This window comes from Falco punctatus (assembly GCF_963210335.1).
Source record: "Falco punctatus genome assembly, chromosome: 5".
Classification (NCBI taxonomy): domain Eukaryota; kingdom Metazoa; phylum Chordata; class Aves; order Falconiformes; family Falconidae; genus Falco; species Falco punctatus.
The window spans coordinates 52012898-52125644 of record NC_137584.1 but is presented as its reverse complement, the minus strand read 5'-3'; the positions used below and the strand labels follow the sequence as shown (position 1 = coordinate 52125644).

The 112747-nt window shown below is 39.2% G+C and overlaps 2 protein-coding genes across 17 annotated transcripts; one reads left to right on the top strand and one right to left on the bottom strand.

Moving 5' to 3' along the window:
- Nucleotides 1-680: 680 nt before the first annotated feature.
- Nucleotides 681-83429, bottom strand: REPS1 (RALBP1 associated Eps domain containing 1). 15 transcript variants are annotated; one of them, XM_080390134.1, is made up of 20 exons: nucleotides 70108-71517; nucleotides 53844-53967; nucleotides 49386-49582; nucleotides 39456-39609; nucleotides 32886-33013; nucleotides 32261-32423; nucleotides 31894-31957; nucleotides 30885-31039; nucleotides 25563-25702; nucleotides 20945-21025; nucleotides 17880-17967; nucleotides 16931-17032; nucleotides 13113-13185; nucleotides 10737-10855; nucleotides 9940-10004; nucleotides 8111-8296; nucleotides 6646-6741; nucleotides 5964-6069; nucleotides 5182-5287; nucleotides 681-4123 (listed from the first exon to the last, which is right to left on the bottom strand). In XM_080390134.1, the coding sequence occupies exons 1-19, from the start codon at nucleotides 70258-70260 to the stop codon at nucleotides 5208-5210; spliced, it is 2274 nt and encodes a 757-aa protein (XP_080246260.1). In that variant the 5' UTR covers nucleotides 70261-71517; the 3' UTR covers nucleotides 681-4123; nucleotides 5182-5207. The 15 variants fall into 15 exon arrangements, with proteins under 15 accessions (XP_080246260.1, XP_080246264.1, XP_080246265.1 ...); XM_080390138.1 differs by having other exon boundaries at nucleotides 5921-6069; nucleotides 13113-13182; nucleotides 70108-71503; XM_080390139.1 differs by having other exon boundaries at nucleotides 5921-6069; nucleotides 20945-21022; nucleotides 70108-71503.
- Nucleotides 83430-87163: 3734 nt separating this feature from the next.
- On the top strand, nucleotides 87164-91392 carry ABRACL (ABRA C-terminal like). Of its 2 annotated transcripts, none has more exons than XM_080390091.1 (3): nucleotides 87164-87312; nucleotides 89663-89729; nucleotides 90823-91392. In XM_080390091.1, the coding sequence occupies exons 2-3, from the start codon at nucleotides 89669-89671 to the stop codon at nucleotides 91005-91007; spliced, it is 246 nt and encodes an 81-aa protein (XP_080246217.1). In that variant the 5' UTR covers nucleotides 87164-87312; nucleotides 89663-89668; the 3' UTR covers nucleotides 91008-91392. The 2 variants fall into 2 exon arrangements, with proteins under 2 accessions (XP_080246217.1, XP_080246218.1); XM_080390092.1 differs by lacking the exon at nucleotides 87164-87312 and adding an exon at nucleotides 87394-87583.
- The last annotated feature ends 21355 nt before the right edge of the window (nucleotides 91393-112747 follow it).

The window sequence follows — 112747 nt, the reverse complement described above, 5'->3', positions numbered from 1 at the left end:
ATCTTAAAACTTCGGGTGTAAGTTGCGAGATCACATGGAATTTCACAGTTACAATTCTGAATTTTTGAGTATTACAGTGAAACAAAGGCTGTACATCACATGCAATTTTTTTTGGTTGTTTTTAGAGAATAAAATCCTTTGTTTTCATGTGTTTTCTTCTAAAGTGCTGTACCCCAGATGGTTAGTAGATCAATATGCATGGCCAAATAAGCTGGAATTCTGCCTATGAAATTAAGTTGTATGTCTGAAATGCATGGAACTTTGTGGCAGGGAGTATAAATGCTCAACAGCACATGCACTGCTTTGTAAAGTATTTAAGCAGCTTAAGCACGCAACTATGTTTAAAATGCCCAAGTTATTCTTTAATCTTCCTGAGTAAGAACTGCATTATTACTCACTTGGGAGTACCATGTTTTTATAATATATTACCATTTCATGAAACTACATTCTACTAGAAACCCAGACCAGAATGAGTCAGGAGACAGTGATTTCCACCCCCCATTCCCTCCACCCCCATTTTTTTTCCTTCTAGGAAAAAGTGATTCAGACTAGGTCATCCGTAAAGCTGCACTTAGAGACAAACTGTGTGCATAGCCAAACCCAGGAAAGTAACTCAACTTTGTCCTGAATGTAGAATGGAAACAAAGCGCACCCCATCCATAAGGGACAGAGACATCTCACACAAGAAACAATGCTGCAAATTTATTTTCTTTTTATAACCTCAACTTTGTGTATCCCACATAAGACATTTTCAGTAATAAGAGATCCTCTAGTTCATGTACTATACAATTGCAAGTAAAATGAGGGGCATGTGAAGTACAAAAAAATTGAAAATACTAGCTTACATTGGGTAGACTTCAAATACTGCTCAAAAGAAGTGGCTTTTGCGCTTTGGAAATCTTCTCTGCAGTCAAAGACAGGCAATGAACGGAGAAAAAAGTAACTCCAAAGCAGGTGGAATGAAGAAAGAGGCACATTAGTAGGAGAAGGAAAGGAAACACAAATCAAATTAGGAAAGAGACACTCCTCCAGTCACAAAGTCCAAAGAAAAACATTTTGCAGCTGTTTCAGAAATTCATGCTGCTGTCCATCCATCCTAGCTGGGTACATGAATCACACTCCATACTATTTAGTAGTCTACATTTATACTTGCAATATAGAGAGCACATCTCTCGTATGGTACATAATTCCTTGCCCCAAAGAGCTTACAATCTAAGTTCATTAAAAAAAATAATGCATCAAGTAGCTGGATCAAGATCAAACAAATGGAGAAGACAGCGAAATAATTTTATAAGGGATTAAAGTTGGGTTACATTACTGAGGTACTTGCTGAACATCATTGGCAGTGATGTTCTTAAGACATAAGTATTTTTTCAGTTAGAAGCTCTTCTGATCATGAAAACTGCCTTAAAATGTACTGAATGATGCATTTAAAGTAATCCGCAAAAATTCTTAAAAACAGACTTGTTGGTAAGACACAAAGATGTTCAGGCTGCCTAAGTTCTTCACTTGAGACACTAACTTGTCTTTCTACTAGAAAGATACGGATGTTACAGAAATTCGTATGTACACGTCACATTTGAATGTAAAAGGCTCTTTACATTTAAGCGTAAAATGTTAAATTCCGATTTACGCTTTCTGCTGCTATAAACATAGGCTTAATACTTAAATATTAATATGAAAATAGTACTATTTAAAACTGTATTTTTGATTTTAAAATAAACTATGGACAAGACAGTTGGTTTGAAACCAACAGTTTTTAACTACAGTAAGTGACCCACTTTTCCCACTGTTTTTAAACACTAGTCTTGCTACTTGGCAATTATAATGGAAGTGATCAGTCCATCAACTGTGAAGCTTTCTAGTTTTCTTTTGGACTGGGTTGTTTTTGTGGTTTTTCTTTTGGTTTGGGGTTTTTTTGCACTTCACTAGACATCTTATTTTCTGAAGGTCCTGCACTTTATCTAATAATTGCGCTTTATCTACTAATTGGCAAGACACAGTTGAAATGTAATTTATAGGTAACCTTTGTGCCCATTTAGTTATCATTTCTTAATCCCTTTACATGCAAATATAAAGTAACATCTTTCATGCAACTATGGCATTTGTGTCTTTCATACCAGGGAATCCTGCTTTGAATTATATACATACGCCATGTGCAACATTTCTATGACATTTGAAAAAATGTTGGAATAGTTATAGTAATAAAAATTAACCATAATTATCCAGTGTGCATATGATAAACAAAAAGAGAAATACCTCTTTTTCCCTGTAACAAACAGCATATCCAGCGGGAAAAAAATTCTGACTTCAGCTGTCCTCTTGGAGGGGAGTCAGATGTTAAGAAAATTTCATTCAAGCGCAGAAGTGAGAAAATGAGGATAAGGACTGCTAACGGGCAATCATTTAGTTTTAGTTTTTAAAGGTACTTTCAAGAAAATCAAACCAGGAATAAATACTAAAGAACTATACGTTTCTTTGACCCAACTCACTGCTAGCATTTACTTTTTAGAGATTACAACTGTATTTTAAATTTGCTTGTAGGAGGATATGAAAGGAATATAGCCACAGATTACCAAGAGAATTTGATCACTTCTAACCAACAGCTAAAAAAAGGGAAGAAAATGGTCACGGGATTATGAGCAACTGTTTCTCATACATGCCACAGAATTACAAAAAAATTCCCTGCAGACCTGTAACAAAACCCTCCCCCCTATTTGAATGAGTTTCAATTCCCAGGTAAAGATGAATCAACGAAATTAAAATATTGTGCTGTTTTATTGGTGTAAAAATCACACAATTGCTAGTTCTGATTCTGCAGAGATACATCCATGCAGTTAAACATCTATGACCCCACAGCCAGAAGAAGCCATTAAATAGAATATCTGCTGTTAGTCAGCAATTAATGCAAATTTACATATGAGATCAAAATGTGTGTATCGTACAATATACAACAAATCCTAATACAGTACATCAACCTGAATAGCAGGATACACTCAAGGAACTCTGTTAATAGTGAAGCCTGTCTATATGCCAGAGAAATAAGGCCTGGAAACAAGATGACAGAAGGTACCCCGGAATTCCTAAGAAGCAAACTGTTCATTTTCTGTTGTTTTCTTTTATTGTTTTTGTTGGGGATTTTTTTGCTGGGAATTAGAAGTTCATAGAGGTATTGACATATTACTTGACGATATGATTTGTTATAGTGAAAACTGGTGGATGTGATCCATTATTAAAAGGTAATGTGTGAAACATGCAATTACAGGTGGTGCTTAGGTAACGTGTGAATAGTATGCTGGGGATTTACACCCAACTTTTTCACAAAAGGGAGGACTGAAAAAGGTCTGGTTGATAGACTACCAATTGTACCATAAATCTTTATATGCATGCGGCTGAATCAGGATCATGAATGGATAAAATGGGAACAATCTGGCAATCTGTGGTTACGTACTCTATAATGTATGCAACAAAAGCACAAAATCAAATCCAGCTGATATGGCAAACAGCCTGCAAGAACTCTCTCAACCTGAATAAGTTGGTTTATTGCAAAGAGGCAGGCTTTCTAGAATTGCGAACAACTTTCCAATTGTGAAAGGCAGCTTGGGAAGTAACATTGGCTGATGACAGATTACTAGTTTTTCTTTGTTCTGGCACAATAAATGCCATAGAGAGAAAGAAGGGTTTATGTGCTTAAGGTCAACTGATCAGCAGTCCGCTGCTGCAAAGATGTTTCAACAGGAAAAAAGAAACCACTAAAAAATTCCAGTTGGAAATTTTGGCGACAAACTCTGCAAACTCAAGTCCAACAAAGATCACAGATGCCCACAGTAAGTGATGTGAGAGGCAGTGTCACATTCAAGGAAAAAGTTGTTTGTTTTTTTTTCTCTGTACTGAAATTAAAATACTTAAATACAAAAGTGGACAAATGACAAAACAGAACATCAACATTTAATGTAGAATAGAGTGCACTGAGCTATATGCATGGATCTTTAAATAGGCTTTGAAACCAATACCCCTTTCAAAATTAGTAAATTCACAGTTAACGGCAGTAGGCTTAGAGGTGAGAGAAGGGTCGAAGTTGTTCCAGTTGGACTTCCAGGGAGATTCTCTCTTCAAGAACATCCTACAAAAGAAAGATTTTCTACTGACTGTCCACAGAAAATGAATGTTAAAAATTTCTTTACGCCATTACAAGAACTGGTAAATATCAGTTTCAGTTTTGAGAACTAACATCTTTTTCTAGAGTCTAGAGAACTCTTCCCATAATCCGCATAGAAGACTGGCTAGCTAGTAATTACACATATATGAAAATAAATACTTTGCTTAAAGGTGAAGCCATTTAGTATTTTTTCCATCACTTTCAAATTGCTCAAAACCACAGTCATAACCAGCTGCAAATCCAACTATAATATTTTCAAACAAAGTCTAAAATGTTACAGAGGCAAGCTCTCATCTCGATGGATTGGAAACTCCATTTCTGCCCCCCACCGTTTTTCCTCTTACGTGAATTTTTATATACCTTGACTCTCACAAAAAGTGAAAATAAGGCCTGATAAGTTTTTTAAATGGCTTATCTTTCAGTCTAGACAGTTATCACATTAATTTTCCAGTTTGTATTTCTTTTTTATTAACTTGATAATTAAAATTAGATATCTTAAGGTAAGACAGCAAGAGAAAGATGTTAAGATGGTGCCTACAGATAAATCCAAAACCGTAATAGCTGACACAGATAAACAGACTACTATTGTTGTTCTTAAACTGCAAGTTTTGTATCCCAGATTATAGCATTTGTTAAAAATATTTATGATTTTATTAAGCCTTTGAGGTTTGCTTTTTCTTTCAGCATCTAGCCACCTCAGCTGCTCTTCTCAATACTAAGTATCTGATGACCACAACAGCTACTTCTAATTACTAAGTTTAGATTTCTGGGTTATTTTATTTTAGTGTAGCTGAAAACACATCAATACATTGAAAAATGTGGTTTGTAGTAGTAAAGTGTCCTTTGTAATTTCACAAAACTTGTCATAATTAGGTATCTTCTGTGATCTACAAAAACAACTAAGTATTTTGTAACAATATAATCTATGTATATGACTGGCTTGCAGAGATGCCTGTTACTTTGCATCACTAACATCTTGCCCTCTCAGCCTCTTCTTTTAAAGAGAAAGATTATGGAATTACCTTTAGTTGCTGCTGTAATTCACTGTTCAATCTGGCCAAAACAGTGTTGGTTTCCTTGTTACGTCTGATTGATGCCTGAATTGCCTTCTTGTCTTTCCCCACTGATCTGAGAATATATTAAAAGTATTGTAATAAGTAATTTTGTCACTTTACTGAATATCTCATATACAGTCCCTCTTTTCTAAATGAGGGGAATCCTCTATTCGAATTTTTTTAACTTGTTACGCTGTTGATTTTCCCTATTCTGCCTGGTTCAGTTAACCTCATTTGTTTGCATGGAAGCCACACATACTTGGTTAAAACCAAACAGCAAGCAGCATATTTAAAAAACTTGTAATCAACTTTCTGAAGTCCCAACACACCATACCACATTCACTTACCTCAAAGTGACTAAGGTAATAGTCTACTTTCAAGCTAGGAAACAAACGGCACATTTTTGACTGTTTATAGCAACCATTATTTGAAGTTAAATCGCTACATCTTAATACTTCCACCACTTATTTCCAACGTACTTGTAGAAGTTAAAGAGTTCACAGTCCAAAATTCAGGATCTCTAAAAAGTCTCCCAGTAGCAGAGGCTCCAGGATGATCTTGTTTAAAAACCAAAAACTTTTATTCTGTTAAATTAATCTAATTCAAACACACTGAAATTCCTTGCAGTTCCTGGAACAGAAAGTGTGTATGCTGTTTAAATGTAAGCTTTCCAGTAACAGATGTATTTATACACTTCTTGGGTTACCTAGGAATAGATGGCTGTGAAGCAAGAACAGCAGCTATGACACCTGTTTTCTGTGTATGTTCCTCAGCTTCAGGTCTTAGCTCATCTTCTGATTTTAATCTTCTGCGAATAGGCTTTGGTGGCGGAGCAAGTGGGGTAGTGCCTTTACCCTGAAGAGGAAAACACAGCCTGTAATTCTCACAAACTGCATTTTACTTTGATTAAAATGGGGTAACTTGTTTGTGTTATATATTCTTAAAATCAGTTACTGAGCTAACTGAATTTACAACTGCATTTTCACATGGTCCGGGAAAAAAATAATTAAGTACTAAATCTCACCCCTTGGTGAAAGGGCAGTAAGTTGCTACACAGTGACAAAGAACTGTGCGAGCAGAAACACCATGCTACAACTGACAATCGCAAATAAGCATCTCAGAGCATGCTTCCCCCAGTAATTACGTGTCTGTAACGAAAAAATGCTGTTAACCAAGTTCTGCACTAAAAGATTTGCTCCATTACAAAAATTTGAACACTTAAGAGTATCTTAATTTTCTGCTGTCTTGAGAAAAAACCCAATCACAAACATCTTCTGATGCAAAAATTCACCATACACATGCCTATTTCAAGCACATATTTAAGAAAATCGGGTTCAAGTGCAAGCGTATAAAGTTGCTGCTGCATATCAAAACAAATGTATCATTTCATATACATCAACTGTGCTCTCCTTCCAAGTGTACTTTGCATACCGCACTAGTGGGGATGTTAACAGGTGCTTTGTCTTCAACTCTTCCATCTGCTTTGGCAACTCTAAGAGAACTTGCAGAATCAGAGGGCTTTTCAACCTAAAGGGATATGCATTATAATTTAGAAAACTAGTTCTTAAATACTTCATTCAGCAACATTTAGATTAAATACAAGTATGTTGTGTTATAACAAAATAGTTGACACCTAAAATTCCAGTTCAAGTCCTCTTTAGAAACACAAACTGGAATACAACAATACCTGCTTTGGAACAAAGCCATCTAAATCTTGGTCACAAACACTGTTTTGGCCTGGGAACAGCTTAAGAGGCAGCATGTAAGTGCATAATGTACAGAAAGCTGTACTTCCAGAATCAACAGTTAGACCTATCTTTTGATACAGAAATTAAGATTTGATACAGAATCTAAAATCGCTATTAAAAAAGATGAAATAGCTACTTGAAAGTACTCTCAAGCACTGTACTCTGAATAAAGTCAAATCCTCAATGTTATGAGGCAGGGTACAAAAGTCTATGGCCTGATGATAAACTGCTACAGCTGTTTCTTCTATTACATTACCACCATTACCTGTTTGTTACTGCCAAAGGTTAATCCCTCCGATGGAACGCAATGTAACAGCTCCCCATCCACCTCAGTGCAAAATGATAAGCTTAAGAGTTTTCAGTGGCAGCTTAAGCTAATGTAGCTGATTTTGCAATGAGATTCATAGAATGCTCAAATAATTCCACATCATCCACCTTCCTGATTAAGGGAAGCAAGAACACGCTGCTGATACTTGGGAGAACTTTAAAGCACCACAAGTACTTTTGCAACTGAGGATGCAGAAGCGCCCCAGAGAATTTACAATCTGAGGAAAACACGAAGTAATTCATGTAATAGCAGTAAGCTATTAAGACATTAATAGGAATAAACCATGAGGCTCCTTTTAAAGTCCTATGTCTGCAGTAGGAAACAAGGTTTTGTAAACATCTCTAATGATCCATTACAGAAGAATGCCAGAGCTCATTTTAGCTGTTTGTCCAATGGCTTTGAACAAAACCAAACAAAGGATTTTTAGCAGATGTTTACAATACCTGACTGTCATCCCAATTATTAAGATAGACTACTTTAAAACTTGCCAGTAGGTCATTTGGAAGGCTGACAAGAGTGAGAAGAAAAGTTTTGCCTGTGCTAAGTCTTAAATGCAATAATGCAATTATATTTGTGCATATATGCTAATAAGTACAAAATCTTTTGAACTACAATCAAGAACTGAGAAGAATTTCTTCTGCCTAGGTGTTTTTTTGCAATTACTAAATAAGCGTAGCAGTGTGTCATGTAATTGCTTTCTAGCAATGGATTGGGACACCATAAAAACCCCACTAAGTTCTAACAGCAGACGTAGGTATTAATACCACCAACATTATGAGGCTTTGTTTAAGCGACTGACAAGTTCTTCACTTCTGCTCACCTGCAAGACTTCCGAGTGTGTTTCGATTTCATCTTCTTCCTCTTTGTTTACACCTGAAACAGCAAATGCCTCAAACTGGCTGAAGTCAGCAAAATTTGGCTGTTCTGGTATTTGTTGAGGTGAGGTACTGCTATGAGCTATTAGGCCTTCAGCATCTACTGGGCGATGCACATGAGGACCTGCACCCTGCAATAAAATAACAAAAATATTTAGTGATACTGTTCTTAACAGTTATCTGATGTAAAGAATCTCTCCAAACAATAGTTTGTGACAAAACATTTTTTGTGGTTTAACTCCAGCTGGCAGCCAAACACCATGCAACCGCTCACTCACTCCCTCCACAGTGGAATGGGGGAGATAACTGGAAGAGTAAAAGTCAGAAAAGCTCACGGGTTGAGATACAGACAGTTTAACAGCAAAAATCACACACGCAAAGCAAAGCAAGGAATTCATTCACCAGTTCCCATGGGCAGGCAGGTGTTCAGCCATCCCCAGGACAGTAGGGCTCCATCACGTGTAATGATTACTCGTGAAGACAGATGCCGTAATGTCCCCCCTTTCCTTCTTCCCCTGGTTTATACACTCAGCACGATGTCCCATGGTGTGGAATATCCCTTTGGCTAGTTGGGGTCAGCTGTCCTGGCTGTGTCCCCTCCCAGCTTCCCGTGCCCCTCCAGCCCTCTCGCTGGCAGGGCCCAAGGAATGGAAAAGTCCTTGACTTGGTATAAACATCACCCAGTAACACCAAAACCATCAGTGTGCTATCAGCATTGTTCTCACACCAAATCCAAATCACAGCGCTGCACCAGCTAAGGAGAAGGAAATTAACTCTATCCCAGCTGAGACCAGGAAAATGTTAAAGACTATTTGCCTTTTTAGTGAACAAAGATTTATGTCTTGTCAGTAGGACAAAGCGCATGTCATCCAAGACACAAACCGCCAGACCATTCTCTGTTCATAAAAAGAGAGAAATATTTAAGAAAAAAGGAAGTTCAGATGGGCTATTACCCAGAGAATGAGACTAAAGATGGATGCACCACAGGACCAGCTAGACTCGTTGGACAGTAGATGTTTCTGCTATAACACAGTCCAGCTTGGCTCTGTCAGGCTCGATAGAGATTTTTAGTTTAGTTCCACAGGAACACATGCCTATGCGATCACAGTGTATGGAATATGTTTATATTGTACCCTCCTCCCTTGCAGATGGTTTCTGAATCCATTGACTGACTTAAATGGCTGGTAACTCAGATTCTAACAAATAGGTGCTGCTGAAAAACAACGGAAAAGCAATTTTATCTGTCCCATGTCAGATCTCCACAGCAGTTGAAGAATTCAGCTGGCTGAGACAAAGAAAAAACAACTTTTGCAGTATTCTTTATCCACCAAATCAGCTAACCAAACTGACTCAGACCAGGACTGCAAAGATCATGAATTCTATGACAAAGGAAGAAGTGGGATCACTCCTTTTGGGCACAGTCCTTTTGGGACTATGAAAGACTGCTCTCAGTCTGTTATGGCTTATTAGCTATACAGGGACAGGTAAAGAAATGTGGAAGTGTAACTTTCTTTCCTACAACTCAGAGCTCCAGAGCCACTCATTCCTTCCTCCTTGATCTCTACTTTAATCCCTTCCCGTGGTTCCACCAGAAGCAACTCCTTATTCAGGAAAGGCTAACATTTGGCTATAGCCCAAGTTTTGCCATCATTCACATCCTGGCAGTTTCAAAAAACAGTAAGCAATGCTACTCATGTTAGAGATACATTAAAATTCAGAGTTAGATAGAAATGATGCACTGAGTGAGAGCATGATTTTTCAAAAGTGACATCACCTGTGAAGGCTGTGGTCTTGGAGGCACTGCAGGGGGATAGGCAACAACTCCAGCCTGTTGCTGTCCTGTAAAAGAAACATCATGTTTGGCCAAGACTGTTACTCTTCACATTAAAGTGCTATTTAATCTTTTGACTTATCAACATGAAGAAATCCTGCGTTTTGCTTATGTATTAACCTGTCATACTGAGGAACATAATTGTAATATCTTCTTTCAAATTTGTGAACAGACAAAACAAGGAATCAGAACATCGACCTTGTCCTTTTTTTCCAGCTCAAAGAACTCACATGGTCATACTTTTCTGATTTTAGTCCTTTTTTCCCTTTTACTCTCATTATACATTCTTAACATTTTCTCATACTTTGTGATCCTGAAAAGTACCGACAAGTCAGAAGTACAAGAAAAACCCTTAAGCAGAGAATCAGAAGTGACCTTTAATCATTTCCTCTGAAGTGAAATACTTAACACCCATCTCTGATACATGTGATAACAAAAGAACTCTTCTTGAAAATGTAGTGGCAGATGCAATTTGTTGCATGTGGATGCACTACCAAAACATTATCTCCTGACTTTGTTTCCCATGTTCATCCAAAGGACTACAATGTCAGCACTCAGAATTTACTTCTAAGTTATCTGTCTAAGCAAATAAAACCAGAAGAGTGACAACATTTTCAGCTTTTTCATTCAGAAGCAGTTATTTAAAAACACACTAAATCTTTCTTCAGAGGAAAAAGAATCATCTGCTTCAGGAATGTACATGGTGAAAAATAATATATTCTAGAACAGAGTATACCTACCTGGAGTAACTGAGAATGATCTGTTCATATCTAAAGATGACGATCGAGAATGAGAAGGATGAGGCCTTGGAGGGGGTGGTGGTGGCGCAGTGTTATCTGGAGATGTTCCTGACTGTGATCTGCAAAACATACAGGCTTCGGTAGTGATTTTAGGCAGCTACAACAAAACTAAAATTCAGAAGTTCTTCTAAATATGCAATTAAAAAACAAACTTTGACAGATGGAAGAGAGCCTGATTGCCGCCGATTTTGGAGATTGTAAGAATCAGGTTTGAACCTTCACAATTGGTTTTATATTTCTATTTATTTAAATCTCCATTATCCCAATTATTCCTGTGTTACACAAGTAATTTATTTTTGGGAAACCAAGAGCTTGAGAAACTTCCCAAACAATGATAGTTCAGGAACAGAGAATCCTAAATGTGGTAATTCTATCCAGACGATAGTCTCTACAATTTGCAAAATGTTTAAGATTTAGTCAACATCTTGAATAGATTTTAAATGGTTTAAGTTCAATGTCACTGAGGAAACCTAAGTTTCTCTTGGACCTCCTCTCCGTGTACATCAAGCTTAAGGAATATCTCAGTGTATGAGATAGCTATCCAATTCTCTGCCTGAAATTTTCCAAATCTATATACTTGGTAGCAGCTTGAGGAGTTAACTCATTCTTAGGCAGGACCACCATCTAGTGGATACCAACTGTAAGTTCATCGAACACACATGCAGAAAGGATAAAAAAGTATCGCACTGAGCGCCATTTAAATGGGATTTGTTGTATATAAAATTTTTGTACAGCTTCCATTTAAAAACAGTGTGCAGAACCTTCCTAACTAGTCCAATTTGGGCAAGACAGATTTACTGCATCACTGACGTGAATACAGCTACTCTTCTATTCAACTGAAATACATGACAAAATCTTTTCTATGACTGACTTCTGTAACATTCTTCTATAATTACCCTAAGATATAAAACCAAAAGTGGTAAGAGGTACCTAAATTTCACACAAAACCTGAAATTCCTGAATGTATAAGTCCAAACAGAAAGTTATCACAATAGTAAAATCTGCTTTCTTAATATACTCTCCAGGACAATGCTTCTGATGAAATACAAATCCAATTACATTGACTCCTAGGGTCATCCCTCTTGCTAGTCTAGTATAAAAGGCACAAGTAGGATTAAAAAAGGGAGAAAGTGGTTTAAGGACACTCCTTAAATATCATTATCTGACATAGCCTTATCAGTTTTTGCTTTTTGAAAATACAAAAAGTACTCTGGACTAATGGTAGCATTAAGGACAATGTTATCTCTATAAAGTTGCAACTGGTAGAAGAGGTATCAGTGGAAGGAAGTAAAAGAGGAAGTGGAAGAAAAATTTTCTGGGTGGACACTGCCAGACCTGGACAGCTGGACAGAAGCTACCTGTGCCATGAAGTGGCAACTCATCAGAAAGCTTTATTCATCTGCACAAGTTCAGCAAGAGAACCCAACCCAAAATTTAGAGATGAAAAAGAACATTTTGAAAACATCATGTTGGACAGTGCAAAAAAAAAAAAAAAAAAAAAAAAAAAAAAAAGAGACAGACAATCAAATTTGCCACTAAGTAATAATGGAGGAAAGAAGTTTTCAAGCTGCTGTACTGACGGGCAATTACAAATCTTTCTTTGCTACTGAAGTCAGCCTAATTATTGTTTTCTTTTAAAATTACCTCTCAAACTGATAGTAAGATGGTTAATGGCTAGCTGGTTTTTAATCCTATTCAGGTAGATTCAATGGGAACAACTAGCACCAGCTAGTATAGCACATTCTCTTACGTAAAACCACGCAGTTGTTCGTTACGTGCTTGCATAGCTCCCTCCAACCCCTTAATTTGTTGGGCCTATGACTGATTTATGTTTTATAAAATGACCATTGTTAAAACAGATTGAGTTACTGTCATGGTATTTCTAATTTATGTTTTATTCTTCTTTTATATTATGAAGTCACAAGGTTCTTCTCCATTAATGCCTAATGGATATTTTCAAAAACACAAAAAATTGCTTTCAAGTAATATCATGATCGCTTGTGCTTACATTCTCTTGTGTTTAAGGAAAAAGTCTTTATTAGGATTTCTGACAATGTGGAGTTTCATTTCATTGGCCAATCCAAAAAACCCTTTTTAGACTACATAAATTTTTGAATTTTCACTTTATGTGTTAACAGGAATGGCATACACTGTTAATGCATTAGAAAACAGACTGTCTCCAGATTCCCGAGTGTTAAGAGTTCAGAATCTATTTAGCCATCATTTTACAAGCTAGTTGTCAAACAACCAGAAGCTCAGAACAGGCTTCTTTAAACACCTTTCAACACATTTTTTTTCAGTTGCTATTCTACTGACCGTTGCCGTGTTACAGTGCTTCCAATTTGCTCGGGATCTGAAGTATAGGAGTCCGAACTGCTGTAACCATCTGCTGGTAAAAGAAAGTACAAAGTTTCATATTTGTTTTGCACCATTAATATACCCCAACAGATATAGGTAGCACAATTTCAAATATCAAATTTTTATTTTTAAAAAAATAGTTATGTCCTTGTATTGTTTCCCTGTAAGGTATCATCTGGGCAGGATTCAAAGTATCTTAGTTTGAATAACTGAGGGATCCAATAAAATCCAGCTCCCCTCACCCAATACTACGAGTTGTTCGTTTCTACTAGGATGTACCAAAGAATAAACTATGACAATAATGTTGTATTTAAAATACAAAATATAAGTATCATAAGCAGTAATTTTTAAACACTTAACATTCTATCACTTCCACAATCTAGCCAACAAGGGTAAGGGACATCCAAGAAAAAAAGAAAGCAAGGAGTAAGACTGCTTGGTTTTAGAAGTGCTGAAGGATTTTCACCAACCTTAGAGATCAGGAAAAGGAAAAACTATGTACAGTACACAGATGAACTCAGCAGCTTTGCTAATACTGCAACTTCTGTACCTTCGAGGCTGGTAGTCAGCTCTGTTTTAGACTAAATCTTTTTATAAGCTTTCAGCTTTTGGTTAAGGCAATCTATAAAAATGAAAGATGGTATTATGGCATCACATAGACCGTTTCTTTAAGGACACTCTTATCCTTAAAAATGGTGCAGAGCTTGAGGTTTTTCCCCCAGAAATGAGGAGTCTCACTAAAATCACAAGATTTATGTGGAATGAATGTATCTCAGAATAATTTATCACAAAGGATGACTCCAGAGCACCTAGTAAAGCACAATTCAAGGTGGATAATCACTGCAGCAATGAGACTCACCTGATTAGTTATCAGTAAAGAGGAAAATTCTACTCAAGAACATCAAGATTTTTCTGAATTACCCCATCTCAAAGGATTACTTTAACCTCCGAGGACACTAAAGCTTTCGAAAGGGTTAAGACACACCAACCAGGATGCAGAGAGAATCCTGCAGAGATGGCTTTCCTGTTCAGCAAGGTCTGTTCTTAGCCTTTTTTTCCCCCCCTTAAAGCTGCAGGTACATTAATCTAGTGAAATTAGCTTGAGACCTTTATCATCCACAGTCAGCTGAGGAATACCTTATTTCAAGTTCATTTCAGATCAGAAGTTATTTTGCAGGTTTACAGGTATGTCTCTACTCAGTGAGTACTACAGAGAGTTTAAAAAAATAAATATTTCTATACATACATTCTTTCAAAAAAGTCTACCATGAGACGACATTTAAGTTTTCCAGGATCAAGTGAGAAAATTAAGTTTTAAGCAGAAGTGGGTTATGTGGTAAATGAAATTATCTCCCTCCAATCCAAGCACCTCTAGTACTGCGTACATTTCTTAAGCCACTCAACCTAATCAAACAAGATTTGATTTAGAAGCAATCACACTTCTAAGGAGGAAAAAGTAAGCCCTTCTGAACCAAAAAGTTTTACATCATTTCACTACAAAACTAATGGGTTTATACTGATGATAGAAGAAATATTTCTAAACCAATTTCAAAGATATGGACAGTAAACAATTGTAATGGGTATGTAAGGCAAAGGATGGTTACTTAGCAAATGTAATCTTCATGCCTCACCAACATGGGCTAACTCAAATTCATGAGTTTAAATCTAAGAGAATCCTTTCCCAGTATTTCCAGTAAAATAAGTATGATAAGTAAAGTTCCTAACATGAGGGATAGAGACTTTTGCAGTATTATTTTTGTTCTCAAGGGAGGTTTCTACTTTTCAGTCTTAAGTAAGTTATTCTCCAGCTTTGTTTGTATTTCCTTATGAAGGAAAGCAATTGAAATCATTCCTTCCCTTCTGACTGCAGTACTCAATCTTGTTTATATCATTTAGCAGGAGTTTAAAGTAACATATTCACAAAATTGTCCTTAATGACATATTGAAGTTGCATGTTGCTTTGAAGTTAAAACAACCTGGGAAAACAGCAGTTACTTTTGCTGCTTTTATTTTTACTTGCATAATAACAGTTCCAACACTGGGGGTGTCCAACAATCAGAGGAATTACTGACGAACTTCTCCAGTTACCACTTTCTGAGGTTACAGATCCCCTCTCCTTTGTTCCAAATCACACAGCTTGCACAGAAAGACAATTGTGCAATGCGTATGCCTACTCCCTTCCTTCTTATCTCATGCAATGAAAAAGTTTGTCCCTGCTTCCTGGCTTCGGTCTGAGCTGCTATTTACAAATTCATAACTTCCAAGACGAATTACTGTTGATGTAAAGCATGGGAAAAAGAGACAAATGCTTTTTTCTCAACATCAAGGTGATGCTTATCAATCTCCATTGGTTCTCAGTTCGAATACTGTTTTAATACATCTATCCATGAACAGTAGATTATAAGATGTAAAACAATTAACCTGCATCTAAATTTTGATCAATAAAACACCCAATCTGTACTCTTCTGTAGATGAAGCAAAAAAGATGTGAACCTATGAACAAAATATTCTAGAAGTGTTCTTAAGAATACCTATTTATGAAACAAACAACACTTCCAAAACTGCAAGACATAAACCAAAACAAAACCCACTTAGAAAAGGGTTTGCTTGATACACTATTATAACACTAAAGAACATTAAGAAATGTAATCACCAAGACAGCAAGTCTGCACAAAAATAATCCTGTTATATTTACAGTGTTTTTTTAAGCACCAGAAATTATTTTTCTAGAGCTAGCTTGCATTAAATGAGTCCTTCAGGATTCACCTGAAAGGTGTCAACCATTCAAATTACTTACAATATTGACAAGAACCATTTCTTGACAACAAGGATAGGCGTCCCATAACTACAGCTTGAGGTACTACAGGATTGCTTTACGTTACACTGCAATGAGTTTTTTATTATTTCACTATGTTGTTCTTCTGAGGGAGATAAAATATTTGGTATAATCATAGTTAACAGGCCCTTTATCAAAGTTTAAGCTAAACTCAGATAAGGAAAATGGAGTGCAGAAGGGCTCTCAGAACTTAGAACCTGCATATAGTAGTAGCTTCCCTGCTAAAAGACCATGTTTTGCTCATTTTCTCTTTTGCATCAGAACACCAGCTAGTAAAAACAAAACTCTGCTTGAAAAGAAAACAAAAAATCTCAAGAACCCTGGATCCAGAGATTCAGTCAAACCACATTAATATTGAGAGATCCCAGATTATGAGAAGTGGACTAATCAAATCAAAGTAATGCAAAATTTTTTGGACACAGGAGATACTGAAAATCAAAGCTGTTATTAGAAGCAAGAAGCAAACGAACTGTTGAAAAGCTGTACCTAATAAAGAAATCTAGAAGTCTACTGCATCTTCTTAGTAGCTAAACCAGATTAAAATTGCCTGAAAATTGTTAACAGGTTTTCACTCTTCAGAAAACGTTTTACACTATTCTGAGGAAGTCTAATCAAAAGCTACTTAGTCAATTCCACTTTCCATACATTTAAATTCCTCATCCTGAGATTAAAAGAGAAAACAGGAAGATGGAATAGGGCTGGCAAAAATGAACTTTTTTGAACACATATGGCAGGAAAATATCTCCAGTGACTTCAGCAGAACTTCCTTAATTGCTGCTTCTAATATATACTTTGTATCAGAAGCATGCCTATTCTTAGGATAAGTTTATCTCACTTTAGAGCTTCTGCTGTCTAGCAAGTTTTCATTCACTGAAGAATATACCATATCTGCATTCTGTGTAATATAAAAAATGAGATCAGAAAATATTTTGATACTTACTAACTGTATTTCCAGCTGTAAATTTTACAGATGAACTCATTTTGTTTTCTTCTGGGAGATCAGGTGGTTTCACAAGTAGTGGGCTAGTAGGGTTAGCGTGATCTAGACAGAAAAACAAGTCTAAATGAACAAGCGCATTCAAACTAGCCTTCACTTCTGACGCCAAAGGTTTAAATTAGTTTTCTGCCTTTATCTGGAGGGCTGCACTGAAACTAAAATAGCTCTACTTTAACACTTTTGGTGTATGAATTATTTTAAGTTTTACATTATAATAGTGTAATTTCTATTTCTCAGTGTTAAGAGTTGGGAATTTACCTATTTATAAGACTAAGGAAATTTTAAAAGAAATACGTTGTGGATACTTTTTTATTCTCATATGCTGAAGACTTTGAATGAGTTAGGTAACTTTAGGAAATACCAGCATATTGGGACACATCTATAAATTGAGACTCCACTGTTTCTCAAGGAAAATTATCAAACCACCTTGCTTATTACTGACCAGCGTATTACTTACAAAAAAAGAAAGGCCTGCCAATACTCCCAAATGCTGTCAGGTTTCAAAATAATAAACTCAGTATTTCTCACCACAGCAGAACTAGCTTTATCAATGCAGGCTTGTTCTCCATCTTCACAGTCTCCTTCACTATTTATTAAGGAAACCTAGACACTCTCCTGGAGGCCCAAATCAAACCTCTATCATGATGCTCCTGAAACACTCAAAGCAATGATCTCTAATAGATGGTGAAATCCTCACCAGCAAATGGCCAATTCTAACTCTGCACCTATCTGAGCAGTACTCTTAATTCTTGACAGAGAACCTCATTAATTATGCTGGTTACAACTGCAGATAAAATTCATCTACAGAGAAGAAAAAAAGTCAGCATGTTTAAGGAAGCAAAGCCAGCCTCAGTTGTACAAAACTTTCCTCATTAGTAAGAAAATATCCTACCGCTTCCAGTTCTTTTAAGCTCCATTTCCTGCATATGGATTTTGCTTGGAGTCATTCTTATGGGAACTGGGTGCACAATTGCAGTGTCCTGCGGAGATCAGAATTAAGTGATGTTAATCTAGTTTTCAGTTTTTCTAATTCAAGTCTGACATCATGTGAAATGTAACTTGTAAATAAAATTTCATAGATTTAGGTTTTTACACAGTTCCAAGGAATTTCGTATACCCATAAACCAAAACTCTATAAGCTGATGTTTCTCTAACAATATGTAAGGTGTAACCTAGCATACTACTTTAAAAGGACATTAGAAATGTTTCTCTAGATAACTGCGTTGCTAATAGGACCTGAATTTTACCAGCTTTCCGCCATTCTTGGCATACAAGATGTGTAACATCAAGTGCATCTCCAAAAAAACAAACCTCCAAAACCCCTGAAAATCAACAGCAACACCCCCCATTTCCCCCAGTTTCAAACCCCCTCTCTTCAGCTTCACTAACAATTCCCTAAAAAGTTATAGCCTCTTTAAATAGTATGAGTAATTATCTATAAAATAGGTACTTCATAGTAGTTTAAGATAAATAGTTTCAGAGTCTTTAAAAATAGTAAGAACTTCTGAACTTTAGGATAATAAACCCTATAGAATGTACCTCTAGATAGGTGTTGACCTTACACTTAGTGATTTTCTTTGTAGTTCAGACAAGGGACTCCATTTTAATGTACTTTATAGATAGCCCTTTCCATTTGGTTTGGAGACTGAGTGTAGATAACTAAAAAAAAATAAATCTCAAAACTTTACGTTTGTTCACAAGTAACAAAAATATGGACATAGCTGTCTGAGTGTTTGTTATTTTTACTGTCATTTATATTCAGAATATATGAATGGGTGGGACAAGGACAACACAAAAAAACCACCCCAGATTATATTCTGTCCCTAGAAATAACAATAAGTTTCAAAACTACCCTTTTATCAGAGATTTAATCTGTTCTGACTACTCAAGTAGATAAATTTCACCAAGCATAATACACTTACACTAATATTTTCTAAAACTGTTTAAACTGACTTGCACTACTTGCTGAAAATATAAATTTTTAAAACAGCTTTATAGTCACAGCTCAAACACACTTGTTGCACCAGCCTTTTAGACACAGTTACCACTTTTAAATATATTGCTTCCCTGCCTGCCTCATAATGGGATTATCATGCAAAGATCGCTCCCTTGCTGTAGCTACTTCAGTCCTCTGCTGTAATTTAATGTGCAGCTACTACAAGAATGTCTCAAGTAGTTAAATGGATTTTTATATAATGTATTAATTCAGATCATGAATCTGACTTTACAAGCTGCTTTTCCAACAAGAAGAGACCCCCCCCCATCTATGAATTTACTCATTAGTTAGTTATCAACAACTGCTCAGGAAAGCCGATTCATCTAGGAAAGCAGTTGTTCAAGAAATCAGTCCTATGCATCACTGTTGAGACTGCTAAAATAAGAAGTTTGCGCACTGCTACTGAAAATTTGCTGTCATTTGTTCTTATTTGCATATGAAAATGAAGTCTCTGAAGCATCTGTTCCCAAAAACCTGTTCCCTTAGCAAGCATTAACGATGCTTACCATTCTTTAAAATTATTCTTAACTACAAGCATTGTAAGAGAACATCTCAAGAGTGTGATCTTCCAGGATAATTTTTGTGTTTCTATTTAATTTCTGTTTATACACACATGGCTATATGTGAGTTTTCTGTACATTAACCACTGTTCTATACATATACCACTGTTCTACATTTTAGGTTATTAACATATGAGGAAAATTTCAAACTTCAGATTTCTGTCATTTACTAATTATGTATAAAAAAATTACTCTCTTAATGTGGAAACAAGATAGCGATAGCTCTTTACTGTGTGTAATTGCTTGACAGTAAGAAGCATCTATAAACAAATTTCCATCATGTTTACTTCATTAAAACAATACAGTACATTTAACCAAAGAAGGCTCTCAGATGAAAAAGGGCTAGTTTTCACTTTAACTATGAAATTTTAATTTGTTTGGAATGTTTACTAAAGGCAATTGTGAGCACAGGGAACAGTGCAGTTTGAATTCTAGGTTCCAGCATCTACAAATGCTATTTCCATATCAGTGTTAACCCTGAGAGTGGAACACTGATGTATTTGAAGTATTTGTATATTTATGTATTGTATCTTTTCAGAAGTGACCTATTTAATATCAAAAGCGGTTAAATGCATATTATGTACACCTATTATATTTTGTTATATAATCAAATGAACACTAAACACTGTAATTAAATTAAAATGGACTCTTAACAGTGGTAATTAAATCTGTAAGAGAAGCAGGATGAAAGCAGCAGCTAAATACTGAAGTAATTTTAATGCATTTCAGAACTGCTTCAATGTCACATGCTGTGAAAGTTTAAAACCAGCAGAACTTGAAACACTGTAGTGAATTTCTGGCTCCCAAACTTGGCAAGACACTTTAACTACATAATTCTTCAGAGCACTCCTCACCGAGTAACGCATTAGAACAACACTAGTTTAGCTGGAGAAATACTAAAAGCCTATTAATAAAATAACTTGGTGAAAACATTAGGAATATGAAATACCCCACCCGCTGAAGTCCAGTAGTTTTTTTCAGTTAAGTTGGCATTGTCAACTCCTAAAGAGTTTGTGCAAATCAAGCTCTGCAACTCGATAGAAATGAAACACTGAAGACAAAGTCTAGAATGAGACTGGTTTATCACTGGGAGTAGCCCTTGCATTGACTTACAAACATTTTCAAAAAAACATTATGCTTAAATAATTTGTGTAATACAGATTTTGCTAGCCGTGCTGTATTACATCAAAATCAAGGGGGAAAAAGCATTCTTTACACTCAGATATTAAACATGAGCTGACTAGAAAATTTATATACCTAGTATAAGCCAAAAATTGAGAAGCCTGCTACCGTTCCCCAAAAAGCAATCCATGGAATCATGCATAACAGCTAAATACAATGAATGGAAATTCAGTGTTAATAAAATTAATTCCAAACAAGCAAGCTAAGTGATTGACTTACAGGATCAGCTGGTGCAATGTTAGAATCAAATTGGGTCAGAGTTTGTGAGCTTGAAGAGCGTTCGCTAAATGTCTCCCACTGCTGAACAGACAGAGGAGAGAAGTCAGCATGATCAGAAAGATGGGAGTAAAAGATCACTGAGGAGATTTAGCATAGTAGTTTGGAGATTGCACTGGTAAGCACTATACGTGCTCTGGACAGTACTTGACTTGGAATGCACAATAATACACAAAGTATTTCTATTTCAGTCTCAAATTGTTGTGCAACCAAGTTTGTTGTCTGTCAATATTAGTCTTTACATCCACATTTCTCAATGAGGATACAGATGCACAGTCAACATGGAAGTACCTTCAGAGTTCATATTTGGCAATGAAAATCATACAAGTAAAAAAACCCCAGCCATTCAAATACCGTAAAGCTAAAATCAATGACACAACGTGTGTATTTGTAATTATAAAATCCACAGAAAGGTTCCTCAGCTTTGTAGCTGACAACTTTCTAACTTTTGTAAATTCTGATTTCCTTACAAAATCCCAGACAAATGAACACTGATCAGAGTACTCCAATTACACCAGTCCAGCTTGCCAGTGCAACCCCTGAGAAGTGATTCTGTACTGTAAAAGAGCATTTTTACAAATCTAAATCACTGACAAGGCAAAGTAGTAAATTCAAACATACTGTTGATTGCCAAAAGCAAGTAAGTCCGTCTCTGAACAATTTTATAAGATATAAGCATGCTGTATCATGGTTGTCAAGAGTCCCCATGCTTAATAAGTCAAGCTACAGCAACAACTGGATCAACAAAGCACCAGAGTACATAAAATTAGTCTGTGATCCAGAAAACAGATTACAAGTCACAATAGGAATGCTAAACTTGTTATATTTTGGTAAAATAACAAGTAAATGTTAACAAAGTTTCAAACGCTACAACAAAAACTACAAATAAAAAAATGTAGTGATCAAAATTTGACAAAAATGGTGTTAGTATAGCTGTGAAAACAAATCAATATTCTTGTCCTATTTCTATAGGTAAATTAATGTAAATGATTTTAGAAGATACAGGACAAACTATATGGTGTTAGTCAAACTAATCTCACATACTCCTCTACACTGAACTATAATCAGTGTATAGCCTGAACCTATTCTAAAACAGTTACTTCAGAAATAACTACAGAAACTCCTAAGTAACTGTTTTCAATCAACTGAAATTAAATTCAGAAAAAGATTAAATAAAGTGTTCTCCTGCATGGTGCCCCTCCTTCTGAAGACAGAGCCTTATCTCCTCATTTCAAACTTTAAGGCAAAGATTATGGGTTCATATGTGGGAGTTGTTTTGTTGTTTTTTTTTCCTGTGGGTTTTGTGTTGTTTTTGCTTTTTGTTTGTTTTTTAAACACGCAAAACACAACTTCATGGACAGAATCTAACAAAATCCTTTTAATAAGGATGTAAGGTTTCCCTTCCCAACTGCTCTGTCCCACTCCCTGTATTAAACAGTTAATCTCCGTGTCACACTACCCCTTCATGAATGGGTAGCACTGCAAGTAGTTCAGTGAGCCAGCTTTTACCAAATCAGAATCTTAACGGCCAGGTTCCACCAGCCTTTCCCCTGATTTTGCCTCTTGTATTTATACAGCTGCTCATTTTCATGAGAAGTGCATTAATATTTATTTTAGGGCTACCACTACCCTTTTAAACTTGATTTGGCCAGTGGCTTCAAAGTTACTGGCGAGACTGGAAAACAGACCATTCACTTACAGAAAAATTGTTTCTCAGTTTTCCAAAACTTCTGTAAAGGCATTCAGCATCTACATTACAGTTAAGATCAATGCTAAAACATTATTTCTTAGAGATGTATGCTGAATTTATCTCTTATTTTACTCCTCTGAAGCCAAACTGCAAGACATTTATTACTCATCTCCATCTTCCCTAGCTGCACACAGACAAACGAACACCAAAGCCTCCTAACTGTTCTGGGCAATATGCTATTGTGCTCCATCTCGAAATACTACCAGAAACCAGTTACTGCTAATTCCCTGGTTAATAGAAAGCTACATATATCAAGTATCTACTGGACTGCATCTCAAACTCTGTGCAAGGTTTAAAAGCACTGATAATAAAGTTCATTTGCTGGGATAAAGCTCCAAAAAGCTTAAACTAAAATCCTTGTCCTCTAGACTTGCAAAAATGTTTCAAAAAATACTTTCAAAAAGTTAATTATTAGAAACTGAAACTCAAGCAACTTGAACCGTTACTAAAAGAACACCGAGACATTTGAAACAAGGTGTAACAGTTGTAAACTCAAAAGCAGAACTTCCTATCTGTGTCAAAGCTAACATGACCATATGACATTAGACTGTCTTCAGTGAAAATTTAGTAGCCTTTTCAAATTTTTGTTTTAAGCTCTCACAACTAAGTGCTCAGCCTTGAGACTTTATGGAAAAGGTGTCCAAAGTAAGAGAGAAGTGATGAGTGATGAGATGAGAATGTGAAGCATGTATTATCCAGAGTTAGGTAGATTTTCATGGTGCTTTTTATCCTGAAGTTGGAGATTGATGCCTTGGTTCATACTTGCAAGCTTACAGTAACTGAGGCTGGCAACTGGAGTCTAAAAATCAATTATGAGCTAGAAGGAACAGAGTAAGCAACCGTTCTGAAACTAACGGGGATGAAATTGCCTGGAAAGGCAGATAATCCAAAAAAGCCCAGTTTTTTTTGAGTAATCTGTTGGTGACAGTTATAAGAGGTTCAAAGAGGAAACAATTAGACTGGTGCCTGCAGTAATACCAGAAATTTTTTCATAGTATTAAAACCTTGAGGACTTTGACCTGACTCATGCTGAAAAGAAAATGCTGAGGAGCAAGAAGCATGCATGGCGATATAGCTGAAATGTCAGAAATTCCTTTGTGTTAGAACAAAACACTCAACACTTATTAAATGTTCAACTCTAATTTTAGTATAGTTAGTATCTGGTAGTATATTTAGTGTGAGAACTTTTTCAAATCTTTTAAAGTTTTAGTAGATTTTCAGAAAGAAAATACCACGTTATCTATCTGAATGGACAAAGCCAGTTTTGTAGCTCAAAATTTTGGCTGACAATCGCCAATAACTTTGTTCTACTGCTGCAACTATCATACTCAATTGGCTTGAGTTGCATTGGATGCTGAAAGAATGTGTTCCACTACAATGCAGCTTACTGAATGATTAGCTTATTAACTCTTTATTGCAAACATGAGGGAATGTATCAATGCAAATTTAATACAGTTTCAGACATTTACAGCTTTTTAGCAACAACTGAGTATCTGCTCACCTCCCTCCTAAAACATAGCTTCCTACCAGAAGTCTAAGAATCACTGTGTAATTTCCTATGTTTTTTATTTGGTAAGGACATCACTGTGAAGATAACATTCGTCCCTAAAGAGGGACAGCAGGCTTCGTAAAATCCTTTTTCCTGTGAAAGGAAGAAAATTCCCTCTGCTCCTAACTTTAATCCCCAAAACGTGCTTCTTTTCTGTTTCATACTGACTCTCCTTTGGTTTGTCTAAACCTTTTACTACCAGCCCTTCTATCCACTTGAAATCTAATGAAGAAAGAAGAAAGCCACAAAAATCTCTTTCAATAAGAGAAGGTAAGATAATCCCCAGCTACTGACAAAACCATCTTAGGTGTTAACACAAGTTTCAGATTCTTCTTGAAAGTCTCAGACTATTAAAAAAATAATTTAAATACCTTTTCCCCTTTTCCCCCCCTCTTACAATGAAAAATAAGTCTACATCATCTTTGTAGTATAGCTGTAGTCAGGAACTCATTAGAATCTCTGAAGTAGTTCTCAGAATAAAACATTGGTTTATTCTAAGTACAAGGCAAAAATGTTAAAACAGCAACAAGAAAAACTCTAGGAATCAATCCTTTACAGGCTTTTTAAATAACGGATGCTTGTGGAAAAATAAAAATATAAAAAGTCCTGTTCAGTAACTTCAGTTTCAAAGTCTGCCAAAATACAGCTTTACTATATAAGACTGCTTATAGAGTAAATATGTGTAGTAAAGGATGATAAAGCAGCAGTACATAATAGTAAAAGTTCAAAATTTAAAAAAAAATCTAGCCAGCGGTTGGCTTCAGATTAAACTTTGTGTCTTTGCTTATGAAACAAACCCAGAGCTATGAATTCTCTACGTTGCTGGTGAGGTATATTTCAGGGTAACATCACCTCAATTCTCAATGTCTATGTCAGTCAGAAATTTATTTTGAGTTTTGCAAAAGTTTTGGCTATAAAAGCCCTTCAGAGGTAAGAAAAAAAACCCAACCAAAACCTCGCCCTAAACTCAAAAAAAAACCAAGCATGAATTCAACTTTTCCAATAAATGCTGTAATTCTGTGATTAATATAAAGCTTAAATACCATTAACAACAACATTATGTAGTAGCTCATCTCACAATGAGACAAAAATCAGAAGGAATTACCTTTTTTACCATGTAATGTGTAGAACCTTCCTGTGTCTACTGTCCTGCTAACTTTTTCATTATTTGCGATCAACAATCCACTTATGATCAATTATGGATGTGTACACAATTCAGTTATCGAATGGCAATGAAATAACTCTTAAATAAAAGTGCTAACCTCACTGCTCTGATTCAATTCTGGCCAGGTCTGGTTTAGGGATGGCATTGATGGAGACTTGCTTGGAGGTGCTTCTGCTGGAGAGCTGGAGTAACCTACCTCACCAGTCTGTTCCCCAACTTCTGAAATGACAGGAATCACTATAAACCAAAATTGCATTCAGTTTGTTCTAAAAATAGCTGGTCATCTCATGCAAAGCGCGAAGTACCCTTTGGTTTCATCTTACCCAGGTAAATACCTAGCAGCAGACAAAAAGCACTCATTCAAGTCAATCTATTTAATAGGTGCCACTCTTATTTTGAGGATCTTTCTGAAAACTAGACTTTGAAGATTACTCTGTACCATACTCACTCCCTGTACTTTGGCTTTTAAATAACATTTTTAGGTTTTGATTACATGCAGAAATGAGTAATTCTTTCTTAAATTGAGACAGTAACTTCACACTACGTTTATTACATTAAATCCAGCACTGAGGAGTTTCTTACAGAATAAAACACTTTCTTAAATGAAAGGTTAAAGCAAAGCCAGTGTAGCAATGCAAAAATATGAAAACATTGAGAAAACCATTCCCCTTTAGATTATTTCCCAAAGAATATTTTAAGTTTTAAGCCTCCGTACTAACAATGGTGTTTCCATTCACCACGTTTTGCAAACTGAACAAGTCTAGCAGCTGTCACATTGCAACTGTACGTTGTTACTGTTATTTCAGTTTTCTCTGAGCTTTCAGCAAGTACAGTCCCTTGCAGAAACATTCCTTCAGAGTTGCACACATTGTCATGATGCAACATGCATTTTTGTTCTGTTCAAACTGTAAGAGAATTGGGTAAGCTAAACTGAAGAGCAGATTAAGCATTCTGCTTAACACAGTAAAATCCTGCTTAGTGTCTTTATTTTGCTAGATACACAATACAAGCTAAAGCAATGCACTGAAAGCCTCAAAAAACTGAAGCTGAGTTTATAACTGTATAATGTAAGTAACAGAAACAGAAGTGACTTGTAAGTAGCCAGACACAGTAACAAAATGTTTGTAGTCCAAAGAATTAAAACTCAAAACAAAACGCTGCACAAGAGGAAAGATGGCTTAATTGAATTACTATTTAAAATGACTGCTTAATAGATATGTGATTGAAGAGGCCTGCCACAAGCCTGTGTGATACACTGTACCAAAGTGATTAAAATTTAGAAAAAGGACTGGTTCCAGGCTCCTGAAGAGCTGAACTCTGCAGCCTGCTCTCCTGCTACAACTGCTCAATATTCTGCCTGCTGTCCTCCATTCAGAAGAAACCTGTAACAAATCCAGTGTCAAATTGAACTGGAAACACTTGAACAAGCAACAGTGACCAACAGCACCTTTGAAAACCAACAACCCATTATTGTCTCCATAGTGCTGCTGGGGACAGCAAAAGACACAGACTAAGATGAGGAGCCAAAACACTGAAGTCCAGAAAGAAGTTAAGTGTCCCATCTTGGGGTCAAAGGACACTGAGGTGCTACTGACATGAAAAAAGCCACACAGAAACCAGTCACTCATCAAAATTTTCAAAGGTCTTGTCAACTTCCAGTAAATGGCCAGATATCAGGTTGAGACTCAATGGTCCCAAAATTGTGCCCAGCACCTAGCATCTTGTACAACTGTCTTTTAGGAAAAATGGCTTTACAAATTATTCCACACAGAACTGCATCTGATACCTGCCTTCATGCAAAAAAGCACCTGGCAATAAAAAATTGGCTACATCAGGCTGATGTTTACAGATGCAATGACATCACCAAGCAGTCAAGATGATATGCTGTGGTCATTGGACACAAAATATACTAAGTTCTAAATATGTCAGTGGTAATACTTTGGGAATGCATACTGCATATTGCCCTGAAGTGTAATATGAATAAAAGTTTTCTAATGAATTAAAAAAGCACCCAAAATTCTCATTTCAACAGTGGTATACTAGATAAATGAACTAACTACTAGCGTTAAGTGCAAGGTCAAAAGATAAGGCTGACAACTGCTGTGCACAGACTACACAGCTACTTGTAATTCAAGGAACTTTGCAAATATCTACACGAAACATGCATGAGAGACTTAAAGAAAACTTCAGAGGTTAAGCTAACTAAATTGTGTAAGATGCAATGCATGGCAATTTTTTTTTCTTACAAAGAAACAGCATTGTTGCAGCAACCCAGACAAAAAACAAATTCACAGGGAAGCAAAACTTGCTGATTTATTTAAAGGGTTGGAAGCTTATTAACTGAGATAAAATTGAGTTTCAAGGAAAATATTCACATTTTATTACATAACAGGAAGTGAGACTAGTATTCTTGTTAGCTGCAGACATAAATTCTGCCAAGAATGATGCAGATGCTATCAACAGTATTCAATTCATAAAGTAAGTGTATAAGCACTCTGAAAAGTATTTGTACAAAACTGCCTGATTTCATGCTCCCATTTTCATTCACTGCAGTTTTCTTCTCCAGGCTGCTCTTACACAGACAGATCCTGCTTATTCTGAAGTGCTGACATTGTCCATCTACAAATAGCCCAACACAGTATTAACTCCTAAGTGGAGCTGCTACAATCCAATTCAAAATACTAAATGTATTGCAGAATTACCACATTAGCCTAAGAACTTAAACCACCTCACTTCTCTCCAGTCAGCAGAATGATACTAGCACCTAATTTAACATTTTTTTTTTCTATTAAAATTCTGTAGAGGCATAGTGCTATACCAGAAAATTTACCAACTATATAAATGCGCTATTATACAATAGATCTATGCCATGTGAGAGAAATACATATTCCTTGGTCATGAAACCAGTGTGAGGCAAGAACATCCGTTAACAGGTTTGGAACACCTGCAGCTGGTCACATAACAGATTCAGAGGGGCTGGTGACGGAGAGGCTGCCAGCATCTCCCCCTGTCTGAGCAGGCACACAGGTGCAGGGAGCCTCTGCTACTTTCTGCCAGCCACTAGTTCAAAATGAAAAGACACAGCAAGTTTCAAGCACAGAGCAAAAGCATGGAAGATCAAGGGGAAAGTTTCTGACAAAAGGACAGAATTAATAACAGTATTGTTAATGCTTTTGAATAAAGTTTACCATCTTGCAACTGTTTTAAAAGACATTGAAGTCATTCACCTTCTTGAACAATTCGAAAGCATGTTATTTGCACTGAGGGTTCAGACAGCAGCAGATCATTAACATTTCTTTGAGAAAGTTGTATCTTAGGAAAAAAGTGGACTCAAAAAGACACTCTGGTGCCATACTTTACAGTTTCTATTTCTGAGAATGCCATCTGAAGTGACCTTTATTGAAATACAGCTTTTATGGGCACTAAAAAAAAAGTATTACAGAAATTTAAGTGGTTGATCTTTCTAGGCTGATTTACAGTCCTTAAGTTGAACTCATGTAATTTAACATGCATTTTAGTCTGCACACCGACCTATGATTTTTTATTTAGATTAAAACAGTAAATATATACTGCTGATTTCTTCTGTTGTAACTACAGGATAAGCTATAGCCGCATCAATAACTTTTCCTGAAGTTTTTCATTCAACACATAAGTTGTGGTGATAAAACATGTTGGGTGCTAGAAAAGATTAACTATTTGCAATACTGATGCCCCCCCCCCAATAAATTAAAAAACTAGTTAATTGGATAAAATTCAAGAAGTTTGCAAGAACTGTCACTTTTTGTTGTAGCTATAACAGCAACATTAAGTAGCAATCAGAACTTTTTTTTATTAAGCACAACTTACACAGGATGGTAAGCTTTTAACTTTCACTATAACAGGGGTGACTTCCCTATAATAACCCGAGGGAAAAACTTATTTTTTTACTATTAAAAGTAGCTTGTCCTCAAATTTACAGTCCACTTTGTACTTCATGAAAATAAGTCATTTTTATATTAACAAAATTGCCTATAAAATAAGAACATACACATATAAATTTTTGGTTTAATGTCCAATTTAAAAAGTTTCCAGACAACTTCAGTTAAATAATAAAAGCCTTGAAATCTACTACCAATAAAGGCAGTAGTAGATCAAGTACAGATAGAGTTGTTGGGTTTGTTTATTGGTGGTGGTTTTTTTTTTTTTTTTTTAAACAATAATGGTTTATACAAGTGCTACTCCACTTCCTACAAAGATTTTTGCTTGGCACAAAAACGGAACGGGTAGGTTTTAGACACTTGCTAGTTATTCACACAGTTAATTGTAGGTAGTTCTTATGAATATCTTCGCCATAGCAAAATGCTTACACACAGAGAAAACACTGCAGTTGCAGCTGACTGCTGTTGGAAAGGTTCTCTGAGAAGCCAAGCAACTCCCACAAAATATGGTTTAATTATAAAGGAGAGGTAGTAGTAGCCACAGTATCTAGTTTAAGAACTCAATAATTGTCTGATGAAAATCTCTGACATTTACACACACACACAATATTAAAAAACCACCTTTGAAGTATTTAGTAAAAAGAAATAAAATTCTAGGAAATCATACTACCTGAGCACACATAGTGTAACATGATTTTCCAAGCAAAGATTGCTTGTTAAAAAGTAATCTAAAGCAGTTCTAAAATATTCCGTTTCCTCCATCTGTTCTAAAGTAAAGGAAGATGGCTACAAACATCATGGTTTTAAACACCAGTTACATGGAACAATAGTTTGCTTTTCAGTTATGGGACTGAGGTTTTGGCACAAAAAACTAACGACCAGAACTCACACATTCAATGGTTTATCTCGGAGTGTCCAAAGGTAAAGGACTATATATACAAAGACTAGGTGCCAAAGCAATGAGGAACAGATCTTGTCAAGTCAGGCATATAATTAAATTTAAAAAAAAATAAAAAAATCTGTGCTACTGATCCTGTACTTTTAAACTACAATCCTACCTCTAGCACTGAACCCGGGAATATTTTCTAAGTACTTTCAAGACTTAAACTCAGGCCATATTTTCAGAAACGAGGGTGAACAGAAAGCATATTCACTTGAAAGAAAATCTGAAGTATAGCCATATTGGGAATTTGGAATACAGTAGCTGATCATGAATAAAATCCATACTGTGACAGTTTTGTTTGTGTTAACCTTTAAAGGACATGGGTAGTACTTCCAAGTGTAATAGCCAATGTGTACTGTTTCTAAATAACACCTCCCTGTACAGAAATACATACTTGCTCAGATTAGCCCTGACTACTGATTAAGATTTCTAAAAATTGCATGTTACTTTACTCCGTGTTCGCTCACGTTATCTAACGTATGACTAACGTATCTGCCGATACACAGTAACAACTATACCATCATTCGAAAACAGTGACATTTGTGTAAGCATGTCTTACCCGTTGAATCTTCCAAATCAATCAGCTTGGGCATTAAACTTTCAGGTAACTTTTCTGGCAAATCATATCCATTCTTTCTAGCAACTACCAAATGAAATGCAGCACAGAACTCATCCAGTGTCAATGCACCATCTTTATCAAAATCTGACAGTTCCCTAAAAAGGAAAATTTAGTATAAATAAAATTTCTTACAGTTATTTTATTTCCAAAAGACATACTTCTGTAGTACTACTTGGAAGGATCAAAGAATGCAGTTTATAGTTAATTTTACCTTATTAAACACTTCATAGTAGTGCTACATGCTTTAGTCTTCAAATAAGATGAGCCTTAATTGATAACATTTCTTAGTGCTTAAAGATAATTTAAATCCACTTTTACCTCTCCAAGTTTTTAACTCATTTAAGACAGTTCTACATAATATTATTAGCCTCACATTTTTGGCAAAGCATACTAAATAAATGACAGTGCGGAAGCAACGTGATTTATTTTAAATGGGAAAAATACCCAAATTAGAAATCATTACACTGAGAAAAGGATAAAATCTGCTAAGCCAAGTCATTTAATGATAGCAACGATGCAGTACAAATTCCAGAATACAATGAAATACAAGCTTTGCACCTAGTCAAAGCTTGATTTGTCATCAAGCCTCACTAAGTGAATTTAAAAATATTTGCATCTGTACATTTTATTGCAACTTATTTAAATAATTCCTTATCTATATTTATTCAAGTCTAATCGCATCTTTAACAATAAAAACTTCAAATAAATTACTTCTTACTCTGAAATGTTCGACATTTCTTCAAAAGCTCAAAATGCCTTGTAAATAGCGCCAGTCTAAACCCATTAAAGCCTACTAAAGTAATATTGGCATAAATCTGAGTAAGACGGAACATACTAGAATGCTACTGAAATTTCACTTAACACCTTCCAGTAAGTAGATTATTAGATGACTGCCAGATAGCTGTCATCTTTCCAAAAATTATCCCGAGTACAGACACATCACACTTACCAAATATGAGAAAGTTCAAGAATAGGTAGTTTTGACTTAGTGAAAAATTCTTTAGCTGCAGATCCTGAAAAGTTACAATAACCATTTTTAATATTTAAATCAAGTTAAATCATTAGAAGACTTACAGTTATGGCCGAGGAGATGAACTACTTAGCAAAGGTTTTGGGGAAAATGGCACTAATTACTACGGTTAAATGAAGGAAAGGCAAATTAGTTTCAAGTCCTTTCTTGAATTACACTGGAGTTTACCAGATTATCAGTAAAATGCAGAACTTCCTTCAAAATGGTATGCAAACCTAAGTGCACAACAAAGTCTTTGTAACAGAACTGCTGCAATCACAGTTATATTTTTTAAAGAGCAACTTACCTGGTATAAATCCATTTAGATCAGGTTGAATGGTTTTAAACTGATTAACATAATACTGCCTTTGTTCATCAGTTATTTTCCAGGGGTCATCATAACTACTTGATTGCCTACGAATTTCATTTGTTGTTGTAGCTGATGCTACAGTTCGTACTGTTGTCTGGTCCTGAAATGAAATATTTTTCCTCAGTATTATCTACCTAAAATGCTCCTACGACTTCTCAACTTCTTGCCTTCTAAAAATAAAACATAGTTAAATCTCGCAGTTGTTTAAAAACTGCAGAAAATCATCAGATTGTATCTACAGGATAATGACAGGGTATTTTTGCACATTGATACATATGGATAGGAATGACTGCAGGTATGCAAGCAGAAAAAAAGGTATGGCACATATGCAAAAAAGCTAAACAAATGTTTTGAAGACATAATTATTGATATTTTTAAAATTAATAGCTTTCAGTTAATCATTCCAAACAAAGTCAACTCAGTGAAACAAGTATCTCTTGGGTAACTGAACAGACTACAGCACAGATACACAGTAAACATCTGCAATGAAAATTATTTTAAAAAAAAAGGATTGCAACATCAATCTGAATGAAGCAAATCAAATACCAATAAAGTGTCACACCTGGACAGAAGCAGGATGCATGGCTAAAAGAGCACTGGTTGGTGGGGTATCTGCAAAACTGACCCAATTTTCTTGATGGGGTGGTGGTGAATGGCCAGACCACATGGGATCACTAGAAGTAGATGAGCCTGAAAACAGAAGAAACATTTCCTTTTCAAAAGACAACCCTGAAGACTGAGTAAGAACTACGGATACGGAAAGCAGTCAAAAAAAATATAATCCTGAAACACATGCTCCTGTCAGGGAGATATGCACTTGTAGAATGGTGAGGAAAATGAAACTCTAATTGCACCAATATGACAAAGTTCACCTCTTGACAACTCATTCCTGTAGATTTTTACATTTGTCACATTAAATCTGGACTAAAAAGACAGAAGTGAGCAATGAGCTTATTACAACATGTAAAACATAAATTGGCTTTTACCCATTCAATGGGTTTTGAATAAGTGAGTTAATACCCCACATTTTCACTTAACTGAAATGAACAATACTTGTACAGACATACAGCTATTTAAAAGTGGCATACAATACTAGCACTAGCACCACTATGACTAAACTTCTTTATTTTCTAGATTTTAGTTTGCCGTTCAAAGAACAAAACCTTGGAAATTCCTCTTAAGAATCAGGCTTTTTGGCAAAGGTAAGGGTTTTTTTCCTGAATTATTTCTAGACTAACTTCACTCAGTTGCTTAAAAACAGGCCAAGAATAACAAAAAGCATCCACATATAGTGCTGACATCTATGTATTAGCTATCTGGAACACAACTACTGAGAGATTCACCCTAGTGCCTTGTTATAATCTACTTCTGAAGTACTGCTGATGTTCAATGTCTTAATATTAAAACAACAATGAACCAACTGTAGAAAAATGGCCACCCACTGTTTTATGTACAAACCCCTCAAAACTCTCCAGTCACAAATTAAAAATTTATGGAACACCGATCAGAGAGAAGACAAACCATTTAGAACAAGTCTAGAAGAATCTCAGGACTCTTCCTACTCCTTGACTCCTAAAAGAAATGCTGAACTTCTTAAATCTGAACAGCATTTCCGATTTACAGATTTATCAGGTTCACAACAACAACAGTCGTGAAACTGATTAATGTACTCTTGCAACTAAATGCTTTCTCTTGAAATATGTTAATGTCATACTTAGATAGGAATTTCTGCAGCATAACCTAGAAGCATATTTCCTTTTAAAAGGCAGGTCAACGTCCTGTGAGCTTCTGTAAGCCCTCCACACACTCACAAACAAGAAATACGACATTAATGTCATATTTTTAATCCTGCCACTAAGATCTAAATTGAAGCAATAAACCCCAAGAAGTTATTGTCAGGTTGCTGACTAAAAAATATTGCTATGAGAAATCCATTTATATATATATAGGCAATCTATTTATGAAGCTGACATATCAACAATTTCAGGTTCTTGGAGACTGATGACACTACTCGTACACAATCTGCAGTAAACAGAGTGAAGGAAATCTGAGAATCAGCAAGGAAGACCAAGGACTAACATCTGAAGTAGCAGTAACATTATTAAATAGCAATTTTGCATACTAACATGTAATGGTATGCAATTACTCTTTCATTCCATAAATGCCCTTTTTTTCTTAGGAGAAAGTAATGAGTGAAATGCTTAGAATTAGTTTATCCTTGCTCTTCTCCTACATACAATAGCCATAATTGTGCACAATACATTTAACCTTCCATTACGCAGAATAAAAATCAAGATTTCCAGTGGGAGTAAGATTTTTTTGAAGGAGAAGGTAAGTCAAATTTAAAAAATTGAGAGGTTAAATTATTTCTGAATTTCAAAATATGAATCAAGGGGTAGGGTTTGTTTTGTTGGGGGGTTTTTTGTATTATGTGTTGGTTTTGAGTTTGTTTTTTTAAAGTTAGCTTTACTAGGTTGAAAAGCCACGGTGACTACTCCTTTTGTTCCCACATTTGTCATCTACTTCTGGGAAATCCTGTGTGGCCCGCAGCTCCTAGCGAACTTCATCCAGCATTGCTGAGAATAAAGGCAGTGAGTTTGACAATACTTTTAACTTTGGGATTCTTCTTCAGTAGCTGGCCTAACTCTAAAACACTAGAAAGAAACATGCAGAAAAGCCCAGTCTGTCTCCACCTGGTCTCTTAAACACAGGGCTAACAGTTAAGATTCAGACAAGTCCTTCCCATCTCTCCTATGGATATGCCACACGTAAAGTTTACTTTTGATACAATGGCTCTCCCCTTCCCTGCCCCTCAGACACTAACATTACCACCACTTGTACGTTAACTCTGTTTTGACTCCTCCCAACAACTTTTCTTCATACAGTTCAATCTGTACCCCACGTAGCACAGCACCTTTTCCAAAGCTGTACTTTGACAGCAACGAAGATGCCAGTAGCACCAAACTGTCATACCTCCGAGTACTGTACAAGTTATTACAAGAATTGTTTCCTCTCTCACTTGTTCAAATAATCCCAACAAGAATACTCTGGCTTTACTGTTCCTGTTACTCACTCTGCAATGCAACATTTTAGGACACAGGATGGGAATGCTGGAGAAAGATTACAAGTTACTAGTGGATACCTGGATCTACACAAATACTCATGGACTCAATCATGGAAAGTACATCTGTCTGAATTAAAGACTGTCACTCCTCACCTTCTTAAACTACAAAACTAGACAAGGAACACTGAGGTAGAAGGGAAGGTGCAAGAAAACTGGGTCACAGAGAAGACTCTGAACAACCAGTGTGGTTTTGTTTTATTAACTCAATTCTTAACCCAATGAAGAAACAACCACCAATGGTGTCTGTGCATTTTCACCAGTGTTCTCACCATTAACGGCACTTTGAATGGAGAGCAGGCCTAAACCCAGCTGTTAGATTTGAACTAGTGGGTGAAGCCTAATGCACTAGGTTTAGTGTGAAGACCTAACTTGAATTCCTGTCGCTGCTCTGCATCCTTCTCTAGCTTGAATATCTTACCAGCACATTCATAACTTGTGGAAAATGACCTCCATTCCTGGGGGAGAAGAGTTACCCCCTTGCTCTAAGCTACAAATTTAAGTGTAAGAAATGGTTTATCTAGATAACATCCGAGTAGCCTGTAATTTTCAGCCACTATACAAATGTGGGTTTACTCACAGAACTAAAATTTCAACTTCATTAACTAGCAAGACCTCTCCTCACCACCAACTTGTGATGAAACAAAACCAGAAGGTGAGTAAAACTTTGGCAATAAAATGAAATAAGTGGAGCTCTTCCCTCCCTGAATAATCACATACAAGTAAGAATATTCTTCACATTGTAAAAAGGCCAGTTATCATCACTTAGTTAAGCAGTAGCTAGGAAATAAAGGACTATTCAGTCCCCTGCAAGCACAGTAAATATCTTAGGACTCTAAAGATACAAACAAACTGTTAGCCCAGTAGACACGTTCCACTTTTGTCCATGAAGTTTTCTGGTTCTTGATTTCATGAACTGCAGCAATATCTCTCCCAACGAGGAAAAGAAAGAAGTGTGGGTTAGGGCTGCAAGTTCTCATTCATATTCAGACATCAAAACAAAACTTTGATGTAATGCCAAAGAAAGCTAACAGAGGTCCTATGACTGAACAGAAGACCTCAGATTTTTTTTTCACTAGTTTGAAATCATTATTTGGATACTACCAACATAAATGCTCTGCTTTGCCTCCAGCCCAAACAGACTACAAGGTAATAAAAAAATAATTTCTAGCCTCTATCCTGACGTGCCATTCAAATTCATCATTTGAAATGGGGAAGAGGTTCTACCATTAGCACACTTTTAGCAGCTGAAGCTGTAGTGCAAAATGAGCTGAAAACATGAAAGTGTAAGTATTTTTTCCCTTCTCTGGTAACTATAGGAACAGGAGACTCTCATATACAATTCAGTTTCCTACAAGGGGTTCAGTCATCCACTGTATTAATCTATGAAGATTGATCCTGATCAGAGATGCAAGCCAGAACTGGGATGTAACATGATTTTTGAACAGCTTTATCTTAACTGTCAAATCAAAGATACCTGGAAGACTTGAGAGACTCGGGTTTTAACAGAACTGAACCCAACATTTAAGGATGAGACCTGAACCAACTATAAACTTCATTCTACACAGGTGATCAATGTCTGTCACTGCACTTTTAATCCCTGGTATTAAAGTAAAATACATGCACTCTTTGGGGTCTCTTTACGAAAAAAGCTTGACGAAAGAAGGTAACAAACCTTGCCTTCCAACTTCGTGTGTATAAGCACACTGTGCTCGTCATGACAGTACCTCAGAGTCCAGCTACTTATGAAGCATCACTAACACTATCTTAACTGAATTGCTGGACAACACAGTGGCAAAAAAATTGTAAAATCCAAATTAATTTGCTCTGTTGAGATGAGAACAGGTTTTCTCCCTCAAGAAATTGAGAACCGCTGTAAGTCATGCTTAAAACTGATACAAAACAAGGTGTAAGATTTTTAAAAACTTCAATCAAGTCATTATCTAATAATTATTCTACAACCCAATTCAATACAGAAAGCACTACTTAATTTTGTTCATGGTGGCAGTATGATGATGCAATGCAATACCTTTACTATGTCAGAATCTTCCCATTTGAACAAAACAAACCCCAAAAAATTACATTTTGATTTTTGTTCTTCTGGTTTAAGGCAACATGCTATTTATTATTAGACTCATCACTTTCACACTTGACATTCCAGGCTTGCAGTTGAGAACCCCATTACCCTCAAATGATGTTTCACATAATATGAAATACAAGCAAAGAGACCTGGGTTTTATTTTTCTTGGATCACAACTGAAATAGCAGCTCTAACTTAAATCCTACTGAAATTACATCAGGTACTTGCAAATTACCTGATTTCTCAAGAACATCTTGCATTGGAATTAAGATGAGCTTGCAGTGCTGATTTTAAGAAAACTGTCTATCTGGTTCTACCTAAATGTCAGCAGAATATAATTATTCTACAAAATACCATCCTTTAAAAAGTAGGCTCAAAGGGAAAAAGAATGACCAACTGTCTACAACAGCTGAAATTTAAAGGAGTAATTAATCACCTGTAGTGCAAAAAAAATCATCCACAGTGATTCACAATAACAATTTTTCTTAAACCAATATATGAAAATCCACTCTACCCCTTAGCACTGGCAGAACATACAATCTTTCTATAACGGTATCTCCAAATCACTTTAAACACACTATGAATGTGTTTCAGTATGGAGTATAAAACTGGCAAATACTGAGCTACTTCAGAAATATTTCCAGGCTACTACTAAAAAATGTATCCATTAGACATCACAGGGAAAGCACTGCCAAACTGAAATATTAACACTGTATTACAACCTTATTTTTAAGAGGGCAATATTGAATTCTTAACAGTATGAATAGTTTGCATGCTTTCCTAGAGTCCTTCACTTAAATTAGAAAACCTTAACAAGTTAGAAATCAGCTACCAAAATTGTAGTTCAGCTTGTAAGAAAAGCAAATCAACTAAACTGTCCAAGAAGAGAGTCAAGAAATTGACTGTGGGGGGAAATCACAATGCCTGGACTGAACCCTTAGAAGTAATTATGTATATGCAACGAGCAGACTAATATAAAGTTGACCGGCACTTCCTAGCAAACGACATTCAGGACACTGGTATAAACCTCTGCATACAACCCATTTCACTTCTAAAATAAGTTTTGTTTCCTTATCCAAACAATTCTAACAACAGAATCCCTGGTCCTCCACGGATGCTTATAACTAAAGAATGGTGATAAATTGAAAGGTATCAATTTTGGAATATCACAACTTAAATCAACAAACCACAGTTTAACCTGAAACTACAGCCTGCAAAATACAGCATATTATTTAACGTTTCATCAAAACCAGAACCTGAATTAGAATTGCCCCACTGTTCCCAAACATATTAAGTCTATTAAGCATCACAAAAAAAACCAGAAAATTTTGAAATATGTGATATTAAGAGGAAAGCTTTTTAAATCTGAGCACAGTGATACAACAACAGCGAGGGTCCTCATGTTAAAGGAACAACAAAGGATGAAAAGCTTTACTGAAATAAGTGGTTCTACCTTGACAGATTGGAAATACAGTAGCTTCAGTTATATAGACTTTAAAGAAAGAAAAAAATGCTAAGAGAATTAGTTGTTCTAACAATTCACCTAATCTACCAGACACATAAGTCAAACAGTAAGTTATCTTTCCCTTGCTTGCCCTTGAGCTCCTCATGTTGTTGGGTATACTGACAGTTCCTGCACAGTTTCAGAATGATATCAGTTGTGTATGAGAAAACTTTCCCCTGGGAAACTTTCATACTCTCTTTCCCTCCCTCCAAACTCTTAAGCGTTTCCCATATCACATTAAGAAACGGATCTCGCCATATGCAAGACCACAGATTCCACAGTGCTGCCATGAACACGAACATTTGAATCTGCAAGAAAGCTTCCAGGATTGGAGTACATGAAGATAAACTGCCCTAAACTCATTTAATATACTTAAGAACGTCACAACTTTGGGTTACAGCTGAAGCATAACAGAAGACATTTATACCTGGTTGTGCTTCACTAAATGGAGCCCAAAAAGGCCCAGGTCCAGCAAGAGGCCGTTCATTATTCCCTCCGCTGGGATGGCGGTTGTGCTTCCTCCATGTATGTGGAGAGGTTGGTGGGGATTGCTGTGGTGAAACAACTGGAGATGTGGACTCCTAATAAAACAAAGGAACCTTTTAAGTTTTTTACTAAATAACTAATTACACAAAAGCCTGTCTAAAACCATTATTTCAACCATCACTGCAGTTAAAGTCTCATTTCAGAGTGTGAAAATTTTAGTACTTATTAAAATGAGCGAACAGCAGAAGTCACGTACAGTATAACAGGGACTGGATATGTTCACTCCAAACAATGTCATTTAATGTATTTTTAACTTGGAATTCTTAAAGAGAACAGCAATGCCAAGTTAAATGATTTCGCTACAAAGGAAACTAGATTATAAGACTCACTTTCACTTGTGATAAAAGTTACATTTGAAACCAGGTCTCAAAAGAAAACATTACTTACTGTAGAATTTATTATCATACCTAATTTTCATCAAGTGATAAAAACAAACCAGAATTATACATCGGGGGGGAAGGGGGGCAGAAATCACTAGACAGGCCATGTGTTTTTTTAATATGCAAGAACATAGATGTAATTTTTTCAGAGAGTGATGCCATCTAGGATATACTTCTCTGCTGTACAAATTACAAGGTAGTTTTGCCCTGCTGTTAAGCCTCTCTTTAATCCCATATTGTACTATGTTCTCCCTGAACAGGCAGGAAAACAGAGAATCACAGAAGCAATTTCTACCTGAAATCAGTTCTCACGAGACATTTAGATTACCAGATTATTCCATTTCAAATAAAACAAACAAAAAAAAAATTATGTTGTGAAAAGTATTTATATAGTAGAAAGTTATTTCCTCCCTATATCAAGATCTTTTGAAATTACCATTTGCCTGATCTCTCAATGTGAACTAAACCGTTATCAGTGAAAACAGGTACAACAATAAAACAAAACCTGAACTCAGTTTCCTGGAAAATAAAAACAAAGCTAAAAATCTAAAAATCTGTTTCAGCAGTAGAGAAAAAAATAGTTTGGTACTCTGTGTTAACAACTGTTAACATACTATCAAGCACCAACACCCAGGCTGACTGTAGGCTTCCACATGATTCCCAAAACTGAACTGGTTTACCTTGCTGAACATTCAATGGTCATTATGCTTTTAAAATCAATATTACATCTGCAAAAGTCTAAAAGCAGTAAGAAAGTGCCATAAACAAGCTTTTCTCCAAGCAAGGTACACACTAAAACTACATGCATCCTAACAAAAAAGTTTCAGGGCCATGATGACTGGTGACTTTCTAGTGTGCTGATGTAAACTTTTACCCTTTCCCCCGCCTCTGATTTTCATGTTTCCTAGGATATAGGACCAGCCCAATTGATTCTGCAACTGAGGCATTTTCTGAAAGTTCTGACCATTCAGTCAGATTTCCTTAAAATGAGTTCCTAGGCCACAAGATTTTGAACTTACCATTCAAAGCATTTAAATGATGCCCATACGTATTGGCAAAGAGTATTACAAAAGTGGCTGGCAGCAGCACTAACTCACTCCAACTTCTAATTCAGGGACCAAGACTGCACAAAGTCACTGTTTTTCCACAGTACCTCCACCAGGTCATGCCCTTCTGAAATTTGCCTGAAACTGTTAGCACCTTACATTCCTTGTCAAGTATTTTAGGTGACAGCACATTCTTACCCTTACAGGTACGTGGGGGCACGAGAAGGAGTCAGTCTATCCAAAGTGCCACTTGCAGGCTGGAAGCTAGAACTGAGGTTGAATGGTTAGTCTGCTTAGCATAGTGCAACAGGAGCTAGGATAACCATGATGATGCGTCACTGAAATCAATTAAAAGCTTCCTTTTCCCTTGGCTTTTACAGAAGCCATCTTTTATCAGACAGTATTTGAAGGATGTTCGAGTTCTTAAACAAAATGCCATGAGTAAACCTAGGGAAAGCTATGCTTGGTTGCAGACACTATTCATTTACTCCAGTACTCTTACTTAAGTCAGTCAGATGGTCCAGAAAGACAAAGAAAACCTGAGGCAGACAAACATACGACAGTCTAAAGGAAGCCACTCACTACTTCTAGTAACTGCATGTGAACATTAAAACTCCTGACACGGAGGCCTCATAAAGCAGCCTTGCCCTGATGAAGCTGACAACTGACTATTCAGAAGCTTCCATCTAACATTTGGCCTTACGCTCAAGGCACAGGAAGAAACTGCAAATATGATCCTCTTCGATTCTTTTAAATGTTTACCTTACATGTGATTCTGTAAAGCATGTAATAATAGTAATCAGTTCATCTGAAGTACAAGCATAATAAATAATTAACTTTGTTCTCCATGTTTCCCATCAATGGTGTATCAGAATTCTGAACATTTACAGATTTCTCACAATTGATTTGGAGCTTCAGCTTACAGACTCCAAAATTACTGAACATCAAAAGCATGTCACCAAATCTAATGTCAAAAAGCTTCTGGAAGACAGACAAGTCACACATTCCCAAAACAGTTTAAACCAAATTTAGATGGCATTACTGTGGCACCATCCTTCCCTTGTGCAATCCCAATCACTTGCATATACCACTCATGGCATTAATCTAGCTTATTAGAAGCTTAAGAGACCTAAACGCCTTAACTAAAAAAAAAAAGTATTATTTATATATGCACACAAAAACATATGTGTGTGTGTGTATATATAAATAAAAAATGGCTTAGCCAAAATACTGACGGCTTGATGCAAGTGTAAAGAAGGAAAGTGAAATCCAGAAAAGACTGGGGAGGAGGCAGGATTGTAGAAACATTGACTCTCATTCAAAAGCAGTCATGGGAAAACACAATGAGTACAGATTTACTGAAACTGCAGTTTACATATAGGTTCATTCACCCCTTATGTATAGGTTAACATCTGCTATGTATCTGCCTTTGCAGGGAGTAAGAAGTTGTCATTTTCATATACTCATGCCTAGAAAACACGGTTTGTTGTACAAAGTTTCCACTTCAGTTTTGCATTGAGCTTCACACTTTAGGGAACAGAGGCCATAGGTTCGTTAGAACCACCTCTGTTCCTCAGCTGCAACATACACTCTCATAAACTGAGAGTATACATTGCAGCTGAGGAAGTAGGGTTGTCCACTTTGGCCTGTCGAATCTATTAATAAAAGAAACAAATTTTGAACGCCTGAAATACCCAGGGTCAGATTTTTTTAAGAGTATTAGGGTACACAACCTAACCTAACTGCTCTTCAAAATGCTGAAATTCAACTACAACAGGTTGCCTAGTTTGGGTTACTGATAACTGCAATTTTGAATTTCACCAATTTTAACAGAAGTTACCCACCTAATCTCCTTGGGAACTTTGACAATTTTACTCACCATCTGTATACTGTAGTTGACATGTCATTTATTATATCAGCTGCTATTAAAATCTTATTTTGATAAACCATTTTAGCACTTTGAATGCAATTAAACATTTTAAACACCAGCTTTTAATTTTTCTCCAAACAAACCTCAATAAAAAACATAGCAACTACTATGTTCTAGTTTTTACTATCTTAAGACATCTATTTTTCCTCTTCAAATTTCTCCAGAAAACTGATCTGAATAAAAGCATGTTGACATACGTAGTTAATAACTATTTAACATTTTCATGCTAAATCCAACTGCTGGGCACATTCTTCTCAATAGCTAATCAAAAAATAATTTTTGCCTGTTAGCTATAACCTTAAGCAATCCATCTTAATTGTAAAAAACCCCCACATTTTAAGAAGTTCTAAAAAAGCATGATTTTTGTCAAGCTGGAATTACAAAACCAAGACACTGTCAAGGACTCGGAACTTGGACTTTTGTGGAATGACAAGCAGTTACCAAAAATAGCATGATAATTAAAAAAGGTGATATAACATATGGTTCTAAAAGAAGAACCTCAATGAAGGTAAGTCAAACAAACTGGCATAGGGCAACACAATACTGTGCTAAAGCAACTCTGAAGGGATCTCAATCTTAAAAGGGCATTGCAAGCATACACGAGTCAAAGGAGATTATAAACCTTTTCCTGGATCTCACACCTCAGGCCAGAAGAAAGCCTCCTAAGGAGAATTCCAGAGACAATGAAGCCAGACATGGTATCCGAAGGGTAGCTCTAAGGGTGTTGTGATCCAGGTCTTGATACCACACAGCCTGCATAAGAGTCAGGGAACAGATCCATCATGAAGAAATATTATGCTGGAGATGGTAATTGCATTGCAGAACCCATGTTTTTGTAATCAACTAGCATTCATACTGAAGAACAAAATAGTCCAAGGTTCAATGTGAACTTCTCCACATGCAATACTACAAATTTTTAGAGGCGGGGTGTCTGGTTCAGCCAATTACAAACTGGTTAGTCTGACCTCAACAGTTTGAAAGGTTTAGACTAGATTTTGAAGAAAGAATAATTACAAACACAGAGGCAAATGAGAAATGGATCAATCACAGCATGGGAAATTTTACTTAAGTTGGCTGGTATTATTTTTATGATTTGTCTAGGCAAAGGACCCACACCGAACCTCAGCATACTTCAGCGGGGTGGCTAGACAAGGTAATTGCAACAATGTGAAGTTTAATACAAGAATCTAAGCTGCAAAAGAACTGACTACAGAAGGATCAAGGCTCGATTGTATTAGGATAGGAACTATGGGATTGAAGGGAATTTTCTAGTAAAGCTCCTGAATGACTGATTTGGGGAATAACCTGATCTGATACTATACGTAACTGATTATGCACAATAAATAGCATGCTGATGAATTCTGACAACGAATCTAAGGAGGCAGATGGATGGATTCCTTTCAGGACATAGGTAACAGTAAATTATCAGGTTTTAAAGTATAAAACACATTTTCTTACATAGTGGAAATTAATAGCGAAGTGCGTAATGAGAATCAATCAGCTGAAAACAGAAGACTGGATGCAAAGGTCAACTATCAGACCACAACAATATGACAGATTTGCTTTATTCACAGCTGCTAAGTAAGGTATATGAGGTGAGATGTATCAAGCAGCAGTAGGCAAGTACCCTACGAAACAGCATTAATACTGGTGAGCTCTTGTTTGGACCAAGAAACATAAATCTAGTAAAATATTTTCAATAAGAATTCAAATTGGATCAAAGGCAGAGAAGGATTATGAGGATTACTGGCAACTACTTTGTGAAGCAAAAGTGAGACTATGGATTGTTTTTCAATCATAGTTTTCAAGCAAAACAAACCTAAGGGTGAATACAATGGTTTCCTAGTAAATACTGGTGGTGTTCTGCGGGTAATGCTAAGGACAAAGTTGTTAAAAGGGCAGGATTACCTCATCTGAGTAAAGTTAAGTGGAGTTCCCATCATATTCCCATGAATATTCCACTATATTCCTACTATGGCTCTGGAATAGCTTTCCTCAACATGGCTAGTGTGGATAAAAGGTCGTGATTTCAAGGAAGAACCCCAATATATTTTTTTAAACTCATTATCTAATACAATGTCTTATAATAGAGGGTTAGACTCAATGGCACACAAGGTCTTTTCCAGTTCTGTGCTCTGAAACAATTTATGTAATACCTGATATTTTACCTGGAATTACCTGGTCAATCTCCAAAACAGAAGCAAACTAAAATGGACTACTGGCAAAACTTAAAATAAAGGCACAGAACTCCTCACATAGTTAAAAAAAAAAGTTGAAATGATCAAATTTTGACTGCTACAGGTGCCAAATTTGAGCTGTCCCCTCCAAAGGCTGCACTGGCAATAAATCAGAGTGCTTAATGCACAGATAAGTAGATGAGTACCTTCTGCTTTACCTTTTATTTTCACCAGGATATATAGCAAGGTTCAGCCTATACCCATGTGCCAGATGCATGTTTTCCAGCTGTTAGAAGCCTCAACATCTACCAAAACTAGCTACCCCGTTTTCCTGGAAGAGGTGGCAAGCCAGGTGAAAGTATCCTAAAACAGTATCTGATCAACATCTGGATCATGCCAAAAGAATGTGCAAAAAATATTTGTTTTTTGGCTTTAACAAAAAAAAACCAAACCACCACAACCAACCAACCACAAAACATCCAAAGGCAATATCTAACAGACTGACATTGAGAATGTTTAGTTACTTGTAAGCTACTTTCAGAAGACAGAAAGTACTTCCTAACTCAGCACTACTGCTTCTTCTAGGAAACTTTTCAGTACATTTGCCTTACTCTTTAAAAAAAAAAAGCCAAAAAAAAGCTTCCACCTACAATGACAGCTCCCAATTCTACTACGAAGATTTTTTTTTCTAAAAAGCACAAGAACCCTACAGAATTTAGATTCTCAAGATCAGCCTGCATTAACATTTTTAGTGGCGTAGCTGCTATTACAGCTATACAAAGTACAGAGATAATCTACATACACTGTGGTTAACACACTTATGTCAACAAGTGTTTGTATAGATGTCAGCAGAAATGTTCAAATCTACTTAGCCTCTATTATTTAGGAAGAAGAAATTATGCTAGCAGAAAAAAAAAATATGTTTTTCCCCTAATGCTTTATCTCCACTAGGATGTGCAGTCAACGAGGCATCTAGTGAATGTAGATGTCTTTCGTTATTTGGCTTGACTCCTAGAATCACTTCTGTAGCTTCCATGACAGCTGGGCGTGACTTCAGCCATATTCTACTAACATTAACAATATTAAAAAGATAGAAACTTCTGGCTAGTGCTATATTTACATAATCATTAGCCATTATAAACTAAAAGTGACACCATAAAAATTACTAGAGATATAAAAAAGGAACTTTGCTCACACTTACTTTAAAAGATGACCTCACATATAGCTACTCTTTCGAAACACAACTTGACTGCTATTTTCTGATGCCCCACCTCCAAGTGAAACTCACTGAGGGGAGCTGCCAAAATAATGCACTGAAAGAAATAGTTTTAGCTAGGACATTTCAGTAGACAATACCTTAAGTTAAATTATTTTACATCAATTATTTGTAATTATAAGATATTAACCTATGCATGACAAATCTCACTAATATGCAAAGCTGCACTTGACTGAACCCAGTTTTTAAAGATGAAGGTATCTTATGATTTCATACAAATAATATTTCAGCCAGTGTATTTTATGAGATCGGTCTACTTTGAAGTGCAAGGCACATTAACAAAGCCAGTAAACAGTTTAAGAAAAAAAAACCCCACACACCCAAAACCAAAAACCTCCCAACCAAATCCCAGACTCACTAATGGAGTATCTAACAGCTACATGACAAGCTCTAAGAGTGAAACTCCCAAGCTTAACTCTGACACAAATTCCTTCAGAAAGAACACTGATCCTTAGGAAAATGACATGCTGTAACTAACTTCTCAGACTTCAGATCTTCTCATCCTCACACTGAAAGTGGTGGCATATAATGAGAATTTAGTCTGAACCTCTTTCTAGGTTGTATAAATCTGAGTGGCATCTCCAGGTAAAGACAACTGGATCAGTATCCTGGTCTCTGCTGGGATAGAGTTAATTTTCTTCCTAGCAGCTGTTTGGTGCAGTGCTGTGTTTTTAGATGTACTGTAAGAATAATGTTGATAACACACTGATGTTTTCACTTGTTGCTAAGTAGCACTTACTCTAAATGAAAGACTTTTCAGTTTCCCATGCTTTGCCAGAGAGGAGGTGCACAAGAAGCTGGGATGGAACACATCCAGGACAGCTGACCTGAATCAGCCAAAGGGATATTCCATACCATAGAATGTCATGCTCAGTATATAAACTGAGGCAAATTGGCCAGGGATTGCCGATCACTGCTTGGGGACTGGCTGGGCATTGGTCAGCGGGTGATAAGCAATTTTATTGCGCATCACTTCTTTCTCGGGTTTTATTTCTCTTCCTCTCTTTGTAATCTCCCTTTTCATCATTATTATTATTATAATATTTTATTGCAGTTATTAAACCGCTCTTATCTCAACATGTGGGTTTTACCTTTTTTTCAATTCTCCTCCCCATCCCTTGAGTGGGCGGTCAGGGGGAACAAGCAGCTGTGTGGTACTTAGTTGCCAGATGGGGTCAAACCACAACAATCAGCAATTTCTACAAAAACACTGATAAAAATTGTCTTTTGGAAAATAGCCCCATTAGAGTATTCATGTGGTTAAGCGAGCTCAAGGGCTCACACCCCTTTTTCAGCTTATTTCTGAATACTTACTGAATACTTCTGAACCAGTAAGTATTAGACTGTGACAGGAAGGCTGCTTGAATGGATTCACTGTACCACCAGAAATGTAGAATCAGCCACAGAAAATGCAGTTTTACGATAGGGTGCAAAATCAGACAATACTTCCCTGATGTTCTAGACCATGAATGCAGCTTAAAATTGCTGGACTCAATGCTGTGTTGTCTGTTACACTTGCTCCAAGTCTGCTTTCTGGGCCAGATCTCTCAAAGGACTTAAACACGGTTTCTTTATTCTGATGATCCCTTATAGACTTGTGTGAAAGAGAGATACCAAGCTGCTTCTGTCAGCCAAGATGGAGAAAAGAAACTCAGATGCTTATACACCTTTGTGAATATGTGGCTTCTTTACCCAGAATGCAGAGATCTCAAACACCAGATTTTTTGTTACTTTGAAGTTACACCAGTACAGATTCCTGTATGAAACCGCAGCTGTTCACTAAAACTCAACAACATGATGGAAGCATATAAAACACTATTTCAACCAAACTAAAACCCCATCATCAGATTGAGGAGATCTGCGATTGTTAATTTCTTCATGAAGCACTGGGGAGCTCTCTCAAACACATCTACTAAAACTAGACAACAACAATCTATCTTCAGATCTACTGCCAGTCTTCCTTTTGCTACAATCCCCATCTCCCATTTGGGAGAAAGGAAACTGCAGCCAAACACGGATTATGGATGGCCTCAGCTAATTTGCTTTTTCTTTATATTGGATCAGTCCAGACCATTCCCAGAGAGATCAATAAATGTTTATGAGTGATTCCTTGGTTCCCAGAGAGATTAAGGGATGTTTGCAAGTTCCTTACATTCTTTACAAAACAAGCCCAGAAGAGAGCATACCATGGGGAAGAACACAGGTCGTTCAACAGTTATACACAGACACATACACCCAGCAAAATTTAGTATTTGTACTCAGTGTTCTTACTTGTAGAAAAGACAATCAGCAAACATTTCCCCATGGAAGAAGAGTGTAAAAACTATAAAACCCCAGGAATTAAAAGGAGGTACAAAGCTGTAAGCCTTTACAGTTTTCATTTGAGATATCCTGTAGCTGAAGATGAAAGAACCAGTGGGCAGAAGGAAATCCATTTTCTCACTATTAGAACACAATAAAAAGCTACGTGAAAACTTTCTTATTTCTGGTTCTCACTGTCTCCACTTAATTAAATAGCTGAACAATAAAGCGTAAGGCAGAGAAAAGTAACAGATTTAAAAAAAAAATCTAAATAAAGTATTTCAGATTTAAAGGTATTGCAGCATGTTGAAGGACTAGAAACCCAGTCTTCCATGGCATTCAGTACCACTGTTCCAATGACCAGGAAGCCGATGTGAACTATCTAATAAATAAGGTATTAACATCATAATGATTGCTACTTGATATTTGCTATCGTATCTTACCCATTAATTTTCTTTTCTGTCTCAATTCTTTGTCCATTACCACCATTATTTTAAACACAGATAAAACTTCATTAAAAAATGTCTCCTATATGCAAGCATTTCAGCAGCATATGTGGTCTTCATGTATAATATGTATCAGTATGAATTTTTTAAAAACAAACTATATTGAAAGCAACAAAGCTTAAAAGCCCTATCAAATTGACACCTATGCAGCAAAGTAGCAATTAAAAGTCCTGTTTAGTCTTTAAGTTAACTTACCTGTTGGTCAGCTGATGTACGTTGCTGAACTGCATCATGGCTCACAGAGCCTTTTTTCACTTGTATCCTGCCAGGTGGAGGGGGAATCACACCTGAATATGAAGCAGGGCTATCAGCATCTGAAGAATACAAGGCTGTGTGTCTTGACTCTTGCTCATTCTTTGACACAACAAATCTGGGAAGAGGGAGGTCCTTTACTGTGGAAAAAAAAATAATAGAGCCGGCTATTTACTATACAGAAGTATGTTTAAAAATAAAAATGCAGTTCTATGTTGTAATTAAAATTTCACATGTGCCTCAATTACTTAAACACTGAGAATGCTGCTATAGTCAAGCCAACATCTGCCAGCTGGAAAAAAACAAATACCCCTTCTGCATTATACTTCACAATTTCGCTACCCAGATTCTGGCTTTGGTATGCAAAGAGGACTTCACCTAGCTAAGTAACAGTTTAGCACTACAACTCTGCCTTAAATGCAGTAGCAGTCAGCTAACCTGGATTTAGCTAATTTTTTCTTAGTTTTGCCAACACTTAATTATGGAAGTGCGGTTTTCAGAATTTATCTACCATTTCTAGCACATATGTAAAATTAGAATGTCTTCATACAGAATGGTTCATCAGCAAAACAAATGCTAAATTGCTGCAATATATTCAATATCACATTTTAATGAGCTCATGTCATGTTTGTATTTACAGCAGGTAATATAATCTAGTCTTACTGCAAAACCTGCAACTATTGCTTAAACACATCTGTGTGCACCTTTCTGCAACAGAAGTTAAATTAGCTGTTTTACTGTGATACAACTGAGAACATTCCAATATCACCTTACTTTGTAACAAACACCTATAAAGCAAAGTTTCTTCAAAATGCTAGGAAGTCCTTAGCTTTATGTACTCTGGTTCAGAGTAGTCCGTCTTCAATTTTTCCCTGCAAGATTTCTACCATTTTTCTGAATCCCAACCACAACTTTCTTACTGGTCCACCGTGAATGAAAACAAACTGGATTTGCTACAGCTTACGTGTAAATTTGTTTTGCGTTGGAAAAATATTTCCAAGCACAGCTCAAATTTAATGTCTTTTGCTGACTGCTTACTTCTACTACTTTTGGTATCAAAAACGAGTCAGTGGTATTACCAACTGTATTAGAAATAAGATTAAACTGCATAGTTTATTACATAAAAATTAATGACTAAATTGATTTGTATTCGAAGAGTTTCATTTGAATCTGTAGTATTCAACAACTATGAATCCATAGACATCTTTATGTATCCAGTGTTAAAGAATAACACTTCAGCACTTCAGTCAGAACATAAATTCTTGATTTAAGCCTCTATCACTAAGCAGAATTCAATGTGCCAAACAGCTTTCGACACAGGGAAGGAGCATGCAACACAGCTTCTTTGCTAAATTTGCAGTTACCCATTATGTGGAAACACTGTTAAAGCAATTCCTGATGCCTTCCTCATTCCTAGATGCCAATTTTCATGTTAACATTGTAACTATGTTGTGCCAGGAAAGTTATTCACATAGCTGAACAGTGAACTACAGCCACCCAGAAAGTGAAAAAAATACTGGATACAAGTGAAAAATTGTATGCTTGCAAAACGAGCCAATACAGACACTAGAACATCTAACTGACAGAGGGGAAGTCTATGGAATCAGTTGTTCCAACACAAGCCTTTGGCATGAGATACCTAGCACTGGTTCAACAAAATAATATAGAAGGCTCAGAAGGAACACAAAATACTGCCTTCTTTAAAACAAGACGAGATAAATATAGGTTTGTTTTGCTGTACTAAGCTTCTACATGACCAACTGAAGTTCTGCCATTTTTACCTACCTTCTGTCCTTTCCCTAGGACAGCAGAAAAGCCTTATTTCAACACTACAACATTTATTACCATTCAGAAACCCCTCAATTATAAATTCAAGAGCTGTTCTGAATGGAATTAAAATCTCAGTATTGAATAAATTAGACAGCACTCTGTACTGTGTACGCCTACATCCTTGTTAACACTTTCTTCCACCAAAAAAACCTAAACATTACTTTGAAATAAACACTCCTCATCAATTTCTCAATTTTTAGCTTCCTGGAAGGAAAATTTTCTGGGCCAGCAAAGGAACAACAGATTTAGAGGCTTTACTACAATAACTAAAGCCAGTATTTTTACTATACTGCACACTGAGTAATCAAAAAAGGACTTAGTTAACGAAGAATCAGCTGGATGGCACCTGTGTTGGATGGACTTAGTACTCAAAATTGGACTGTAAACTCCACTCAGTAACTCACATAAAGCAAGGCTCCCATCTACTTGAGACACACAGTGAAACAGAGTAAAAAAAACAATAAGAGAAGGGGAGAGAAAATACCAAGGTAAGAGCGAATAACGTTAAGAAAATCATAGAATAAAACATGCAAAGAATGCAGAGCTCAATAGTAGATGTCCTAAAATATAACGTTCAACTAATTTTATATGTTTCACTTTGAAGAGAGAAAGAATATATGGTTTAGTTTGGGATGGCTCTAACAGTTCCTCTTCAAGACCTCTTGGAGATGGTCTGTGGGCAGAACCCAGCTGGCCAGGTTACTGAACCCCAGTTTTCAGGGGAAGGTAACTAAGCTCAGACTCTTTATGAGTCTTCAGCCTGCTGCATTTTAGCTGTTCAGTAGCTGATACAACACTTGAATCATCCTAGGAGCAGGAACTTCATTGACAGGACTGGAACCACTCCAACCCAGGCAACAGACAACCAAAGCTAAAAACAGTTAGGGTAAAAATAAATGTTCTGTCAATTGTACTTGCTGTATTTAGTAGACTTGGAACCAGTTACAGAAAATTATTCCTAGAAATCCAGAAACCATTACAAGTATTTCTAGTATTGTCATTACTCAGAGAAATGTATTCCATTATAAAAATTCCAATGGCTGCTGATTTTTACAGTAATGTCTTTTATATTTTGGAATTTATCCTGCACCTTCATGTCAACTTCCTCCTTCAAATTTCTTCCAATATTTTTTTTAAAAAAACAGAAAGGCTCCTTCCAGTTAAGGTATCTTATATTAAAATGAAGCCAAGCATATAAAAACCCTGGGAAAAGCTACATACACAGATTTTAGTCTTTGTGTTCTTCAAGATGCATTTGGCAAGAAATTCCACAATTGTTTTATCAAGTCCCAGTTCTATCAGATATTAAGAGCTGAAGGTCCCTTTTCCAGCTTTCTCATTCTAGGGTGTTCTGCTACAACCTGCTGAAGCTTTAGATCTGGGAACACTCATCAGGAAAATGGTTTATAAACACAGAGTGGCTTTTGAGCAGAAAGGAACTTGAATACTAGCAAGACATTGAATAAAGTCACTCATTTTTCCAAAAAGCTACAAAAAACATGAAAAGTATATATACTATTTGTATGAGCCCCAAATAAACATAACTGTAAAAGTCTACACAATGATTCTTTTCTTTTTGTATAGCTTTGTAAAATACTTCAGTCCGATCAGATTGTTTTTAAGTCCCCTTAACTATTGTTTAATCTATATCCTCTAGACACAAAAAACTTCCTTTCTTTTAATTACTGGCATACATAAGTATATCATAACATGTATTCTACAGACATAAAATCTACTAGAAAAGGCACCTCAATGCAAAGCTGTACTCCAAAGATATTGTTAAGTTGCGAGTTGTGTACTACGCTGCAAAGGGCTACAGTAGCTTATAACCCACTACATCTTAAGTCTCTTTTCATCTTACAGAGCAACACTGACGTGGATCCACTTATGTCACTCTGGCAGCTATAGTAGAGACTCGTATCAAAGCTCTTGCTGCTTTTCTGAGCCGTCTTCCCAGAATAAGTCTTTCTCCTGTTCTTATTTCACTACCCACACCACAGCTGACCTTTGAAAAATAAGACGACAGGTGTTTTGGCTGATAACAGACTTCAAAGATCTTTTACAGGTCAAGTTTTTCACTAGAAAAATCTTAAAGCCACTAATCTCTATATCTGCACTAGGAAGGGAGAGAACTGTCAAGCCAAGTGTGAAGGAATGTGACTTTAGAAAAGATGACCTTTCATATGTTACAATCAAGGCTTCATAAACAGTAACTACAAAAGCCTGCATTCTTTTCCTTCCAGTTCACATTAGTTCTATTAGTACTCTATTTAGAGGATGCAGCACACAGGTTCTCACAGTAGTAATCTACAGAACAAACTTGCACCTACACAATAGTCAGTAGTGGTTGCTCATTTACCTCATGAACACAATACTTATTCAATAAAAGGATTTAACCTCACATTTATCACATAGTAAAAATACACTCCCTCATAGTCTCTCCACATTTAAGTTACCAACATGTATAAAAAGACATACCAAACTAATTTACAAGGTTACTCTACAAGACTCTGTGAGCCAAGTGCAATAATTCTGCTTAGCAACCCAATTCCTACCCAATTTGTGATTTACCTGTATTTAAGCTTTCCACTCTTAGAGGGAGACCAGACTGGGCCACAGCAACAAGTTTCAAAGCAATATAAAATTGACTTCTTCCAAAATAGCCAAGTCTTGTTGCACCACAGAGTTCCATAATCTGAAACAAAACACAGTTACCTGAATTAAAAAAAAACACCTTAGAAACACAAACTGATCTACAGAGGTGCTTTCATACATTTAAGAGCAGCATGCCTTGCATTAAGTGCTTGTTACAATTCCTGTATACAACCTTCAGTAACAATTTCACATGCAATCCATGAGTCAGGGTATGCGATTCCTCACAAGCAGCAAAAGCACCAAGTCTAAAACAAGTTTTTCCCAATTATCCACCTTTTCTTTCACCTAGGCTTTAGAGGCTCTACAGTTGATGTGAGAGAGTAACTGGGGTCACGTTCCTTTAAAAAAAACAAACACCACAACACACAAAAACCCCAAACCCAAGAAAACATGTAATAAATATCCTATGTCACTATTAGCTATTCCGTCAGTAGCTACATTGTCCATATTCAGTAACTGCAACAGAAAGTGAACAGCATTCAACATTTTTAGTATTAAATTTGTCAGATGTAATCCAGAAACACAAAATGAAGACTTTCAACTAATTCACAGACAAAATTGAACAGTGTGTTACTGACAAAGTTGAGAACTGGTAAATTTCTCCCTGAAGAATTTCAATGACAAGGTTAGAATTTATAGAGTGAAAAAGCTAGACAATTGCAAATGATACCTTCCAGCCTTTTCCAATATAAGCTTGCTATAGCTCAACTTTTAACTTATAAAATAAACCCATAAAGCATTCATTTAGAACGCAAAGAATTATCCACACATATGCAACACATGGATTTCAGCATTGAAAGAGAATGCAGAACTTCAGGTTCTCTGAACAGTGCCACAGGTGACTTTTCATTTAAGAAATACAACAAAATAAAGTGGTGTTACCTTATTCCCTTTCTTCCCCTGGCGTTCTTTATAATGGAAAGGTATTTTTCTCTTTTGTTACGGATTTTGAGAAATTTTGGTCCCTCCAGAAAGCAGCCACATATTCAAACATACAGACTGCACACCCCTCCACATCTAAGACCTGCAAACTTGCTGCAGCTGTATTCCTGCTTGTGCCAGGTCACATAAGGTACTAAGCATGACATATCCCAAATCAGACTCTCCCAGCTAAATGATCCAGACTGTCTTTTTATCTACCTAGCAGTCTCATCTTGATTGCTACAATCCAAATGAGACACAAGGATGCTCTTGGATACCATAGTGAAAGCCTTATTGAAGTCAAGGCAGACAACACCACTGCTTTTCTCTCCTCAACCAGTTCTACTCTTTCTATGGCTGCTGACAACCTGGTTGACAAGTACCTTTGGTAAATTCGTGTTTGCTAATCCTAATTACCTTTTTCACCTTCATATGCCTAGACACAGCTTACAGGCAGAATCACTCCACCATTTCTCAGGGACCAAAGTGCAGCTGACTAGTCTGCAGTTCCCCAAATAAACCTTCCTGCCATTTCTGAAGACGGCTGCAACATCCTTCTCCCATCATCGAGGCCCCCACCCCTGATCTCCACAACTATTCCAAGAGAGAGCTGGCTTGCAATGACATTAGCTAACTCACTCAGCACCCTCAGAAACATGCCATCTAACCCCATGAACTAAATATTTCCCAAGAGATCCATCAATCTTCTTGTAGTACTACTAGTTTCTCTACTTCCATCCCATTTCCAGGCACAAAGGCCCATAGGACCCTGTCTGTGAAGATCAATCTAGAGAAGGCATTGAGAATCAGCCTCACCAACATCCACAGGAGTTGACTTCCTCCTCACCGTTCCCATCAAAGCTCAGTCGTAAGTTTTCTGGCAAATCTGGTCTCCTGACACATCAACACATTTTCCTAACTATGCAGACAGACTGTTACGGGTCTTAGAGAAAGCTGTCCTGAAAGATTTCCCAGCTTTCAGGGGACACAGTTCTCAAGGGCAGAGGATCCCTACTTGCAGGTAAATGCCAACTGAAAGAGTCAACTACACTTTCACATAGCAGTAATCGAACCACATGATCCACGAGAAGTTGTCTGTATGCTTCAGCACTGCTGAAAGAAGAAATAAGACTTCAGCAACTCTGTACAATCAAACGGATGGGTTTATTAACTACAGCTGAGCTAGACAGGTCTCAACATAAAGCTGCTTGGGTATCTGTGCACCAGGATTCTGGGCCCTCATGAAAGTAAGCTGTTGTAAAACCTGTCAAGAGGAAAATGTGGGAAGCTGACAAACCTATAGTCTCAAAGAAGTCCCAAGAAGATCAGCAGGTCTAGGGCTGTGCCTGCAACTCAAATCCTGGTGGACAGAAGCCAGCTGCATTAAATCACTTGGCTGCATCTGCATTATACTTCCCATATTGTCCTACATACTTTTTCATTATAATATTTATGCAGCATGATGTCTGGACATAAGTCAGGAGAAAACAGGGCATTTTCTAAAGGTCATTAACCTAAACAAAATAATTCAATACAGTTGAATACAATATATTAGTTTCATTGGGTTAGCTGGTCTACAAGAAGTGCCACAAGGAAAGAAGTGGCAGTGTAAATTAACAGGTGACAATTCATACACTCTGAGGCATCAACATCTAAAATAAATTGCCTATACCCAACCTAATGCCAAAAATAATTACACTAACTTGAAATAATTGGCAGAACTAAATCAGCGGAGATTCAAGAGACAGCTAGCAATCGGAATCAGTGTGACAGAAACAGTAATTTATTTTTTTTTTAAAAGCACTGTGTCCTGGAAGACTGATGAACATCCAGGTACCTCACTACACCCAACACAGAAAAAGCTTGTGGATCCAGTGGCCTAGCACTGACAGATGAACAACTGAGCAGGCTCCAGAAAAGCTTCTTATGAAAAGAACCAATGACACAGGCATTTGGAACCTATGGAATCATCAGGCAGTAATGGCTTGGGGCAATTTCAAAGCCAGTGCTGGACTGGAAATTATCTTGTTTGGAGCTAGTCAGTACTGCCAATCTAAAAAAACCCTCCAGTTAAAAACAAATTAATAATTAAGCTACCAGAGCAGTTAAGTATTAGAAAGGAAAGACAAGCATGGATTCAAAGTAAATAGATATAAATGTAGAAAATACACCAGATGTAGTATCAAGAAAAGAAAAATGCCAAGGATACAAGAAAAACCCCAATCCAACCAACAAAAAAAGAATATCCTTCTGCTGCTGAACAAGTAGCTGTCAAATCTACCCATAGATAGCTAAAGGAGTCCTCTATTTCAAACACAGAATGTAACCCCACCAGAAACATGACTGAAGGCTGGGTAGAATCACTGAACGCAAACATCTAGTGGAGAGTCCTCTGCTGACTGACAGCATGCTTGAACATACTCAAAACAGTCTACCTATAATCTCCTTGAAGGAGGATTTAAACACGCAACAGGTAATAAGATATACTGACAGAGGGGGGGAGGGGCAAGGAGGAATAATAATTAAAAAAATAGTCAAGGGATTGCTTCTCTGAGATTTATGTTTAGAGCTTTCATCTTCTTAAGGAAGACAAAAGATAAGCAATTTCATTAAACTCTTCAAGGAATGCAGAGCCATATTCAAGACAAAATTCTCTATGGCTGTTTTCATCTCCTTAGATACAAAGATCCTGAGGTCAAACTAGTGCAATTAACCTGATTAAGGCCAAAAGCTCTGTGAAGCTCCAGAATTGCTGGAAGCTGTTGATGCAAAAAACCCAAACCACTCAGTGCAGTAGTTGTAGATTATGAAATTGCACACCCAGTCATCATGTTGCAAAGAAGTAACAGCAGCATCACCAATATCAGGAGCTGGCACAGATCAGACATGCGCAGGAAGCAGCATGTTGACAAAGAGCTCTGTTTCAAGCACACACTCCTAGAACTCTTACAGGTTTCAAGTAAGAGGTCCTTGAACTTGGAAAGGTTTGTGAACCAAAACAACTAAGACTTGAGAACCTTTAAAAATTCCAAGTGAAGTGGAACAAATCACATCTCTATCAAATGTGGTCAAATGCACTTTTCAGAACTCAGAAAAGCTCTCTGGGAGAACCTTCCAGAATACCACAATGCCCCTGCCCCCAGATTTTTCTGTAAAGCAAATCAAGCCCATTACCTGTAAACATTATTCATGCAGAAGTACAACAGTATTTAAACAGGGATGACTTCAATGGTAAAACAATAAATGAAGCAACATACATGCCACCTACATAGTAAAGACAAAAAAATATTTCAACTGTTTGGAGAGAGTTACTAAAGTACCTACTGTTCCATACCAGAAGGTGTTTAAGAAGCAAGACTTTAAGGCAACTTTTGAAGGCTGGAAGTTACAGCACACACTGTGTAGGCTGGCAGGAGTGAACACACTTACTGGAGGACCTTCTGTATCACCTCATCTGAACTAGGACATTAATACAAATCTATCCACTACCAAAAAAAAAAATAAAAAAAATCAAAAAATCACATATTGGTAAGAAGCCAGAAAGAAGAACTGGGTTTCAGAATATACATTTTGGTCCCGATTTTATTAACACATTCTTAATTTTAGGTATTCTAGTAGTCCTACTGTCACATGGCAGGAGTTTTCATGTTTGTATTGTTGGTCTAAGACTTAATAACCACAAAGAAACCCTACGCAGAATCACAGAATAGCTGGGCTTGGAAAGGTCCTCTGGAGATCATCCACTCCATGCCCCTTGCTCAATGCAGGCTCAGCTACAGCAGGTTGCTTAGGAAAAACGCTATCATGTCAACAATATTATTTCTTGTATCCCATACACAGCAATTCATTGATGAGATTTCTAAGCTCTTTGCAAACTTCAGCATTAAACAGATCATAAAATCATGGAATCATAGAATGGTCTGAATTGGAAGGGACCTTGAAGATCATCTAGTTCCAATCCCCCTGCCCATGGGCAGGGACACCTTCCATTAGATCATGACAGGATGTTTTTCAAATTAAAAGTTTATTGGAATACAGCCTCAAATTGGGTACTAGAATATGCTGTCCTACGAAGCTGCTCTCCTAAGTCATGTAATCCACTCACCTCAGCTACAACAAAAATTAACCATATCTCTACAGTGTAAAGTAATCTGGGGATGTATACGGGAAGCTAAAAAAAAAAAAAAAAAAAAAAAAAAAAGAGTATTTCCTAATCATTGCTACTGTAGCAGAAAAAACCTGACCCTCGCATACCAAATACCTATGAAAAACTCCTTTATGCTTTTTTCTAGATTGAATACATTTCTTTCCTCACAATTATAATCTTGTTATTCTGCAACCAATGTTGAATAGATCAACTCCTGTCAGTTCATTTATCTCAATCTGTCTCACTAATTACAGAAAGCTGTGTCAGTCTGTGGTCTAACTACAGTCTCTCACCTATCAACTGGACAAAGCACTACTGATTAGTTATTCATCAAGAATTTTTAACGTCTCTTCAGAAAAATCTTACTTGACAGGTAGCTTCTCAGATGCAACAGTTGTTGACATCACTGCATAGCAGGAACAAGACAGAGAACAAGACAAAGATCCTTCTTTTGATGAGTTATTTTTACCCAAGTCAAGCCTCTGACCCAGTTCTCTGCAAGGCTCCCACAAATCATGACACATGGCGACACCCACAAGAAAAGAAAAACTGGAGACAGGACAAAAAAGAGCTACTGAAATAAACAGCCTAAGTATTGCTCTGCATTCTACATTTCAGCACTAGTAGCAGTATATGACAAACATTTACACAGTCTTACACCTATCCGAAGATCATTTGCAAAATGCATTTATGACGAATTCAAGAACTACTACATTTAATGCAAAGAGTGTGAAGTAGGAAATGTTCATGTGCTGAACAGCAAGTATAAATGCATGTATTGGAGGTAATGTTGTCTTATTAGGTATTTAAGAAGCACAGCAGTAAGTATAGTTAATACTAAGAATTCCCAAGCACGAGGTGTATTTGGGACAGCATTGTATTTCATTGCATAAGGAATAGTAAGGTCTTCTTTTAAATCCTACTGACTGTTCCATGAAGATGGAACTCAGTCAACATCACAAACCTGGCTTCAGAACACAGGCCTTTAAAGAAATAAAACCAATAGTATTGGAGGGCTTCCAAGACGACACATGCTCTCTCACAATGAACTATTTAGAGTCTCCTACCGTCTGAGCCTCTCCTAATACTTCTCCACCCTTGATTTTCACACTGCACATATCCACAGTGGAAACAGACTCCGAAAATACCAACAGGAAGAAAAAGTTACTCATCAGTTTGGACAATTAATTCTCTACAGATACTTTGAACTAAACCTTCCCATTTCACAGGTCATTTCAGCTTCAAATATACATGTATTTCAATCAGATGAAATTTCAGAAATAATCATGTCAGAAATAAAGAATTAGCTGTTCAAAAAATGACCCAATATTTTAAGCCTTAGAGAAATTATTCTGCCCCTGTACTCTGGGATCTCTTTTACAAGGTGCCCACTGCCTGAGCAAGGGCTGGCAGATTTGGAGTCATACTTTCACTCTGTTAATACAAAAGCAACAAAAAGCGCTGAAAATTTAAAACTCTTGACTTATGACAGATACACACAATACATACATATCTTAAGAAGTGAATACATTGAACACCATGAAACACACAACCCCCCCCCCCCACACAAATGTAGAAATTTTGCCTCCTTTAGTTTCTGAACCAATTATATTTTAGGTCATTCCTGACCTCAATCCATCCCAAAAGTGGTCTGCAGCATCTCCTGTTGTTCCTGGTAGCACACATGTTCGCTGTGGATCAGCTGCGTTTAACAAAGACACTTCCCAACATAGTAGCTCTGATTCTTCCATTTGGAATCAGTTTGTGGTCTTGCTAACAGCTCTTGCAAAAGCTGTTATAAGCCATACACATGAATCTTACCCACAGAGCTCCACAGCTCTCTAGAGGTCAGCGGTTCCCTTCTTGATTTGGTAGTACACGCTAACTGCCATCAGTCAATCCACAAAGATGAGGCAGATGCACCCTACATGCAACTACAAAAAATTTCAAGATACTGATTTAAGAGGGGTTATTTCTCTGAAGATCTAGAGCCATAGACTGTCCTACTTGACTGTAACAAACAAACTATTGCCAAATACCTTCAAAACAAGGACAGAATAAAGAAGCCTACTCCTTTCTGACATGTTCAATAGCACCAACAAAGGAAAATCCAGACAGCCTGATGAACACTCACTTAGAAAGCAACTACCATCCACGCAAGTAAAAAGTCATAGCTGAAGACCTTGAGGCACAGTTGCTCTTTGCTTGCATTAAGATTCTCTCTACTGTTGTTCTTCTGGCAGAGTAGGTGCTCATGAGAAAGGCACCTTATAAACAGTAATGGTAATAAAGCAGCAAGAAGAACTGGAAATAAAATAAGACAGTCTGTAAACCTACAAGAACCATTTCTAATTCTTGATGCATAAAGAGGTGGTCTTGGAAGTATTCCACATATCCATCGTTTCTTCCTATGCAATTTTACGTTACTGATTAACCTAAACAGCTCTTCCCTCCTCTGCTTTCAGCTGCACAGTTCCCCATTCCTGAGCACTAACTGTTGCTCATCTATCTGATCACACACTGTCATTACTCCACACAGCCAGACAGCAAGAAGTTCCTGTGTTAGTCACCTGCTCTTTCATTAAGCTGAATCTATTTACTGTAAAACCAACAAACACCTCAGCAGCTACAAGGCACATGGGAACATGTGGCTGGTGCCAATAGCTTGTTCATTTGACTAAATGTCTTGTAAGGCTGCAGCCTCAAAAAGTTGTGTTCTTCAGCTTTAAGAGGGGCAAAACAGGTAGAAATGAGGCAACTGAACAGAATGTCACATCAAGAGCACTTGCAGCTCCAACTTCTTTGCCTTGCTCAAAGAAAACCTCCTTAGAAGGGAAAGATATATTCATGATATCAGGCTGCTAAGAATTGCTCTCAAACAACTGCCTCAAAAAAAAAAAAAAAAAAAAAAAAAAAAAAAAAAAAAAAAAAAAAAAAAAAAAAAAAAAAAAAAAAAAAAGGGTGTCTCCTCTTTCCTCGGGGTTCCATGAAACTCAAGCAACAGGAGATGAAGAAACACTTCAGCAGGAACTCTCAGTGCCTGAGCCAGCCTGTGGTGATCTGGGACTCCAGGATGACACTGTAACACTCAAGTGATTGTATCTTCTGTGAAAAACAGTAGCAGCTGTAGCATCCATCTAAGCCCTAAGAAAGCATCTAGCTTCAGCAGGCATTGGAGAGATACTTTACAGCAATAATACATTTAGTATTTCAAATTATTACTCCAATAACAAATAATTATTTGGAGGTCACATGGATGTTCTAACTGTGGATGCTCCCGCCATACAGCATTAAGTTGAATATTTTCCTGCACAAATTCTACTTAAGTGCTAACTGTTGATGAGAGCAGCATTCAGACAAACATTTTCACTTCTTTCACACTCCTCTTATAATTTAATTATTCTAGTGATTGATATTCCTTGTTAAAAATTATTTTATTCTTTTATTTTAATATTTTCTCCACATATCACCTTTCATCAATATGCCAGAACAAACGTAAGACATAAAAGTCTTAAAGAATGAACACAACCTTCAGGCTTTTTGCTAATGTAAAATGAAGATTAAGACATTCTCTGATCCCACAGTTAATGGTCATGCTGTGGCCTGGCCAAATAGGACTGCTCAGATCTGGTCTTGTTATTCCTAAGCACTTCCACAAAAGTTGACCTGATGCTGCTGTGCCCATTACCTTATGCTGCTTTCTGGTCTCAACCTTTTTCCTCTGAGCATCAATCTGACCAGTGTTAATTAGTTACTTTAGACTGCTCTCCTCCTCCCAATAAGGCCTACAAGTCTTAACAATGCATCTATCAAAGTTCAAACAAACCTTAGTTAAAAAGTTCTAAAACCTCCACTTTTACAGAGGTACACTGGAACTCAGAATACAGCTGCTAACCCTAGGGTCTTAAATCATTTAAGACATTTTAATTCAGAAAAAACAAGTCATACAGACCATTGCAGTAAGAACAGATTTTACTGGAAGATTCACGACTACTCATCTAAAGCAGGAATAAGTTCACACCTAATGCTAAATTTTACACAGCTCAGTCCTAGTCACCCTTTTCTGGGATCCTTGAAGTTCAAAGATGCATTTTAAACCGAGTCTAGTTGAAACTACTCATTGAGTAGACTTGAGTCTACTCATTGCTCTGTTAACATACCTCAGGAGCATTTTAGATGTCAGAAGACAGTAATTCCAGAAATTCAGGTCAGACTGTCTTTTCCAAGTCCTTTAAGCTATCAAAACAGTTCCTATACAAAGACAGTCATGCCTAAGTTACAATGTATTTTTTATATACCAAGCCCAGGGGATAATTTAACTCTTTAGACACCAACCCCAGCTGGAAAAACAAGCAAGTTACAAAACATGATCTTCAACTCAGGACAATAGTTTAGAAAGAATGACACTGCTGGCTTAATAATATTCTTACAGTCTAAAGTACTATAAAGGGAAAAGAACAAGTGGGAAACACATTCTTACACTAATCATTACTCAAACTCCAGTGAGAAAAATCTGATAGTCAACACATTGCTCCTACACCTACTTCTGACTGCAAACTCATTTAAACAAAGAGCAAAACTCCAATTTGAAGTCTAGCAAGTCTACAAGAAGGACTAAACGGCAATTATTTATGACCTAATAGGTGTGAAACTTGTCTGTAAGGACTAATATTTTGAAAGCTAGCAAATATAATTTAAGAGTCATAGAGGCTTCCAGCAAAGTCCTATAATTTCTCAGTATCTGCAGTAATATTTATTGAAGATTAGACTACGGTGAAGGTATGTTTGCCATTTTTCACAGACAGTGGGTGAAGTGCTCAAAGCTTCTAATACAAAAGAAACACCTTTACAGGAAAAAGATTAAATTTACAATTCATAATTTTGTACAGTTAACTTGATTCCAAAACAGCTGTTATTTGCCAAAGTTCCTAGTATTTCTGAATAGATTTTAGAATTCTATACAGTCATGTCAGAATGGATATTAATCATCCCTGCTGTCATCTGACAGCACATTTAAAAAGAAAAAATACACAAACTGTTTTCAAACAAAGCTGAGCTTCGATTCTTGAAATTTGCAGAGTGCTGTGCTGGCACATGGAATTACAAAGGATTTATTTACTATGTAAGTGACTAGAGATGTGGCTACACTATGAATGCCAGTCAATTTCAAAGGCTTAAAAACAATTACACTGAGAAATCAGCTGAAAAAAAGTAAGTTTAATAGACTTAATCTACACTCCTAAAGTTTTGCCATTAACTTCCTGCCTCTCATTTCAAAAGCAATGATTGTCCTCTGACTAAATGCTGCTGAGATATGAAACTATCTCAAACTAACTAACTGCAAAGGGAGAACAATCTGCACCCCACTATAGTCTCTGTGTAGGTAACATCATTAAAGTAAACATTTTTACCAGAATTCTACAGAAAACTCGAAGTACAGGATACAAAGCAGACTAAGAGCCGTTCCTGGCACTAATAGAAAGTAGGCTGCTTATGTATCTCATCATTACAGAGAAACAAAACATACTGCTCAGCTGCGAGAAAAGAAAAATACTCTATTACAGTAACATTTCATGGGAAAAAAATACGTAATTCACAAATTGGGTATTCTTAACTGCGGACCCAGGCACTTTTTGTACTTATAATGGATTTCTAATAACTCTTTATCTCCTACACAACTGAGACAGCATAATGTATGTACAAACATCCTTTAAATGTATAAATACTATATATAAACTACATAAGATTATAATCATAAATGGCTACAGATTCAAGTTTATGGCACTCAGGCTAACAGAATATTACAAATGAGTATGAAAAATACTACAGTAATACAGTTTTACACTGGAAGAATGCCTTAATAATGATCTGTCATAAATACTGCTTCAGAAGAATTTTATTTTGTAATGTCACATAGAAAAGCTGTAAGCTTTAAAACCAAAAATATAAATCCAAAATGTATAGGTTGGATTCAATTAAGTGACTTCTTTTTAAAATTTGGGCTCATTTGCAGATTAGGTAAAGGACAGTATTAGCAGAGGAAGTCTTTTTACACAGCATACATTATTTTTAAAGATCTGAAGGTGCTATATATTTTTAAATATACTCCAAATCACTGATAGGAAGGCATGGGACTTGCCACACTAAAAAATTCTAACATCTTACCCCACCAGTTCTGAAAAGATCATAAATTCGGCAAATTAACCAGAATGAGGTTGAGTCTTTTGCATATCACCACCACACAGGTAAACCTAAACATGCCCTGGCTCAGCTTCCATTTGCAGTTGACATTTAGTAAACTCTACTGATTTGACAAACAGGTAGCCTTTGCGTAGGAAAATCCACTGAAATGCTAATTGCAACAATAAAATCACTGTGAACAAGTTTTTATTTTCTTAGATCCCTTTTTCTCTACATCCATTCTCCAACAGAGGCCAACATTTTAAGTCAAGAACCTGCAATTTTGTTCTGCTATGTTCTGCCCAAGGATAATAATTCCGATAATAATTGCACTGCACGCCAGCAGATGAGCTCTGGCATGTGAGAAAGTTATGATTCCATGTACTCTGTTCCCCACGTTTGCCAAAAGCTATCACCCCAAGAACAAAAGAAGGCAGCATGTGCCTGCACCTTTTTTTGCACAGTGCAGACACCGTAGCTGATGAATGAGGCTTTATGCTGAGAGTCTGGACTTTACAGGGAAACAGCTGCATCACAGGTATGCACTTTCTTACAGCTTTTGATGTGAAGGCAGCAAGCTCTTGACAGAAAGTTGAGGGAGACAACCGACAATGATTTTTTTCCATCAACGACAAGAACAATCAGAACTTGTCTGTAAAGATTCCTTAAAAATGAAAAAAAAAAAAAAGCCAAAAATAGGCTTTAGACTAGGTTTTTAATGGGCTAATGCAAACATACTGTAATTGAAGAAACTGGGCATAATTTTATGATTCATTTGTCATTTCAAAGGCATTCTAACACTAAATTAGAAGTCAGGTGATGTTGCTGTACAACGCCAACACTGAAGATGACCATTCATTTTAGAAAAAGTACATGCAAATACTCACATATTTGTTGCTTTATAGTAATGTTGTCTTTTAAAGCAAGATGGCTTTACTCAATTTCAGATAAGTATCATATGCACAACTGTTTCGTTTCTTTTCTTGTGAAGTTTCTATGATTCATAATCAAAGAAAAGAGTGCAGGTTCATAAATGTACTATGATTAAATCACCTAAGAAGAATTCTACAAATTGAACAAATGGGACAGTTTTTCTATTAATTCCAGGCACAAATAATGAACTTCACAACACATTTTTTGGCAGACTGTAGCTTTTACAAGCAACTTCACCACCAGTATAGAGACACCAAGACCTGATTTTAATAGCATACCTACATCAGCATTTTAGGTCAGATGTGGAATATGCTTTTGAAGCCAATTTCCCGAGCATCCTCACTGCTCTGGTTCACACTGTGCAGCCACTCCAGAATAGGCAACTGTATTTCTTTTGTATTAAGCTAACCTAGAAGATACGCTCCAGGAGTGCACCTAATGAATCCCAGCTAACATTCAGGCTACAGAACCAGGCCAGAACTTTATCAAAGATAAGCTTCTGAAATACATATAGAGGCTGGATGGCAGCTCCTCAGCATCACTTGTGGCGTGTCATACTAGTTGCTAATACAAACACCAATGCACATTCAACTGGGCCATGAGCTCAGGCAGCAGAGTCAAGTGAAAAATAGCTTGACAAAACCCCCTAAGTTTTGGCTGAACAAGCTCCCTGAACCAGCTCTCACTGTCTGTTCAAATGAATGTCAATGCCAGCATAAGGCAGCTCCAGCTTCTAGTGGTTTAAGCTACCATGAAATCCATGCCAAGTCACAACTGAAATAGCCAAATGCTCTAGAAAAAGGAAAGTTCTGCTCTTCCCCTCCATCAGCAAACAGTTTTCCCGCCTCTTTCCTTGTGCCACCCGTGACATTCATTCAACCCCACCATTTGCTGATACATAGTTGAAATCAACAAAAAACTGATTAATTTTCTGCATGCATAGCCCCTAATGCCAGCATACAACAGCACCAGACAGGCACTAGCATCTCTGCAAGGAGAAGCAGCAGCAGGAGCACATGGCTAGCAGAAAAACGAGCCACCTCATCAGTGGCAACTCACCATTACATTGGTTCAGCTGCAGGGTGAAACCGCAGCCTGAGAGCAAGTTAAAGACTCATGTAACCCTTGTGAAGTAGCTGGAGTTCTTATCCCAACACACCTGCTTTTATTCACTGTTTTATGCAAATCTTCTACCTTAATGCTAATTTCAAGGATGTGCACAAAAAGGCAGAAATATGGGTTAATAAAGGCTGGTGTTCTCACATGTGCAGTTCAGGCTGTAACACCTTCGGTGTTGTGTATTTGTTCTGGTAACAAGGCTGTCCTTTTGTAGATGTGTACTCAGTGGACGTAGAGCTTTTTTTCCCCCCAGTGTTTTACTGCTTTCTGAGCATATGATTTGTATACAGCAACCATAACTGTTTCAATCTTTTATATGTTCATCTATTCCCATTTAACAGGCAGCTGACAGTGTCCTTTAGAGGCAGAAATGAGAATTATTAGGAAAAACTAACTGCATATATTAACTTCTCCTGCTGCAAGATATATCTCACAAACATAACTCTTTGCAGGGAAGTTTGCATGTACATCCAGCCTTTAAACAACATTGTGGAAAACAAAACAAGTTATGGGTCCAAAAATGCAACTGCACACATTTTCATTTCCAACAGAATCAATTCTGAATTATTCAAAGGTATCTACAAGACCTGTACTACTGGAGAGTAAAAACTTCAAGGTAGCTCCTCAGGACTACTTGGTCCCTGTGGGTTTGAAGAGCGGTAATTTTGTACTATGTTTTGCACACCTATGAAGGTAATCAGCATTCATGTGACAAGCACTACACTCGCATTCCAGGATTATATAAGAATTAGGTAACTGAATCAAGTTCTTTTCCCAGCAAGCATCAGGTATTTCAAATGAACAGGTAAGAACACAGTACAGTCAAAAGAAAATTCCATCTCCTTCACAGGGTTTCCTTATTTCTTAAGCTACAATATCTTGATGTTTCAGTCACATAGTCACAGCTTCCCAAGCCTGAAATCCAACCTCCCTTTGAAGAACCCCCATACAATATATTCATGCCCGTGGCCTGTACCTGAGGTATAGCCATATTTAAAGAACATAAAAATAACTAGACAACTAGATTCTTTCCCTCACAAGTACAAGGTATTTAACAGGTGACCAGCAATTGCACAAGATATTCATAATGGGTCAAACTGCTAAGGGCATTTTGACTTTATTATTTACAGTCTCATTCCTCAGGCAATCTAATATCTTGCTTGCCATTTTAACTGCAAGGTTTGCCTTGAGATCACTACAATGATAAGCCAGGTCTGTTTCTTGAGTTAATTTATTTAGAACCCATGGAATGACGCCAGAGTAGTTTCTCTTCTTCAGATGCAATCTACTTTGCAAGAAAATATCTGACCTCCTCCACAACAGATAAAGATATAATCCATGGCCACTTGTATTCAAAATTCCAAGTGCTTCCAAGTCTTTCCAAAGTTCTTGCACTAAATCCTTGCATAAACCAAAATCTCTAGCACTAGCCTACTTTATCTATACACTGATCAAGACCAGTCTTACGGAAAATAGATTCTAAATACAACAAATATGTACACATTCACTTTCCTGGGGTGATTTTCCTGAAATTTTGGCCACACACAGAAAGAAGCAGTGGGTGGCCCTTGAGATCCTTCACTCATTAACACCGAGCACGAGACTCTCTTACCATTAAGGCAGCCTAGCAAGTCATCAAATAAGAGACTACTAGTTTTACCAGTAAAAAGCATTTCTTATGCAGCCCTCTTCCACTTTTTTTTTTTCCATCTTGAACTCATTGTAACCAACCGAGTTGCTTTTAGGAACTTAAAACACATCAGCAGTAACCCTAGTTAAACATAAGCATTCTGCTGAAATCTGGTACTAAACTGCAGAACGCTGAAATTTGTGTATTATATCTCCGGCTACAGTGACTAATGCTTTGTTAAAAGGGCTGCTTATCTCACTAGGCTGAGGATGAAACTGCATAAAAGGCAGCATGGCTTTTTAGATAAGTTTTACCCACAGCAGCTCAAAACGCTACATAAACTTTAAAGCACTGAACAATGACAGAGGAACTGCAGCAGCAGCAAATGATTACAAATAGCCGTTCGTAAGAGCGGGTCACTGAGAATACTTCCCGCAAATAATTACACGAGGCACATCGCAGCTGACTTTCCCTTTTCTATGTGGGTAGCTCTGCAATACTGCTACACCTTAAAAACGTAACCTGGCCAAGGAATTAAGCGCTAAAACTGTGCACGTACATATTGCAAGTGCGGGCCCGTGTCATTCTTTACGCTGCATTTTTCGCTGTTAGAAATGTTTTGATGACCACAGGTAAGTTAATACCTGCTGGGAACCGATGTCCAAAAAAGACTGCCTGGCTTAGGTAAGTGGATCAGCATCGGCAGCGCCCAGCAAGCCGAACGCAGATCTCCTTCCGTGTTGCTCTCCAGCAGCAGACTGCAGGATGAATCTCCCCCGCACCCCCAAAACGCTTTGGGGGTCTCATGCTTTGGATGGCCTCTGCCGACACGACACCAAAAAGCCACTTTCCCACCAGCTGCCGGACACTCCGGCGGAGGTCACGGCCACCCCGCTCCCCGCCCCGCAGCCAGAGGCCCCAGTGCACCAAGCGGGGCCCCGCCACAGGCAGCTCCGCGCGGCAGCGCTGCGCCCCCCGCCCCTCCCTCTCCCCGGCGCGGCTCAGCCTCCCCCCTGCCCGGGCTCCGGCTGCCGGCTCCGGGCCGGACAATAGCTCCCCAGTCCCCGGCCGGTCCCGCCACCGCCGGCGGGACGACCCCCGCCAGGGGGCTGCCGGGCGGGCAAGGGGCCGAGGGCCGGGCCGAGCACGGCGGCGGGAGGCGCGGCAGCACCGGCCGGGGCCGTCTCCCCGCGGGCAGTAACGGCGGGGCGGTGCCCGGGCCCGCCGCCCCCCGGGGCCCGCACGGCTACCTGCATGACCACGTCGTTAGGCAGCTGCGCGGCGCGGAAGAGCTCCAGGACCCGCCCGTTGGACGCCACCTTCTTGGTGCTCTCGGTGTCGCAGTAGGAGAAGAGGTCGCAGTAGTAGCGCTGCTCCGCCTCGCTCAGCGTCAGGCCCTCCATCTTACACGCCGGCTACGCGCGGCGCCGCCGCCGCCGCCGCCCCGCATGCAAGGGCGGCGGCCCGGCCGGCGGGGGAGCAGCGGAGAGCGCGTGGGGCTGCCTCGCGCCGCCCGGAACGCCGCGGCGCGGGGGACGGGACCGGGCGGGACGGGACGCGACGCCGCCGGCCGCCGCGCGCCCTAGCCAACCGCCGCGCGCGAGCGGCCGCTCACACCTTCCCCCCACCAACCGCCCTCCCGCCCACACGGTGGCGCGCCTGCGCGCCTGCCCCGCGCCTGCGCCCCGCGCCCGGCCAGCGCGCGGCCCGGAAAGGGAGGCGGGGCAACGCCGCGCGCCGCCGGGCCCGCCGCGCCGCGGGGAGCCGGCCCACTCCGCGCGAGAGGCGGCGGAAGCGCCAGGCCCGGGGGGCGGGGTCAGCGGGGAAGAGGGCCAGCAGCGCTCCCCGCCGCCCCGCCCCGTCCCCTCCCCGCGCCGCGGTGCCGATACCGGCGGCGGCGCCCCCGGGCGGGGCTGAGCCGGACTGGCGGCGGCCCGGGCGCACCGCCCCCTTCCCGGGGCCCGGATGTGCGGGGAGGCCGTGCGCGGCAGCGCCCCCTCTGGGCGTGGCGGTGCGGGGAGGCGCGTTGGGCTGCGGCGGCCCCGCGCCGGGAGCTTCCTTCGGGAAGCGCTTGGGCTCTCTCTGGGGCGTTTGTGTTTTATGTCTAAAAGTAATCCGAACATCTGAAAATTAAAATCCGAAATTTTAATTGAGTTGTTATTTTATTATTTCCATTTTTGCAGCGGGACCACTCTTTTGCATTAACGGGGACCACTTGGCTGTAAGTTTGTCCCAGACACGCCGATTAGTACGGGGAGGAGGTTGCCTAGCGCGGGGCTGCTCCCACCTACCCAAGTGCCAGGCAGTTCTGAAGTAGGTGTAACACGTGTGCATGTCACCAGAGCCGCCGTGCCACGTGCAGCGGCGAGACCCCGCACAGTGCCACCGCCGTGCCACTGCTGTGCCACCGCCGTGCCACCGCTCGGAGGCCGCTCCGGCGGCGCCGCTGGGACCCAGGCTGCCCAGTCTCATTTCCAGCTCCCATTCCATAAAGCTGCCTTTCTCGCTTTGTGCTAGCTCAAAGACTGAGCAGAAAGAGTAAGAAGATGACATGTAGAAAATTAATTTCTAATTCCCAAGATATACCTGTGGGAGAAGCACCTCTGCCTCGGAAAGCCCCGTACAGTTCGTGTGTTTGGCTGTGGGATCCCTGCACCGCCACCGCACCCCCCACCCGGCAAACTTCCAGGCGGAGGAGGAATGTGCTGTCCAGAACGTTACCTGTTCCCATCAGGCCAGACTTAGCATCTTACTGAAATTTAAAAAAAAAAAATCTTTTTCAGTGCGTTCTCAATGAGGATTTGTTTTATTTGGCTGGAGAATATGCTGTTTGCTATGGGATGAACTGAGGAAACAGTATTGCTGCATGCTTCAAAGGTGTATTAACTTACGTGTATTTGCATTTTTCAGTGCAACTGACCCAAACAATGAAACCGTATTTCTATTTTTACTTCTTTTGGTTTGGAAAGATCAGTAACACTGCATTTCCCAGGGCTAATATAAGATACACAAAGAAGTTTTAGAGCAAAATACCCACCAACGTGTGTCATTAGTGAAACACTTTTGATGTAGTAGATTCAGCCTTTGGTACATGAAAAACTTGATTAATCTCTCTTGAATTTTGATTTAAACAGAACAAGAAGGGGAACTTTTCTTGGCTTTTTAGGTATTGTACCTTATATATTCCATCTTTTTAATATATCCTCTTAGCATTTAAAGCTCTGAATAGTTGAGTTAAGCTACTCTCCAGATGGTGTCTAATTTTACTGTATTTTCTTTTTCATGAAGCAACTACTAGATGACATATATTGATTTCAAAGCAGTCATCCTTTAAAACGATCAAAGTCAGAGAAAATCATAACTGTCATAAGAAGACCAAGTCTAATGACCCAGGTGGAAGGAAGTGCAAGGTTATTTTGCTGCCCATAACAACTCATAGAATCTGAGCCAAATTATACATCAATAAAACATATTTTTTTTAGAAAATTAATACTTTTACAACTTGATATGTGACCAGAAGTATGTATGTCCATTACTGCTGGGGAAAAAAAAATGTTTTATTCATTTAAGGGAAATTCCTGTTAAAACACTGCTCAGGTTCCAGTATCTTCTATCAGCTGTGAAATTACTATTGATTTCTAAAAACTGGTTGTTACACATGCTGAGACTAATTTCTACAAATAAACAAGGCTCATACACATATGCAGGGTCTACATCAAGTGTCGTGGGAGTGCCATGTCTAGGGTCTGCCTGCTTTTGATGGGCCTCTGAATCTCCCAGTTCTTTTTACAGTTGGCGGGTCTCATGTAGTACCTTGTTTGCATGAAAGTAAGTTTTATGCTCAGATTTTACTTTTTTTATTATTCAAATACCTTCAAATAGCTTTCAACCTTATAAAGTATGTATTTGGGTCCACTTTCCATCTTGCACCTCGTTCCCCAAGTTTAGAAAAATAGCCCTGCGGTTATTTGTCATTGCCTTTCTAAATTCTTCTGCATACATAATGCTGTGGAGCAGGTTTTACAATCTCTGTCAATATACTTTACTTGCAGCTCATCAGGAGTTACAGGAACTTGGTCTATCCTGAGTCTTTAGTAGAAAGGCAAGTAGATTAAGCCTAGGAACAAATGGGAGATGTTTAAAACAACCTGCTCTCTGAAACTTTAGAGCTGTTTTATTGTTACTGCCTGATCTTTTCAAAAAAGAAGATACCTTTGGAGGTAGGGTACTTTATTCCCAGATAGAAGAATGTGTTGAGAATGGTGTTAACACAAATGAAAGAAGTCCCTGATCTGCTTTTCTAACAGTATCCTTATTTCCTTTGTACAGAAGCTACATCTTAATGCAAATATAGCCACTTTACAGATCTTTGTACCCGTAATTTAGGAAATTTTTGTATGTATGCTCTGTGTGTTACAACCTCTTTCCAACATTGGTGTTTACATTCTTGCCATTTGGAAGAACATCAGTTTTGTTACACGTTTGGGTTTCACCTGCTGCTGATTTTGCCTTCTACAAAATGGCACCCACATTTCAAAGAACCTACTCTCTCTTCTACCAGTCCTGCTGGGTTTGTTTCTCCGTCAAAAGGGTGCCCCACATTTAAGGCAATGAGATCTTCCATGGTGGCTGGAAAAGTCCTTTCCACAAAGAGCCACGTAGCAGACAGTAACAACAAAGAAGGTATCTTTTTTCCTTCTGTAAGAAGAGCACCTTTGCAAGCAGCGCTCAGCAAGCAAATGGTGAATCTAAAACAATGTTGTTACTCATGACAATGTGGTCATTCTGGTCCTTCCTGCACCCCTGTGCAGACACATCCTGTAAGGGAAAATAATAACTTCTTTCTCAGCAGCCTCCCTAGTGTGTTGTGTCACCACTGAAATATGTATGGGTCCTGGCTGGAGACATCTACTATCTGTGGAGTATTTAATAATATTTCTCTGTGCAGATTCCCTCAGTGGAGAATGAGTAATACCTTTTCTGTATCATTCACAATTGTGACTACTTGGTTTTCCCTAGTCTCTCCTTTAGAGCTTTTAATTTGCATAAACTATCATGGTCCTTGTAAAAGTTGCACATATTTTAAAATTTGCCCCCTTCTCTCTTTTACCCAAATACATCAACTGAAAGGAGTAAGCAGTCAAATGAAAGCCTCTAAAGGAAAACTTTTTCATTTAAAACAGTCAAAGTGGAGGGTACTGGAAAGAAGAAACCTTTACTCCTCTATGATTTTAGCAGATTTCTGTATGAGATTTCATCTCTGCATCTCAAAAGGTGGGGGGCACCTACTCTCACCCCAGCACAACTATATGTGTCTGGTAGGTTCCAGAGCAGAATTTCTTTAGAGAATGGATTGGAGGGAGAGTGACTTTTCATATTTATCTTAGCACCTCAAAAGCCTGAGCAGCTGGTCAAATCACACCTCTTTTTAGATTTTAAAACTATCCTTTTTCTTCCAAAAGGAGAGGATGTCTCCTGCTTGCATGATACTATCAAATAAATCTCTTCCTATAGAAATTAAAACTCCTTTTAAAGCCTTTCAACATTTAACTATAAATCCATCTGGTCTGGCTACTGTATTTATTTACAGATTATTCATGACAGTCTCTACTTCCTCTTTTATAAATATAATCTCTGTAATTTTGTAGATTCAGGAGGGGAAAGATAGTTTAACTTTTCTTTGTAGTTTTTGGCACTAATATATGTAATTCATAATAAAATTATTTATATATTGATAACAGCTGCCTTGAAGTATGAGGAGATTATATTCAAATTACTTTTTCTTAATGATTTGATTTGGGTTACCTTTGTAGTCTCTCAATACCTCTCTTTGTTTTGAAGCCCAAAAGTTTACGTTATTGAATCCCCAGGTAGTCTGAAAACAGTCTTATACCTCCTTCACTGCCTTTATTTACTTAGCTCCCGTCTCCCTGGATTCTTGGGCAGTTCTCATTCTTCTAGTACTTTTTACTCTTTCCTCTTACTCCCTGAATGTGGAAGTGCACTGTAACTTGCTGATGGAAGAGGATGTTATCCCTTCCTAATGGATCATTATTTCACTGAATAGTGATTTCCACCTGGGAGGGTTGTTAATGGCTACTTCAGGGAACTTCTGGCACATTACTGAATTTGTCAGAATTTGGTTACGAGGTGGGAAGAAGTGCTGAAAGCAAAATTTCACATTTCTCTTTCCTGTATTGCACACATACTCATCCCTCCTTCCTTTTCCTGTTCTCTGCTTTTACCTGTATATGTAAATGTATCTTTCTTTTTCCATGTCATGTTTCTTTTTTCCTTAACAATTTTCAGCTATTATCAGTTACTCAAGGATTATAATTTCCCCTTTGAACCTTTCTTTCTATGTATTTCTTCCTTACACTAGCAATACAATCCTCCACAATATTGATAGTCTTGGGATTCATACTCCAACTTGCCTTTTCCTTGTGCTTTGGTACCTTCTCTGTTCTGGATTCACCAGTTTGTTATTTCACAGTGTGATTCAGCCTTTTGGTCATAACTTGACTCAGCCTGTTCTTTTAGCTGTTTTCCATTAAGACCAGTTTCCCAAGGATTTTAATCCCTTTCTTTTTGTCCATAGTGATGTGAGCTGCTCTTGATATGTTAAGATAAATAAAATGTAAAACTCCCTCTGTGTCTTATATTTGTTTAAGATAGCAATAATCTAGTTTATGTCTTTTTCTTAAAGTTCTCTAGATCAAAAACACCCCAGTGTGCTTTCAAATCTGCTTCTTTTGTTGAAAACAACACTGTTATGACATTTCTCTGATGTTTGAGTCCGGTATAGGAGGGATATTAAGAATGCTATATGCTCCATCTGTGGTGGCTGTAGGAGTCTTAATAATTAAACGTCTCTCTACATATGGCTTTGATTTAATATGTTCTACAGACTCTTACTTCTTCATGTCTAATTTTTATGTTAATTTTTTCTATTCCCTATCTTATCTTTTTTTTTTTTTTCCTTCCAAACATCTTGGCTTGTTTTGAAGATTACCAATTACATCTCTTTACCCACATTTATTGTCAGGGATTAGCAGGGGAAGCTGAGAGCAGAGCATGATGACAAGACAGGCAGTAGCCATCTTTGCCAACAAAAGCCCCATCCCAAATCCAGGCAGGGCACTGGGCAGGGCTGGGAGGTCTGGACCAGCGGCCCATGACCAGGCACAGGCAGTGCTGCAATGCAGTGGGGCTGTAGCTCTGGCCAGACCCCACGGCAGAGCCTCAGATTAAGACAGTTCCCATGCGGTGAGGTCAGGCCTGGCTCTGACTGCCCCTCTGGCAGCCAGCTCACAGCTGGTCCTGACCCCCACAGCCAAATGCTCACTTACCTTTGGGTTATTGACCTCACCTTCATGTCCCCAACTTACATATATTGTAAAAGCTAGAATAATTCCATTATGTTGAGAAGTATAACTCTGCATTTACATTGGTGCACTTGGGAGCAGAAGCTGATCTTGAAATATGGTAGCATTTTCATTGTAATACCATTCCTATTCACAGAAACCCCATTTTTTGAGTTCAACAGTAAGATATATACAACATACACAGAACTGAAACTTCTGTTTGCAGTAAGAGAATCAAGATGTCAGAGAAGAAAGATGTAGTTTTCCTGTTAGTGTATAAATAATTCCTGAAGCAAAGCTCTCAACATCATAACTTCCTGCTAAACTTGACTCAGCAAATGCTAATGACAGTCCTGTAATGTAAAATCAATAAATGTTATTTGAACTAAATCTATTATTTGAGCAGAGTGAAAATATACTTAATTAACACACATTCAAATGTTCTAAAGAAATTACATTATTTTTGAAACAACATGTTCTGTTGGGGCTAAGCCTATATAGTGCTACGGCTCTCTGAATTTAACTGGAATCATTGCCAAGTACTTTATTTCTCCCTGTTCCTTCTAGAAAAAGGTTCAGATCTTAACAGTTCTTTAAATGAATCATAAAATGAACATACTAGAAACGGGCAGGGTGGAATGAATATATGTGCATAAATACAGAAGCACATTTGCAACTTTTGTTGTCCATGCATTTTTTCATGTAAACTGTTTACTTGTGCGTGCCCTCATGTGTGCTTTCTACCAAAGTCCCTTCCCAGGACTTGTGTTTGTGACAGAGAAGAGAGAATACTCTTGAGTGCATGAAGTGTGTAACTCTTACTGGAGGGTGAAATAGAAGGTGAAGTAGCTCTTTGCATCATTAGTCTTCCCATGTGCCTTTTCTTACAGGCTAAGAGCAGTTTGGCTCTCTTACAGAGAAAATAATTTCATTAGCAAGGGATTAGAATGCATAGTTGTCCCTCTGATGGAAAAGTTGTGTCCTGAATTGGTATCTCTTCTGTATTCCCCAACAGATCAAGCAATGGTTGTGATAAATGGCACTGCTGATTCTTTGCAGGAGAAATCCACGCACTGTTGTCACCTGGCTAAGGTGGCAGCCTTTATCACCTAGCTTGAATGGGTGCTAGAAAGTATCTCATCCTCCTCTTCCTCTCTTGTCCCAGAGAGAGATGTACTGGTAGGTTTGTTTATGGCCAGCTTTGGGAAATATCTGGGTAATGCTTGTTTTTATAGGTGTATGGGTGTCTTATAAATGGCTGAGAGACAGAGAGGACAAGCTCTGGGCATGATCCCTGCAAGTCCTTTGCGGAGGATCTTGTACAGGCAGAAGCAATAGCACCGGACAGCAAAGCAGGGCTTGCTGGGGGCATACAGTGGGCTCATGCTTGCTTCCCCAGATCTCCAGTTGCAGCTGATTGCTGAGTGAGAGCAGGAACTTCTTGTACCACTTCCTGGTTCATTCCAATGAGAATTGTTCCAACCCTGGCAAAAAGCCTGGGGTGAGAGTAGCCAAGAGTGGGCCAAACGTACTCCATAATTCAACCCTTTCTCTTGTTTATATTTGATCATCACACTTCAGTCATTTAGATGACTGAAGACTTAGGAATAACAGTCGAGAAAAAGAAACCCAAAAATAGTTTCTTGAGATTTTTTTGGGCAGGTTATTTATTCGTATAGTTTGATTTTATTATCTTGGAAGAGAGAGAACACCTTGAATGAAAAGCTGATATGTGAAAGAAAACCAGATGCAGGAGCTACCTTTGACATACAACCTTTTTATCAATAAAGGTTTTCCTGATATTGTCTGTGTACTACAAGAGCCACTTATATATTATTAGATATGCAAATACACTAAACAGACATGATGCACTCAAAGTGGCAGACCCTTATTTTTTTTGAATGAGGCATAATGAAAAAGGAGGCAGGAAACTGTAAGAACAATAGGTCTGCTCCCATTTTCCTCTCTTCTTTATACAGAGATTTTGAAGGAAGTGAAACGGCTCTGTTTCCTCACATCTGACTTGTGAGAAAAATAGCCTGTGCAGTCAGTTTTTAGCTTGGGAACACACATGAATTCTATTTCCCAGTAAAGAAATAAAGGTAAAGGATGTGTACTCCTTAGAAAGTAAGTGAATGAAAAAATGCCTGTGTTTCTTCCAGTATGAGATAATAGTCTTTCCACCTTCTGTTTGCCTCTGTGATGGAAATATTCTGATCTTTAGCAACCAATTAATTGACATACAAAGTATTTATTGATGACTATTTGCTATTTTGAGGAGCTGTTAATACTGAGGATAATTTGTGTGCTTGCTTAGAGAATCTTTGTTTAATTGATAAAATGGGGTCAACAATACAGTCTTGGTACTTTAGTTCGTACATGTCTCAGCCTACAGCTGTGATCAAAGAAATGCTAATTATTCCATGTGTCTTCAACTATCTAAAAGTTGCCATCTCTGACCTTCTTATTGAAGCTTGACCTACTGATCAGCTGCCTCTGTTTTAGACTGTTTGTCAAGTTTCCCTGCACCTAGAGGACTTCTGTCAACGGCCCTCTTACGGCTCCAGCTACGTGACTCTAAAATAATGTAATGCCTTTTGGAAGGTGAAGTATTTATCTCTTTTCTTTACTAAGAGGGATAACTATGTATACATGCAGAGAGTTAGTCAAACAATTAACTTAAAATACACACCTTACTTTCAGGTAGCTAAAGTCTGGTGAGATGAATACTGATGTAAGGTGTATGCACAGGTAATACAATTTTAAAAGCCTGACTGAAAATCAGGGATCTTTCAACTCCTACCCAAAATCTTAGCCACTGCACTTTACCCAATGATTTCTTAAATGTCTGCTGACTTTTCAGGGAGATTGTTAATTGTTTGCTACACAGTTCACAGCAGTCCTACTGTGCTAGCATCTGCAGATAAACAGTTTTCCACGACTGATGTACATCCTAGTGCAACACCAACCACTTTAAACAGTGTGTATCATGGTCAGTCTTTCTTCTAACAGCAGCACTGGGAATATGCCAGCTGAGGTCAAGGCAAGTTTTCTGAAGGATTAAAGCATGAAAGGTCACAACCCACCCTTTTAAGAAAAAACAAGAGGTTAGACTCTCACTACATTTTTGCATCAGATCTCTTTTCTCCTTTGCTTCCATTGGCAAGCAAAATAATTCAATAGGAGGAAAGAGAGAAAGTTGGCTGTCTGGAGTGTTTGGCTTTGCATGCATCCCTAGCACTAGACAGAACTGATCCACTGATTGACCTACTGATCAGCTGCCTCTGTTTTAGACTGTCAAGTTTCCCTGCACCCAGTGGACTTCTGTCAACTGCCCTCTTCTGGCTCCAGCTACATGACTCTCTAAAATAACTGAGAATAAATTCCTGTTGCATTTTTGATTTCCATTTTAAGACCCCACCTCTCCTGAATCTACTCCTGAGGAAGACGGCTATATTTCCTCTGTACCTTATCCCAAGTACTGTACCTGTGCCCACATGTGCCTTTTCCCTCTGACAGACAGGCATACCTTATTTATGTAGCTGGGAAGTTCCTCATCCTACACTGAGTTTGCTTAGTCTATGAGGCAGCTGATTATCTAAAAAAATTGTAATACTACTCCCATTTCTGTTTCCTGTTAGCACTGTAATTACAGTTATGATTTTTAGAGCAGAAATACATATATAAATTCAGAAATCATCAGCCCCACACCCAGCACATTGTTTCTGCCAGATTCTTAGACCATCAGAAGCATGCTTTCATGTCATCTAATACTATTTTATAAGCTTCCATTCAATTTAAAATGGAGATGAACTTTTAAAATGGAGTAAAATGCTGTTTCCTGATAGCAGAAGGAAGTTGAAGCTGGTCTAAACTTACATAAGGAAGACTTGGACTCAGAGAAGTGCATTGGGAAGTTTCTGTAGGAGTTTACAAAGAAAGCACTTGTCTGTGTGCAAGACAGCTTTTGTGCTTCCTTCAGTAAACATGAGAGATGTGAGGTTCATTTGTGCTGTTCGTGTGACAAAGAGCAAAAAATATTTGCTTCAAAATATGATGTCACAATGCTTGAGAAGCAAATATTATTTATATACATGTAACACAATTACATAGAATAACAATTAACCAAACAAGAAGATGGTTATACTTAATTTTCTTAACTATGTCTTTAAATCTCAGCTTCTCCAGCACATCAGAAACGCTTGACCAAAATTTCCTTGAGGAAAAATAAAAAAAAGGTAAGACTTATCCCAAGAAGTTTGGGATTCACACTTACAATTAACTTTGCAGATGAAAAATGCATAAAAATTCATAAAACCTGGGTGTCAGATGAAGGAGAAAACTGGCACATCATTTGTAATCAAACCATGTAGTGTGTTTAAAAGCCTAAATTAATCTGTTGTTCTCGTAGTTCTTCCCTGGTAGATATTTGTCTACTTTTTGAAATCAGCATACAGTTTGACCTTCTAAACTGTGACAGAAATTCCTCCTAGGCTATTGGGTCAATAGGTGAGACCATTAGCAGCGCTTTATGGGAAGCTGTGTTGGAGTCTGTTGTTCTGTGTTGCAGCTTCAAACAAACGAAATCAAATGATTTAGGATCAAAAGACTTGTAGCTGCAGTGCCAGTGAAATTAATAAAGTTTGTTCAGTTATGAATTTGAACCTCATTTGGATTTCAGAGCTGGTGTTGCATCCTGAAACCAGAAAAGAATTCTTAGAAGGCAGTTTATATATAAATTTGATCCTAAAAATACACTTCCCCATATGCAGGGACCAACAAAGTGCTCATGAACTTGACTTCAAAATATAGCATCAATTCAGTGTAATTGCAAAGATTACCAGATTCAAATGATCCAGTGTGCTCCTTAAGCCCAGTTTTTGAGCTAGGGATCTGGAAAGTAGACAGAAAATTAAAGGTTTATCCCTAAAAATGCTTCTAAAGAGGATTATTGCATTAAATTATTATTAGCCGTCATTAATACAGTGATAAAGAAAGTTTTCTTATGTTTTTTTAGCCAACTACAAACTTCTGTGAACCATACTTGCATGGCCAGCAGGAGGTCTTGACATTTCACTTAAAAAAAAAAAAAAAAGGTAATGTAATGATTTTTGCCATGACAAGATTTTGTATGTTAAGTAAATACATTCTGACAAATGTTAATCTACAGTTCCATTTCAATAAGATCTCCTTCAGGAAAAAATTTTATGTACTTCTGTCATGAGTCATTATAAATGCCTGAGCTTTAGGAAGGAAATTTATATGAAACTAATAAATAAAGATACTACACCTAGAGCTGTATTTGATGTGGATGTGAATAGTAATTCTATATTAATGTAACTGTCATCTCTGCTACCATTATTTGACATCTTTATGCAAAGCCAGTATTTTTGGTTTTCTGAAAAAGTCCCCAAAATGTCAATATGTGTATGTATATGTGTAGAGGGAAAGAGAGAAGGGGAGGTGATTTTTTTTCATGATGCATACTAAACAAGAGGACAGAGGGACTAGATGATTCAGCCGTTACCATGATGTCTGGAGATCAGGAGATGTACTGCTGTTTCCTTGGTACAAGAGATTTTTTTATACCCAGAATCTGAGACAGTAATTAGTCTTCATGTTCCTCTCTCTTAAATATTCAGCTGTTATAGCAAAGAACACTGTAAAACACATTAAATACCATCAGCTATTTATATATTTCTTCTTTTTGTAAATTGCAGAGGTTTACTCTTGGTTTAGGTGGAAGGCAAGTAATTTTGGTGATTTACATCAAGATTTTAAGTACTCATCCTCTTCTCTAGTCAACTGTAGTAAAGACTTGCGTGCTTAATTTAGGAAGAAGCAGCATTACATTGTTTGAGGCACCTAGTGGATGATGACAAGAAGGGTATGATGCCCTGAGGCCATTGCTGAAATGAGTCGTCTCTCCTGGATAGACACAGGTGAGTAACAGCATAAGTCAATCATTCCATTTACCTCAATGGAATTGCTCATTCATGTGCCAAGGCTGTCAGCAGTCACTGTGTTTGCAGTCTCTCTTGTTGTAAGGCTGGCCCATCATGTTTGCTTTTACGTTAAAAGAAACACTTATGTTTTACCAAATTAATTTTTCAACTCACTGAGAGAGAAGAAAAGAGAATGTGGGGGTTTTGTTGTTCTGTTTTGGTTTTGGTTTGGGCTTTTTTTGTCATTACGGGAAAAGTAAAGCTAAGAGCCCATACAATTAATATTTTAAAACATGTCTTTACAGGAAAGTTCTTGGAAAGTTTTCCAAAACTTCACTATGCTTTTCATTTTGGTAAAATAATTTTCTCCCTTGAAACAACTGCTGACTTAAAACAGAGAGAGCAGCCAAGTAAGACTAACACTGGACCAAAAATGATGGCCATGCTTTGGATATGGAGTTCGTAAGAGGACAGAGTGCTATTTTCCTGGTTGGTTGGCTTGTCTCAAACAATGCAGTTGTTCTGACTATCTGTAACATCCATGCTCTGAATATTGCTTACTCCCCTATTTCAGATTTCTATAATGGCATGGACTTGCTGCAGTTTTTAATTTCTCATTGCAGCCAAGGACCCCATCTTGTTCTAGGGAAAGATATTTTATTTTTTCTGTGGTGTTACAAAGTCCACAGGAACAAGGAATGTAGTAGATCCTCTACTACCTGAAATCTTTAAATATATGAAGACATATTTTTTAAAGACCTGTTTTAGCCTGGGCTGAAGTGGCTTTACAACTTTTTGTTGAGACATAACCTTACAATGGGTTGCATAATACGGCACACCCACGGTGAAAAGTGACGGCACAGATTTGTGGTGGGGTTGGGCTAAAACAAGACACATACACACATATCTGGTTGAACCATAGCACTGTAGTTTCTGTCCAGCTTTGGAGACAGTGAGGACAGTCTTTGGCACTTTGTGCAGGTGTAAGCTTCTGGTGTTAAAGCAAAGGGATGGGACACAGGCACGTATGGCAGGAACTCATGTCTCTACTAAATCAACAAGTCAAGAATGTGTTGAAAGAACAAAGACCTGGACTATGTAAGAAGGCAGATTAAGATGATCTCTTCCAGCAGTGAAATCTGCAAATCACAGTGGCAGTTCTAATGGTTTTTAGCTGAGGTAGATTCAACAGAAAACTGTGTGTATGCACATGAAGTGCATATGTCTCCCTATTCACAAGCACACGTAATGCAACAAAAATTCAGAACAGCACTGACAAAACACTGACTGGAAAAAATGGCCATTACCTGGCAAATGACCTTGTAACTTTCTCCAGCATTTTTCAGGCTTGGCCTGTGCTGCTACACACCTGTCTCTGGAGAAACCGGTTATAACAGATATTTTTACAGCATGTTTACTGTAAACATTAAATACTTTTACAAAACTAATTTATCATGGGGTAGGGAGACAGGTTCCATTCAGAATCTATAAACAGCTGAAAGGTAGGATGAGACAAAGAGGTAGAGCTGATGGTCAACTTACACGAGGGAAAGAGGTTACTAGTGGGTTCTTAGTACCATCTCTGTTTGGACCTGTGTTGTTCAAAGCTGTTGTTGATGACATGGGAAAAGAGGTGACAAAGATTGTGTCACCTTATTTCAAATCACATAGTAAACCAGCCAATGATACTGAAAAATATTCGGGAAAAATAATCTTAATTACCTGTAACAGAACAATTAATTACTAGCACTTTGGAAACAGTTTCTGAAAGCACTGTAGATAGTGCTCAGCAGTATTCAAAAAGGCTACTAAAAAGTTGGAATTGAGTGAGAACAAAACAAAAAACATCATTATGTCTTTGTGTATACTGTACCCACGTGCTGAGTAATGCTGACAGTTCTACTAATTCATCCCGGAAGAGAACATGGGATTACGGGAGAAATTATAAAGAACAACAAGAAGGATCAGCAACATGGAATGGCATTCATCTTACATGAGATTAAATCTAATTTCAGCCTGAAAATAAGCTAAGTGATAGGGGAGCTACAGGCATGGATGTAATGGAGAAAGGAGAAAATGGAATAATTACTTGCTGCCATACAAGTGCCGGGAATGAGGAGAGAAACCAGGGCATCAACTGATGGTTTTCATTGGTTGTACTGTTTTCCAAATGCCTGCTCTTGGTCACTGCTGGAGGCAAAATGCTGGCATAATTGTTTGAGCAGATCCAGTATGTCTACTGTGGTGTTCTCAAACTATGTTTTTAAAATCTTACACTACATTATGCCTCTGTTTGGCTGCCTTCATGTAAAACTGTGCGTCTAGGGGGACAGTAAGATGCCAAGGAAGGTCAAATTAGAATAGTGTGTTTTAAGGCAGAATCTCATGACTTTTGGGGAGCACACTTAGTAAATGCAGCTAAAATGATTAATGAATTATGAATCTGATGATGACTCTAGCCAGTGATATGAAATATGTGTGTCCATGTCTATCCTATGAGCTTGTAAAGGACAATTTTGCACTTCTTTTTTTTTTTTTTTAAAGAAAAGTATCATTTTGTGGAACCAGAATGACCGAAAATCACCATCTCCATAGTTCTCACTTTCCCTGCCTGCTGCTGCTGCCTCTGTAAGGACATAATCAGTCACTTAGTCCTGATGCTCCCCAGCTCATTTTCACCCTTTGGCAGCATCACTGTTCCCTTGTCACAGTAAAAGATGGGTTTGATGACTTATTTACCTAGAATTATTTTACATTACATGATGGGAAGGGCCATAGAAGAAATAGTTTCAATAATCTCCTGATGTTTTCCTGGGGACCAATACTTGGGTACATCACACTTTATTTTCAAAAGACATCATTTATTTTAAAAAATTGTACTTCCTCCAAAAAAATGTTAAAAGAAAGTAAGGAATTAAAGATTTTTGTTCACCTTTCTCAGATGGATAATTGATCTACTGCTTATAAATTAGGGGCTATGATTCAAAACAGAAAATAATTTCTAACATATTTCATCCTAATAATATCTTTGGTCTAAAAAGTCCTAAGCTATTACTTCATCAAACATAAATTATCCATAATAATAGTCACATTATGCAAAGGTCTACAGTATTTGTGCAAATGTAATGGTGTTCTGATGATTAAGAAATCTAGATTATGTGCATGATACAACTGAAAGCTCGTTAATAACAATAAAACCAGAAGATAAGCACTTTTATTCTACACTGCTAAATAACTGGAATATTTGCCATATTTGCTAACATGCTAATTAGATTCTCTTTTAAAAAGTTTATCTCAGATTCTCCTTTAAAATCTATCCTTTTAATGATAGTATTTAGCATTGTGTTGGCCAACAAGATGAAGATCCTAGGAAAAGCAGTATGCCTTAATGTAAGCACATACGCCATCATATGCACTAAGCATGAATGCTCTTCAGATACTACATTTTCCTGAGAATTCTCCACTGTCTTTTAATGCAATTCAGACAGATTTAAATTTCATTAATTTCATTATTGACTTAGGAATTTACTGAAAAATAGTGCTGGCCCTTTCAATCTAACTTGTTTTCCTAACTGTCAAGGTTTATTTTTGAAAAGAGCACCCCTTACTGGTGTCAAATACAGCTAATCTGTTCAGGAAAATGTTTTGATATGCTATCACCTGCTGAATATATAGCTCCTTGAGGAGAAAGCAGCATGTTTTCTGTTTTACTAATAAGATTCTGTTACTGATAAATAGTGGTTATTCTAAGGAGAAGTTAATCTTCTAATAAAAGCATCAACATCAAAAAAATGCCTTGGAAAAGCAAAGGGCTTGGACTCCAGTTATACATCCCTGGAGTGATAAAAATATGATCTTGGCATAATTTCCACTGTGCAAATCAATTTATCTAGCTGCAGGTTCTGCCAAATGAGCCCTAGCGGAGCTTGCTGTAGTGGTTTGAGGTGCCATTATCTATTTATTCATCCTTGCACCAGGGATGGGAGGATGTAGTAAGGGACCAGACCTAACTGGCACAGCTCACAGTCTGAGAAAGTCTCCCAGCCTCACCTTCAGAAGCTAATGCATGAAAATGTGGATTGCAAGGGCTGGAAATAGCTTCTCATACCAACTCTGCTTTAGGGCAAGTCAGGCCTCGTAAGGAGGTGGGAGAGACAGCTGGGAATGGCAATGCCTTCGGCTGTGCCAGTGAGAATTTTCCAGAGCCATTTGGTGTGAGCCTTGCCTCTGACTAGCAGGTTGGAGGCTGCCTGGTTGCTTTGTGGAGGAGGTAACGCAGCTCTCAGTTTTAATGCCGGTGTCCTTTAGAGAAGATGTTAACATTTCTGTGAGGTGAAGAGGAAGCAAGAGAGAGAAGTGCAGTAACAAATACCAAGATTCAAGATGGAACAAATTAAACTGCATTCTCTCCGCAGTGCAAGGATGTGGCACTGAATGAAATATTAACTGCAACGTGACTTTACTGAAAGTAAATGTGAACCTAGCTCATTCACTTTTTGTGGAAATACAACGGTTTTTCTAGGAGAAAACATATGTGGGGGGCATATGAGAAGGTGTGGTGTCACCCGGGAAAGCCAGCGGAGGCAGAGAGCATGAGGCACGGCACGGTGAGGGAAAGTGACCGAGGCGACGGTGTCCTGTTGAGGTGGCCTGCTGGAACAGCGGGAGCTACTGAAGGGCCGCCCGTGGAAGGCATTTTCCCGAACAAACTGGGGAACGCCTCTGCCACGAAAAGAACGAGGTGTGCCGGTGGAATCCGTACATGGCGCCAAGTTGGGAGCCGCCGAGGCGGAGGAGTGTGGCCCTCGCCGCGGGCAGCACGGCTCGGCCCTGCGACTGGGGGCGGGCGCAGGGCCACAGAGCCGGGCCTGGCGCCAGATGCGGGGTGTCCGCCGGCCGCTGCCGCGGGATGCCGGCGGGGCAGGGCCGCTCCGGCTGCAGCCACCAACGGCAGAGCGCAAAATGGCCGGGGAGCTCAGCGCCGGGAGGGGGCCCGGACCCCGCGGCGACCGAGCGGGGCGAGGCCCCGGCGGCGGGCGGGTAACCGCCGCCCGCCCCTTCGCCCTGCCCCCGCCTTCCGCCGCCTGCCCGCGCGCTGCCTGACGCGGCTCCCGCCGGCGGCGGCCCCTGGCGGCGCCGGCAGCGGGTGAGTGCGGGGCGGCGGGCGCGGGCGGCGGGAGCCGCCGTTCCCCCGCGGCGGGAGCAGAGGAGCTGGCCGGGCGGGCGGTGGCTGCCCCTCGCCCGGGCGGGGCCCGTTTCCCGGTCGCCCTGCGCAGGCGGCGGTGGGAGCGGCGGTGGGAGCGGCGGCGGGCGCGGCCGAGCCCCGGCAGCGCCCGGGGAGGCTGGGGGGTGCCTCGGTGGGCAGGGGAGCGCGCTCCGCCTGCAGGCGCGGCCCCGCCGGGGAGCCATCTTCTCAGGTACGGGCGGTGTCTGCGGCGGGGGGGACGGGTGGTTGCCGAAATGGTTTGTACTGGGTAGCGGTGAGGTGGGTTTCCAGCAAACAGAGAACTTTCGGGTTTGTACTGTGTCCTGAAAAATCGTGCTGGCCTGCAGCAGTGTATCGTCATCAGAAATACGAGAGTTTAATAGTTGGCGTGTACTTCTAATAGCTGATGTGTCGAGTATACGACGATATAAATAAATATTTAAGTGTTCTTAAAATACCGCGAACCCCTTCTTCCTTCCTCTTTAGGCGGCCACGGTTCTCTGATCTCCAACGTGTCGCATAATAATGTGGAATTTATTTTTCTTAATTCTAAGTGTTGCTGTTTGAATTGACAGTGTATGAGGGAGAATAATTTTAAATGAACCTGAATTTAAAGAGTTAAAAGTTACAAAGCATTTAAAGTTAAACCAACATCTTTAAGGAGATGCTAATCATTGCCACTCTAATGACCAATATTAAAGTTGGCAGTTTGACAAATTAATGATGGTAGTGTAAGCTATTTGGTAGATGGGTCATGTTTTCCTCGGTGACCGGTAACGATGTATTTAGTGATCAGTTAAACCAAATCTAAAAGTTTGTAGAATCCTGAGGCGATCGCAGTTCCGCGCCCCGCTGCGGTGCTGGGCGCTGCTGCTCTGGTCGTACCCGCCGGACCGTGCGTTGTCACCGTGCCTTAGGGACGAGTGGTCGGGATGGGGCTTATGCCCGGAACCTGTGCTGATACTAAAGCTTACGCGGTTTTGCATGGTAAAAAGATTTTTTGCAAGTGAACTTGGGGTCTGAAAAGCAGACTCTGTGACAGGTTTTTTGGCCTCTTGGATAAGTCAGGGTGTGGAACTATGTCACTCTTGCCTATTTTAACTCAATTAAGGGGGAAAAAAAAAAAAAGGAGGGGGGAAGGGAAGCTTTTCTCGAAGAGTTTCTGATCCATCCAGATGTCAGCTTTTTAACTCGGCTTACTTACCAGATCTGCACAGAAATCCCGAACAATGGAGAGGATCTCCGTGCTGGCTGAGCCCCTTTCAGACAGCGCTCAGCTCCAGAAGGTCTCTCTAGAGGTTTTGTTCCAGACTGCATTGTTAGCAGCTGTGGAAGCTGCATTTGAGGCTTTACTTTCTCTGTCTGCGGGGCCCGGTTTCTTGTGCTTACCTTGATGACAGTTTTTGCTTAAGGAGTTGCACACCTAAAGGTTTCTTTGTGCTGATGCTGCTTTGCACAGCACAGATCCCAGAACAGCTTTCAGGTGCCTGTAGTTTCTCACTTTGGATGCTTTGTAGCCAAATAGTGTTTGGTGTGACTGTAGTGTTGCCATGTACTAAGTCGCATAAGGCTAAACTGTTGCAAGGCATTGGTGCACATTGGTGAAAATTGCTGTGTGTCACAGGGCAGTGTAGTAGTTCCTTGGGATCGCTATGAATAGAAATAAATGTTGGCCACCTTAGGATACTTGGTTTGTTTCTGCTTCAGTTCCACTCTCAGCAGCAGGTGTGCAGTAGCTGCTGTCCTTTCAGGCACCGTGTACATAGACGTGCTGTAACCAGCTGGATGTCTGCGGTATCTTGCCAGAGTAAGTGGAAAGCTGTGGCATGGTTTAAAAAACCCCAAATCTACCACATATCCCATATCCCAGAGAGGAATTTAAAGGAAGATGTTCCACTTTTATTGAGGACATCAACAGAAAGTTGTGAAGCCCCTGAAAACCTGTGATGATACCAGAATGCTCAGATTCTGTGGCAGCCTAAGCTCATTCTTTAGAACAAACAAGCCTCTCTCCCAGGCTTCCCACAGTTTTCATATTTTGTGATCAGCTCCTTGTATTTGTGTGTAGAATATATATACCAAGGTGTTAGTTTCTGCTCACTTCCCCTCAAATGTGGAGGCTCTTTATCCATTCAAGACTGAAGTCTCAGGTTATCCTGTAGCCGTGTCTCCAGACTACTGGGATTTACAAAATGCTGTGACATTTCTGATGAACTGACAACAGGCCAGGATGGTGCAAACAGTTTACAGATCTCCTAATAACTTTTTCAACGTGTATTTTACTTTTTAGACCACAATGAATGTGGAACATGAAATTAGCCTCTTAGTTGAGGAAATTCGGCGGCTGGGAACCAAAAGTAAGTATTGTCATATCTCTGACCATACAGATGTAGTCATCTTATATCAGCCTGTGAACTTGGTAAATTTAATTAAGCAGGCTCAGGTAACCTGAAAACTTGCACATATACTTAATGTTGGACTGTATGTACTTCCTGCATCCTGTCCTTTGATTAAAGTAGTTCTGTTACGAAAGTAAATGTTTCAGCCTCTACAACACAGAGGACGTAGGCCTGAAATCCTGCTTCCACTAAAATCAGCTACATAATTGCCCTGTTCTTTGGACTTCTAATGCTTACTCAGAGAAGAAAGTTGCACCTCCCTCCTTGGCAACTTCTGAACTTCAGAATTTATACACTTCAGTCCTGTTCATTGTGGTATTATTTGGAAGGCATAGATCTGTGAGCCTAAAACTAATCCAGGAGTTATAATTGTTCCTTAAACTTGCTTAGAACATAGTCTTTGCTCTTAAAAGAACTCTTTAACAAGCCTTTGCTGGTTAAAACTCCTTTATTTACAAATACTTGTGCAATTTGTGGATGTGCTGCCTGCTCATGTATTTCAGTTCTGATGCAGTTTTGTTCAGTTCCATTTGTTTTTCAAAACCTAAATGGATACGTATGTCTTGCATTTTGTATGTCTGCATCTGCCCTTTTAGGAATAACCTAGCTAAACTTAACATATATTTTTAAATTCTCGCTTTGTGTGAGAAATGATTTCACATTGCAGCTTTTTCAACACGAACCTTAAATGTTAATAAGTGGGGGAAAATTATTTGAAAGACATATTTTAACATTTTAATTATATAAAACCAGTTTCTTCCTTATGCTTTGAAGAGGTTTGATAGCCTGTGCTGGTCAGAAAGTCATCAGTAAAAATAAACATAGCAGATATGTGGTCCTTGATGCGAGTCTCTGGAAAAAAGGGAAAGTCATACCAGGCAGGAGTTCTGTCTACTGTTTATCGTCAGCATTCATAATACGTTCCCCAATTAATTGGGAAAAACCATGGGGTTTACTTTCAGTGTTCTGACTGTGTATCACTTTGGTTCCCCAGTAATCTCCTAATGGAAAGAAAATCTACATATATTTTCGTCTTATATCTTTGATATAGATGCTGATGGACAAGTGAGCGTGAAATTTGGTGTGCTCTTTGCTGATGAAAAGTGTGCTAACCTCTTTGAAGCCTTAGTGGGAACTCTTAAGGCTGCAAAACGACGGAAGATTGTCACTTATCAAGGGGAGCTACTTTTACAAGGTGTTCATGACAACGTTGATATCGTGCTGCTGCAGGACTGATGCAGTGTTTCGGCTATGCATTAATGAAATTCTTTAAGACATTGACTTGCAACATCCTCTTAATAAGGCTGATCATTCTAAGGTGTTTTGATGTATTTTCTATATCTTTGTAGTTCAAAGGAAACTGTCCTATTTTGAAAAACATACTCTTTTGTAATTCTTCCTAAAATGGTACTGTATGTGAGTACAGTAAAATGCCAGATCTTTCTCTCTTTTTTTTTGTTTTTGTTGTTTTTTTGTTTTTGTTTTGTTTTTTTAAATCTCAGGTAATGCTCTCGAGTGTCTGGTGGTTATTTTCAACATATGTAGAAGAGGACTGGTGACTTAATGTTTACAAATCAAAATGTGCCATGAAAATACAAAATAAAAGCACATCTTAAATTTATGTAATTCTTATTGCTGTTGTTTCTCTTTTTAATTGCAATCTGAAATGAAAACAAACTGAAGTCCTGTAAGGAACATAGTTAAGTAACTACAAAAAGCACAACAGTGAGATAGAAACAATTTTGCAGCATGATTCAATTGAAGAATGACTGTCCTTTGGAGTGATGAGGTTGTGCACAAAAAGCCATGAATTACAGATACAGCTCATTCATCTCTAGCAGTGTAACATGTTTTCACTTTTTTGTCCTCTAGACTTTTGAAGTGGGTGAAGAGCAACCTGAACGTTTTCATGCAGCGTTAACCAGAAAATGGTACAGCAGCTTCAGGTTGTGATTATTTTCCTCACAAAAATCATACTTTCTCTACATCACTCCAAGCAGAAAGTAGGAGGGGAGGAAAAAAAGCCCTTTTGCTTGGGTTCTAGCTTACTGATCATTCTTCTTAGCAGGTGAAAATGCTCCCCCCGGTAGGAAGAAAGAGTTGCTGCACGAGGAAAGCAGTAGTGGGTAAGCAAACTGCTTACAGCTCTCTGCTTCCGCTCTGCAGCTGCAGCTCTTACAGTTGCAAGATGGGTAGATTTGCCTTTACTTAGCAGTTTTTACAAGGGCAAAATGCTTGAGAAGTGTCTCCTTATTTCCAGATACCGGAAATGCACACACGGTTATGGAATCTCTACAAAGCTGTGTAATTCCAGCTGCTCCTCCTTTCATCTTTGTTTGCTCTGCTTCGAGCAACAGGAAAACAACTTAAATCCTGTGTGCAAACAGATCTGTACTGCCTCTGCCTGTGCTGGCCCCAGAATCTGGAGAGCAGGGAAGTGATATGCAGAGAAACTTGAGCTGTCTGGGTCCAAGCCAGCTGGAGCAGAGAAGCAGAGCAGAAGCTCAGCACAGCTTACTGGCTCCAGTGCCCTGACACTCCAGTGCAGCTATTCTGCTTCCAGACCTGAGCTGCCTGCACCCCAGTGCTCCACAGGTCCAAAGAAGGGGGGCTAAGACCCCAGGCCTTCTGCACTAGGGGTGAGACCAGACAGCCCTGTGTTACCAGAAAACCACAATTGTTTTTCCTCTGCCTCTATTTTGTCAAAAGCCTGAATCATTGTCTGGGTTCACAGGACAGCCTGAGTGTGCTGACAGATAGCAAGTGCTTTGTGGTCATCTGAGATGCTGGTTTTGTTATGGGAGGGCACCAGCCTGTCCCAGCCAGGTTATAGTTCTCTGTGCATGTTCGTGACAGCTCTTTAAGCACCATAGGGGCCTCAGTCTTGAAAATTTAGTAAAAAAACCAACCCCAAAACCAGTAAATGTAAGGCTCAGTGCTGAGTTGGAGCTGAGACAGGACTGCGAAGAGACCTTTATGTCTCTCTCATTTTGGATTTATCCTCTTAACAATGCTAATAAATGTATTGAGGGCTTCTGGGAACATTGTGTAGAAAGAGGCAGAGAAACTTGGCGCTGAATCAAATCTGTAACAACCAGAGAAGAATGTTACTGTGTACTGCCTGCGGAAGTGAAGATTCATTTTCCCTCTGTTTCTGGAAGCAGAAAAGGAACAACATCCACAAGGATGTATATCCAAGGACTTGCCCTCAGTGCAGTGCTTAAATGTGTCTGCTAGTCCCAGAGTTGTGTAGGCTTCTTCAGGTTATATACAAGAACTGTTGACTTTGCTCCTGAATTGTTCTTGCAGAGAAAGTCAAATACTAGTGTTGCTTCACACACATGGGACCACACCTCTGTTAAGGAAGAATGACCACAGCAAATGGGCTGGACACGAGATGTAGTTCCTGGAGCACTTGGCACAATAGTAGGAAAGCTAACTACGGGGAAAGCATTACCTGTTTTTGTAAACAGTAGGACAATCAGCAGTCCCCTGTGATGGGTTCGTGACCTTGCCAGTCATGGTCTGAAGGAAGCTTGTAGGTCAGCCAGGAGCACCAGTGATTCTAAAATAGCAAATCATTGTCCTGACTGCTGGGAACTAGAAAGATACAGAGGTCTCTGACAACAATGAAAGAGGTGTCAGTAGGGCTGCTACCTGCCAGTGATGCTGGAAAATTAGTGAAAGAGTGGCTTAGCTAATTCAGTCTCCATCTACATATGATCTGGGAGCATGGCGGAAACTCAAAGAGAGATTAGATGAGCTCCAGGGAAATCTAGCTTGTACAATTTAAGATGTTACCACTGTATGTTTTCAGCAGGGACTGTTAAAAGTAACTCATTGGAGTGTATGCACTCACTTCATCTGTTTCCATGCAAAATCCAGTGACTGGAAATACATGTGCTTTCCAAAGCGGCTTTGACTAAGCTGTGAAGGTGCTGAGTTGCAGGTTTGCATAACCTCTGGTGAGGGGTGGTAACATCTTAAACTTCAAAGCTATTTCTCTTGTGAGCACAGGTTTTTGCTGGGCATTGACCAAAGAAAGGGTTGAAATGTATGTGATACTATTATTTTACGTGCCTCTCTCACATTGGAATGAATTTTGAAAATGCGTGATGTTTTGCTTGTTTCTCATCTCCCCTCCAAAGCTTTGCTGGAGATGTTCTTTCCACTTCAAGGGATTTCTCTCAGTGATAGCAATGTTACTTTTGCCATTCATATCTGTGTAAAGTTGGTTAGGTTTACTTAGTTTCTTTGTCACAAAACAGTTGAAGGAAAGAACAAGAGTAAGAGGAGCAGGAAGTTCTTACATGCTGAAAACTGTTTATATTGCCACTGGTACTTAGCAGTTCTATTTAAAAGTAGTTGGATGTTTTAGAAATAGGCTCAGATTCTCTTCTACTCCGGCAGCACAAAGTGACTATTAAGCATGTCTAAACAGTTGCGGAGGCTTTGCTAAGATAATGCAGCATGAACCAATGAATGCCAAGGGACTGGCAGTATGGCTCCATATCAAAACACTGACCATTAATGATATCTTTGTATCACCTACACCTAGTATAAAAGAACAGTCTGAGAGGTTTGATCTACACCCTGCAGCATAATTCATGTTTGGTATTACCTGAAAATAATAGAATCATTTAGGTTGGAAAAGACCTCTAAGATCATTGAGTCCAACCGTTAACCTAGCACTGCCAAGTCCACCACGAAGCCATTGTCCCCAGGTGCCACTTTTGCATGTCTTTTAAATACCTCCGAGGAGGGTGACTCAACCCCTTCCCTGGGCAGCCTGTTCCCATGCTTGACAGCCCAAATCCTCTGATAATTCTGTGATGGGAATCATGGTTCCAAGGACTTTAAAAAAGAAAAAAAGCCAAATGGGCATTTCTTCTGGAAGCTGGAAAAGTCAATCATTTTGCAAAATTCATGTTCTTGTTCATGTCCTTCTCAAGCAAGTAAACAATGTTTGGTCTGTAATGAATCTTTTTTTCTGGCGTGTAAGAAAGTGATTCATTCCAAAGCCAGCTACGAAGGGTAAAACTAAATAGGAACAAAGTAATTTGAAGAAAAATGAACGCCTAGACCAAAAAATATGTTTCAGTGCTCTAGCAGGTGCAGGTGATCTGGCTAGGTTGAAGAACATGAGTTTGGTAACCAAGTGACATATTTAAGCCTGAATACCTTTCAGGACGAAAGTCAGTATGACATACTTTGTTTTGCAATCCAAAAGATGATGATATATGCCAAAATACTCCGGGTTTTTTTCTGCTTCCCTACAGACCAGTCATTTTTTACTTTGGAAACTGTCATTAAGCATATGAAAAAGACCCAAACTGTCCCCTTTGGGGCATTTATTATGTACCAGAGAAAAAGGCAAGGACAAAAGAACTGCTTAGTACACTCCAATACACGCAGACAGGTTCCAAGTCAAGACTGTTAAATCTTACAGGTGATGCCAAAAAACAAGTCTGCCTTTGCACAAAGGTCCAGCACCCATACCAGCTTGAATCTCGTAAGGTTTTGATTTTCAAGACAAGCTATCTTCAGCATTTTGGTCTGGAATGGCACTCTGAAAGAAAATCAACAGCAGGTTGAAGAGTTGCTCCAGTCCAATGATTTCAAGGAATCTGTATGGTCAATATTTCCTGGTACTCCTTTTAAAAAAAAAAAAAAATGGTTGAAAGGTTTAGTTAAGGATAAGTGCTCGACAGTGTTTCTAGAAAGCTGGTGCACTTAATATCTAGTTACATAAACTGCATAATGTGAAATTGTTCTAATAAAGTTTTCCTGAGGGTGGCAGTTCAGTTTAGTTCTGCCACTCTGAGTACAGCTTTAGCCACAAATGCACTGTAGATGCGTATTTAAGCAGCTGAAGCTAGTCTCCTGGCAAGTATTTTGAATAATGCACCAGAGGAAGCATTATCTTGTGGTATAGCCTAGATGTCATCACAGATTATGCTTATCTCCACCAGAGCACCTGAGCAACTCGGGGAGGTTAAATACTAGGCTGGTAACCTGGGGAGGGAGTAGTGTGATCTATAAACGCGCTCTGAAGCCTTGTCAGATCAGATCCAGATCAAACCTCCTTTTAGAGAAATGCTTAGAGTCAGACCTGAGCATTTTCCAGTAGAGCATTTTCGCAAATATAGCAGCATTATGTCCTTTTTGGAGCTTATTCCTGCACAACCACTACAAGCTGAGTGACACTGAGAGTTTTACGGCCACCTTGCCATGCTTAAAGCTGTTCTCCAGAGAGAACAGTAGGAAGTAACACGTGTTTGTATATGCATATTATGGATACGTATTAGTACAATAGGTACTCAAAACCTGAGTACTTTTTCCCAGTGGGGAAACACTCAGTAAATGACTATTATGTTTGAATGGGAATGTAGTGAACTGCATTTATGCTAAGTCTACTAAATGCCAAAGAAGATCACATTAGAATATTTGAGAGTCTGTATCTTGCAGAACTGGGTCTTTTGTGAAACTGTTGTGGTTTAACCCCAGCCACAAACTAAGCACCATGCAGCTGCTCACTCACTCCCCCCGACCCCCATCGGCATGGGGAGGAGAATTGCAGAAAAGGTAAAACTTTTTTTTTTATATGAGTCGAGATAAGAACAATTTAATAATTGAAACAAAAAAAATAATTGTAATGAGAAGGAGAGGGGGAAAAAGGAATAAAATTCAAAAGGAAAACAAAACCCCAAGTGATGCACACACAATTGCTGGCCACCCGCTGACTGATGCCCAGTCAGTCTCCAGGCAGCGATGGGCAGGCCCCAGCCAACCTCCCCCAGTTTATATACAGAGCATAACATTCTATGGTATGAAATACCCCTTTGGCTAGTTCGGGTCAGCTCTCCTGGCTGTGTTCCCCTCCACCCCAATTTCTTGTGCCCTTCTAGCCTTCTTGCTGGCAGGGCCTAAGAAACTGAAAAGTCCTTGACTTGGCATAAAGATTACCCAGCAACAACTGAAAACATCAGTGTGTTATCAACACTATTCTCATACTAAATCCAAACCAGCATTGTACCAGCTACTGAAAAGAAAATTAACTCTATCCCAGATGAAACCAGGACAGAAGTTTTGGTAATAGAAGACATGTTATTGCTAGATCTTTATTAGTCAAGAGGCCTTGGTCTGTCTGTCTCTGCAGCTGATGTTCTAAAAAGCTTCCTTTATATAGTTGTATTTTGGAGCACAGTGTTATTTCCTCGGAAATCTGCTTTCAGTTTTCTTGGGAAAAAAAAGACCCCAAAAAAGGCAACAGCAGTTGAAGACACTCACCACCGTCCAGGAGGAGTTCAGCCCTATGTAGCAGTTGACACAGAAGTCAAGATGCAAGCATGAAAATAATTGCATTATAGGTACCTTCAGTGGCATTGGAGTACTTAAATTCAAGTATATGACACTTGCAAGGTACTCCAGTAGCTCCAAGTCCACAGGTATCCAAGGTTTGACTGGAAAATTTTGCTGGGAACCTAAAATCAGGGAAGCCTCCTTATACCTAGAGGCACTGCCGCCTTGTCTGCACAGAACACCAAAGTGCCTCTCCTAGACTTATGTTCACAGGGGATCAGCACACACTCATGCCTAAACTCCCCCGGGGAACTGTGCTGGGAAGCATGGACACTGAGTAGTCCTCGGCCCTGTACAGAAATGTCTGTAATTTTCTTCTTAAGAGTCAACTAAGAGACCTTTTGTTATCCTGGCACATCGCTCTGGCTTGCAGGGGGCAGGAGTATCTGCAGCAGGTGGGCATAGGTCGCTGCTGTGCCCTGCATACTTAGCCCCTGCGTGGCATGCGGTGTGCTGAAAAACCCATCAGCAGACGAAGAGAAACCACTGTGCAAAAAAATGTGCCTTGGGCTCCTTGGGCAGTTGGTCTGTGCTTCTGTGTTAGCAACACCAAGGCTGAATGGTTTGCTCGGAGCCAAGAGTGGGATTCCCTAACCTGTGTCTTACTTTCTGTTGTGGAAAACAATGCTGCTCTGTGTGCTTACATTTGTATGGTATTAGACTCAAGCAAGCCCAGCCAGCTGGCCCGGTAGCAGGGAACTACTGCAGTGGGACTTCCCAGAATAGTTTTCTTCTCTATAAACACATTTGGCAGTTTATAGAATCACAGGATATCTCAAGTTGGAAGGGACCCCTGAGTCTGTGGCACACATCAGCTAGGTCCCCTCTCAGATACCTTGCACAGTGAGAAAAAGCTCCCGATCTCTCTTGGGACCCCATTCATAGATGTGCACCCTAGCAAGGTCTTGACAGCTTTGTTGACATTAATGAACACATCTTGTTTTGAAAGTGTAACAATATGCAGCCCAGAAAACGAAGAGTTAAAAAATGGCAAAACCACAGTCCCATTGTCATCACTAAATTTAGGCCCGTACCCAACATGCTTCTCTTACATTTTAAAACAGCCAAAGACAGCAGGCTTTGCATTTGGATGCAAAAGTCCAACCTTCCCCTCTGCGGTCTGCAGCCCGAGCGCCAGCAGGATGTGGCGGTGGGTGACAGCCAGGGGTGAAACACGCCCTGGACTTCTGCAGAAAGGAAAACGAAACCAATTCACAGTCAGCAGAAGGAAGAGGAAGTAAACGGTATAAACAGTGCAAAGAAAATGATAGCGTGAATTTTTGTTTTGTTGCAATCCAGACTGCTACTGATCCTGCAAGCACAGATTTTAAATTGCTATGTTGGTGATCTCCATTTTAAACAAAAAAAGAAACATCACTGAAACTGGCTAGAAAAATCCTGACTTGAGCCATACCTTGCAAGTCGCATATGTTGCTGTCAAGTCTTATGACACTCCTTTAAACTTAAGAAACAAAACTAGTAATCTTTGCAGTATTAGCTATAGATGATGGCAATAATCTTGGCCAGTTAATGATGTCTTGAGGGTAAAATGCAGACAGTTGGCATTTTATCTATTTATAATAATTTTCAAAATGGCAGTGCCATCCCTTCACTCCCACTCTACCTCTCCCACACACACTCAGCATATCATGAGTCAGGCTGCGAAAATATCAGGCAGCTGATGTAAAGATAAGGTTTTGGAAAGTTCTTCCTTAAAAAGTGCTTGAGGTATTTTTTCTTTGTGTCCTTTTTTCTGTCTGTGAATGGATCACATTTCCAAGCCACTGTCTGCAATACAAGGGCAAAGTTTTTATTAAATCTAAAAACTGAAGGTATTCTACGGTTAAGGTGAGGCCACAAGAGAAATAATTTTTTTTTGCATCAAATTTCTAATAATGTTTCTGCACCTCATAGGACCTTTATTTTTTGCAAATGTTTAGGGGTCAATGGGGCAGTTCACACGCAATCAAGCCATGTACACGGCTGTGGCTATAGCAGCAAGGGGGAAATCAACGTGAAAATCACAGGTCTTATCACTGCACTCACTATTTATGCACATTCCTATCCCCAACACAGGTAGTTTGTGAGTTATTCAGACATAACATCATGATCTTGTGGCTTCATGACCGTAGTAGGTAGTGATACCACACCGTTGACCATATGGTACCAAGGCCACAGCTTGGACATACAATCGTATTCTAGATACATTTGTCTCATGAGAGAGGTTTATATTACCGTTTTATCCCGTTAACATTACTGTTTAAAAAAGAAACCTGGCCTGAGATATGTTTCAGGTTTAAAGGTTCACTGGGGTAGTACAGGTGTGAAGGCTGCTGGGTGACCTGGTGCCCCAGCTGCAGGACGGCAGCAGTCCTGGGGGAGAAGCCCAGCCTGAAACCCCTGTGTGAGCCTCAGGTCCCGCTGGGTGCTCAGCCCAGTCCTGCTCAGGGTTGTGAGATGAGGCTCTGCTCCGGGGACACTGCTGTCTGGGAAACACCCACAGAGCTCTTCCTCACCTGGCAGTCTGCAGTATGAGGGGTGGGCACGCTGCCTCCACCTCCCACTGCTCTGGAGATGGGGCTTTTTGAGTGACTATCCGAAAGGGTGACTATCGCTGCCCTTGTTGTCTCTCTGTAACAGCAGCAGTTCATTTTATAGGTCTTTATTTGTTGTTTTAGTTTGTATCTCTAGAGTAAACATTTAAATTGAACAGAATTACATCCCTCCTTGCTCTCTCCAATCCCCTAAAGCCCAAGCAGCATAACCCTAGCTGTTACACTGCAAAATATCTCTATCTTGGTGTAACGGGTAGACAAAAAAACCTTTTGGGAGGCCTCAGCCAAGAAATCCTAGAAAAGCTCTTGTCAAGGTGTCTGATCACAAAACCCGTCCCTGTGGCTTTCCAGGTGTCACTAAGGCTTTTTGGTGGAAACTCTCCAGAGTAAGTATTGTTTCTTTGAATTTTACCATGCATATTACACACCACTAACCTAGCCCTTGACTGGAACATCTGCTTTACTGGTGTAATGGTGCAAATGGTAGTATCGTCAAAACCTACATATAGTAGCTTTCCAAATAATTTTTTCTCCTGTCAGTTTGTTTCCCACAAATACAGCAAGAAGTTTTTTAAGAAATCCATATAAGACATTGTTTTGCACCAGGGGTGGTGGTGAGGTGAGAGAGACAGAGATGGAGAAAGATGGGTGCAGGGCTCTTTCTGGGTCTCAGTAAGAAAGGCCCAACCACAAACAGAGTAATTATTTTAGTAAGATAGAATAAAGAGAGGCACATAGTGAGTAATTCTTATGTCACTTCAGACGCTGGGCACCCAGTGTTTGCACAGCATCAGAAACACACCAGGTGGATTTTCCCATGGCAGATCCCCCCAAGGACAGGTTCCTCTTTTTGGTCCTTTGAGCTATTAAATAATTTCCTTACAAGAAGACAACTCTGTTCCTAACGGATGTCTGCATGAAAACTTCTCACTGTACTTTCAGATAAGGGCAAGGTCAGGCAGGAGCCACCTACAGGCTCCTCTGTTGTCAGGAGGTGGCAGGGCTTGTCCCACGGCCACGGGCCCGTGCCATGCTACGCCGGCTGCCGGCCATGCTGGACATGCGGCACAGCACAGGCCTGGGACCACTCAGGTTCGCTGTGATGTGGGTGACCAATTTCTCGATGCACAGCAGTCTCCTGGTCAGGATCACTACACAGATACTTTCAAATTTGTAGTTTATTCCTTCTAACAAGCTGCTAAGCTGCTCCTTGGCTCACCTCCGAAATGAACTCATTTAACATACCAGTGGTAACAAGAAGAGAAAGTCCTTTCTGTTGTCGTTTTCAAGTAGAGTAACTGGTCTTTCAGAAAACTTGGGTTTTTCACATGTTGGAGTGGAGCTTGAGAATGGTCCCAAGGGGAATTTTGCCAAATGCATATTTTCTATTATGGAAGAACTGTATCACTGTCATGTAGGGCTAGGATATTAATAGGTACCTGAACCTACTGAGTGTTGTCCTGTTCCTGTGCCTTCCTTTTCTTACAAAGACTCTGTCTTTTCTGATTTTTCAAAGCTGCCAGGCACTCTAATGTCAGCCCACATTATACCGACCCACACACTTCTTTTCCTCCTGTTGTGTCTAAACTGTTGATTCACTGCCCGAGAAGCAGGCTGGGGGAACTGTGGTTACGGTCTGGGAAGAAGGCTGTAGCAGTGGCAGGGAGACAACTGAGTTTTATTTTGTAATATTAATTTGCTTTATTCCAAAAGACATACTCTCTCTTGCAGTTTCCTGCCTTTGCCCTTTGCAGAAGTTCCATTTCCTACATGGTGGAGCAAATGAAGCAAGGAGCCTCATTAATTCCCTGTCTTGCTACTTTTTCTTATCACTGTTCTTACCATATGACAAGATCCCTGTGAAAAAAACAAAGAAGAACAGCATTTAATTAAAGGTTGTCTTCCATTGCACATATACAAGGAACTGAATTAAGGCTGCATGGAAGGTGTCATTTATAATTCGAGTGTTTAACCTCTGTCTAGAGCACATTATGTAAGTGCTGTATGTACAAGCATATATACATATTGGTAAGTGTTATCTCTGTATTGATAAGCATTTATACACACAAGTTCTCTGTGAGGAAGATGGATAAGCAGTGTCTCACTCTGGATCCATGTACAAGTTGTTCCTTGTAGTGGGCTCTCTCCTCCCCTTGTGGAAAGGCTCGTGCTCAATTATTTTGGCAAGATCATAGTGGTGCAAATGCAGATGGCAGAAGGACCACAGCAACCTGAAAAATGCTGTTTGTCATCCAAACTTGAAAGGATCTCCATGGAAGGCAGGCAGAGCACTTGTCACCACTCCCCTCCGGACTTGCAAAGGCTTGCTACAAGGCAGAGGTAGCAACTGAGCTCCTCCAAAAAAGGTCAGGTATCTTTTGCAATAGCAAGTATTAATCAAGCTAAATATGTAACTTCTCACAACCTGCACACACAAGTCCAGTTTGCTGTCCCATATCATCTTTACTGCTGAACTAAGTCATGGCAAAAAGCAATGAAACCTCTTCAGAAGAATGATTTGGATATGCTTATAAATTTGGTAAACTTACACATGTGTTTTACCCTTTTCTCTGTGGATACACAATGGATTTTAGAAGCAAGTGTAACGTTTAAACACATCCCATCTGATCCAGTGTCACTAATTACATCTTACTGAGCATCACTAATTGACAGCTGTTTGTTCCTAAATCCTTTTTAGAGCTTTCCTTTCTTAACATTTCCTATTAGCACAGTACTAGGTCTCAGATAGTGCGGGTCCAGCATGAATAATATATAAACGAGATGCAAGCTGTGTTTTCCCTCCAGTCCTCAAGACTGCCTGTGAGCAGGGTTACAGGACAAGATGCTAAAGATGATCATGTTTTCCTGCTCTCTGTTTGATGTTGCTTGTAGGAATGAAGCTGCTGCACTTCCATTCTTTTTCTGCTTCCATTTTATATAACTTCCACAATTCTGTGAGCATCCTTCATCTTTCCATCTTTTTCTACTTATTATAGCCTGGCAATCTTGTGGAAGCAAGAAAATTGCCTCTCCAACTTCTTTCTCCTTGCAGAACAAAGCATTTGTTCACCGTAGCTTTGCACCTCACAAAGATGGCAAAATGATGTACAATTACTACTAGATCAGAAAGGGTGTTTGTGCTCAGTTTGCACAACAGCAGGTGATAACGCCAAGTGCGAACTGCTGTACAATTAGGCCCAGTGTTTCCAAGTATACACAGAACTAGAAAGGGTAAGTTTTGCTGGAAGTTTTCCAGCAGAAAGTATTTGATCTTGCAGCTTGTACTTTGATGTTTGTTGAATATGTCTCAATCAGAGCTGTAGGATTGGGCTCAGGATATTCAAAGCGATTTGAATCTTTCAAGATCATGTCTTTTTTCCATTTCCAAACCCAATGGTTTCAAATCATCACATTCCACTGTAGCTGAAGTGATTTTTATGTCTTAGAAGTGCTGCAAAATGCAGTCTTCTAACCTGGAACTCTCCCTGCAAGGCATTAATTCTCCCCAATGATTTCAAATCACTTCACACGCTGTAAAAAGGGCTATGTGATTAACACCCTTAAAAACTCCCTATGTTTGGCAAAGATTTACATTTAAATCCTAGGCTTGTAGAAAGCCAGGCTGATACAAACCACAAGATGTATTCTTTTGTACATTCAAATGTGAAAGGTATTTCCCAAGCTTTTTGCTCTATCATTCAGCTAAATGGGTCAGAGTCTGTAAAATTACTCTCTGCCTCTTAACTTCAGCAAGTTCTAGTAAAAAAGCCAATACAAATGGTGGGATTTTTTTTGGCATAAAATGCAAACTCTGCCACTATTTTATTGTGCTTCCCTAAACTATATACCATCTCTGTTTCTCACTACCCTTTCTTCTCTCCTTTTTCTTCTCCACAGGCTGTACAGAATCGCCTGTTCTGCACAAGGTATTGTTTATCTAGACAATGGGGTGGCTCTGAGACCATACAGAGCAGATCCAAAGCTGCATTCAGGGATCAGAGTAAATCTGATGGATTTCTCCCTCCTCCTCCCTTCCTATGATCTAGTAAAATGAGGGGACATAGAGTAAGAGCATGTGAGGTTGGATCAGTGGGTGTTGGTGTGCTGGCTGGAAGCAGATGGACTTTCCAGATTTGTTGCCAATGGATACAAAGGTATTTGCACAGGTGGAGTAAGAATGTCCAGTGTGAAATTCCTGTTTTCCTTTTTCTTAAAATGCAGAACAGGCTTTCTTTCTGGAAAGAAAAGGGCAGAGTTTACTGCCTTCCCTAACCAGCTGCATGCACAAAATCTGTTCCCTCTTATGCACATAAACACCATTTTTGCTCCATCATGAGCTGGATCTGCCTGGAGATGGACTCCTCCAGACAGTTTCAAATCCTTGTCTCTTCCTCATATTCCTTTCGCTCTATTGCACTTTTGTTTCCCCATACAGCTTGAGTCCCCACTGGTGTATTTAACGTTACAACTATGGTGAGCTCTAATTGCTGATGCCGGGTCAGTGACTTCAGCCTCTGAATCCTTCTTTCCTTCTCTCCCAGCATCCTAATACAATGTCCTCCTTGAGACTAAGTCTCTTGAATTTGGGTCAGCAGAGTTTTACCACCAAGCTAGTAATGTCCACAGAGACCTACTCCTTGGTATTAGTCCTTCTGAATGTAAGTGCCAAAATCTGTGTGTTCGCCTTATCCCATCAAACTGGGGCTAAATTCTGCTGTCAGCCCATAGCTGCCCCATCACTATAGTCAATACAGTTCAAGGGTATAATGGAAGGGCATCATCAGCTACATACAATACTTGTGGTGCAAAGAGCAAAGCTTTTTTGATAAAAGGATCCCTTCCTGAGTATGACGCTAGGGGATTTCAGCACCAGCCCTGAGGGTGAACAAGCTGAACCACGTAGTTCTTTTGTAGCACATAGAATTACTGATGTGTTAGTAGGGTAAATCAGCTGCCAGCTCCCCCAGAGAACTAGGTTTGCCCAAATACCTTGCTTTCTTTGCTAAGTTTGATGTTGGGGGTTTTTTAATTATTTATTTCTTTATTATATTTTCTTTCTTTGTTCTGTTGTGAGAGCAAAGGGCTTCAAGCTGAACAATACCTGCATGCTTATTTCAAGACAGGCAGTCTCATGGGCCAGCAAGCAGTGAGTCTATAGGATGAACTGAGTTGTAACAACAGGAGCAAGAACTTTGTACTGGTCTGCCTTTAAAAAGGACGGAGTCAGCTATGGGACCTGTGAAGCATCTACCTTGATGCCTCTGAGTTTAATGGAAGTCTAGGCTACTGGTTTTATTTTTAATGAGAAGCTTTTAGTCTGCACCTGTGTTTCTATGCACACATATGAAATCTTGAAAAGTAAATGGAAATGAAACATTAACTAGTCTTCAAAGCTTGTCACTGTTATTTTTTGTGCCTGCTATTTTGCTACTATAAAGCAACCAGAAACCTCTAGAAGTTTCACATTGGGCTCCTTCAGACCCCAATTCCTCTCAACAAAGAATAAGTTACAAGAAGCCAAAAGTTAGGAAGTGCAACGTGCTCCTGCCAAACAGCAGGGTCTGGCTGCCCCAGACAGTCTATGTGACATCAGGACAGGTTGGCCTCTGCCTTTCCCTGTTCCAGAGGAGCTAGCTCAAGTCTGACCATGGCAGATCAGTTTTGTGGCCTGAGCAAAGCAGGATGAAAGCTAGCAGGCTGGGGAGTTTGGATATCTGTTTCCCAGTGCTGGCACTGGCCCCAGCTCTTCCTGTGACAGCTTCATGACTCGTTTTTCCGGTATGTAAGATGAGGGTAGTAGTATTTACTTACTTGACAAGGTGAAATGATGATTAATCGGTCTTTGTTTTTGCAGTCTGATGTACAGAGTGCGATTAGTTGCAACGAGTGCCCACATCCCCCGGGGCAGGCCATCTTCAGGCTGCCCTTGGCAGTGTGAGCATGAATCCCAGCACAAGCAGCTGCTTTCGGCTCTTCCTGAACCAGGGAGGTGCCTGGATTTTCCCTTCCTCAGTCCCACACAAAGGTGGTTGCTTGTCTTTTAGCTGAAGGCTTAGTGCAGATGTGGGTGTTTTAAAATCACCTTGTTAACCATTCCTCACATTCTGGGCTGACCCTGTGCATGGTGATGAAGATCCAGTGGGCGTGAGCTGGCAGCTGCAGGTGCCAAATTGCAGTACAGATTGCCTGGGAATATCATGCTTGTCCTTCAGTGAGAGCAATGCCTCCATGAAGACAAATTTCAATCGTACTGTAGCAATATTCTTTGAATATAATGAAACATAATACAAAAAGATTGCGATGACAACAGTATAAATCAGCACAGCAGTTAATAAGAAAACCCTACAGGCCATTCATGCGTACACTCCCAGTAACTGGTCTTCATTCTGTAACTTCATTATATTCCTGTTTCACTGCAAAGGATTTACAGGTCTAGACATTAAATCTATTTGACTATTGTAACGGAGTAGTAAACAACACTGCAATCTAAATCTAAACTCAATACCTGACAGAAGTACTCTTGCTCATTACAGATGAAGGAACTTAGGGGAAAAAAAAAGGTCAGCTTGTCCAAGAAACTTCAGGTATTCTTGGTGTTTCCAAAGACTGAACATCACCTTCACTCCCTCTGCTCATTTGGTCATGTGCCCGGGGCTATCCTCCATAAATCCTCTATGGATTCTCTAGGATTGCTAGAGCTCATGGCATTCCTACAGGTTTCAATGCCAGCTTCTCTTTTCTTTAGTGCAGAGGTCTATACTACAGAAAAGAGGGAAGGAGCCTCAGTGATCTACCCCAGAGCCACAGCCTCACTTGGAGAAATCAAGGAATGATGGAAAAAGACCCCTCAATTTTTTTTTCTAGTTCCTTCTTCCTGATGGTAGTGGATTTTTTTGCTGCTGGAAATTACCTATATATTAGAATTTCATTATTAAAATTCATGCTGAGTTCATGCATGTTTCCTGGTGTGACAGTCTGTGATACACGATCCTACTTTTTCTTTGGGAGTTGAAAAAAAGACTTCTACTTCTTACAGCAAGAGAGACCTTTCAGCCTGTAACAGGAATGGCAAGGAGGTTGTCTGACAATGACAGCTGTGCCAAGTGGAGATGCTGTTGGCATCCATGTACCACCTTTCTGTAAAGTTATTTATCATATTTACCCATCTCCATCCTGCTCACGACATGCTGACTATTTCTTGTGGCAGAAGTGTACTGAATTGTTACCTAATGGAGTCTGCTCCTGAAAATCACCAGTCTCAGATGTTCAAAGCAGGCAGCCAGGCCCAGAGTAACAATTCCCTCACATTTATGCTCTTTTTCTATGGCGAAGAAAGTACATTGGGTGTTCTCTTACCTTCTTTTTGAGCTTTCAGATTGCCCTGAGAGCTTTTTTTCACCTTTTCTCTTAAATTATCTAAGGTGGACTCTGTTAATTCGATGCTGTACCCAGCAGTAGGAGCTTTGAGAGAGACCTCACTCAAGGTGCAACACTCACTGCCTGGACGGTGCATCTGTGCAAGCAGCCCAGGAGGACCTGCGTACCTGAGAGGGAGGTAAAGCCAAGCATAAGTTACGGCATGAATAAGCATGGGAAAGACGGTGCTGGGAAAATCTCCTGGGATCTTGCTGAGCTGAGTGCTGGCGGCTGGCCACACCGGACCCCCTTCTGAGAAGCTGTCTCCAGCTTGCTGGTTTCTGCCTTGTTCAAGGAAGCAAGATTTTGTAAATAACTTGTAAACAAGTGGAGCTGTGGCAAAGACACCCGCTACTCTTTCTGACAGAAAAAGACTACAGAACCTTGAATTATGGCAAAGCATTAAGGTTAAAACACAAAAAGAAGAGGATCAGTAATTTAAATACACAAGGTGTATCTGGTTCTCTTCAAGCATCTTCAAGCATCCTGCAAGGCTAATTTTCTTTTCCTCTGTACCCCCACCTGAGGCACCCATTGTGCAGGATTCACTCGAGAATGTAATTTCTTTTGGAAGCCACCCTTCCTTAGTATTTCTGATCATTTTATTTTCCCTTGTAACTTGCCATTTACAGGAAATAGTAATAATTTCTGAGGTTGATGTGATTTGGGCCAAAACTGAAAAAAATAAAAAAAGCTAATTGTCCCTGAGCTGGGAATGCAGCCTTTTCAGACAGCTTTATCTAACTAGAACACTCCTGAATTAATGTATGCATTTTTGTATAATTTCAGGGTAGCATTCTGAGGTTCTTAGAAGTTGCTTTGTAAATGCATACAACTGTTGATTTTTCAGCGTAAGGCTTGATTTCATCCGTGGATTTCAAAGCATTTTACAAAGGACAGCCATATCATGGTCCTTATCCTCATGAATACGAGATTTTAAACTAAAGCGAGAGGGTGATTTGCTCAACATCACACCATAAACACTGGAGTTGCTGGGAAGTGAAGGCAGATCTCCTGGAAGCAAAGTCAATATTCACAAAAAATAGCCAGCAGTCCCCATCTCTGTATCCCAGCATGAACTAACAGTTTAATTGGCTATGTGCATGATTTTGAGTCACTAATAGAGGGTCTGTTGGAACTGAAGCTATTTCTGAGTGACCTCTCTCAAAGCTTGCAATTTCATTTGTCCGGGAGTTTTATTACTGTATTTACAGCATCCCATTTGTCTTGTTTTGTTGGCCTGTAGAACAGAATGTACTATTCTGCAGACCTGAGTCTATACAAAGAATGACAGACTACCGGCAGATAAAACTGGAAAAATATGAAATAACTATGCTACCTTTGGCATCTACCAACTCAAGTCAGATTAGTAGAGAGAGAAAGGTCAAAGTACTGGCAAATTCCTTCTCTCAGCTGGAGGGAAGAGAGCAAAAGTTTCAGAGGCAGAAGTACATTCTTTGATGGGGAATTTTGACTGATAATATAATAGACTAAGCTGGGACAAGGAAGATGGGGAAGGAAAATCCTCCATTAATTTAAATTAAATGTAACTGCCACAGCTCTAACACAGTAGGTTTTGTCTGCATTTAATAGTAATGAAAAAGGTTTGGAAGTAAAACAATTAGTTGAAAAAAATTAATTTAAAGACAATTAGTTGGAAGAGATCTGTGAATGACATCGAGGCTAATAAAATATTTTCTGAACTTAATTTCTCATTTCTTTGCATTATTTTCATACAGCTGCAAATTGTATTTTCCCCCTGTGTTACAACACTTCTTGTTCAAAGCAATTTTTAAAAACCTTGCAGGTAATATTTTGGTGAACAGCAGGACTTGAAACCAGAACCAGAAATTCCCTGAAAACCCAAATAGTCTTATTTCCTTTTTAAATGGGAAACTATGGATGACTGCATGCTTCTGAAAGCAAATGACTGGGACCCAGATTCTCAATCTGGGCTTCAGAGGCCTTGTGACATTTAGTTTGCAATTTTTTTCTTTCCTGTGCCATTAGTTCATTATGAACTCCTTAGCAGCAGCAGTCTCGCCCTGCCCCACCCCACCCCACCTGATGTTTGGGGGTCCATGTAGCAGAACACCAGGAGCAGTGGTGCCCTAGGACCTCTCAGCTGCCTGGTGTCCACCTCCATGGGCACAAGCAGAGCCAAGGAAATGGGCTCCCCGCTGGCTCCGGGGTGTTGGCAGGGCTGAGATACACGGCAGGCTCTTCTTTGGCATTCACCCATTTTTTATCAGGCTCTGGACTTGTGACTGCTGTCGCTGGTGGCTTAAGTCACAATTTGACCCATGTGCTGGAATACAGAATTTGGTGGACACCGATGGCAGGGTAGCGATTCGCTACCTGGCGCTATCTAATCATACCGGTCCATGTCTCCCATGAGTCTGGGGAAAAAAACCCTAAAAGCTCACAAAGACCTGTAAGCTGTTCTATGACAGATTTAAAGCCTGGGATATGCCTTTCTGTAAAATACACTTACCCCTCGCTATACTTAGGTACATTCTCAGAATGATCGGTCTGGATTAGCCCTTAAAATAAAATTAAACTCCCAGCGGCAGCAGCCGTAACAGGGCTGTCATCAGCAGGACCCAGACTCGGTGCACGCTGAGGGGAACAGCTGGTGCCGAGATGTGAACAGCCAGCCATTGTCCTTGCACCTGGCCGGTACCGGCTGCTGCAGCCCGAGATGATAAACAGGGCGACCACGGAGACGACTGGTGTATTTTTCTGGAGAGGCATAAATTAAATGATAATTGTGACAGAAGTGTATGATATGTAAAAATGATGTATAAAAGAGATGTGATGAACATGATCTTCCATTCCCCCTCCCTCAATGAAAGCTTTTTAGCTCTCTTGTTTTAGGGACAGAAAGACGTTGGGGGGGTCCTTTCATAAAATGGAAACATGGGGAATAGCCAGATCAGGGAATGCAAATGAGCCTCCTGGCACACTGGACGAGACTCTAATCCTCATTATTCTTTGTGGACACAGCGGTGATTTTGATTGTTGCTTTTGTTAGCTAAACGCAACTGAGACATGACTTGTACATGAGGCCCATCTGTTTGTAAGAGCGAGGATGGGGGGAGAACAGCAAGCGCTGAACTCAGCCTGCCCGGCTGCTTAAAGCGGAGGGCACACGCAAGTATTACAAGCATTGGTGATGTCTTCAGACATGGAATAACTGGCCATTATCACCATGCAGAGCTTTACCTTGTGAGTGGGAAGGGACAGGTAAGCCTGCTGCACTGGCTGTGCTCTGGAGGCTGGAGAAACCCTGTGCCTGCGCTGTGGCCAGAGCTGCCCTGGTGCCAGTACCGGGAAATAAGGTCTGGGACAGCAGGAATGGGTTTCAGCACAAGGTGAACATCATGCTCATGCTTTGCTGGAGTCAGGGCCTTCACCTTTGATCATTAGCGCTCAAACTCGCTTCAGCAGAAGGGACCGCACACAACACCAGTTTTCTTAATTTCACGTATAGCCCTGCGGTGCTTTGCAGTTTCTGTACCACAGATGTCTAAACCAACCTTCCCATTCAAATGAGTAACAGCAATTAGTAGTAGCAGAACCCGTCTCCTGAGATCTCATTATAAATCCCCAAACCCAGGCATTTACACACAGCTAGCAGGAGATGGATCCCTTGCCTGTCACTCCTCTCAGTGCAGGAGACAGATCCCAGGGATGACAAATGCTTCCCAGCTGGATGTTTGGAAACTCAATCCAGTTTTGCAAAAGTAAACACCACAAAAGCAACATGGAGACTTCTCCATCCCTTCTCCCTCAACAACTGTTGCTATACCACCTTCCTACAGATGCTGAGCAAACTTGCCTGTGTGTTGCTTGGGGCCTTTGCAAAAAATAACATCCATTATTCAAAGAATGAGTAACAGCTCACAGATTACATGTTGTGTTTCCTTTTTTTTTTTGTTAAGAAATGCCTGGAAAAAATGCTAACAACTTCTTTGCAGTAAACACTTATGGAGAACTGGAAAAATTTTGTGTTTTGCAACTTCCCACAAAGTGGGTATTTTTCACAGACGCATGATAGTCCCTTGGAAGATCTGTGCACTGCCTGTCATCTCAGCAATAACTATGTGAAATTGATATAATTTCCTTTAACTTCATCACCTACTGACTTCTGAATAGCAGCAGCGAAGGTAACAAATGCCACCAATTTTCTCTCAGTAGTTGCAAAATCTTAGAAATGTGCTGCTCTGGAACTGAATCTCCCAGGACTTGAAAAATGCTTTGGTCTTTGCAAGAGTCTGTGTTCAGCCACTTGCCACAAATCATTTCTGAGCCGAGAAGCTCACATTTTCTGATTAAACCACTTTTCCCTGGCAAACTTCGCTGACCAACTGCGACGAGAACAGCCTGCTTGCCATTATTCCACATTAAGGCAGAGAAAGATGCTTCAGGAAACCCAGATTTTATTGTCTTAAAAACTGGAAGGATTCATATAACACTGCTTAGGAAAAATTGTAAGTGACTTGTAGGACCAAAACTACTTAGAGAGAGTGATCTGAAGGACCAAAGTCACTCCATCTCTTGCTTTGTGACTTTCAGCCAAAGCCATTGAGAGGGGAGCTGCACCAGGGATGTTCTTGGCACTCAGCTAGGGGCTATAATAACAGGGGATGAGGGGTGTAAGACCGCTGCAGCACCTGTGGAAACCACGGATGGGGACCGCAGAGGGAAAGGACAAAGGACTAGTCTCTCTTCTGAGAGGGTATTTTTGAAAGATAATTAACTGGAGCCCAGAGGTGAGTTTTTAGTCATCTTAACTAGCTGGGTGAGCAGCAACCTGTCATCTGAAGAGGTGGCCGTAATAACTAGGAATAAAATAAAGCACTCTATTTTGTCTCCCACAAAGGATGTTTTATTTTTATCACTTGGTTATGGGTAGTTCCATTTGATCAGCTTGAAACTGGACTTGGATAAACATTTTAAAGTTGTGCAGGAGAACTGAAGGGGTCTGAGTTTGAGTTTTCGGTGTCTTCATCTAATTCTTTCTTTTTAACCCTATGCTTCAGTGAAAGGACCTAAATGAAAGTTTATAATGCAGGGTATTTGTATTAAATATTTCAGACAGGAAGATCCCAAGATGACTCACAACATTTTCCCATTAGTGCTTTCTCACACTTTTGACAGCCATGGAGTAGAATACGTCTCTCTCTCTGTCAGCAATTTAAGTAAAATGACACTACTTCATCTACTCCCATTTCCTGTCAATTGAGTCTCTTTTCAGAGTATGACCCTGATTTCAAGTGTCTAGTCTGTATCTACTGAGAAAGTCTCGTTTGCTCCTATACCATCATACTGATTAGGCACAGTCATTTATTTCTGTTCTTGACGCTTTCAAGCTCAGTTTTTAACCTCAAAGGAGATTACAGCAAGAATGAAATACTGGCCAATACCTGTAAAGCCAAAATATATCTCTTATGGGAATTTTTCTTCTCTGTAGAAAACAGTCTTAGTGCATTTTCTCAGTGATCCTTTCTATGTGCATCTCTTTTGAAGTATATAAATGTGATGCTGTTTATGCTACTACAGCTGGGTGTTAAGGTGTCTTTTATGTTCTAAATCAAAATTCAGTGAGATCTAACGATTTGTGAACATCTGCAAATCAAG

Coding starts and splice junctions, on each gene's coding strand:
- REPS1 (XM_080390131.1), bottom strand. CDS start 70,260: ATGGAGGGCCTGACGCTGAGCGAGGCGGAGCAGCGCTACTACTGCGAC. Junction 10,856..13,112: donor AGCACTGTAACACGGCAACG/GTCAGTAGAATA, acceptor TATGTTTTGCAG/ATCACAGTCAGGAACATCTC. Junction 10,005..10,736: donor ATCATTCTCAGTTACTCCAG/GTAGGTATACTC, acceptor TTTCTTTTACAG/GACAGCAACAGGCTGGAGTT.
- ABRACL (XM_080390091.1), top strand. CDS start 89,669: ATGAATGTGGAACATGAAATTAGCCTCTTAGTTGAGGAAATTCGGCGG. Junction 89,730..90,822: donor TCGGCGGCTGGGAACCAAAA/GTAAGTATTGTC, acceptor TCTTTGATATAG/ATGCTGATGGACAAGTGAGC.